Genomic DNA, 144179 nt, shown 5'->3' on the forward strand with positions numbered 1-144179 from the left:
CTGGCTTTGGGTCTTTGGGGAGCATGGCTCAGCCGTTGCCAAATTACTACCCTGTTCAATGAGACCCTTGTTTCAGTCTCATACCCAAGTTTATCGATTGGGACCTCAGTAGAGAAATTCTATGTCTCACTGTATCTTGGAGAGAGAAAAACATAGAGTCAAAGAAACAGGAATTCTTCACCAAAGCTTTGAGTCTGTGTCAATTCTCTACAAGGAATCAAAGCAGGGGTGCTCTGAATTTCAGCTCTAGGATTGCTCGTCTTGCTGCCACCAAAGCCTCCACGGGCTTATTACCATGAATCATGCATCACTGCCCAGACACCAGCATGATGTTAGAACTCTTGGATGTTAATATTATTTCCAGAAACTAAAATATTTCAAACATTAATATTCTGAGTCAGACACCTACCCACAGATCACCCTTACAAAGAGGAAGACCTTTAAAGACCACCAGTGGTCAGTGGGCTGCACATAGACACACTCCCTCCTCTTCCTCCTGACTCTACCTCTTTGGATTTATCTTCTCAAACATGCTGATGTGAACACCTGTCAGTGCTAAAGCCAATTAAAGAAAGAAAAATAAAAGTCAAGCTATTGAGCCAAACTCAGAAACCAACGCACTTCTTATTAACTTAGGGCTGGCTTAAATTTTGACCCATATAGAGTCTGGAAAGAATTCAGGCAACAATTCCTTTACTTTGGTGAGTTCTGTGGTAAAACTCATAGAAGACAGTATTGCCTCTCTGCTTGAAAAGCAGATTGGAGGGTCTGGAAGCAAATAAGACAGGTCTGAAAGATGTAAGTTAGTGTCACCTGCTGTGTACGAGAGCCAGGAAGCCTGAGTGCTGTTCGTTGAGGAACACTAACCTACTCTTGGAAGGAGATGGACAACAGCCCAAAGTCTAGTAGGGAGCAAAGAAGTACATGTGATGAGATGAATGTTGGGCCATTACACATCCCTAGAACGACTTTGAGAAATGGCCCATTTATCTTGCCTGCTGATTACTAAAGTAATTCCTGTTGTCTTTACGATGGAGGGAATTGTTTTTAGAAATGACACCGAGGAAAGGCTGTCTGATAATCTGATTTCCTGGGCTAACGTAGAAAAATAACTTCCTAATTTTTTTCAAGGACTTTGATGCTTTTAGTTGAGATGTTCGAATTTCTCCCTAGCTCAAAAAATGTTAAGTAAAGACCTCCAGGTGGGGATCCTGGAAGCACAAAGTTGATGGACCCATCCCAGTTCCCAAAATGCAATCAAGGAAGAAAGTGGACCTCAGAAGGCTACTCTTAGAATTGTGCGTAAGGCCATGTCGACCTCACCTTATTAGAGGAGTTTATCGTCTGCTGGATAGCCCAGGTTTTCATACCACAACCATACTCTCAACAGGCTCATTGCAGTCATCCAACCCACCTGTGCTTGGAGAATCTTGTAGCAGAGCCTTGGTAATCTTCTAAATACAAGGGGAAAAAATTCCACCCTTCCTTTATTTGGGCATCACAGAGACCAATATAATGAGAGAGTACTAAGAGTTACCTGCTCTATTGTTCTCCACTCAACAACCCATGATAAATAGCTCCCCACTGGGTGATACTGTGGATTAATTGTCCATTCTGATTTCTGGGCAGTAGCAGACACAGCAGGGTATCTGATTTTCATCCCTGGTGATATTATATAAATATTTATCTTTTAAAAATATATTTATTTATTTTTGGTTGCATTGGGTCTTTGCTGCTGCACGCGGGCTTTCTCTAGTTGCGGCGAATGGGGGCTACTCTTTGTTGCGGTGCACGAGCTTCTCATTGCAGTGGCTTCTCTTGTTGCGGAGCATGGGCTCTAGGTGCACCGGCTTCAGTAGTTGTGACTCGCAGGCTCTAGAGCACAGGCTCAGTAGTTGTGGTGCATGGGCTTAGTTGCTCCACGGCATGTGGGATCTTCCCGGACCAGGGATCGAACCCATGTCCCCTGCATTGGCAGGTGGATTATTAACCACTGCACCACCAGGGAAGTCCCATAAATAGTTATCTTGATTTATACATGTTCTCAGTTTTGAAAGATAGTTTGACTGTGTCCCCAAGTCTGGTTGATAATTATTGCCTTAGCCCCGTAAGGACACCATATCTCTGGCTTCCATTATTCATTGTTGAAAAATCAGCTGATGCTTTTTCTTTATAGATGAACTGTCTTTTCTCGCTGACTGCTTTTGATATCTTTGTTGCTAATATTCTGCAGTTGACTGTTATTTAGGTATGTGTGGATTATTTTAATTTTGCTTGACTTATGTCATGCCTCTTGAATCATGGATTTTTGTCTTTCATCAGTTGTGGAAAATTATCAGCCATTTCCCTTGAAATATGGCTTCTCTGTTTTCTCTATTCTGCCTTCTGAGGCTTCCATTAGATGTGTATTTGATCTTGTCATTCTATCCTTTATACCTCTTTTATCGCATATTTTCCATTTTCTTATTTACCTGTGCAACATTCTGGATAATTTCTTAAGATATATCTTCCAATTCATTTATCCTGTCTTCAGCTGTATTATATCCATGGTTCATTCCAGTTCTCTTTCAAATCAGGTTTATTATTCTTAATAGTCTCTTGTTGCTTGCTCGTCATTGTGATTCCATCACTTATTTCTTTAAACATTCCGCATAGAGCTAATCTATATTCTTGTCTGACAATTCCAGTATCTTCAGTCATTGGAGGTCTGAATCTGTGGCCATTTCTTCTGCTGACTCCCATTCATGGTGCCTCCTTGTGTGCTTGGTGATCTTTGACCAAGAGCCTATTGCTTGATCTTACTCTGTAGGGAAGCAGGGCCTAAACTGAGTATACCTTCCTCAGAGCAGATTTGAGTGCATTTCTGCTGGAGGGCTCCTGACCCTGGACCACTTTAGCCCCTTTCAAGGGTCCTAGCTCAACTGGGTAGTCTTAGACTCGATTCCCCACCTCCCTGCTGGTATCCAGACCTTAGTATTCAAATGGACATCCACTCTCAAGATAACCCAAACCTGAGCTCCAACACCAACTCATTTGGGGTGAGCAAAGTAGGAGAATGGTCCTTAGAGACTTTGCAACTGCCAGTAATGATTAGTCAAATCCATTCCACCTGCCTTCACCAATCAAGGTTGTCTTAAGACTAGCATCTCCACCAAGCAGCTCCTAGCCTAAACAATAAGATGTTTGCCTGAGTTATTTTCCAGGAACGTGGACTCAGCTGTGTCTAGTTTAAGCGGAGCTGGTTATAACTAGATAGGACCAGCAACCGTCCAATTGGGCATACATGGATGTCAGTGACCTTTTGACATAGGAGGGCTGAAAACTCTACCCTCAGAACCTGCAGAGGTGTGTAGCTTTATTACACCTGTGCAAAACAACAATTACCAAACCTTTTCCCAATCATCTTTCCCCACACTCCCAGACCACCCTGCTTCTTTGTTATCCCATAAATACCCCAAGCCCATTGCTTTCAGGGAAGTGGTTGTGAGATTTGTTCTCCCATCTTCTCCCTTGGCTGCCTTGTGAATAAACCCTCTCTTTGCTGCAGACCTTAGTGTTTCGGCATTTTGGCTTGCTGTGCGTTGGGCAAAATGAAGCTCGTTTGGTAACAACTTCCTCTATGCCTTACAAGCCCAGCAGTGCATTCTATTCAGGGTCTAGTTGTGTAGCGGCAGAGTCCAAAAGAGCACCTGGGCTGTCAAGCAGCCAGATGTAGAAATCCTCTGGGTTTTTCCCGCTATATCATATTAGTGGAGAAAATGGCAAGGACTGCAAACAGTTTGACATTCTCAGTGTCTAAAAACTACCCAGGTAGGGGCTCCCCTGGTGGCACAGTGGTTGGGAGTCTGCCTGCTAGTGCAGGGGACACGGGTTCGAGCCCTAGTCTGGGAGGATCCCACATGCCGCGGAGCAACTAAGCCCGTGAGCCACAACTGCTGAGCCTTGCGTCTGGAGCCTGTGCTCCGCAACAAGAGAGGCCGCGACAGTGAGAGGCCCATGCACCATGATGAAGAGTGGCCCCCACTTGCCACAACTAGAGAAAGCCCTCGCACAGAAACGAAGACCCAGCACAGCCAAAATAAATTTTAAAAATAATAATAATAATTAAAAAAAAAAAAACTACCCAGGTTTTCCTAAGCAGTGTGAAGGGGACTGGGGAGAAAGGAAGAAAGAAAAACAAAACAAAGAAACAGGCTAAGTCGCCTGCAGTTTTTCTCTTGCCTGTTGGTCTCTGTACTGTGGTTCAGGGCCATCCTGTGAGGCTAATTCTCAGCTTCTCTGGAGTTCCCTGGTGGTTCAGAGGTTAAGCATAGGCACTTTCACTGCGGGGGCCCGGGTTCAATCCCTGGTCGGGGAACTAAGATCCTGCAAGCTGTACGATGTGGCCAAAAATTTTTTTTTAATAAAAAATAATCTTTAGCTTCTCTGCTTTCCAGACACTCATCCAAGAGGAAGGATGGCCAGTACCTTCTCGAAGTTGCTAACTGGCCGCAATGCCTCTCTGTTATTTGCTACCTTGGGCACCAGTGCCCTGACTACTGGGTACCTGCTGAAACGGCAGAATGTGTGTGCTGAGGCCCGGGAACCACACAGGCTATTCCCTCCTAGGTAAGTCCTCCTGGCTTTAAAACGACACCAAAATGCCAGCCAGAAATATGCTTTCCTCTTCTGAAACTGTCGGTAGAGGCCCCTCTTTTTGCCTCTGAGGGTGACTAAATCAAATGGACTCATTAAGCACAGTGACCTGTGGCAAATCCAGGGATGTGTAGTGTCATCATTCCTGCCCAGAGCTTGAGCTCTAGTGGAATAGTAATAACAGTCGGAGCTAACCTTTGTTGAATATGTGTAGGCGTGTTGAGCACTTTACGCGGGGTATTTTATTCCTCTTAGCATCCCTTTGTGATGAAATGGAGGCTTAGGAAAACTAAGTCGTGCCCAAGTTCACGCAGCTGGTGCAGCCAAATGTGAACCCAGGGACCTTGATTCCAGACTCATGCCTCACTCATGCTGTACTGCCTTCTGGAAAACGTGATGCGACAGCACTGATTTTAAGTATCAGCTTCTTTGCTTTTTATTTTATTTGTTTTCCGGCTGCACTGTGCAGCATGTGGGATCCTAGTTCCCTTACCAGGGCTCAAACCCATGTCCCCTGCAGTGGAAACGCAGAGTCTTAACCATTGGACCGCCAGGGAAGTCCCTAAGTATCAGCTTTAAAGGACCTTGCAGAAGGGAAGCAGAGAAGTGGCATGAAGATGGACTGTTTTCTCCACCCTGGGGACCTTGTCATGGCTGAGACGTCCCACACTGGATAGAGCTGGAGTGGATGCTGACTTTAAGGGATTCTGTATAGGCAGCTGTGCCTGAAAGAGACAAGGAAAACCTGAGTTATTTCTCAGAAACATTTACTGGCTTTCATGAGAATTAGGAACTCTGAGGGAATTACTGGCACCTACCATATACCTCAGGAATTCCTTATGTGAGATTACCTGTGTTTGAGCCTGTGGTGGTCTTGAATCCTCTATTCTTCAATCAGTACATATCCCAGGGTAAGGTAGCAACCCCCCATTTGATTTCTTTCTATGCATTATTTCAACAACTATTTACGGAATGCCTGTTTCTATAGGCAGGCACTGTTCTCAACAAAGCAGATAGTCCTAGAGTTTGCATCATAGACAGAGGACAGGTAAATCAATGAATTTCTGTGTAGTTCTACCCACAGGGTTGTTAGCCTCTATCACAGACCTCAGGGACCAAAATGTAGTTGTTGCAATTTACCCAAACTTCTGGGTGTAAAAAAAAAAGTCAACATACGATTTCAATTTCTTTTCTAATCGTTTCACTCTATTTCCTCTTTACGTAAACATAAGCCCCAGTCTGTGGGCTCCTGCTGCCAGCATAATGGACTCCTTAGGCCGGGCCAGGTCCATCCCTCTGGCAGTTCAGGGAACTAGTCTTTAAAATCTGGCTTACTTAAATCATGACCTAGCCAGTTTTCCTCTGCCCACTGGCTGAAGAGAGCCTGGTGGAAGGATGGCTGCCCAGAAACAAAGCTCTTGCATAGGCCCCTTGCCTCAGGGGCTGCTCACTGAATACCCCTCTCCTCCTCATGCAGTGCAGACTACCCTGATCTGCGCAAACACAACAACTGCATGGCCGAGTGCCTCACGCCGGCCATCTACGCCAAGCTCCGCAACAAGGTGACGCCCAATGGCTACACCCTGGACCAGTGTATCCAGACTGGAGTGGATAACCCCGGCCACCCCTTCATAAAGACCGTGGGCATGGTGGCTGGTGACGAGGAGTCCTATGAGGTGAAACTCTTGGCTGCCGGTTCTGTAGTGTGTGTGTGTGTGAGGCGGGCTTTGGGTTCTCTCTGTGGGACCAACTTGCTGTTTTCTCAGGAAGGGCACTCAGGAAGCCAGCTTCAACAGAACAGCTGCAGTGCTCTCTAGAACAGTGAGGTCTACAGCTTCCCAGGGACAGGGTTTCCTTTGCTGCTGCTGTAGTATCCCTCCCCACCGAGGAATGAGTTGCATGACCCAGCTCTCAGAGCTTGTCAAGGGAATGAGTTAGTACAGAAAAAATACAACCTTTTAATGTTTTTATTGTTTGTGTATTCACCGATAAGGCATTAGGAGATGATGTGTTTGTGGCTGAACTTTATTGAGGCTGGAGGATGGTTCCATGTGTGTTTAGTTTGGGAATTACTGATTACACAGCCTCCTGTAGTCTTACTGAGTTCACTGAGCCTCTTGGAGAAATCCCATGATCTCTGCATCCTCATCCTGGGTCAGAAGCACAGGATGGTTTGCTGATCTGGAGCTCAGCCGCCAGAGCAGCTTCTAAATTACAGTAAAAAAAACACCCTCCAGCCCATCTCCCTCAGGTGTGCCCCCTTTGCACCTTCTGTTGCAGGGAGCTGAAGGTGATTCCCTGGGAAGGCAGCCGTCAAGAGGAGGGAGAGGGCCCCCTTGAATAGACTAGGCTAGCAGCTCACTCAGGGACAGCAGTGCCCACCTCTGGGCTCCCAGAGTCCCAGACTAGAGCTGGCTCCCAGGACCCACTCCCCACAGCTCCCAAAGGCGGCACGGTGCTCTGTTTGACTTCTCTGAACCTTATTTTACCTAAAGGATGTTCCTGCAGTTTTTGGTTTTTTAAAAAGTAGATTTCGCTTGAGATAGTTTGTGCTGGGGAAGGTCCTCACAGGGTAACAGGTCCCCCTGCTTTGCCTTAATTGCTGCTGTGCACTTTTCTTTCTATGCAGCTGGTTTTCCACAAATTTATTATATTGCTTAAAGTCTAGAACCCGACCATCCCTTTTGACCACAGAACTGCTTAGCTTTGAGCTGGCAGCTTCTTTTATCCCACAAAAGCAAGAGCTTCTGGAGAAAACCCTCAAATTCTTAAACACAGGATTTTCTTGCTCCATCTGATGGCAGTGAACTTGGCAGAATCGCTAGAGAGGAGGTTACTATGACAGAGTTCTGTAGCCCTGCCCTCTCCCAAGGGGCAAGGTGCCTCAAAGAGGTTTCCTCTGGTATATGCGACCTACTAGTACTACTACTATAATTATTATCATTATTATTAACCATCAATCCGGTCTCACACCTATTTCCTGCATGGTTGCACTGAGAATTTCAGAGAAGGAGGGCATCAGCTTTGGCCCTTAAGATAAATAGGAACAAATGATGAACCAATTCAAGTATTGATAGATGAACCAATTCAAGAGGAAACAGGAGCGTCGTCCCTCCTGCAGGTGTTTGCCGACCTTTTTGACCCTGTCATCAAGCTGAGGCACAATGGCTATGACCCCAGGGTGATGAAGCACCCCACGGATCTGGACGAATCCAAGGTAGGCTCCAGCCACCTCTGTACCTTCCCATGAAGCCAGCACTCCAGAGACCAAGGTGAGGAGAACTGGAGAGAAGGGCCCCTGGGTCAGATGCCCTTGAAAGTTCTGTGATGGCCCTCCCACACCATGCTCCCTAGAGGGCCACTGAGACAGTCAGGAAGGTCCCAAAGTCTGTTTTTCTTACCTCCTACCACCAGCGTAGTGGTGGTCACTGAAGACTTTAGCCTTTCCCAGAACAATTCCTTTTTTCACCCCAAACCTAGCCAGGGTAAAGGACTGCAGACAGCGCTGTGTAAAGTAGCTCCTCCCTTGACTTCCCTCCAAGACCCCTCCCTGCCCCCAGAGTTGCCCGATGTGTCCAGCATGCACACGCGCTCAGTGCCCGGGGGTCCCCTGGTCAGCGGGTTGGAGGCCACTGTGGCCGTGGCGCTGCGGTAACCCCGCACTCTGCTCTGCAGATCACACATGGGCAGTTGGACGAGCGCTACGTGCTGTCATCTCGGGTGCGCACGGGCCGCAGCATCCGCGGGCTGAGCCTGCCGCCCGCCTGCACCCGGGCCGAGCGGAGGGAGGTGGAGAACGTGGCCGTCATGGCCCTGAAGGGCCTCAAGGGGGACCTGGCCGGCCGCTACTACCGGCTGTCCGAGATGACGGAGAAGGACCAGCAGCGGCTCATCGATGTGAGTGACCCCGAACCACGTGGGCTGCCCGGGGCGGGGCTGTGCCGAGAGAGCCCTGACCCGCGCGGGGCGGTCTCCCGCGGAGCTCAGACCCCTGCTCTGGTTGGGAGCTTGCTGGGGCTTCAGGCTGGTCAGTCTAAGGAAGGAAAAGCAGGCCTTAAAAGCTTAGGTCAAAAGTGGAGGAGGTCTATGGATAAAGTCTGCCGAGGAAACAATGGGGTGGTGGGTTGCCATTGCTGTGTGGGAGTGAGTGGAGGATCCCCGGGCTTGTTGATAAATAGGAACAGTTGGGTGTGGAAAATCCTGTCTGTGCCTGGAGGATGGTCTCCATTACCACACTCAAAGTCCAGGAAGCTAGGAGCTTCTGGAAAGGGAATTATCCAGGTGGAAGGCCTGCCCTGACTCACATTGGAGCTGGCCTCTGGGGTTCTTGCTGCCTCCACGGGGTCTCCATGGCTTCCCTCTAACACTAGGGTAGGCAAAACTCAAGTCCCTTCCTTTTTTCCCTGTAACAAAGTTGAAACAGAATGGCATTTTCAAAGGTAACTTTTAACTCCAAGGAAAAGCGGAAGCAAATTTCTGTCATTTCAGAAGATGTGATGCCACAAAATATGCCCCATTTCCAAACCAGGCGGGCAACTGTGTGGTCTAGAGGCCTCAGTCTCCTGGTCCCCTCCTCTTGTTCTGGTACAGAACAAGCCCTCCTCTGCCTCAAGTAGCCACTTCTGGTTGCCAGGTTAAAGGGCATGCTGTTTCCTGGGCAATGATAGTCCATAAGCCTGGCCTGGCTCAGGTCTCCAACCCCTTCCGCTTAGAGATTGTAGATCTTCCTGTGTCCTCTTTTCTGACTTAAGTGTAATATATGGTATCCATAGTCATATTCTTACTGTGTACACACAGTATTTTTTTTTTTTTTTTTTTTTTTTTTTTTTTTTTTTTGCTGTATGCGGGCCTCTCACTGTTGTGGCCTCTCCCGTTGCGGAGCACAGGCTCTGGACGCGCAGGCCCAGCGGCCATGGCTCACGGGCCTAGCCGCTCCGCGGCATGTGGGATCTTCCCAGACCGGGGTACGAACCCGTGTCCCCTGCATCGGCAGGCGGACTCTCAACCATTGCGCCACCAGGGAAGCCCCACACAGTATTTTGATCTGATTTGGGTCTGCACAGTAGCGTATTGTAGCTAGAGGCATACTTGGGAGTCATGCAGGTCTAGGTTTGCATCTAGGCTCTGCCACTTTCTAGCTGTGATAGGTTTCCTCTCTCTCAATCTGTTTCCTTTTCCTACCAAAGAGAATGATGACCTTTACCTCAGAGTGTTGTGAGGATTAAAGGAAATAAAAGTACATAGCATAGAGCCTGGCACATAGTGACCATTAAATGAATGGTGACTTTTTTTATTTACAGATCATTATTTTACATCTCTAATATTTTTTAATGGAAGGAATGATAATAATAAACCAGCAATGCTGGTAACATGGAGAATGCAGCTGTATACAACACTTTTCAGGATAGCACCCCTCAGTCACTGCCCACTCTGCCCTTGCATGGGGTTGGTGCTGGTGGGGTAGACACACTCCATAGTGATTAAGGATCTCCATCTGGGCTAAGCCAGCGGTTTTCAACCTTAGCTGTACACTGGAATCACCTGAAAATAACTGATGTCCAGGTTGCTGCACCCAATAACAAGTCGGAATCTCTGAGAGATGGGAACTGGGCATTAGAATATTTTAAGCTCTCAGTTATTATAGTGGGCAGCCAATGCTGAGAAGCACTGCCTGAGAGACTGCAGCCATTATTAGTGAGCTGAAAGTTGATCACCTGATGTTTGCCATTGTGTCTGATCTCATCAGTTTCTTCTTTTTGCTTTGTCCCTTTGGGCCTGCAGGACCACTTTCTATTTGATAAGCCAGTATCCCCTTTACTAACTTGTGCTGGGATGGCCCGTGACTGGCCAGATGCCAGGGGAATCTGGTATGAACATAGCATTTTCACATTTGCATTGTGTGCAGATGTTCTCCTTCAGATCGCTGCTTGTCCTAACCTGAAGTTGCTGTGACCTGCGCTTGACAGCATGCCCAGCTTGAGCTAAATGGAGAAGATAGAGTACTTAGAAATTGGGGGTGGGTGTCTGTGTGTGTGTGTAATATATAAGTATAATGATGTTTCCAAATGTACGGGAATGTTAGCTGTTTTGCATGAATTGTGCATGAGAAAAAAGACTTTCTTTTTAAGAAAAACTTAGCTTCATATTATTTGACCTCCCGGAGAATCTGTTTCATGACATTAAAACAAAAGAGCAGAAAATGAAAAGTAAATATTGAGGATTTAAGCAAAACTCTACAAGGAAGAGTGGCTATTGAGTGTACACATATTTTGTCTTGGCCAAGAGTCCTCAGGCCACTTTGATTCCTAAACCTTGGTAAGTTATTATGACACTATCCGAAGGAGCCCAGATCAAAGTGTTTGGGAGCAGCTGCTCAGTGGGGGTGGATAGGCGGGATCTATACAGCAAACATATGTGAAATCTTCTGCACCCCAAACAAGTTGAGCTGCAGGTAAAATCTTTTTTTAAGTGCCACAAGATTTTGGTTGAATCTATTAGGAGGCAAAACACTCTTGTTGGCGTCAAAGCCAAATGTTATCATGGCTGAATTATTGTCATCCTAGTCTGAGGAATGAGGGAGATTATGTTCTTGTTGGGTGAAAACATGACATCTTTGAGGGTTGGAGTTGGTCTTACTCTTCATTCTGTCAAGGTAACATTATTTTGCAGTACTTGTTCAGGCACAGTTAAGAGATTAGGACCATCTAAGGAAATGAGGAAGGTGAATGAAGCAATCAAGCTACAGAGGTAATGGGAATTTTCATGTGTTGAAACAAATGTAATTAACACTCAACACAGTATTTCTCTCTTCATTAGGCATAATAATGACAAGACATTTCTCATCTGGATTAATGAGGAAGACCACACCAGGGTAATCTCTATGGAGAAAGGAGGCAATATGAAAAGAGTATTTGAGCGATTCTGTCGTGGACTAAAAGAGGTAAGATGTCATCAGAGAATTCTGAATAGTCACTAAAATAAAATCTCTTTGTTTTTCATTCTTGAAAAAAGATATTATGGTGACTTCCAAGATGGGGCTAATCTTTTCTAGGGATCATGGCACTCTTTTGGGGTGGGACTTCCAGGGCAGTGCTCAAAAAACAGATGACTTTTTTTGTTATTAGCAAGTTCCTATGCTTCCCTTCCCAATGCAGGATGGTTTAGAGAAGTCTGTGGATCATTAGTTATTTTCTGATTTCTTTAACAGAGATCTTGGCTGTTCTAAGCATAGAGACAGTATAGGATGCACCTATGTTCATATGTGACCTGACCACAGCCATACTTGATGAGAATTCCTATTTTCTCCTACTATGCTCATGTGGAAAAGCATAACAACTGACATTTATTGAGTGTTTAGTATGTGCTAGGTACTGTGTTCAGTGCTTTACATGGTTGATCTAATTTAATTGGACCATTTTAATATTGTGATAGAAGAAGTTTAATTTTCTATTAAAGAAGTACTGCAGAATGAAAGAACGAAATTTTGCCATTTGCAGCAACATGGATGGACTTGGAGGGCATTATGCTAAGAGAAATATCTGACAGAGAAAGATAAAAATACTGTATGATCTCACTTATATATGGAATCTAAAAAAATACAACAAACTAGTGAATCAAACAGAAAAGAAGCAGCCTCACAGCTATAGAGAACTAGTGGTTACCACTGGGAAGACGGCAGTGGGGAGGGGCAGTATAGCAGTGGGGGAAAAAGGGTTATTACGAGATTATATGAAATCATGTGAGTGAAACTTTTGAAAATTGTAAAGAACTATAGAATTTAAAGAATCTTTCATTCAATAAAAATAAATTTTTATAAAAACTGCAGATAACTTTGCTTTTTCCTTTCCAAAAAAAGAAGCAGTACTATAAATTGACCTAAGTTTTATTCACGGCAAACATGCAGTACACACATCTTTCCCTGGTGTTTGGGATGTGCTGAGTGAATGGATATCTGAGAACTTCCTCATTTGTTCCCTGTCTTAGGTAGAACGCCTAATCCAAGAACGAGGCTGGGAGTTCATGTGGAACGAGCGCCTGGGATACATTCTGACCTGCCCTTCGAACCTCGGCACAGGATTACGGGCTGGTGTCCACGTTAGGATCCCAAAGCTCAGCAAGGTAATGTCATGCAGCCAGTGGCGCTGTTGGGTTCCACCAGGATCAGCTCACCTGGGACTGCTTTGTGGAGGGAAAAACGTCACAGCCCAATTCCTTAACCCTTAGTTTCTGCACTAATGAAAGAAAATGACGAGAAAACATTGTTTGTCTCAAAAACGCTTGTATCCGTAGGATAAGAGTTTTAACGGGCTGTAAAAAAGGGCAGTGGCTTCAAGAACAAGAACTTTATTCTTTTTTTTTAAGATTTTTTTTTATGTGGACCATTTTTAAAGGCTTTATTGAAATTGTTACAATATTGCTTCTGTTTTATGTTTTTTGGGTTTTGGGCCCCGAGGCATGTGGGATCCTAGCTCTCTGACCAGGGATCAAACCCATACCCCCTGCGTTGGAAGGCAAAGTCTTAACCACTGGACCACCAGGGAAGTCCCAAGAACAAGAACTTTAAATTCTCCTTCATATAACAAGTCGGGATAGTTAGGCCGGCTGCTCCACTCTGCTCTCTCTCTCCCAATACAGAGGTTCTCAGACTCGGGCCTGCAGCAAAATCACCTGGAGGCTTGTGACAACACCTGCAGCACTTGCATTTCTCACAGATTTCCCGGTGATGCTGATGCTGCCGGTCAGGGAACTGCACTTGGAGGGTCACTGCCTTAGAGCGTTGTCCCCTTAGCGTGGTCACAGTCAGGCCTCACGCTCTAGCCTGTGGAAAGGCGAGAGAGCACGTGGGAGTGTCCGTGTAAAGATTTAAGATCTAGGCCTGGCAGTGGCACCCTTCACTTCTGCTTGTTCCATTAGCAAGAACCTAGCCAGTGGTTACTTCCTCAGCTCTCCTGTGGAAGAAAGGAAAAAGGATTCTGGTGGGCAACTAAGAGTTCTGCCACAGCACACCAAGTGAATCAAATACTTTAAAACAATTTTAGAAAATGTGCTTTTGGCCAAAAAAAAGGATGGTAATATTTCTTATTCAAAATTCCAATGCTAAGAAAATTATTTTTTTTAATTTTTATCGGAGTGTAGTTGCTTTACAATAAGAAAATTATTTGCTATGATTTAATGTCATGATTTTAATTATAGCAGTAACAAGTGTTATATAGATGAATAATAAACTCACCAAAGCTGGCACCCAGATGCCAATATAGCAGTATAGAAGTTAATGACAGCTCTGCTACCTTCTACCTGTGTGTCCTTTTAGGCAAGTTAATTCCTCTGAGCCTTATTTTTCTCATCTGTGAAATGGGAGTAAAAGCAATACCTTCTTCATGGGATTGTTGTAAGTTCCAGCACAGGGCCCTGGTACATAGTAAATATATGCTTAATAAATATTAACTGTTATTACTTCTCATTATGTGTCTTTTCTAAGTGTGCCAAGAATGACAAATCAAGTTTGATTCTTAGGACACTAAGTATTATCCTTTGTCCCAGGATCCGCGATTTTCTAAGATCCTGGAGAACCTGAGACTCCAGAAGCGTGGCACAGGTGGTGTGGACACGGAAGCAGTGGCGGATGTGTATGACATTTCCAACATAGATCGAATTGGCCGATCAGAGGTAACATCTCTCTAACTTTCCGAACGTGAACTACCAAAATCAGCCTGGAGGAAAAGAAGCAAACTCAACAGCTTTTCCTTATTCACAAAATTCGAGAACTCCTCTTTGCCCATTGAGTCCTGATCATGTTAGCATTTCATTCTGTAGTACTTGTCCTCCACGCATAAAGGTAAGCAGGATGTAAGCTGAGGATGTATAAGCAAGTGAAGGAATTCACAGTGGGACGGTTGTCACCTGCCTGCCCCCAGAGCTGTCCCAGCAATCCTGAGCAGCGGGAGTTCTGTTATGCTAAAGGACAACAGTCTTTCATCACTGAGTCAGAGAACACTGTGCTCTCTCTGAGGGGGATGAAATAGTGGATTTTCTCTTGATTCCGAATTTCCTTTGGTGAAGGTCACATACTATCATCTTCACGTTGACGTTTTTAGACACTTGATAGTTTGTAAAATTTTATGTTTAGGGCTAAAGATGGCAAATAAGGTATGCATGAGGTATGTGTGAGATTGTGCTCATCAAATAATCCTTAGGATTCTGTGAATACACAGGATAAATGGGATTCATAAACTATAGGTAGACCTGGAGTGATGCATGAGAAAAAGCACAAAGAGCGCGTTTAATGAACATGGAAGCAGAATCCTCAGCAAATCCTGACCTCATTAAGTCATCCCAGCTTATCTGGATGTGGTCCCATTGAACGTATTGTGCCCATCATTAATTTAAAAGCCGCTTATAAAACTCTTAATAACTCAGTGGCTGGTTATTAAATCTGTGGATTATTGGTGCTCGTTCTTCTTCCCTGCCATCTTTTGCATATTTCATTGCCAGTTGGTACTCCTACCAGTAAACTAAGGAAAGGAAAGAAGAAAACACTCAAAACAATTAAATCAGCTTGAGTGCTCCCAGCGCTGGTAAAGTATTGATACTTGAGGAAGAAGCAGATATAAATACTACACCTTCTGAAATTTGCTGAATATGGTGTAGTGAATAAAGAAAATCTGGGTCCTAGCCCTGTCAGCTTCTAATATTAACTAGATTTTTAATACTGGAAAGCAAAGTACTCATCGTTTTTAGAAAACTGTAAGTCAATAAGTGATCATCTATAGGAGCTAGAAAAATTCCCAAAAGTGTTAAAAAAAAAAAAAATAAAACCACTTGTTCAACCTAACAGCCCTGAGATAACCATTGTGAACATTATTCTAAATTGCCTTCCATTCTTACAATTATTCAAAAAATGTTTTTTACAGAATTTAGTATTACAACATATTTGATATAACACAGCTTTTCCCAGTATATTATAACATGAGCATTTTCCTATAATTTTATAATTCTTCAAAGAATATAAAATTCTTATTTTATAAATAAGATATATATAAATATTTTATAAATAAAATATAAATATTTAAATAAAAGAAATATAAATATTTTATAAATAAAATTCTTATAAAAGAATTTTTATAATTCTTCAAAACATATTGTTTAATGACAGCATAGTAAAGGTGGTCCATTATCTACTTAATATCTCCCTGATTATTTGAGATTTTGTTTGACTATCTCTGTACATAACTGTATGACCATCTCTATACATAACTCTAATCACAACTCTGATTAGTTAGTTAGGATATATTTCTAGGAAAGGGATTCCTGGGTTAAGGATGAGGGTCCCTTACTTATGACCAAGTTTCCTACCAGAAGATTTATACCAAGAGAGTTCCACAGGCAGTGAATGAGAGACCCATCACCACACCCTCATCAACACTGAGATAGGTCAGTTGGCTAAGTAGAAAATCAGTGTTTCTTTTATTAGTAATGACTAGCTTTCTGGCCCAACCCTTTCATAGGACTTCAGTTTCCTTATGCATGAAAGTAAGTGGGGAGTGTACTAGACTCTGTCATGCCTAAAGTATGTTCAGCTGTAACACTTAACCACCTCTTCCATTATTGCCGTGCATTCTTGAGTTTTATCATGTATTTTAGTGCTGTCTAGAATTAACTAGTAATTCCTTTTTGTCTTAGTTTGGGTCCCTTTAGGAGCAGTGCAAATAATTTATTTGGGAGATGATTCCCAGGGAAAAATTCATAGGTAGATGTCCTCTAGTTTAAGAAAAACCAATATTTGTAAACAAAAGTTCTAACATATATTTTTTTAAAGCAGGAATTTTAAAAAGTATATCTTAGTATAATTCACAGTTTCCTTTAAGTAGCACACTTGCCTGGTACAATACAAGCATTATTTAATTGCCAAACATTTGGGTTTAAACAATTTTCAGAAAGCCGTTCATTGTGTAAATGATAATATCTGAACTATAGCATGTTTAGTACTCAGGTAGCTTAGTGGAAGGTCAGAATTCAGATCCGGGTCAGAGAACATCACAAGGGTGTCACTGTGTAGTTTTACTTTAAGACAAACTGTTATAACAGAGATTGATGGGGGAAGAAGTGCCTGAGATGCAAACTAATGGTTTTCATATTTTTAAAAAGTCCTTACACACAAAGCAGTAACTCCATCTTAACTGCAGAAAGATTGAGAGAAACCCTGTAACATCTCCGCTCCCCGTCCCTGGTGATAAACATCAGACACCTCTCCTCCCATAAAACGTTAGGAAAATAAAGAGAAGAAATTGTTACAGTCCATGTAACAGGGCAAGTTTTCATTTGTCCCAGTATTGTTCCTACGGATCAAAGCCTTGCATGTGTCTTCTATGCAAATTAATCTTTCATCTTTTTCACTGTCAAAGGTTGAGCTTGTTCAGATAGTCATCGATGGAGTCAATTACCTGGTGGATTGTGAAAAGAAGTTGGAGAAAGGCCAAGATATTAAGGTGCCACCTCCTCTACCTCAGTTTACCAAGAAGTGAACTTTCCCTTCCCTAATTTATGAATAATCTGTCTGCTGGTATGACAGACATAAAGAAATTTCTACTCTGAGAGTTTTTGTAGACTTGGAAAAATGTAAAACTGTAGGTCCTGTCTATCTTTACAATAAAACTCTCCTTAATATCTTCAGTTTGTTTCTCTGTTTTTTTTTTTTTAATGCTACTGAGATGGGCAAACACATCCAATTACAAGTAGTAGGAAGTAAAAATATTTTAGGACAACGATAAAACTAATATTTGTAAGGCGACTTTCACACAAATGTAGAAACCCTCCAACTATCTAGATGCTACTATAGTCAACCCTTCAACCAATCCCTACAGACACCATTGGAAAAGAGGAACTAATATAATCAATTTTCTGGCAAGTAGAGCAAGAGAAGATTCATTTCTCTTGAAAGTGTGGAAATAAAGACTATGCAAATGAGGACAAACAGAGACTATAGCAGAGGCTATTTAGGGCTTGCTATAGCAAGGGAATCAGCCACCAACACCTACTTGAATCTGGCAGAAACTCAAAGGCAGGCACAGGAAAGCTTTCTGGTGAAAAAATGGGTATGCTCGGGTGTGATCTGAGCCGGGTGGTAGGCATGGGGAAATTGGAGGCAGACTAACTAGAAGCGGGGTATCCTGGGTAAGTGGTTTGGGAAGCATATTTGGCTTTCTCTGGCTGGTCCTGAACTGGAAGCAGGGGCAAAAATGAGGGGAACTGGGCGTCCCTGACCAATGCCCAATCTCTGGGCTGATTGCTTCAGAGACTGTGGTTTGGCTTCTTGAACTGGTTGCTGCAGAGGTTGTGGGTCAGAGTTCTGTTGTCATGTATGGTCTGGCCATTGTGTATTTGTACATTCAGTCTCTCAAAAGCAATCCAAAGTGTGATGTCTCAAACACTGAAAATGTATTTAGTATAATTTGAAAGCCAAATTCGTCCCTCAGCACACAGATAGTTATCTCTCGAAACTTGTTATCCTCTTCCATCCATCCTGTGTTGTCTGTAACCTGAAGGGGCATATGACAGACGAGGTGGCTGCAGCTAATTCTGTAACTCTAAAAGTGTTCCACATAACAAGAAAGATACTGTTATCTAGAATAATAGGAGTGAGATCAAGTTCTGCATTTTGTGAGTAAATGAGTACTGTAGATGCTACTGTGAAAATACATCACAGCTATAATACAAGCAATTGTCTTCCCTCCTACTATATTGAGAAAAATAAAGTATAAAAAGAATACACTTGTGCTGGTGCTAATAGGCACCATACTAACTTTTGAGTGACAAATTAATGTCTTTGAATTATAGAAGAGGAAGCCACACCCAATATAATTCAGGACATTGTGCTAAACACCCTGAATGGGATGGGGTGGAGGGCCATTCTACCAACTAATGCCTGTAAACAAAAGAGGGAACAGAACCTCGAGCAGTGACTGGCATTCTGGGGACGAGGGATGGAGGGTTGAGAGGACTGGCATCATGGCCAAGCATGTTGACTCTACAGCCATACTGCTTGAGTACACGTCCCAGCTCTCCCACTATATGACGTTAAGTGATGGACTTAGTCTCTAAGTTCCTGAAGTTCCTTTGTATAAAATGAGAACAATGATAATGCCTCTCTCATAGGGTTGTTTGGAGGATAAAATTAATATTTGTAAAGTTCACTTAGAAGTGCTCAACACATTTTAAGTACTATGTAAGGGTTTGCATGTTAAATAATAAAAAATGAATCACTATTATAATATGATAATAATCTGTCTTTGACTATCCCTTAAACCCATCCTTTAGGGCAGGGGTCCCTAACCCCCAGGCCATGGACTGGTGTCAGTCTGTAAAAGGCCACTGGTATCGGACTGATACCGGTCCGTGGCCTGTCAGGGACTGGGCCACACAGCAGGAGGTGAGTGGCAGGTGAGCCAGCGAAGCTTCATCTGTATCTACAGCCACTTCCCATCACTCTCATCACCGCCTGAGCTCCGCCTCGTGTCAGATCAGCAGTGGCATGAACCCTACTCTGAACTGTGCATGCGAGGGATCTAGGTTGTGCACTCCTTATGAGAATCTAATGCCTGATGATCTGAGGTGAAGCTGAGGTAGTGATGCTAGTGCTGGGGAGCGGCTGCAAATACAGATTATCATTAGCAGAGAGGTTTGACTGCACAGAGACCATGATCAATTGCTTGCAGACTCATATCAAAACCCTATCAGTGAGTGGCAAGTGACAATGAAGGTGCGTCTGGTGGCAGGCTTTATAGTGGCAAGTGAGTTGCTGTACTTCAATTGTACACAGCTGCATCTGGTGGTAGGCTTTAAGTCAGAATCTGACACTTATTTTTGTCCGCATGTGGCCCACCCGTTATTTTATTTACCACTTCCGTCCACGCCTCTTTCCCGCACTGCACACTTGTCTCAGTCGCAGTTTTGGTAAGCCCGCAAGCTAACCCTAGCCAAATTGAGTAAAAACCAAACGTTGCTGGAGAGCTTCTTTGAAAAGGGGGAAAGACCCAATGATGAGACAGCAGAAGACTCTAAGACTGCCAGCAAAAAGAAAGCTGCATTTAAAAGAAGATACCAAGAGTCCTACTTAAATTATGGTTTCATTGCAACAGGTGATTCACTTTCTCCAAGCCCGCTCTGTATAATATGTGGCGACTGGCTATCCAACAAAGCTGTAAAACCTTCAAAACTGCTTCGCCACATGGAGACCAAGCACCCTGCCTTAAAGGACAAGGCTTTGGACTTTTTCAAAAGAAAAAAACGTGAACACGAAGAACAGAAGCAATTATCGAAGGCCCACTTCATCAAATGTGTCTGCACTGAAAGCATCATTCTTAGTGGTTAGCATTGCTAAGGCTAAGAAGCCCTTTACTATTGGTGACGAGTTGATCCTGCCTGCTGCTGAGGACATCTGTCTTGAACTTTTAGGAGAGGCTGCATGCAGTTCAAAAGGTGGCATGTGTTCCTCTTTCGGCTAGCACCACAACTAGATGAGTTGATGAAATAGCAGAGGACATTGAGGCACAATTGTCAGAGAGGATTAATGAGTCACCGTGGTATGCAATCCAGGTCAACGAGTCTACCAATGTTGACAACAAGGCAACAGTGCTTGTTTCTGTGCAATATATTTTTCAGGAGGATGTGCATGAGGATATGTTATGTGCACTTTTGTTGCCAACCAACACCACAACTGCAGAACTATTGAAGTCTTTGAATGAGTACACATCAGGAAAACTGACTTGGTCATTTTGTGTTGGTATATGCATGGACGGAGCAGCTGCCATGACTGGACGGCTTTCTTATTTCACTACTTGGGTCAAAGAGGTCGCTTCTGAATGTGAGTCTATGCACTGTGTCATCCCTAGAGAAATGCCGGCTAGCCAAAAAATGTCACCTGAACTTAACAACGTTTGTAGGATGTGTTTAAAATTATCAACCACGTTAAAGTACATGCCCTTAACTCACATCTGTTCATGCTGCTCTGTGAGGAGATGGATGCAGAGCACACGTCTTCTCTTATACACAGAAGTGAGATAGCTTTCTAAAGGTAGATCACTAGCCAGAGTTTTTGAGTTATGAGAGCCACTCCAGAGATTACTTTTAGAAGAACAGTCACCACTGGCAGCACATTTCGGTGACACAGAATGGGTCACAAAACTTGCTTATTTGTGTGACACATTCAACCTGCTCAATAAACTCAATCTGTCAGTTCAGGGGAGAAAGACAACTGTGTTCAAGTCGGTAGATAAAGTGGCTGCATTCAAAGCCAAACTGGAATTATGGGAGCGACAAGTGAACATTAGGATTTTTGACATGTTTCAAACAGAGATTTTGAAAGGGACTGAGCGAGGGCCTTCCTTCTCCCAGATGGTGCATGATCACTTATCTCAGCTTTCAAAAGAGATTGAGCATTGCTTCCCAACCACAAAAGACCCCAGAACTGGGAAGGAATGGATCTGAGACGCATTTGTGAATAAGCCAGGTGAATTGACTTTGTCGGAGCTAGAAGAGGATCAACTGCTTGAGATCACAAGTGACGGGGGCCTTAAAAGTATGCTTGAGACAATGTCAAATCTCCATACATTCTGGATTAAAGTCAAGGAGGAATATCCTGAGATTGCCACAAAGGCACTGAAAAGCCTGCTTCCATTTCCAACATCCAATCTTTGTGAAGCAGGGTTTTCTGCAGTGACAGCGACCAAAATGAGATCACGGAGGAGACTGGACATAAGCAACACACTTCGGGTCACTGTCTCCCATCACCCCCAGACGGGACCATGTAGTTGCAGGAAAACAAGCTCAGGGCTCCCACTGATTCTGCATTATGGTGAGTTGTATAATTATTTCATTATATATTACAGTGTAATAATAATAGAAATAAAGTGCACAATAAATGTAATGCACTTGAATCATCCCGAAACCATTCCCCTCCCTCCCCAGTCTGTGGAAAAATTGTCTTCCACGAAACTGGTCCCTGGTGCCAAAAAGGTTGGGGACCACTGCTTTATTTTATCACCTGGAATGTACTCATGTGTGACTTTACTCTTTCAGAGCAAGATATTCATAACTAAATGCAGTCATTTAAACAAAGTCTGCAATGGATTCCTAAATACTCAGTCTGGCACCTCAGGTTTTGTTAAAACCTTCCATATTCATCAAATATCCTTCCCTGACAGCTCTTCAATTTTCAGAGCATGGACTAGCACTTAAATTGGATACAAGAATATTCTTTCTCCTCAAACATTGCCGGGTATTTGAATGATGTGATCCTCTTTGCAGAAGTTGTGATTTCTTTTGTTACAGGAAACAAGCACATGGGCGATGTTACAGTGAAAATAAGAGATCTTTTATGTAACAAATGGGTCAATTGAAAGAGATAAAAAGACTTAAATATTAGTTAAATTCTAATTGAATGCCGTATCTTTCAGCCAAAGTAGTCACAGCATGCAAAGAGTTCCTGTTTACTAAGGTCTCGTTCAATCAATATTCATTGAGCAATGATGTGAACAAAGCATGGTTTTGTGTCACAAGACTTAAAATTTGCAATATTCCTTGTGTCTGGGGCAGAATGCAGCTAGATTAGGCTTTGATGGCTAGGAAACCATTCTGGCTATCTTCCTTGGGTCTTTCTCTTTGACTTCTGTGCTGCCACAGTATGTCTGCTTATGTGGAAATGGCTATGCCCACTTTCTGGAGAGTTTTTATTATAAATGGGTGTTGAATTTTGTCAAAAGCTTTTGCTGCATTTACTGAGATGATCATATGGTTTATATTCCTTAATTTGTTAATGTGGTGTGTCACAGTGATTGATTTGTGTATATTGAAGAATCCTTGCATCCCTGGGATAAATCCCACTTGGTCATGGTGTTTGATCCTTTTAATGTGTTGTTGGATTCTGTTTGCTAGTATTTTTTTTGAGGATTTTTGCGTCTATATTCACCCGTGATATTGGTCTGTAATTTTCTTTTTTTGTAGTATCTTTGTCTGGTTTTGGTATCAGGGTGATGGTGGCCTCATAGAAAGAGTGTGGGAGTGTTCCTTCCTCTGCAATTTTTTGGAAGAGTTTGAGAAGGATGGGTGTTAGCTCTTCTCTAAATGTTTGATAAAATTCACCTGTGAAGCCATCTGGTCCTGCGCTCTTGTTTGTTGGAAGATTTTAAATCACAGTTTCAATTTCATTAGTTGTGATTGGTCTGTTCATATTTTCTATTTCTTCCTGGTTCAGTCTTGGAAGGTTATACCTTTCTAAGAATTTGTCCATTTCTTCCAGGTTGTCCATTTTATTGGCATAGAGTTGCTGGTAGTAGTCTCTTAGGATGCTTTGTATTTCTGCGGTGTCTGTTGTAACTTCCCCTTTTGCATTTCTAATTTTATTGATTTGAGTCTTCTTCCTCTTTTTCTTGATGAGTCTGGCTAGTGATGTATCAAATTTGTTTATCTTGTCAAAGAACCACCTTTTAGTTTTATTGATCTTTGCTATTGTTTTCTTTGTTTCTATTTCATTTATTTCTGCTCTGATCTTTATGATTTCTTTCCTTGTACTAACTTTGGGTTTTGTTTGTTCTTCTTTCTCTAGTTCCTTTAGGTGTAAGGTTAGATTGTTTATTGGAGATTTTTCTTGTTTCTTTAGGTAGGCTTGTATAGCTATAGACTTCCCTCTTAGAACTGCCTTTGCTGCATCCCATAGGTTTTGGATCGTTATGTTTTCACTGTCATTTGTCTCTAGGTATCTTTTGATTTCCTCTTTGATTTCTTCAGTGATCTCTTGGTTATTTAGTAACGTATTGTTTAGCCTCCATGTGTTTGTGTTTTTAGGTTTTTTTCCCTGTAATTGATTTCTAACCTCATAGCGTTGTGGTCAGAAAAGATGCTTGATATGATTTCAATTTTCTTAAATTTACTGAGGCTTGATTTGTGATCCAAGATGTGATCGATCCTGGAGAATCTTCCGTGTGCACTTGAGAAGAAAGTGTAATCTGCTATTTTTGGATGGAATGTCCTATAAATATCAATTAAATCAATCTGGTCTATTGTGTCATTTAAAACTTGTGTTTCCTTATTAATTTTCTGTCTGGATGCTCTGTCCATTGGTGTAAGTGAGGTGTTAAAGTCCCCCACTATTACTGTGTTACTGTTGATTTCCTCTTTTATAGCTGTTAGTAGTTGCCTTATGTATCGAGGTGCTCCTATGTTGGGTGCATATATAGTTATAATTGTTATATCTTCTTCTTGGATTGATCCCTTGATCACTGTGTAGTGTCCTTCCTTGTCTCTTGTAACATTCTTTATTTTAAAGTCTATTTTATCTGATATGAGTATTGCTACTCCAGCTTTCTTTTGATTTCCATTTGCATGGAATATCTTTTTCCATCCCCTCACTTTCAGTCTGTATGTGTCCCTAGGTCTGAAGTGGCTCTCTTGTAGACAGCATATAGATGGGTCTTGTTTTTGTATCCATTCAGTGAGCCTGTGTCTTTTGGTTGGAGCATTTAGTCCATTCAAATTGAAGGTAATTATCGATATGTATGTTCCTATTACCATTTTCTTAATTGTTATGGGTTCGTTTTTTTAGGTCCTTTTCTTCTCTTGTGTTTCCCACTTAGAGAAGTTCCTTTAACATTTGTTGTGAAGCTGGTTTGGTGGTGCTGAATTCTCTTAGCTTTTGCTTGTCTGTAAAGCTTTTGATTTCTCCGTCGAATCTGAATGAGCTCCTTGCCAGGTAGAGTAATCTTGGTTGTAGGTTCTTCCGTTTCATCACTTTAAATATATCGTGCCACTCCCTTCTGGCTTGTAGTGTTTCTGCTGAGAAATCAGTGTTAACCTTATGGGAGTTCCTTCTATGTTATTTGTCTTTTCCCTTGCTGCTTTCAGTAATTTTTCTTTGTCTTTAATTTTTGTCAATTTGATTACTATGTGTCTTGGCGTGTTTCTCCATGGGTTCATGCTTCCTGGGCTCTCTGCACTTCCTGGACTTGGGTGGCTATTTCCTTTCCCATGTTATGGAAGTTTTCGACTGTAATCTCTTCAAATATTTTCTCGGGTCCTTTCTCTCTGTCTTCTCCTTCTGGGACCTCTATAATGCGAATGTTGGTGCATTTAATGTTTTCTCAGAGGTCTCTTAGGCTGTCTTCATTTCTTTTCATTCTTTTTTCTTTATTCTGTTCTGTGGCAGTGAATTCCACCATTCTGTCTTCCAGGTCACTTATCCGTTCTTCTGCCTCAGTTATTCTGCTATTGATTCCTTCTAGTATATTTTTCACTTCAGTTATTGTATTGTTCATCTCTGTTTGTTTGTTTTTAAATTCTTCTAGGTGTTTGTTCTTTAATTCTTCTAGGTCTTTGTTAAACATTTCTTGCATCTTCTTGATCTTTGCCTCCATTCTTTTTCCAAGGTCCTGGATCATCTCTACTATCATTATTCTGAATTCTTTTTCTGGAAGGTTGCCTATCTCCACTTCATTTAGTTGCTTTCTGGGGTTTTATCTTGTTCCTTCATCTGGTACATAGCCCTCTGCCTTTTCATTTTGTCTATCTTTCTGTGAGTGTGGTTTTTGTTCCACAGGCTGCAGGATTGTAGTTCTTGCTTCTGCTGTCTGCCCTCTGGTGCATGAGGCCATCTAAGAGGCTTGTGCAGGTTTCCTGATGGGAGGTTCTGGTGGTGGGTAGAGCTGACTGTTTCTCTGGTGGGCAGAGCTCAGTAAAACTTTAATCCACTTGACTGCTGATGGGTGGGGCTGGGTTCCCTTCCTGTTGGTTGTTTGGCCTGAGGCAACCGAACACTGGAGCCTACCTGGGCTTATTGGTGGGGCTAATGGCAGACTCTGGGAGGGCTCACACCAAGGAGTACTTCCCAGAACTTCTGCTGCCAGTGTCCTTGTTCCCACGGTGAGCCTCAGCCACCCCCCACTCTGCAGGAGACCCTCCAACACTAGCAGGTAGGTCTGGTTCAGTCTCTCCTGGGGTCACTGCTCCTTCCCCTGGGTCCCCGTGCGCACACTACTTTGTGTGTGCCCTCCAAGAGTGGAGTCCCTGTTTCCTCCAGTCCTGTCAAAGTCCTGCAATCAAATCCTACTAACCTTCAAAGTCTGATTCTCTAGGAATTCCTCCTCCCATTGCTGGACCCCCAGGTTGGGAAACCTGATGTGGGGCTCAGAACCTTTACTCCAGTGAGTGGACTTCTGTGGTATAAATGTTCTCCAGTCTGTGAGTCACCCACCCAGCTGTCATGGGCTTTGATTTTATTGTGATTGCGTCCCTCCTACTGTCTCATTGTGGCTTCTCCTTTGTCTTTGGATATGTGGTATCTTTTTGGTGAGTTCCAGTGTCTTCCTGTCGATGGTTGTTCAGCAGTTAATTGTGATTCCCCTGCTTTTGCAAGAGGGAGTGAGCACACATCCTTCTACTCCGCCATCTTGAACCAATCTCTATCAGCAATTCTTTTACAAGTGCCCTGATTTGGATCAAGAAATTGTTTTGAGGTCAAAAGATCTACCTTAAGTTCAAGCTCAGCCACTAACCAGGTGTATAACCAAGGGCAAATGATTTAACTTAATAGAGTCTTCGTTTCATTTGTAAAATGGAGATAATTTGCCTTACAAAGTTTTTATGATGATTAAATAATATAAGGCAGTGACTTGCATTTTTTTCTTTCACTGTAACCTCTGGGAATAAATATATTTTACATTAGAATCTGGTACCCACATATATGAGTAAGCAAGTGAGTATGTATGTGTATGTATGTAAAACCCAAATAAAAGTTTCAGGTAATAATAGTTACTTGTACTATGTGAGATGCACTTGATGCTTTTCTATTCTATATTAACTTATTCTATTTCAGTTAAAAAAAAATTCTGATTGTGATCCTCTAAACTGATGTCACATTTATGGGATGAAATTCACATTTTCAAAGACACAGACCTAGTTACCTGACTCAATAAACATTAAATTCTCTCCTTCCCCCCCACCCCACGCCTTCTTTCAGTTCTAAATATTTTGTTCCACTACCTTCTGATTTCCATGGTATTTGGTGATTACCCTTTTCACAATGATGAATCTTCACCTGCTGGTCCCCAGACATAAGAAGTCTTTTATTGCTTTTTGAATGTCAAAAATATTTCATAACAACTTTTAAAAATTTGACATTTAATCATGCCTAATTTTTTTAATGTGAAAGGATACACAGTTGCTATTAATTTTAGTGGAGAAAAACTTTGGTACAAAGTATGCAATATCTACTGTATTTAATCCAATAATCAAGGTAGAAATGAAATAATCACCATCTCTCTACATTAAAAATATTCATTCTTTTTATCATCTGTGTAGGGAACTATACAAGGCTTTAGAATTTTATTGGGGAATAAAACATATCTGAGGGAGCCTCAAAACCCTCAAAAATGAAAAAAAGTAAATTTGCCATCTGACAACTAGAAAAATTTGCACATAATGGAGATTAGCCACCTGGAACACTAAATCAAAGAACTGCCTGGGATCTAAGACTAAACCAAAGAACTGCAAGACTGGAATCAGATGATTCAGAAAAGGAAGCCAAATTAACTACATTTTACCCTTTCTGCAAAAAGCCTATGTGAAGAGAAGGCAAATGGTTATCATGGAACTTAGAAAAGGGGGATGAAGAGACCACATTTAGTGAAAGTGCCTTTAGCATCATTGGAGAAAGCCCCACTCGGGTGCTACTAATGTCCAAATCCTCTTCAGTTAGTTCCTATGGTGGGGATGGGGTTAGATTGTTTGATCTTCTTGCTTTGGGTCTATATATTCAGAGAGTCACTTATGCTAGTACCGCGAAAATACTTGTACTAGAGGTCAAGGATTAGAGGTGCCCCGTAATTAATTGTGTTTTCAATCTGTAAGCTAAACCTGTATTTGACAATGAGTAAATCTAGTTTGAGAGATGTAATTATGGAATTCTAAGAGGATTTAAGAAGAGGTTTTTCTAAAAAATTAGTTTTATGAAACAGTTACAGTGGAAATGCAAAACTGATATTCATTTACTTTCTAACATATACATGAGACTCCCTACTTTTCAAAAATGCATTTGTCTCATATCTATATTCAGTCTGAAGATCTGAGGAAGAAATGTCATATTTTGGCATCTCCACAAAATCTTTTTTCTGTTTGCACAGAACTCGGTTGTTAGTATAAAAGCAGCTCTGAAAATAGAAATCTCTTTAAAATAATGTAGGTAAGGTCAAAAGGGAAGATGCTGGGCTCCTGGAATGTAAAAGCTGTGCTGTTGAAGACATGGGCAAACAGGCATAGAGTAGATGTAAATAAAGACATAATTTGTGATCACTCTGCAAACATGGCCTGAATTACTTGGAACTCATCAGTACTGATGAGGCACTAACTGCATTCAGGTGCACTTCAATCAGAACTAGATTACACCATTAAAATTAATGAAGCACTAGAAGACTTTAATGAGTAAAAGAGGGTTGGTTTTAAAGTCTTTTATGCATTTTGTTCACATGACAACAATTTGGTTCACAGTGCAATCACAGCTCTCTCTGGTAGACAGGTAAAAAATTTTGGTTATTAAAGGTTTTAAGTAACACATTATGTTCAACATACTCCCTGGCACATCTCTTCAACATTCATTTAAATGGCCTATAGGTTTAGCTTAATTAAAACAGAAGCTGAGTTATCTGTCTTTTGCTGTCCTGTTTTTTTTTCTTAAATAGAAACTAAATAATTGTTCTCTCTCAGATTCCAAATTTTCTCATTATATTGCTGAGATGTCAATTTTCCCTCTTTTAAGCTGCTAGCACTTTTATAAGCCAATGCGGCCCCTGCTATTTTTATCTTTTCTAGGAATGTATATATGTGTGTGTATGTGTGTGTGTGTGTGTATATATATATATATATATATGATGCTTGGCGAGGGAATCTGTGCAGTCAAGCATATATCTTGGTAAAAGATTAATGATAGTCACAAAGAACAGGTATCTCAAGTTAATGATTTCAGAGTTTCTCTATGTATGGGAAGATGCAAGAATCTGGGTTCATTAAAATTCTTCCTGAGATATACATCTAACTATGTATGGGGCCTGCTTGTCCAAAGCACAGAGCATACTATTATGGTCTTAATTTCCTCTCAGAGTGCAGTGTCAGTCAGTGACTGCCGCAGGTTACGACTTCATCCTTGCAGAATTGGGTGGTGAATAAAAACGCTCTTTGTTTATTCTGGTAATTAAAAGGCAGACATAAGGCAGATTAATAGGAAAAAAATCAAATGTATTACATATGCATGGGAAAATCCTCATAAATATGAAGAATTCCAAAGATGGCAAGATGAGGTATACCTGTTATTCTGGACTAAAGAGAAGTAGGTAAGGGTCTAGGACTTCAAAGGGAAGTAAGGTAATTCACAGGACGGTAAAAAAGAGTTAACGTTTGGTAAACAAATATTTGCTGGGCCATCCAAAGGCAATGGGGCACAGAGACGACTTTGATCAAATGGACCTTGCTAGGTTTCTTCCTGTCTAACACTTTTAGTTCATATTTAAAATAGTTGTTATTTATGGTGATAACTCCTTCCTGGGACAAGCTTCCTATATTAAATTCTTTTAGGCAGTATGGGGGATGTTCAAACGGTCTTCTCGAGTATTCTGGGGCTTGCTTGTTTTCAGCTGAAAATAATCAGCATGCCAGAGTGGCACATCTTGGAGCAACCTGCCCTGAGCCCCATCACTGTACATTCGGATCAGTTCTTGAAAGAAATCCCTCTGTTTGGTTTGCTGTCCTGCTCCAGGACATGGTTTAGATATCTAAAGCAACATACACCCAATATAGGCAATTTCTATTTGAAAACTTGCTGGTGATTTCCATATTGCGCTGCCTTGGACATACCCGGGCACACCTCCATATTTGCTTTCCTTCATTTACTCCTTGGGGGTATTATTGGCTTACTTTCCTGAATCCTCCACTAGATTACAGATTCTTCTGGGGGTATGGATGGTGCCCAGTTCATCTTCATAGAGCTCACCATCATATACTCACACCTTCCACAATAAATGCAATATGACTGTACATTTTACTGGTCCATAAACGTTTCTTAAAATAGTTGTGGGACCTCTTTTCCCATGATCATTTATTTGCTATGCCATAATTTTTGGAGGGCTAACTTTTTCCTACTATGTGGTATTCTTAAATTAATTATTATTATTTTTTTACCCAGAGACTTATAGGTAGATTACTTATAGTAGTCACTAAATCTGTACTAAATATTTTGGCCATCTGGTTGTGTTCACTTTGGTCTTTTATAAAGTATTACCTTAAATTCGTGCATATATGTGTGTGTGTGATCGCGCCCTATTTACATGAAGCATTTCAGCTTATTGAAGTGGATGGTTAGATTTTTTCTTTTTTATTGACTCCTCCCCATAACCTCCCAAATCCCTCTTTCCAGTTGTCTGCAACACATTCTATTGTGAGGTTTTCCAAAAATCTCCCAGGAAGAATGACTTTATCTGTAATCTGTACTGCCAGTGTAGTTCCTTCACTTACCACCTTACTAGTGGTTTAGGAGTCTGCATGTCTTACCCTCACAGGCTGTTGGCTGCGTAAAGGCAAGGACTGTCATTTTTATATATTATATCTAGTGTTTAACAAGGTATTGGCAAACAGTAGATATAAAAAAATGCTTTTTCCTCACCTACCTCATTTTATAGAATTCCATTTGTAACTACAGACCTCTCACTTTTCCCTTGGAAGGGACAATCTAAGGCCCATATCAGGTAGCATTTCCTCAGGCCTAAGGAGGAGGGGAGAAGTACTCACTTCAGAGAAGAGAGCTTGCAAATCTTACCACTTACTTGTAATTTAGGTTTAAGTATTCATTTGAAGCACTTGACACTCTAACCACTAAAATGCTTGATTAGGAACTCAAACTTGAGAGACACACCAGAAGAGGGTGAGATGAGAGTCAGAAGACCACATCATTTTTGTGATTAATGTTTCCAGTGCTACTCTTTCTCATGTTTAAGCAAAGAATATGAAAAAGATTCAAGCGGAAGAACACAAACTTCATATTATTTCTATTCCTTAGCCCTTAGCAACCTCAAGCAACTTCCACTAACAGGTTTCTCCTGTTAGGCACTTCAGATCTTGCTTGTAACTTTATTATTGAGAAAACCAACAATCAAATGAAAAACTAAAAATATAAGGCCATCTCTGTGTGCATATCAGGTAATAAAATTCTGTGTCCTATGGCAATCACTTCTCTGACCTGTAAAACAAGATTTTTAAAAGTATGTATTTCTACGAATCTATATGTAATTGGAAATTCTCATGTGCTGTCTCAAAATATCCATGGATTAAAAAAGCTCTTTAATAATGATTTTAAAGGTAATTTATGCTCATTAAGGAACATTTGTAAAAATAATATTTAAAGAAGAAAAAAGGAACTCATAATTCTATTACCCATTGGTGTTATTCTAAGGGCCCTAAAGCAGATTAAAAAAAAATCACTGACAGATTTTTAATAAAGAAGCTGTTAGAATGTCACTGGTCTGGATCTCATTTTTATTTCCAACAGTAGAATCACTAATTCTTTTTCTCTCCTGTGCTATTTTTCTGTATATTTAATGAAGTTCAGCAAGTGCCCAGAGGGTCCTGAGCACTGCATAAAGTACATTTTTCTACATACAACCCTCTTATGTATAGGTCTTCATTGCTTAAGCTCTAAAGGATAAAATACAAACACTTTGATTTGGCATTTTTAAAAAACCCTTTAATTTAGTAAAATCTGGTGCCAGCCCACCTTTTTTAGATGCACTAACCCTTCATTCCAAATTACTCTACAGCTAAATAGGTGTTCGAAGCTGCTCGTGCTATGTGACTCAACTTGAGGGCTGGCTCATCCGGGGTGGGTCTTGGGCACTCCCAGCCCTACAGCACCTACTGGTGACTATAGCCAGGCTGACAAGCGCTTCTTACTCTGAGAGAATCCAGGCAAGAATGAGGATTTAAAATTCTCATGGTAGTGGTTCCAATTCCAGGTAAGATGGAATGAGCACACCTCCACCCTGTCTCCCAGTGAGTCCAGCTATAAAAGATAATGCATACATCAGCTATTTGAGCACTCTGAAAACTAGTAGCAGGTAAATTAGGGAAGATCAGAATTCAAAGTACCACTGAATCAGTGCTAAATTTACATTCTGGATTTTATCCTGGACATTATGGATGTTATTTTATATATACTCTGAGTTCTGTTTTATTCCTTAGGGAAAAAATTTTTAAGCAGGCAATTAACTTGTGTAGGCTTGGGTTAAAGGTTTGCCTCACTTTTTGTCAGTGGAAATTCAAATCTCAGTTTATTCTTTTAGCCTCCAAGTTTGTCTTGTGCATGTGGGTTCAGGGACCACCTTGAGATTTGTGAGGGATACATACACATACATCTACATCTACATCTACATCTTCATATACATATATATTCGAATACAAAGAGGGCTTCGTGTGGCCCTCTTCCTTCCAGGATCTTCTCCCCTCACTCTCCAGGGATGGCTGTTGCCTGCTTCTTCCCCTGGTTCCTCCAACCAGAAAGTTGATGGTGGGGTTTCCATTGCAGTTTTAGCTGTTCATGTACTTTGTGACTGTGGCCCACTCTCATGGCAAAGACACAAACACACAAACGAACACACAATCATGTGCCAATTGCTTCTTCATATTTTGACTCCCCTCCACAAATGTCTGCTTTTACTTACTCTTCAGAATCCTCAGGTAATTGTTTTTTATATTTTATCCAGAATATATAGTCATCAGGATAAGAGATGGTTTGTAGAAAGCTTATATCATTATAACAAACTACTTTTGTTTGAAACATTAAAATGTATTACCTCTGCAAAAAAAATTAATATGATTTGAAACAACTGTCAGCTTCTTAAACTGGGCAGTGTTTACATAAACATGTGCTTTATGATTACTTCATATGTCATATACTTTTCTGTATGCATCATACACTTCACAATTTTCTAAAAATGAGGTACTTCAGCCCTTCATAACCAGAACTTCAGTTCCTCACTTAACATTTATCCTGTGGATCATATTGTTTTGAAAATAACACATTTACAGTATTTTAATGATATCTGAATGAAAAAATTTAATAAAAAGATAGTCCATTGAACTGTAAAAGTGAATACATTCTAAAAATAAATAAATAAAGTCTCATATGGGCAAGGCTAACTGAGTAAGTCTATTTTAAAGTGGGTTCAAGCTGGCAAAGAATCCCCTATAGTATTTCAACATAGTGGAGCTCACACCTTTGGACTGAGCTTATGGTTCAAATTCTGACTCTGCCTCTTACTAAATGTGTGACCTTGGATAAGTTACTTTAGCTCTCTGAGCTTGTTTCTTCATTGTAAAGTGGAGAAAATAATAGTTTCTACCTCTCAGGATACTGGGTGGATTAATGAGTTAATGAATGGAAAGCATTAAGCACAGAGTCCTAGGTACCTATAAAACGTTCAGTGGAAGTTAGCTATAATTAGTACTAATACTTTCTTCTGAATCCCAAAGAATTTCTATGGCTGATTTGCTCAATTTCTAATTTTTATTTGATGCATTTCCACAAAAGCAAATTGAGATCATGTTCCTTCACTTCCAGGAATATACAACCTTCTACAGATTAAAATTCAGCACAATACTAAAGACGAGTTTTAGTTGAATGCACCCTCTAGTGGCATACATTATGTGCAAGAACCTGGCATCTACCAAAGAAAACCTCTTTATGAAATGTCAGGTTTTAGGTTGGCACTTAGAGCCTGAAGCCAGCTGGTTAAGAACATGATGGTATGAGTGGCACTCTCACATCTTTTAGGAAGCTCCCTCTCTTCCAGAGCTGGAGGATTTTTAAAAAAAAATCTTTTAAAACATTCCCCACCATAAGACCTAGGATATTTGTGATATTTACCATACCAAATTCCAATATTCCTATAGCATTGACTTTAATCTTTCCTCTTAAAATAGAGTCATTTTCTAGCTTACTTTAACAAGCATTGCAAAATACTTATTCTTCATTTAGCTAACAAACCATACTGAGCATCAACTATGCACCAGGCAATGGGGATATAACAAACAACTTATTACACAATTCATTATGCAATTACGAATTTGAAAAGCGCCATAAAGAAGTATAGAGTGCCATGACTGTATACTAGGGATTGATCTAGTTTGGGGAGGGGGCTTTGGAAGGCTTACTTGAGGATAAAACGTTAAAAACCTTGAAGGGTGAGTAGAAATTAATTGGAAGAAGAGAAGGAGGAGTGCCATACAAAGAGAAGAGCATATATAAGGGCTTGGAGATAGCAAGATGCATGTGGCATTTGACAAACTGAGGAGACTCCTATGCCTGGAGCTCAAAGAAGAGGCGGAACTTGTGTAGCGTGAGGCTAGAGAAATAGGCAGGGACTTATCTTGTTAATGAGTTTGAACTTCATCCTAAGAACAATGGGAAACTATGGAAGGGTTTAAAGCAGGGAGCAACAATCTGATTTACATTTCAAAAGTTTGCTTCGCTAAGGCACGGAAAATGGATTTGAGGGAGTGCAACAAGAACGGATGCCTAGATCAGCTGCCAGTAATCCAGGCGAGACATGATGAAAGCTGGAACAAGGGAGGTAGCAGTAGCGATAAAGTGGACAGATATTTAAGAGGTAAAAGGGATCGAGCATGATGATGGGGATGGGAGCAGTTGTCCTGGTAACTGAGTGGATTGTCAATTTTTCCACCAAGCACAAATGCTGGTGGTAGCCGGGTTTTTTTTGTTGGGGGGCGCGGGGGGAGGGGTGGCTAGTTGAGATATAGAGTTGCTCAGGAGACTACAATTTCTCTCTTAAAGGAGAACGTCTTTGGCTCCACAGGGTGGTATTTCAATTGAACGCTGAACTAGCATTGGGCAGGACTATGGGGCACCGCCCTTCACCTAGTAGGGCCCCAAATGTCCTTTTTTACACTTCTATCACAGTGATCCATTCCCACTGCGCTAATAGTTTTACTTTACTTCGGATAGAAAAACGTAACTCCCTCCCGCCGCCAATCTCAAGAAATATTTGCTTTATCTTTCGAAGTCCAGTACAAAGATCATTTCTCAGGGAAGTCTTTCGGGCCTTTCCCACCCCACGGATCCTTCCATCCATCTCGCCCACTATGCTGTGCGTTCCATACAGCACAGATTGCGCACTCTCAACTTCGCGTCTCCGGGATCCAGAGCGGGCCCTTCAAACACTGCGAGCTTCACATTTTCTAATTAGCCACATTTACTGGCGCTGAGAGACAGCATAGCGCCTGACAGCAGCACCTCTGCGTGTGAACCAATTGCCCCCCGGAAGTGACGCGCTGTCAGGGATGACGTGCTTCCGCTCCCGACTGTCGCGCCGCCGCAGCGTGACGGGTTTCTCTGGCCTGCCAACTCTGCTGCTCTGGAGGATTCGTGCGTGGTAAGAAGCTGCGCGTGGGGGAGTAAGGTCGTGGGACCCCCCCCCTCTTTCGTTCCCTGGGACGCGGCGGGAGGGCGGAGGGAGTGGCAGCTAGGTCCTCGAGGGCCCCCAGCGCCAGGTGGGGCTGAAGCACCGGACTCCGCGGCGGGACCAGGCCGCCGGTGACGGGACCCGCCTCAGCTGTAGGAGGTTGGCCGCTTGGCCGGCGCGGGCCAGCCCCACTGGGACCCGTCGGGTCGAATGGATCCGGCCGACCGGGTACTCAGAGCTTCCCCTGTTCCATGTACTCAGGGGAAGGATAACCTTTCTCCTTTTGAACAGCTCCAGTCCCCACTGTGACAGTCACAGGATCTGCAGCGACGAGTGCGCGCGCGTGGTGTAAAGTGGCGTGCACAGCACCACACCTGTTTATTGGCTCCGCCCCGCAGCTTGTGCTGAAGGGATGTAGTGGCAGGAACTGAGGTTTTCCGCACGGGATGCTGCCCTAAAAGAGGGGCGTCTTAATAACTGAAAATTATTTGAAACAGCTGGGCTGGAAGTAGCTTACGCTCTGATTAATAAAAGGAAGACTCGGTATTATCACGTGACTGCAAACACATGTTTTGCTTATCAGTCTGACGGAAAGAGTTGTCATGACAGACTTCAGGTCAAAGGACAGGAGTTGTGTATACTTACTAATTTGCTGTGCAAATTATTTGCGATGAAATGGCAGACTAAGCAAGAAGATTGGAAGAAAGTAGACCTGGGACTTAGAGATAGGAAAATAAACCGCTAAGAAAACTGCAGAATTTGGGAAAAGTAACTTCATTTACTATTACTATGTGATTTAATTTTGGAAATAATTTGGTTTCTTAATGAATTGTTTTCCAGTTTGAAGCAAGTATTTATATCCTTGTGTTTTTTGTTGTTGCTGTTTGTTTTCTTACTGGTGTGGTAGCAAGGGCTAGATTTACATTACAGGCATATCTCTGCAGCATGTTATAGAATTAAATATACAGATATATAAATTAAGTTAAAAAGTGTTTTAATAATTAAAACTGTAACATATGGGTACAGGTTATATAGTGATATAGCATGTATCTTTTTTTTTCATTTTTTAATTTGAGATGGTGACTAACTGGCCATGCTTGTCTTAAAGACGGATAAACATCTGATGAAGCCATGACCAGGTGGGCACGAGTTACTACCACACAGAACAAAAGACCCTTCCCTGCAACATCATGGGAGGACATGAAGAAGGGGTCCTTTGAGGGAAAAAGCCAAAACCTACCAAAGAGTAAACAACTTGAAGCCGATAGTCTGTCCCTTAAAAATCATGCACCCCAAGCAAAACACAAAAAGAATAAAAAGAAAAAGGAGTATTTAAATGAAGATGTGAATGGATTCATGGAATATCTAAGGCAAAACTCACAGATGGTTCGCAATGGGGAGATGATAGCAGCAGACAGTCAGGAAGTCAGGGAAGAAATTGCAGTTGCTTTAAAGAAAGATAGTCGCCGGGAAGGAAGACGATTAAAAAGACAAGCAGCAAAGAAAAATGCAATGGTAAGATTATCACTTCTACTAAAATGTTACTTTGTATGGCTAGAAACTATTATTCATACACTCAGATATGTATTTTAGCAGAGTCTGATTGTGGTTATGTACTAGACTTATATGGCATCTTTTTGAGGGCTAGTAATGACACTAGGACTTTTTTTGAACACCTTCTCTATGCTAGACACTTGATGTACTGATTAATTATCACAACATACAAAGATGGTGGCATTATTTCCATGTTTTGGGTAGAAAACACTGGTGTGCAGCTAGGTTAAGTATCTTGCTGAAAGCCACTTAGCAAGTAGCAGAGGAGAAATTCAAACCCAGGAAAAGGTGTTAATATTTGATTACTTAGAATCATGGTTGGCACTTTATAAGTATATGCGTTATTAAATAAATGTGAACCTAAATGAGCTGCTAACTCTATGTAGTTCAACCAAAAGAAAAAAAGAAGATATTTAAACCCAGAGTCTGACTTTAAGACCTATGTTCTCACCCCTTCCAGTAGCCCTTTTTCAAACAGCCATTTTTAAAAAAGATCAAAATAAGGGGGAAGGTTAAGTACAACAGGTTAGATATGTGTGGTTCCCATTAGTTGGAAAGGATGTCTCCTTTTATCTTTATCCATGAAAAACTGATTGCACAGGAAGGAGATCTAATAAGAATCATACTGGTTAGTAACAGAGCAGAGTAATAGCAGAGTTAAAACTCCTTGAGACTCTCCCTAGTCATTGCTCCCCTTCCCCATGTTACACTGAGAGGAGTGCTGGGGGCTACAGGTTTATTTCCGTGGTGCCAAGACCTAGATTTTAAACTGTGTCAGACACAGGAAATGAAATACTTGGTATAATTCTTTCCCTTCTCTAGCAAAGGATTCTTCTAGCAGGATACTACATAAGAATCAGGATTTGTTGCTATTTTACAGTTTTATTTTTTATCAGAATTACTACTTGTAGAGCACTGTTTGCACCAGTGTAGATTTGAAATGTTACAGCCTCCATAAATGTGGCTTCTGACTATTTGCAGGATTAGTTTTATGCAGTGTCATATTTAAAGATTCTTTTGTGGAGATAATACTGATAAAATGTTCCTTATGGATAAATTGGGATAGAAAAGATAATCATTTCTATTTGGATCAAGAGAGTTTTGTTTAAATTATACAATTTTTAAATATTTTAAAGTCAAGTTAATTTAATGTAAGGATAGTGTAAAGATAATTTCATTGACATAGGCGGTGTGGTGAATTGCATACTTTTTGAAAAAGTTTAGTATTGTGACCTTTTAAGAGAAGTTTTATGTTTTTAATTAAGGGGAAGGACATTGTTTTTCCAAAAAAAAAAAAAAGGAATTCTTTATATTAAAGCGTGTGCTTTTAAATAGTATATGGCTTGTTGAGACCCTTCAACTAATTTTCTTGTTTTTCTTTTTAATACCTCAGACTAAGCAGACTAAGCATCAGTTCTGTTGTTAATAAGTTGACATCTAGAAATTTACCAGTCCGCTCTCCACAATCCCATCTACATTAAATTTAAGGATCATTCAAAAAGTTTGTATTCGGTGAAGATTAGGTTTTACAGATAAAACCCCAGTCAGTAAGCTGTCAGGTTACTAGAGACAACTTTGACTTCACCAAGAATACAAGGCTTCTTATGTTGGTGATCCAGTTTTGGGTAGTAACTTTTCCTGCAGTTGTAGAATAAATGAATTCTCTTTGTTTGCACTAGCTCATTTTAAATGTAAAAGTTAATAAAGACTAAAGGGACTCATTCTTTTCCAGTATGTTATTAAACAGGAAAAAAAGAAAGTGAGGGCACAGTTGCAAAATATTATTTTGCCTACTGAATTTGCTTTTTAAAAACCTTGTGCTTATTTCGAAAAAAAATTAAATGATGAAATATTTGTTATCCAAAAAATGTACCTTTTTCCAGTTTAAATAAAATACTTTAGCTCTCTACCATCTTTGATTATGACTGATATTCTCATTCATTGCAGCGAAAAATATCCTGCAAATTGCTAGGTAGTGTGTAAAGAAACCAAACCATTGTTCAATGTTAGGCTGGAGCCAAATAATTCATCTTAGAATTATACCTTGAAAATGTGCATATATTCTAAAATGAAACATCTATCTATTTATGAATACTAAGGAATATGTATGAAAGATATAAAAATTTAAGTATACATTTTGGTATGAAATATATCTTATGATTCAAATCATAATTTCAATGGAATCACTTGACCCAAATTCATTCAATTATGTGAACTTTAAAAGTGAAAGTATTAATTTTGAGTGATAATTTCTATGGTCATTGTCCATCTCCTCCAGAAAACTCGGTGTTTCTAGGTACAGACAGCCACATTAATGAAATGAATAGTCCATATTTGCTTAATTCATTTAAGCAATTACCTCCTACAAAGACATTTATAACTTGTGTCTGAGACTGAGAGATTGATGGATTGAGGGTTTTCAAAAGCACTGAAACTCTCTGATGGAAATGACATTTCTTATGGTTTAGGAATATGTGAAACACTTTTTTCTACAGATAAAATACTGAGATTTCAAAAAAAGAACTAGATAACTTTAAAATGAGGAATGTTTTAAAGACATTTTTGATGACTAGAATTAATAAAGCCAGTGTAGTGTTGCAGTGTGGAAACTCACATTTTTGTTTTCCTAGGTATGTTTCCATTGTAGAAAACCTGGCCATGGGATTGCAGATTGCCCAGCTGCCCTTGAGAATCAAGAAATGGGCACTGGAATATGTTACCGGTGTGGATCCACAGAGCATGAAATAACCAAGTGCAAGGCTAAAGTAGACCCAGCTTTTGGTATTAATGTATCTTTTTTTCTATCAATTTTTTATTTGGTTAATGGGGAAAGTGGCCAGTAAGTAACCAACTTGTTTTTTTCATTGTTGACAGGGTTTGTTATGAGTGTGTCACTTAATATTTTGAAATCAAATGAGATTAAACTTTAAATCATGTAAAAACAAATATGTTTTTTAAACACTCTGAGAATACAGTGTTTTAAAATAATATGAATTACATGATGTGTGTGTGTGTGTGTGTGTGTGTATATATATATATATATATATATATATATAAAACTAACTTAACAGGAACTGTTGATTATTACAGGTGAATTTCCTTTTGCAAAATGTTTTGTTTGTGGGGAAATGGGACATCTGTCCAGATCTTGTCCTGATAATCCCAAAGGACTCTATGCTGATGGTGAGTACTTTTATGTCGAAAATGGTGAGTCATCATGCAGTTGTGATTTAGTTTATACTTAAACTTACTCAAGAATTTATTTAAAAACTAAATTTATTTAGTTTTTAAATAAATTCTTGAGTAAGTAGCAAAATCTTGAGAATTTCATTATCTTTATCAAGCACTATTCTATGTACTAGACTTTTTGTGTAATGTAACTTGGTATTATTTTTAATACATCAAATCAGAAAAAACTGACATGTATATTTCAAAATATCTGTGCTTGCTTCAGCATCACTTGTGAGAGTATAAGTATCTACTTTTAAACATAACAGAAGCAAAGGGATAATTTCTCAAACTAGGAGAAGATTTAAAAAATAGTGTTGTGAATTTAATCTCAGTCAAGCATACCATTTTGGGTAGAAGGGTTGGTACACACTATACATATTTGTAGTAACTTTTGTTTTTGAATGTTTTCCTTAGTTAGTTGTCTGGCATGGGAATCAAGTAACTTTCTTAACTTTAGCTCAACTAATGGCTTAAGGTGCCCGCAGTAAAGTCTGTGATGTTTAAAGCTTTAAGGAGGAGGTTGTCATCTGTTAATGTGAGTCATTTGTTAATGTGATGCTGGTACCATCAGATTCTAGAAACCTTGTGTTGTGACTGGGTCCCCTTGCAGAAGTCCAGTGAAAAAGCATAGCTTTGGAGTTAGACCAGTTATAGCCTCAGCACTACCACTCACTAACTGTGGGACTTTGGCCAAGTTAACTTCTCTCTTCTCAGTTTCCTTACCTGTAAAATGGAGATGAGAAAATTGTATTTCATTGATTCTAAAATGCACATTTTGTTCACATTTTAGTATCTCTGAACTCATTGTATCTTACTATTGGGGCGTGTCACATAATTGGAAGGGTTTTTTTCCAGAGAGCAATGTAAAATAATGATACATCTTATAATCAGTGGTATCTTAGATTTGATGAATTATGGTATTTTACCTTGAAGAGTTATGAGGATTAAAATATATTATTCAAGTGCCTCTTCTATTTCACTATGGCATCTACAATAGTAAAGAGTCCTGGACCTGGAAGATGCTCAAAAGTGCCTTTCAGTTTTGAACTTAAGAAACAGGTCATATAATATGACTAGTGAGCAAAGATGCCTTTGTATGGTCAACCAAAATGACTAGATATAAAAAAGTGCAGCAAGGGGAGTAGGTCACATAGAAGTGAGAACTCATCCTATTAGGATCATTTTTCTGAGTGAGTCACTTAACATTATGAGCATGATCGTGATAATGCTTGACCGTTAAGCAATAGTGTTCGACCATTCAGTGAAGACTCATTTTAGAAACCAAATGTGTTGTAATTCACAGTCCTGGAATGTTGCTTAAAGAAGGGCAATAGGGATTTTTACTCGAGTTGGGATGCCTGGCAGATAGAAGGTACTGAAACAAAAGTTAATTTCATTCCTTTTGTAATTGCTCACCCCCATCTGACCTGTACAGCAGAGCAGTGGTTCCTAACCCTTTGGGGACCTCATAGCACCTCATGGTTAAACATTCTGATCATTAAAGAATCTGATTAAAAACTGTGGGCATTCTCCTCAAAAAATGCATCTGCCCACAGATTTTTCAGAGTTCACAAACCCTTCCCTTTCTAACCGTGGTTAAGATCCAGGCTTCTGTGCAGTGGCTCTTGGACACTCCAGAGGACACGTACCTTCCGTCATATCTCACTTCTTTTTCCCACATATGCCCTGAAGGCCAGGGGCAAGAAGTGGTGGGTAGGTACAGTTTAGTGCTCTTTGAAGTCAAGAGGAATGGAGAATGGACTTAATAGGAGTAAGTTCCTGGCTCCAGCTACCTTTGCAACTAACAAGGTTGTGAGGACCAAATAAGATATGGAAGTGCTTTGAGACCTTAAAAGCCCTATGTAAGTATTAGAGGTTTTCAATTACTCTGTTCTTTTTATAGGTGGTTGCTGCAGACTTTGTGGCTCTGTGGAACATCTTAAGAAAGATTGCCCCAAAAGTCAGAATTCAGGTGAGATCTCTGGCCCTCCATTTAGAAGGGGTAAGATTAGTATTCCTCTGTGTTTTTGCTGGATTTTGTTATTAATAACTTGTTGATATACAACTGATTTTAAGGCTGCCTGGTTTCCTACTGCAGTAATGACTTCATCATTTTTTTATCAGCAGTACTAACTGAGCATCAGCTGCTGTTTCAGGTGGGAAAAAAAATGACCAGTAAGCCCCAGAGGACCCTGATTTTATAAAGCATCTTATTCATAAATATTTTTATTTGCTAACCCATGTATTTAATAATAGAGCCAATTCTGTCACTTGAAGAAAAGTATGAGAAAAGTATTTCTCACTAAGAGAAAATAAGAAATTTGAGAATAACTTACAGTATTCTTATGATTGAGTATCCTCATGTATGCTGTGAAACCAAAAGGATTCAGTTAGTTGCAAAAACTGCCGAAAATATTAAAATTGTGTTCTCTACACAGCATCTGGCCAGTTATATTTTCTTCCCAGTGAAATACTACCCTCGGTCATCGAAAACTTCATAAATGTTCACCAAACCTAAGGCAGATTTTTTTGGGATGTGGAGACCATTATTACATTAGTTTACCTAGCTTAAAATGATGATAATCCTGAGTGAAAGAAAGCAAGACAGTAGGATAGCCCACTAGTGCTTCTTGGGGAAAAAGCACATTTCTATTTATATCATATAGTCATAGTACCACACAAATAAGTCTGCCCATTCTTACTTCCTACCCCTAGCATTTGAATCTGAAAACCAAGAGTTCTTGTTTACAGTCTTGTCTAGAAGAAGATAGTCTTTACTACACTGTAGGCAGTGAGGTTGAAATGATGAAGTGGAATTTGAATTCTCCCTCCTGGGAGGATTGCCTCTTCCCAAATGACAAGACTGACAAGCAGATGTTGTATAATTTCACAGGTGGAATCTTGTTCATTTGAAACTGATGCTTCATAAGTCTTGCTGTTTACAGACTCTTGGAATTCATTGACTCTATAATGATGAACTCTGGAAAAGAATGAAAGAGCTTTCTCATCAATTTGTGCATTGCAAAGCAGTTGCTGCATTTCCCTAATTGGGATGAGAAATTGCCTGTGGTACTCTGAAATCAAGGGTTATAATCAATTACAGAATTGCTCACTTTCCTTTAGTGATGGAGTCTTCTCTCTTTGTGATTATTCATGTCAAAACTAGTTCCTTTGCTAAACCAATACCAGTCTAGGTGATGTATTTGATGACTGTTTCTCTTACATTCTGACTTTTCTGTGTCTTTACAGATCGAATGGTCACGGTTGGTCGCTGGGCAAAGGGAATGAGTGCGGACTATGAAGACATTTTGGATGTGCCTAAACCACAGAAACCCAAAACAAAGATACCTAAAGTTGTTAATTTTTGATTAGTGTTATCGTTTGTTAGCACCTCATTGTTAAACATTCTGAACTGGGCCTACTTCGTAAGTTGGAGCTGGACTCTCCCTTGGAGTCCTGTATTGTAGATATCAGTATGATCTAGGAGTGGTCAAACCAGTTCCTGAGTTCTGTCCATCAGGGAGCACTACTACAGTTGTTTGGAGAAAATCACTGAAAAAAAGTATAATACGTTCAAAATGGATTTTCTAAAAGAATATATTTTTAACCAACAGAACTTAGGTGTAACTAAGTGGTTATATACCTGATTGTAACAATCATCTTTTTCTAAAAACAAAATTATGCATTAATATGAACTATCCCTAAACATGGGGTACCTGCTTTGCATTTGGAAATGAATTTTTGTTATATTGTTTTCTTGGCTCAAAGCATCAATATATTGTTATATTAGAAATTAATTTATAATTGCCACAAAATCTGTATTTTAAAAATATTTAATAAAAACTCACTTGCTATTTACTTATTTTTCTGAATACCTAATTTTGGATTGAATGAGCCATTGTCCATTAATGTCCATGTAACAATCCCTTTGGAAACACAGTCTTTATGAATCCTAGATGAGCTTAATTTTTATTAATTTTTGTTTTAGTTTTGACATAAAGAACAAATTAATGAGGTTAAAATAGAAGAGTATCTCAACTTAACAGCAGCTCTTTCTTTGCCCCTGATTTTCAAGAGAAATTCTAGCCAAAATTCAGTTTGTGCTATTTAACCAGAATGATGATGGCACATAACAGATTGTCTGTCAAACTTAATAGCATTTTGTTCACATGTTTTAGTTGAGTCAGGATGAGATGCAAGCATCATCATCATCAAAACAGAGTTAGAACAGTAATCAGAGACCCATTAGCTTCTTTGTTTGATTTGATGAATACATGCATACTTAATACATATATTTCACAAGGCTTAAGCCTCCCATTGTACTGTATAATGGAATGACTGTTGGATTGTGTGTTTCATTTGGAATTTTACCTGATTGGATACATTTGTAATGAAAGGAAACAGCTGTGATTAGTTACTGATGTTTCAAAAGCAAAATATTTACCAAATAAGAAAAGGAACACTTTTCTGTTTTAATGTCTGTACCTCTGAACATTTCTAATCTTAATAGGAGCTGTTCTTTTTTTTTTTTTCAGTGACAGGAAAACATGAACAGACTATGGCTCAGCATCCCAGAACTTAAGGAGATGAGTGCCATTTAAAAGGAATGGTACAAGTCATGCAGCTGGAAAAGGACAGCAGTGCTGCCCTGGTCATTTAGTCTGAACACACCCAGATTTATTTCACCTGTCCTATCAGGAGCAAAAGTCTCTGGAAAGTCAAAAACCTGTCAGCTGCAAGTTAAGTCTAATGTTTTTTATGTAGTCTTCAATGCAGGGATGTCCATTTTGTCTTCTTTGGGGTTACTTTGTTTACATTTTAATGGTCTATAAAGTAGACAGTGAAATCATTGGAAATAAATTGCAGGTGCTGAATGTAACATTGGAAAACTATGTGGACACTTTGTTAAAGAAACTCACCAGAGACAGAAATTCTGACATCCTGAGAGATTGTGTATTGCTTGATGTTGGTTATTTTCTTAACTAAGAATGCCAAAAGAAGAAGGCACACATTTACTTTATTCATTATATATTTTCCAAGGACCTGCTGTGTTCCTGGTACTCTTTCAGGCACTTGAGATTGTGGCAGTGAATAAGACAAACAAGGCCACATGCATTCTGCTGGGGCTGAAGAATGGAGAGGAGACTTAGGAACAAAAAATACATATCAGAAATATCAGTAAAAATAATATCAGAGAGGGATATTTTATTATTTTATAAATATTTTGTTGAATCCCCTAAGACTTAGTGGTTAGCACTCTTTTCTTTCTCTAGTCCTTTGGAAATGTCATCTCTCTTTACAAGCTTATCTTTCACTTTTCCGTGGCTGACTCCTAAATCTCCATCTTGCCCTAAAATCCCTGGTTTCGGTTCTGTCTTCTCGCCTGCCTGCTGGACATTCTTAACACCTCAAACTCATAACAGCTTTAAATCTCATCACTTCCCCTGAGGGAAAAAATGGGCTAATTCCCTTTGTCTCCATTTTATTCAGTACAATTATATTCCAAGCCTGTAGACTCGCATCTCAAGTTACGCTTTTCTTGACATTCTCCCCACCACATCCCAGAGTCAACCCTCTCTTACTTCATTCAGGCGTCTGCTTATAATCTGCCTAATAGAGAGTCTTTTATGACCAACCTTATAGGAAATAGCTTTTTCCTCATCCCAATAACTTTTCATTCTCTTGCTGTCTAAATTTTCTCCATAATTTATGTCCCTACATAACACTATTTGTCCCCTCTCCACCGGATTATAGGTTACATGAGGGCAGGAATTTTGTCTTATTATCCTCAGAAGTGCTTGGTGCATACAGAGCATTCACACTGTTGAATGAATGAGTGAATTAAATGAATATGTGATAGAATTAACACACAGATGATACAGGAGGCTGGGTAGCTACTTCAGATTGGATAATCAGGGGAAGCCCTCTGAGAGGAAGACTTTTAAGCTGAAATCTGGATGACAAGAAGAAATCTGTTGTGAAGATAATGAGGAAGAGCGTTTAGGGAGAGAAAATAGTCAAAGCCATGAGCTTGCCATATTTGAGGGGCAGAAAGAAGATGTGATCTTTTTGACTGGCTTCCTTCACTTAGCATGTTTTCAAGGTTCATTTGTAATGTTACATTGTATAGTACACAGGGAGGTATTAGGGAGAAAGCCTTGGATATCTTGATGTGAGGTAATAAGTAAATGCAATGATACTGAGGAAGGAGCCTGCCTGGTATAGTTGGAAAACAGCAAAGAGGCGAATATGGTTGGAAAAGAGAGGGATAAACTAGTAGAAGATCAGAGAGTTAACAGGGGTCCTATCTTACAGCCTCTACCAGTTTCTGCCACATAAAAACCACAAACTCTCAGAAGCATACATGAATAAGCGGTTATTTAGCTCATGCCTATGAGTCAGATCTAGACTGGGCTTATCTGGACAGCTCTGCTCATCTCACTTGGGCTTGCTCACATCCATAAGAAGTTTGGTTTGGGGTCAGCTGATCTAAGCTAGACTCAGATGAAGAAGCTCTGGGGCCAGCAGGCTAGCCCTGACATGTTTTTCTCAGGACAATGGCAGAGATGTAAGAGGGCAGGTCCACTTGCAAAACCATTTTCAAGCCTTTGGTTGCATCATGTCTGTTGATGAGTCACACAATCGAGCTCAGAGATAAGAGGTAGAACAGCGTGCTCCATTCGTGGAGGTGGGGATGGTGGTGAGGGAGTGAATACTTCTGAAAAATAATCCAACGTACCACAACATACCCCAGACCATTGTAAAGCTTTGACTTTCACTCTGTGATATGCAAAATTTTTCACATGTTTGGGGAGAAATGTGACATGATCTGATTGCCGAGTTGAGAGCAGAGTGAAGGGAGGAGTAAGGATAAAAGCAGGTTATAATTCAGGTGAGAGAAGATGGTGTGAATGAGGGTTGTTGTGGTGGAGTTGTTAGAAGGGGTCAGGTTCTGATTATGTTGATATCTTTAACATAGAGCTAATAAGATTTCCTGAAGGAAGGAGAATTTATGGAGGGAAAGGTGGCAGAATTAAGAGATCTATTTTGGAAATGTGGACTTTGAGATGACGATTATCTTAGTGGAAATGTCAGATAAGTAGTTAGATATACAAGTGTGGAGTTCAGGAGAGTTTAGGGCTTGAGACACAGATTTGGGAGTTATTGGCAAGTAGATGTCTTTTAAAACCCAGAGGCTGGGTGGACTCACTGAGGAATGGAGATAGAGGAGAAGAGGCCAAGAACAGAGCCCTGGGTAGTCTAATATTTAGAGGTCTGGTGGAGGAGGAAGAACTTCAAGAGGATTTAAAAGTGTGACTGGTCACACAGGAGGAAATCCAAGAGTGTGACATCACGGAAGCCAAGCGGAGACAATGCTGCAAAAAGAAGGAACTAGTCAACTTTGTTAATGCTGCTCAGAGGCTAAATAAGCTAAGAACAGGTCCATTAGTGTGGCAATGAGAGGTCTTTGTAGAGTAACGGAGAAGTACAGTTCGGTAAATGAAATAAGGATATGAAGACCACATTTATAGATAATTGGAGTAGAGATGGTGGCCTTTAGGAAACTGCATCAGGTGAAGTGTTGTTTTGCTTTGTTTTGATTTATTTTAAGATAAGAGATAATAGTGGCTATGAAAATAATCCAGGAAAGACTCCTGAAATAGAGAAAAAAAGAGAATTGGAGGAGGGAAGCCTCGGAGAAGGTTAGAGAAATGGTTCTTTGCTAGGGTAGAGATGTTTAATTCATTGTGTTAGGAGGGATGACAAAGATGTGGAATGTACATAGATGGGGAGATGAGACAACTTCTGCCTAATGGTTTATATTTTCCTCGAAGTATTTTCTAAATTTCATTAACTGAGAAAGGGTAAGAGACATGAGAAACTTGAAGGAAGAGAAGGCAGTGTGAAATAGCAAACATATAGGAAATGTAGTAGTATTATCAGAGCCCTTTTGAAATCTGTGGTCATAAATTTCAGGTGAGACCCATCCACAATTTTCAGATGCTTAGTGCAGGGGTGAGGTATTACAAATACTTTAACCACAGTTTTGAGTTTGCCAGACAAGTAGAATGAAAGGAAAAGGTACAGGTGTTTTCCAGGGTGTGATATTAATGATAGACCATGGAATCTAAGCCAGATGAAGAAAGAAGGGAGGACATGGAGAGGGATAATGAGCTATGGAAATGATCGAAATATTAATTTTGAATCTATTTTCAAATGTCCCTAAAAATGTCACAAAATGAGGAAGGGAAAGATGGCATCAGATGTGTAATTTTTATATGGTACTTTATACCTTCAAGTACACTGAGAAAGACATTTTATAATATTTCTTTGACTTTTGAATCTGGAGGTGGGTTACTATCAAGAACTGTGAAGGGTCTGAGGTTCTTAATACACTAGTCTGTTACTGTTTCATGGATGTCGACAAGGCATGAGAATCCTGGTTCAGAGACAAAAGATAGTATTCATGGCACAGCAAACACCGTGAGTATCAACTTATTTCTGTTGCTTCCCTTTTTCCCTTAGTCCCCACAGGGTGACATGATGGGCCCAGATGGATGCTATAGACATAGCCGGTTTGTGTCACAGCTGAGGAACAAGTTGCAAACGCTGTAGCACAGAGCAAACAAGCCAGCCTTCCCGCGCCCCAGAGAGTGAGCCATTACACTGAAGTCAAGCTGTGGTCACCTTGACCTACTTAATTGCCTATGGGACTAGCATTTGCCTGTGGATAAATAAATCTTGCAGTTTGGCACACTCAGCAATAATATGCAGGACCCCTCTGGGCCCATGGTGAACTGTCTGTCCCAGTAGTTACACTACCTTCAAATGGGTAAAATGAGTCATGAACAAGGTTCATAGTTTACATTTCAATAATGTATTCTAAACATAAAACTTTCCTTAACATACACATTTTCAACATATATTTTCAAAACTACTCCTATATATATACCAATAAAAATTTCCAAGGTTGTCTCTGAAATGTGCAATAAGAAATATGAACAAAACCATGTGATGGTATATATAAAAATACTCTGGATTTCTCTAGGTTTAATTAAAATTGTTCATTATTTCCTAGAGGTGTTAGACCATAACGGTAAACTATATTCTAAACTGTATAGATCAATTTTTACATTTTTTTCCTCTAGAATTCTTTAAAAATATGATAGAAAAACTGAATATAAATCAGAAACTCAGTTGCATTAAAACCAGGAAGAATTAATAGGGAAGAACGTCCTTTCTTAATCAAAAAGCTTTCAGTCCTGTTAGACGCACTTGAAAACCCTTACTATCAAGAAAGGTATGAAATCTTTAGTGTTCCTGGAGGATATTTTGACACTCCAAAGGAGAAAATAAGCATGACTACATTTTTATGTTCCCTCTGTCCTTAGTCTCCAGCGGCTTGAGGGTGAGTGCTGATGAACGAGCTTTGCTGCTCATCCTTGGTTCAGGCATGTTTGCTTAAAGTCAGGGCACCAAAGAAATCCAGAAAAGGCTGTCGTTAATTCATCTGTCTTTAATTACCTCTCTATTCCAGCCTCTCCAGCGTCTGCTTTTCCTGGAATGTGCCAGAAACACATTCCCATCTCAAAGGCTGTGCCTGGGCTAGTTCTTCTGCAGGAAACATGCTATCTCCAGAGATCCTCATGGTTCAGTCCCTCTCTGCCTTCAGGTTTTCACTGAAATATCCCTCAATGGGGCCTACTCTGACCACCCTATCCGCCAGGCCATCAATAACCAAAAGCCCGAATCCTGGATGTATATATTGTTACATTCGTTATATAGAATATTTACTATCTTTCAGTGTGAACTCCCCCCGACACCTTCTTGTTGGACAAAAGTCATGTTTCATGGCCAGAAAAATGTTATTAAATTTTATGTCTTTAACTTGCAGTTCCCTTAAGGAGTAGATGTGAAGCTTCACACTTCTGACCCCTGGTCCACATGCTTGCAATTCCCAGGCATGAGGGCAACTCCTGGAACTCCTCACAAGGCCCCTCCAGCCCTGGCCCAGCTGGAGTGTGGGCGGCCGAGGTAAGGAGTGGGGGTTGGGGCGTCCTGCAAAGTCAGCGGGGCTGAGGGACCCCGGTCTCTGCACTGAGCCATAGCACTGGCCTCCCAGCCCTGGGGAGGGGGGCCCAGAAGCAGCAGAAGCATTTTCTTGCTGCTTCTGGCAAGTGGCCACCCTATTTAAAATATGAACAACTACCTCCAACACCTCCCCAGCACTCACATCCTTTACCCTGCTTTATTTTTCCATTTAACACTTATCTCCTAAATATTCTATTTATTTATCAATATTTTATTATGATGTTATCAGTATGCTTCTGTTCCTTGCTGAACCCACAGTGCCTAAAAGTGTCTAACACAAAGTAGGTTCTTAATAAATATTTATTGAATGAGTGAAAGAACAATCAAATACATTTCCATTAAAAAAGGAAATGTAGGGCTTCCTTGGTGGCGCAGTGGTTAAGAATCCGCCTGCCAATGCAGGGGACACGGGTTCGATCCCTGGTCCGGGAAGATGCCACATGCTGTGGAACAACAGAGTCGTGCACCACAACTACTGAGCCTGCGCTCTAGAGCCCACAAGCCACAACCACTGAAGCCCCTGCACCTAGAGCCCGTGCTCCACAACAAGAGAAGCCACTGCAATGAGAAGCCTGCGCACCACAACGAAGAGTAGCCCCTGCTGTCCGCAACTAGAGAAAAGCCCGCATGCAGCAACGAAGACCCAACACAGCCCAAAATAAATAAATAAAATAAATAAATTTATAAAAAAAGAAAAAAAAAAGGAAATGTAAACCTAAGGGCTGTTGTTGAATTTTGCAATAGGAATGCCCTAGTCAGTTGTGTCATGGTTTGAGGCACAGATTTTAAACTTTTTGAGGTGCCCTATGTAGAGCCTGAATGCATTGCTATCTTTTCCAGTGTCATGCCCTTTTAAAGTCTCTTTAGTCCAGCAGTCTGAAAGTGAGGACTTCAAATTAGGCCATGATGACCACGTGACTGATAATATTGAAGTGGGGCTAGTGTGGCTGATGTTCAAATTTTATTTAAGTTTGATTAATGTAAATGGTCACATGTGGCTAGTGCCTACCATATTGGACAGTGCTTGACTATGCCTGTGTTACAAGTTAGAGTGGGCAACATCTTTATGTCTAAAAGTGATGCAGCCAAAGTTTCTCTATTCCTTCAACCTCACAATGTTTCTGTTACTGTTCAGGAGAAAGATTCAAAAAAAATAAATAAATTCAGAGGTGTAGGAGAGGCAGCAGTTAGAAGTGTTTCAATTGTAGGAGAGGGCTGAAATTTTAGCATACAAAACTCTAGTGTACTGTAATCCTCTTTATTGCTCCTTTTTTTCACCTTTTTAAAATCTAAAAATATTCTCAAAAATCTTTCTACTTTCGTAATGTAGTGTATAAGCATGTTTTAATCGACATATCCATTCTTCTTATTGTATATAAATGTTAATTCATAAAATTGGGACACAGTCCAAAGTTCATATAAATAACCTGCTGGCACAGATTAATAAAAATAATTACAACCAAATTTGGACAGAAGTAAAGATTTGACAAACTAAAGCAGGATGTAACTAATCTCTTAAGTGCTTTAAACTCTTAACGGAGAAGTCCTTTAACTTTTAGAAGTTGTCCTGTAGAGGAGGCTAACTTGACGTATGCTGGTTTGTCTTATGAGTTAAGACAAATCACAGACAGAGTAAAATAATAAATGTTAAAGCCTAGGGGGACTTCCTTGGTGGTGCCGTGGTTAAGAATCCGCCTGCCAATGCAGGGGACACGGGTTTGATCCCTGGTCCGGGAATATCCCACGTGCCGCGGAGCAACTAAGCCCATGCACCACAACTACTGAGCCCACGTACAACTACTGAAGCCCACGCACCCTGGATCCCATGCTCCACAACAAGAGAAGCCACCACGGTGAGATACCTGTGTACCGCAATGAAGAGTAGCGCCTGCTCGCCGCAACTAGAGAAATCCCATGCACAGCAACAAAGACCCAACACAGACAAAAATAAAATAAATTTTTTTAAAAAGTCTAGGGAATAAAGTTCTAATGTAATGATTATTAAAGTAGAGCTCAGTTAATGCTTTCTCTACAATATCACATTTTGCAGGTACTTTGTGAGTGTAGATAGAGCAATAGATACTAAATTGGTCAGCTAACTTGATATATGTTAAATGACACTAGGAAAGTAGTTCCTATTACTAAAATTGATTGGATTCCATTATGTTTTAATGTCTTCCTAATTTAAAGCTCTAAAACATAATACATCTTGTCAGATGCTCTTGACATACAGATACCTGCTGTACATGGAACAACCCCATACTATTAATCAACTAGCCAACTTATCATTTCTGATTTTATAAAATTTTGTAAACTTTCAAACAGAACATGTAGCCTAAAAACGTTTTGATTATTTTAACCTAACTTCCACCATTTTACAGAACACACAATATTGCATGTGGGAATTTTCCATTGCCTGTGCCCCTGGAAGGGAGCAAAGCCACGGGTGATCTAAAACAGAGTTTTAAAGCTCTTTTAATGTTAACCCAAATCACTGGTATTGGACTTGGGATGCATTTTGTTTTTTAACCTCTTCATAACTGCATTTTGCTTAGACTGATATTAAATTATTTGTGGCCCAGAAGCTTGTCAAGTGTCAGAGCTAAGGGTGCTTGAAATTGAAAGTGGAAAATAAAATGACAGATAATTTAAAGTTTATCATTTAAAATATGCTTATCAACCCATCATCAGTAGTGTTCTCTATGAATTGTATACAGGAGGCTGCTGTCTCTTCAATGGATTTTGACCAGCCACCAAGATTTCCAGCAAAGTAAGGAAGGATGCTAGCAGAAATCTGGTTAAAGTAAGATACCTGTTTCAAAAAACAAAGCAAAACAAAACAATATTTTAATTTCTTACTGACTTGGGGCTTTTTCAAGCAGGGATCTCAATCTTGTTGGTGTAGGGGAGGCTATGACCCTAATCTTTTGGGAATGGATCTGAAAGGATGACCTTAGGATTCCCTGGTGGGTGTGGGTGGACACATTGCAGAATTAGAGTTAATTAGTAAATCCAGGTAAAAGGTTCCTCTGTATCTGTAGGAACAAATTAATCTGCAGATGTTTCATCAAACTTACGGTACATGAACTGCTGTCAATAGCACGGATGAGAAATCCAGCACTTATGATTTCACTTCTGCTGTACTGTGGAGAAGGTGGGACTGATGGCAGAATAACTGACCTCACTGCCACCGTGTAAGTGTGACTGAAAGATAAAAGGACATTTTCAAAGTTCTTGAGAGAAACAAAGAATAGTTGTTAGAAAATAAAATTCCTACAGTTAATGCAACTTGTTTATATAGTAGAAGTAAAACTATAGACACCCAGATCTTTTAGATGAGTGGTATACATAGGAAAACATTCTCTATGGATACATTCAAGTATAGCAAATAATAATAAGGGCCATAGGTGTTTTCTGCCTAAGAATTACATATACTTTGTATAACTCCGCAAAGTTGCAGTCAACCTCCAAACTGTTTTTTTTTTTTTTTTTGGTGCCCTAATGGGTTGTAATTTCAGTCTCTTCTTTTTTTAATGAAAAATAATACCATTGTTTTAAAGAACCTTCAAACAATAGAGAACCCTATACATTAGAAAATAGAAGTCATCCTTCAGTCCACCATAAGCACAATACATGCTTATCCTAGAGATGACCACGTTATATTGTGATCCTCCAGATCTTTTTATAAATATATAACATTTATGTAAGCAAATGGACGTATGTAGATTTTTACATAAATATAATCATTTTACAAATATTGGTCTATAATTTGATTTTTCACCTAATGGTAAAACTTTGGAGGTGTTTCTGTATCAATGCCTCTGTGACTACTTCATCCTTTTTAATGCTGGTATAGTGCTCTGTAGTGTGGCTCTACCATAATTAATAAGATGGAGCTTCAGTCTATTTCTAATATCTTTTGCCATAGTAAATGATACTACACTGAACATCCATGTGCATTAATCCCACACGAGAGGGATTATTTCTATAGGCCAGCTTTGACATCAGAAATAATGCTGGCTAGTTCCAGGGGTAGACCATAACTGCCCTGGCAGCTTCCACTTCTTGTCCCTTTGAACACCTGCTCTTGGGCCCCGACCCTTCCCCTTAGAACCTAGACACTATTCTCTGAGAAGCCCAATGCCCATGGAGAAGCCATGAACAGACACTCTAATTGACAGCCAGCCATTTTGGGTGTCTAGCACAGTTGAGTCTTTGTAAATTCTGAACCAAAACCAATTCCTGGTATTTTATTTGGCTTTCACTGCATTTTTACAATAACGGAATATTTTGAAGATTTGCTAAATATCCGTTTTACATCTGCATAGAGCAAAAGGAAAGGGAACTGCTTTACGAGTCTCACAGATGCTTTGCACATGGCTGGCACTTAATAGATAATTGTTTCTTTCTGGTTCTTTGTTTTTTAATGATAACTAAAGCCTCATCTAGAAAAAATTCACATGAACATCATTCAAGACCAGAAATGCTTATTCCATTGACTTCCTTGTTTTCATATCAACTTTTTCTTTCTACTCTATATTATGAGACATTGCTATAACACTTGAATTACATATACTCACCCATCTTTGAGAGGCCTTCTTCGTGAAACAAGTACTACCAAGTCTTTGGGTTTGTCATCATTCACCACAGGACAAGTGATATAATATATCTGATCATCTTCACTTACCCAGTCTATGACTTCACAGGACCTATGTAAATAGAACAGTGACAGAAAGTCTGCATTTTACTACCTGGTAGAATAAGGCATTCGTTTTGTTTGTTTGCGTAACTTCATTATTGGTGTCCATATTCACCCTTCTGCTCACATAACCATCCCCCCAAAGCCAGCATCATTTCTTAAAGTCTGTTTTTAGAGTTGTTTGGCCAGAAGGAATAATTCTGCATGTGATGAAAAGAATGCTGGCCATCTGACTCTAAGGTCACTGCCCTCAACACTGAAGAGAAAGGCACTTTTCTTTTTTCCACAAAATTATTTTTCTCTAGGATCAAGTAATAATATTTTGAAGACTAGTGAATTATATAGACAATCCAACGACTCTGAGGTAAAGGAATATGGTATATTGGGAAAGAGAACTAAGCTTGGAATCAAGCAACTTGCCTTTGAGTCTCAAATTGCTTAGTAGCTATGTTATGTTAGGCAAGTCACTTTTTTTTCATCTATAAAATGTAGATAATAGTACCTATGGGGTTATTGTGAGGATCAAGTGAAAACACCTGGCACAGTACCTGAATCATGATAGATGCACCAAAATAGTAAGTGGAATTAGAATTCATTCATTGAAGTTCAGTTAGGCTAGAATGTCAGGTGATATAGAAAATAATGGGAGATACATTTGAAAAAAGCAGCAAGTTTAGGCATTATTCTTGCTAAAATCTTTGTACTTATAGAGTTATCTACAAAGATCTACGCAAGAAAATCGTCAAGTGTTTCCTCTTCTCTCCGAATGTTTATTATTGTAACATTAACCAGGATGTATCATTCTGGCCTCTATGCAAATGTAACACATGAGCCCAGAGATGTTTCACTTTAATGGTGTTAAATTGTCTATTACATGCTGTTAATCACAGTGAGATTTGGACATTTAAAAGATGAAACTCTACTTCATCCAAATTAGGAAGTAAATGGTAATGCTGAATATAATAGGTATAATCTTACTAATCCTTTCCTTCAAGCAAGGTGTCCATGAGGCCTGAGCCCTGCAGCCCAGGAGCTTGGACTCCTTGAAGAAGGGGGTGTTACCCTGACAGTGCCGTTGACAAGATGCCCAGCTCTGCATTCCAGGAAAGGAGGGAGAGTGGAGAAGATTGGATTAGGGATGTGGGAGACAACGAGTAACAGAAGAGATGTAGGCTGACAGGAGTGGGCCCTGATCAGACATGGAGAGCAGGAAGGAGTGTACTCATGGAGCTGCTTCTCCCAGCTTCTCACCAGGGAGTGCTGCTTCACAGAAAAAGAGGGGACTATCAAATAAAGATCAAGAGTGGGAAGTTGGAGGGACTATTTGATAATCACTTCCTCAAGAGCAATGAGACTGTGTATTAAAGTACAAGAGTGTAGAATTCAGAGCCTGACAGACCTGGGTTCCAATTCAGGTTCCATTGCTTTACTGCCTGTGTAATGTTGGCAAGTCTTGGGATCTCTCTCTTGTTAAATAAGAATAATATCAACTTTGAAGAGTTATTGATAGGAGTACAATAGATGTGGGTAAAGCATGTCAACTCAATATAGATGAAAAATAGATGATTGTAATAATTTTTGTGTCTCTCAGTAGCACCTGATGCAGTTTTCCATGCAGAGCAAACTTTAGCAAATACTGTTTAATAAAACAATAGGTCATACATTGGGCAATGGAGATACACTGCAATGTAGAGGTTATCTTTTACATGATGTCAGGGTTGAATAAGAAAATATTTAAAATTTATTCTTACATGTAATGGGGGTCCCACAAAGGTCGCTTGGTAAAGTCAGACAAGAGATGATAAGCCAAGTGTGCTGGTCTTTCCACATGCTTTTCAACACAAACAGATAAAATATTGTGCTCTTCCAGAGTATATATTTTTATCTAAAAGAAAATAACAAGAAAAAAATTACAAAGAAAATTAGGTGTTTTTACATTAAAACCACAGCATATGTACGTAGTCATAGGCGGATTGCACTAGCTAAGGCATCTTGGCACCTGGGTAATAATGAAGCCAAATGATGGCAAGTTCACTTTAAATACTTGGATGTCTAGAGCTCAGACCAGGATGCTATGCCCCTGTGTCATCTAAATAATATGTGACTTGAGGGTGGTTTATTATTGTGCAATAGTTTTTCTCATGAAAAATTAAGAACATAAGCCTTTCTTTCTTTATCCCTTTGTGGTATTTCCCTGCCTCTATCCAGGAACAGCAGAAATTATAACCAGACTGCTGGGCAAGTCAGTGCTTCATGTCCCCCTAAGACCTTGGAGCCAAGGCTGCAGCCTAACGTACTTTCTCAGGATGTCAGGCATGCCTTCACGTGGGCTGAGGGAGCCCAGGGAGTAAGTCAACACCTCTAGAGCCAACTCAGCCTCTCAACAGGGCCGCTGAAGCGTTTCTTCAGCACAAAGAATTCTTTCATTTGTGAATCACAAGAGCTCATCTTTCAAGGCGGCCAATTCCTGGGTTTCTAGTGCCTATTATTCCTTAGATAAGAGGAGGCTTGTCGTGGGGATCCATTTGATGTATACTTAAACATTCATGTATCCCTTGTTACTCTGAACTTTCCTTCTACTCTGCTTTGGCCAGTAATCAGAGATACATGTTCAGCTAAGAGCATATTTCTATCCTGCCCATTTTCTCCATCTCTTTCAGGGTGCTTTGAAGACAGTGTTGAAATTTGCCATCTTATAATCATTCCCATGGCAACAAGCTGTGAGAAGACAAACAAACATAGGGTTAAGACTTCACTGCAGGAATCAAGCAGATGGAAAAATCAGGCTGTGAGGGAGAAAACCTTTATTTAAACATAAATATCTTTAGGAAGAGAATGAAGAAATGAGAAACTGACTAAAAGCAGCTTAGAAAGGTGAGAAGTGACTATTTGCTTATGCTTTTACCTCTCTAATTGACCTCAGTGCGAAGCCTGTCTTTAAATTGAGCCTGCAAAGGAGGACATGATGTAGGCTGTGGGCACTTATCAAAGAGAAAGAAAACCATGAATGCAGCTGTAGTTGGTGGCTGAGACTCACCCCAGCATAGACATGCCTACCTTTGCCCCCATACAGCAGAAGTCAAAGCAGGTTCATTGGTGTAAATCCAGAGGGAGGTCACCTTATCAAAGCCTGGTGTCCATGTGGCTCTTAGCCAGCCTGTTGGGGCTCTGCAGTCTCAGAGGAGGCAAGGGCAGGGGGCCAGAGTGAATCCCATCACCTCAGTCAGATTCTGGCCATGGGGCAACCATGGTTAACCTTGGTGGAACCAGGGTGGAGTAGGATGTAACACTGGACTGAGCATTTTTTAAAGGTTGAATTGTGTGTCCCCCGCCCCTCAATTCATATATTAAAAGTCCTAACCCCAGTAGCTCAGAATGTGACCTTATTTGGAAATAGGGTCATTGCAGGTGTAATAAGTTAAGATGAGGTTATACTGCAGTAGAATGGGCCCCTGACCCAATATGACTGGTGTCCTTATAAAAAGGGGCAATGTGGACACATAAACATACATGCACACACACTGGGAGAATCCCATATGAAGGTGAAGGCAGAGGTCAGGTGGTGCATCTACAATCCAAGGAATGCCAAAGATTGCCAGCAAAGCACCGGAAGTTAGGGGAAAGACCTGGAATAGATTCTCGCTCACTCCCTCAGAAGGAACCAACACTGCCAAGACCTTGATCTCAGACTTCCAGCTTCCAAAACTGCAAGGCACCCAGTTTGTGGAACTCTTAGGGCAGCCCTAGGAAACTATCACAGCACTTTTCCAGGTTGCAAATACATGCTGCTGCTTCCTATCCTGGAACCAAAACAAACTTCACGCTAAGTAGCCATCATTAAATTCTGCCCTTATAAAACTCACTTGACTTATCCAGTGCCAAGTGCAGTATTGGATGAGTGGATGATATTTTGATCCTTTCCCCAAAGTTAAAAGTAGCAGACAATCAGAGTTAATGACATTGATGCAGACACAGCAGACAAGGAAAGGCAGCGGTTGTTGTTGGTTCTCTTTAAACTGTACTATTTTAGGAAAGCCAACTTTGGCTTAGTGTAAAAATTCTCCAAGACCAACTCTCCAAGAAAACGAGTTCCCTTTCATGCTTGGAAGAAGACAGGTTAAATTCCATTTATTATCTCAAATGTTTTATCATTTGGTGCCTGGAGAATTTTAGTCACGAAATGAAGCTTATAGTAGGCCCAAAATCTGCTGGAGCTTGTTAACATTTTACTAATGATATATTTTTTCATTCTAATAAGATTCTGTTTAATGGGTTTGGATCTTATATAAATAGCACAAGAGGAAATAACTCAAAGTTTTAGAATTTTATACTATCTGTTGACAAATATGTTATTGATACTATATTGTGGAAAGGAGGACAAAACTCGTTTTTACAGAGTCATGGGGACAGGGGTAGAATCCTTGGAGGTAGGTTACCCCCTGGGCTAAGGGGAGGAGACATGATCAGGTGGAGCTCTGGGACCAGCCCCAGCTTCAATGAGAATAGCTCTTCTTTGGTCTGTTTCCTGTGGGTTTTGTCCTGTGTGAAGGTTTTCACATGATCCTTGCCATTCTGGCTTCCAGTACACTCTCAGCTACTCCCTAAATAAAAAGCTACTCCTGTCAGGTCAATCTCTTACCCATGCCAATTCCAGCCAGGAAGGTTTGGCTCAAAGCTACTCACTGCCTAGAAAGCACCCTTTACCCCTCCAGCAGTTTACCCTTACACTATCTTCAAGGAGGAAAGAATCAACTCCTCTCCAAAGTTGTCTCTAAACAACTGTCTTCCCTGACTTTGAATTGCTAAGAGCTGACCTTTGCGGTTTAAATACTACAATGTCTCACTTGTTTATAAACTACCTTAAAATTATCCTTCAGCTATGATGTGTATATATGTGATGCTTTCAAGATAGACTATAAGCTCCTTTAAGATGGGTGTTCATCTTTTGCTCCTTGTATTACTGGTATTATTAATTCCAACACTATACATTGAAAATGAAATATGGGTTAAAATAGTAAGTACTGCCCAATTTCGTTACAAATACTAGAAATTTTAGAATTTTGCCATCTATCAAAATTTATATCAAAATGAGTATAGATTTTTATAACCCAAAATAAGTATAATTCTTAACAGGCTGTTTTGTTGTAAGAATTTATTCAGCTAAAAGGTGACAGAAAAAAATGTGAGCTGTATTTTTAAATTAAAAGCATATAATGGTGAAGGTGGTTAAAAAAACCACATAAAAGCTTTAAAAAGTGGGAGAGAAAAGGGGGATAACTCAGAAAGAAAAAATTAGATTTTTATTATAAATACAATCTAAAAAAAAAGGAGGGCTTCAAATTCAACAGAGATAACATAAGAATGTTTAATTATACAGTGTTCTCTAATAAGTATCTGTACAAAACTTAAGAATTAATTATTGATGGCTCTCCTTAGACACTAGCAAATATACGTTTATTTGTTTAGATTGGTTTCTGGCACAAAACTCTTTAAGAATTGAAATTTTAATGACTTCACTAAATATGTTCTCGTCCTTCATTCCAGACATGAGTTTGTCCTTTGCTATGCTGCTCATGAATGCTCGGATGCCAGCAATGATGCAAGAAACAGATTTCATATTAGTAAAAGAAAACAGTCTTGAAGCAGCTTTTATGAGGGTTAAAGAGAAGCAAGTAACTTAGTTATGTTAAACCTGTATTTCTGCATCACTGAACCAAACACACAGATGGAAACCTAACTGGATCCAAAGAAGGTAAGGAAGACCCTGAAAGGATTCAGAATTGAGCACCAAGACATAATAAAAGCAAACAACCAAAGCCAAAACATGCAGAGGAGGTCAAAGTCAGAGCTGAAAACAATAAATGAAGTAACTGAATTTGCTTTGATTTCAGGGTAAGTGACCATATAACTTATTATCCAAAGTGGAACACTTAGGCACTGTTAATAATTATGAGGGGAAAACCAGGACTGTCCCAGGAAAACCAGAACATATGGTAATCATATTTTAGAGGCTACTGTTTCATTGATGATGAAAAACAGTACACACTGAAATGTGAGCATAGACAAAATGTCAGCATTATTGAGCATCTCCTGAATGCCAGGCAGTGCTGTGTTCTGGGACTATAGTCATGAACAAAATGGTCCTTAAAGAGCTTCTAATCTGTTTAGTGTGGACATCAGCCTCAAAGGCTCTCCTGATATACCTTTGAAATTAGATAAAATTAAAATCCAAATGATATACATTAATTTAAATTTGATGACATGCAAAACATTGTAAAAGGTGCTGAGAAGAAAGATGTCAAGACAAGCCTTCTTTCTTAAGATGTTTATAATCTAGGGAAAAAGACCATATGTAAAAAGTTAAATTACTATGAAAGACAAATACTAACTCAACATAGCTGTGGGAGAAATGTCATGAGATAATGCATAATTAATTGACAAGTTAATCATAAAGAAGTAATTGTTAAAGGAATTCCTAGAGGGATAAGTTCTTTCAGTCAGGAGTGATTGGCTTTATGGAAAAGCATTTGTCCTGGGTCATGAAGACCAGGTAGGACTGGGGTAGATAGGAGAAGGAGAGAGAGGTGGAACATGAGAACTAAGCTCAGAGGTAGGAATGTGTAGGGCGATTTGAAGGACCCTAGATCAGCCAGTGTGGAGGAGTAGAGACAGGGCTGGAAAGATACTTGACTCTTAAAAAAATTTCCCTCAAAGATTTTTTTACCTTTTAAAAAATTGAAATACAGTTTATTTACAATATTATATTAGTTTCAGGTGTATAACATAGTGATTTAATATTTTTATAGCTTATACTCCTATATATATGAATATATATGTGACTATATATGAATCTATATAGATGTACATATCTATATTTATACATTAGATATATACCCAGTAGTAGAATTGCTGGATCATATGGTTGTTCTATTTTTAGTTTTTTGGGGTACCTCCATACTGTTTTCCAAGTGGCTGTACTAGTCTACATTCCCACAAACAGTGTACTAGGGTTCCCTTTTCTCCACTTCTTCACCAATATTTGTTATTTGTGGTCTTTTTGTTGATAGCCATTCTGACAGGTATAAGGTGATACCTCATTGTGGTTTTAATTTGTATTTCTCTGATGATTAGGACTGTTGAGCATCTTTTCTTGTGCCTGTTAGCCATCTGTATGTCTTTGGAAAAATATCTATTCAGGTCTTCTGCCCATTTTTTAATCAGATTGTTTATTTTTTTTGATATTGAGTTGTATGAGCTGTTTATATGTATGAGCTGTTTATATGTATGAGTTGTATGAGCTGTTTATATGGCCCCTTATTGGTCATGTCATTTGCAAATATTTTCTTCCATTCAGCAGGTGTTGATGGTTTCCCTTGCCGCGCAAAAGCTTTTAGCTTCAAAGCTAAATGCTCTGGGGGCTTTTCCTCCCGATGCCAGACCCCCAGACTGGGGAGCCTGACATGGGGCTCAGAACTCTCACTCCTGTGGCAGAACCTCTGTGATATAATTATTTTCCAGTTTGTGGGTCGCCTACCTGGTGAGCATGGAATTTGATTGTATTGCAAATGCACCCCTACTACCGTCTCATTGTGGCTACTTTGTCTTTGGATGTAGAATATCTTTTTTGGTAAGTTCCAGTCTTTTTTGTCGATGGTTGTCGATGGTTGTTCAAAAGCCGCCAGGCTTTTGTTGATGGTTGTTATTTTGGTGTTTTCATGAGAGGAGGTGAGCTCAAGTCCTTCTACTTCACTATCTTGTCTTCCTCCCCTTTATCGTTATATAATGCCCTTCTTTGTCTTTTGTTATAGACTTTGTTTTAAAGTCTATTTTGTCTAATATGATTATTGCTACCCCTGCCTTCTTGTTGTTTCTGTTTGTATAAAATCTTTTTCCATTCCCTCATTTTTGGTCTGTGTGTGTGTTTAGCTCTGAAGTCAGTCTCTTGTAGGCAGCATATAGAAGGGTCTTGTTTTTTATCCAGTCAACCACCCTCTGTCTTTTGATTGGAGCATTTAGCCCATTGACGTTTAAAGTAATTATTGATATTATTGCCATCTTATTACTTGTTTTCCAGTTTTTTTGGTAGTTCTTCTTGTTTATTTCTTTTTGTTTGTTTGTTTCTGCCCTTGTGGTTTGATTATTTTCTTTAGTAGTGTGCTTGAGTTCCTTTCTTTTTGTTTTTTTGCATCTATATAAGTTTCTGATTTGGGGTTACCATGGTGTTCATATATGTTGTCATGTAACTATATGCTTGTTTCAAACTGACAGTCCTTTAAGTTCAAACATTCTAAAAGGTCTACATTTTTTTCTCTCCTCCCTCACAGTTTATGATTTTGATGTTTATCCCTTAACTGTTTATTGTAGTTATATTTTATTTTATTTATAGTTTTTGTCTTTTAATATTTATACTAACTTATTTAAATGGTTGATCCACAGCCTTTACTAGTGGGGTTTTTCCTTTCCTATGACTTCTTACTTCTTGTTGTAGCCTTTTCTTTTCCACTTAGGGAAGACTTTAACATTTATTTTAGGGTTGGTTTAGTACTGATGAACTCCTTTATTTTTTGCTTGTCTGAGAAGTTCTTTATCATTCCTTCAACTCTAGATGATAATCTTGCTGGGTAGAGTATCCTAGGTTGTAGGTTTTTCCCTTTCAGCACTTTAAATATATTATGCCACTCCCTTCTTTCTTGTAAAGTTTCTGCAGAAAAATCAGCTGATAGCCTATTGGGGACTGGGTGTCTTGTCCTTGTATGTGTCTCTGTTTTTTCTCTTGCTGGCTTTAGAATTCTCTCTTTTTCTTTAACTTTTGCCATTTTAATTATGGTATGTCTTGATGTGGGTCTCTCTGTGCTTCCTGTACTTGAATATCTGTTTCCTCTTTCAGGTTCAGGAAGTTTTCAATCATAACTTTTCCAAATACATTTTTGACCACTTTCTCTCTTCTCCTTCTGGGACCCCTATAATATGAATGTTAGTATGCTTGATGTTGTCCCAGAGGTCCCTTAAACAAACTAGTTTTATTTTTTTTAATTTATTTTTCTTTTTGCTGTTCTGATTGGGTGATTTCCATTATTCTATCTTCCATGTTACTTATGTGTTCTTTATTACCTAGTCTTCTTTTAAATCCTTCTAGTGTGTTTTTCATTTCCATTATTGTATTTTTCAGCTCTGACTGGTTCTTTTTTTTTTTAATTGGAGTATAGTTGATTAACAATGTTGTGTTAGTTTCAGGTATACAGTAAAGTGATTCAGTTATATATATACATATGTCCATTCCTTTTCAGATTCTTTTCCCATATAGGTTATTTCAGAATACTGAGTAGAGTTCCGTGTGCTATACAGTAGGTCCTTGTTGATTATCTCTTTTATATATAGTAGTATGTATATGTTAATTCCTGACTCCTAATTTATCCCTGACTTGTTCTTTTTTTTAATATTTTCTAGTGCCTTGTTAAAATTCTCACTGTGTTCATCTATTCTTTTCCCTAGTTCAGTTAGTATTTCTTATTACTAATGCTTTGAGCTCTTTATCTGGTAAATTATTTATCTCTGTTTCATTAGTTGTTTTATCAGGGTTTTTTGTTCTTTCATTTAAAACAAATTCCTCTGTTTTCTCATTTTGCTTAACTTTCTCTGTCTCTATGAAATTAGGTGAAACAGCTACTTATCCTGGTCTTGAAGGGTATCCTTGTGTGGGAATGTCCATATGCCATCCATATCTGCCCTGTGGCTTTGGTGGGAGAGCTGGATCTGACGTGAGCATGAGTCACATCTTCCCCCAGGGTGTGCTGGCAGCTATCACCTTGGTGGGAGCGGGGGGCTGGATATGGAGGGGCTAAAGCCAGAGCTAGCTGTGAGCTAGGGCTTCTCCTATGCTTAGCGGCCATTACTGCCCTACTAGGGGCAGTGAGGGGGTCCCAATGTGCTGGCACAGAAGCCCTGAGGGTTGGGTCCAAGCTAGTTCTGTTCCATCTAAGTGTGCGCTCTCCCCTATTCCAGCAGCGGCACCATCACCACAGAGGGGAGAAGTGCTGGAGCAAGAAGGCCCAGAGTGGGTATCCGGTGTAGGCTGGGGTATGTGCTAGGCAGTCTTGGCACACCAGTCAGAGCTCCAGACTGCTTGTGATCCACCACCTTCACGAGCACCAGTAATGGCCACCCTTGCCCTGTTCAGATGCAGTGCCTGGTCTGAGCTGGCTCCATTTCCGCCAGCTGTGCAACCTCCTCAGTAGTGGCAACCTTCACCCTAGTGGGGAGCTGCAGTGGAGCTAGAGGGGCTGGAGTGGATGCTTGGCATGGGCCAGGGTGTACACTAGGGTGGTTGCAGGAAACCAGCCAGAGCCCTGGGAAGTTTCAATCTGCTTCTTTTGCCTGGTTCCCAGGAGTAAGGAAGCATGGGTATGCTCTTTAAGAGCAGAGTCTAGGTTTCTTATAGCCCTCCTGTTAGTCCCACTGGTTTTTAAACAAGCTAAGGGGACTCCTTCTCCCGGTATCAGACCCCAGGGCTGAGGTGTCCTCTTCTAGGGCTGCAGGTCCTGACCTGATTGCTTCTCTTCCCCTCCTACCTGACTCCGTGTGGATCTTTCTCTACAGACTTGTTTGTTGTATAAGAGTCTTTCTGCCACTCTCCAGTTCGTTTTCAGTGTGAATTGCTCCACATGTAGATGTATTTTTGATGTGTTCGTAGTGGGAGGTGAGCTCAGTGTCCTTGTACTCTGCCATCTTGATCTCCATTTTTTCCTTCTTAAAAGTAGCAGAACAACCACTACCATGACAACTTTCATTTGTGATGGGCAGTGGGTTGTGTGTATACCTGGATGCCTCCTACCTTTTCCACAGCACTGGTAACCTCCCAACCACTTTTGGCCGCCAGGCTTTTGAGAGCCTCCACATTGCCATTACTCAAGGATACCTAAAACACAAATATTTGAAATGCTGTGAGTTCAGTGCAGATATGTGATCAAATATTTTCTGCTTAGAAAGTGGGCACTGTTAGAGCCAAAGTGATGATGTTGAGGTTAGAACTAAGTTATAGGAACATAATTTCTGTCTCAAACTCTTAATGCCGAATTCAAACAGGTAATGTGAGTCATATATGCTTAGCAGATTAGTATCATTTTAATTAGCATCCTAAGCAAAGACAAGAACACCCTTCAGTATGACTTGTAATCAACGGGTAATAAGTAAACTTGGATTTCCCTTTACATTTTATGGTCAAAAACATTAAAATGACTAATACTGCTCTATTGTGTTATAAAAATGCAAGCCAGTGGGCATGTCATTCAACACAAGCTATGATGAAACACCAGATCTCAATGTCCTATGTTGCTTGAATGCATTTGATGGCAGAGCATCCAGAGTCTGTATTCAGGAACTATACATATAATTCAAACAAGGCGGTGAAGCAGCTGGCTGATAACTAGTTACTGATAGCTTGGTTTTGTTTCATTTTGAGATGACTGGTTGCTATAATTCACCTTTTCATCTAACCTGTGTAGGCACAACATGAGTCAGTTAAATGAGGGGATTTCCATTTTTGTAATGAAGTGATTTTACATGAAGAGCTTCAGATCATAAAACTGTCACCTGGTTGCCAGTATCCCAGTGTATGCAAAGTGGAACCTCTCCTTTGTGGGAAATAATGTATTTTCTGGAAAAAAATTAAAATATTAAATAACAGTTTTCTTCCCTGTATTTAGCACACAGCAATAACTATGACAGTTTCTTGAACTGAAATCAGCAGTTTTAAAAAGCTGCCTTTACTGGTGGAACAATCAGAAAGAACAATTTCCATCACAGTAGTCTCCACAGTCAGAAAGCATCAGACCTTCTCTTTTTACGTTATGTGGGAATAGAGACACAGAGAGGGCTCTTTGCTATGTAATTAGTCAGATGAGAGAAGATTCCATAAAATCCTTACACCTAAGTCCCTTACCTGCCTAGGCGAATTCTCTTGCGTGCAAGAGCTCCACGATACCGTCTAAAATCATCCTTAAATAAAAAACAAAGTAAAATCAATAAATTTCTAATATTTTAGTGCTACAATCCTTAAGTTTCTCTCTCCTAAGTCAGTTGAGAAGGCTAATTGGGACAAGGGGTCTCTACGTGAACTATCTTCAGGTCAGAGTTGGCAGTAAGGCAGCTTATTCTGAAAGGCTTAATTCCGATGAGTGTAGAGCAGCATAGAGAACTGGGTGTAAGGTGGGAGAAGAGAGTCAGAAATGAGACACGGAAGACGATATGCTTCCAACAGCAGCATGTGGCTGAGTAGATGTGAAGTCTTCAGGGACTTCATCATTTAAAGAAATGACTAGAGTGATTTGGAAAAAGAAGAAAAAGACCATTTTACTTTGTGATGCAGAAAAGAAAGAAAACCAAAGGGGAATAGACATGGAGGTTGTTGCCAGTTCAGGGAAAGATTCTGTGTGGAGCTCTGTACCCACAGCTTCCCCAGAATAAGTGGTCTGATTACTGAACCACACATGCTAATAACTGACCTTTGACATCGGTTTGATTCTGGGGAATGTGATCAGTTCTTCCTTATCATCGACAGCATTATAAATGAGAAACGCACTGTTGATATGACGGCCCTGGCCCCCAGACCACTCCTGGCAGTCAAAGGCCTCCACACGCACTCCCACTTCGACACTGCAGACGGGCGACAAGGGCAGTGGGCAGAGAACCTGAGCATGCCAGGCCTACTCTGCCCACTGCCCTACCACCTCCTCCAGGGAAGGAAGAGAATGAGGACCCTGGGTTGTTTCATTGTCATCTGCTAATCTATGCAACTGTTAACATCCATTTCATCAGGTCGATTGATCTGATGTACAAGCTCCTGGGAGCATTTCTGCTTTACTTTCCCCCTTTCAAGTGGTGAAAAGGCCATTGGAACTTTATATACCTTCATGAACGTACTTTGGTAATGGGGGAGGGGTGGTTAAATTGTGCCAAAGTCAAGTTTTCTCTCCTAAAAACAATAGTCCTATAATTTAAAAGCATCGAACACTGAAACTGGATAGGAAACACAGATGTTCTTTTTTACATTTAAAAAGAAAAAAATACTAAATTAAATCTTTTCTTTGTGTATCAAGAATAATAAAAATAACTGGGAAGTGGTTTGGACTTCATGGTGATAAATGATGGGTCCATTATGAAGTGGTTGACCACACAGTCACTGGGACTCTTTTGAGATGAAAGGAAGAATGAATAATTATGATAGGTGCAAAAACCAAGACCATCCTAGATCAAGTAGGACATACAGTCCCACTTATTATGAGACAAAAACCAACTTATCCTAACAGTGTAAGGAGGCCTGAAGTGGAACAGAGAGTTAAAATGTGTGTCTGTGGATTTTGAAGATTAAGTGAAGTTTAAAAAAAATTAGAAGGAACTTGATTTTTTTAAAATAGTCACTATACTTACCTCCAGATTGAAATAAAACAAAAAATATTGCTTATGTGCAAGTTTGAATTCATTTATAGCAGCCTAAGAGCACCAGACGTGCTTTACCAGGTCTGAAATGTATTGTTGACAATGGCATTGAAGACAAGACGATCTCCAACTGTAGATGGTCCCCGGAACTTAAACATGTCCACGGACTTCAGAAGGGGATGCGCTCGACACAGGCGGCTGATGAAACGAAGGGAAGGAGAGAGAGAAGAAAGTGATCATTCTCCAAAATATTTTCAGGAACTGTTGCTTTGCTTAATGGATGCAATAGGCCAGTGTTCAGGGTGCTTTCTAAATGAATATCTCTTTTAGCTCAAGAGGGAAATGAATAACTGGATTGTGTGTGTTGAGAGTGGTCCTGTACATTACCTGCAAATATTTTAGGAAATGCCACACGTCCCCAGGCCGTGGGGTCTTTACCAAGATGCTGGTGCTCCTGCTCTTGTGGTGACAGTCCTGCTCTTGTTTTGTGCCCTATGGAAGTATCTCCAAAAAACAAACCGCTGTCGTTTGTTCTAATTTGAGGGATTTTTTTCCCTCCTGACAGCTCATGACTACAATCACAGAAAGCTGTGATTCCCAGGTTGGAGTGGGGCACAGTGAAGAGAACTGTCAGCTGGTGCCATTCACATGCATTCCTTGGCTTCACTGTTACTTGAGTTCACCCGCATGTCAAAGACTAATTTTTTTCCCCTAAAGAAAAATTACCTGGATTGCTGCACAAAGCCTGAAAGGCTACAAAGAATACATTTTACAATTTTTGTGGTGTGCGGAGTTTTGAAAATCTATAAAGAAAATTTAATCTCAGAAAGTTACTTCCATAATTTTCTACATTTTAGATTCCCACTGTAGTCTTCCAATTACTCTAAAGAATTGTGCCAACAATAAGTGAACAGACTCTGCCATAGTTAATTATATTGTAAGCCTTTACAGTAGAACAGGTTCAAATGCTTTATTGTCATTAAGAGTGACAATGTCATTTTAAAAACAAACTCTTATATTTGTGCACAATTTATAGGAAGGATAACCACAGGTTTCTAATTATAGTCGTAACTGTAGACATATTACTAATAAAATTCCTTTAATTTGGGGGAAATAAAACCTTAACAATTTTCAGTGGTTACAAAAATTGTCGGAAGGGCAGATCCTGTTCAAATCCATTTTCAGAGAACACAGTGTTCTTTAAAGCTGCTCAATTACCTACATGGCTTCATTAAGAATAAAGGAACCCTTTTTGAAACTGAGGAGCATTTAAAAGTACTTTTCTAAGTTCTTTCCTCTTTCTCATCTTATTTTTCAGTTAATCCTTTGGCCATGGTGATTCTAACCAGCACCTTCAGAGATCAGACCTAATTGTAAACCGCCTTTATAAAAGTTTGTATCTTGACCGTTTTTAAGTGTAAAGGCTATCTTCTGTTTCTATCCTGCATCTACTTTGTCATAAGTAATGTGACAAGGAGTTGCAGTGTCATAAGATCAACAGTCATAATTCAGCATCAAGTATAAGAACTGTCATTTCATTTTTATTTTTGAACCAAGAATTTAAACATTCACCTTCAAAAAAGGACAGAATAATTCTAAGGTAAACAGGAAAATGACTTATCATTTTCTCATTTTGATAAAAGGCAACATTGTTCTCTACTTGTTTCCTTGACTGCCCAATAGCTGAACCTCAGACCCTTCTATCCTCTCCCCACTGGTCTCAAGATCACAAGCCAAAGGTCCAAACCAAGAACCTTGCAGAAATAGTAGCCACTGTCTCCATCCAAGCCATGATCTGGCCACCAAATGTATTTCCATGATGGTTTGCATGGGGTGGGAGGACAAGTTCAATGCTCTGCACAGAGGTGCCCCTCGTGGAAACGGTTCCTTCTTCTTCATCACAAGTGGGATCTGAAAGGTGGATGTGAACAAAGATGGTGGAGTTAAATGCAGAACCTGAGGCTACAGCCTTTCCTTCAACTCATGGGATTTTTTAGAAAAAATAAATTATTACCAAAGACTTAAAACTCCTGAAGAAATGAATAGGCTTTATTTACAGTGAATTGGATAAGACCACAGATCAGAAAGGGCATTTTAGAGATTGTATTCCAACCTGTTTTACAAGTCAACCAGAATTTTTTTTTTTTGCGCTACGCAGGCCTCTCACTGTTGTGGCCTCTCCCGTTGCGGAGCACAGGCTCCAGACGCGCAGGCTCAGAGGCCATGGCTCACGGGCCCAGCCGCTCCGCGGCATGTGGGATCTTCCCGGACTGGGGCACGAACCCGTGTCCCCTGCATCGGCAGGCGGACTCTCAACCACTGCACCACCAGGGAAGCCCTCAACCAGAATTTTGATTAAAAGAATGTTTAAGTTTAAGTTTGAGTTGCTTCAGGTGGAAGAGGGGCAGATCAGAGCAGGTCAGGGCAGAAAGAAATTTGGGGATTGATGGATATATTATTATCTTGATTGTGGTGATGGTTTCATGGGGATATACATGTCTCAAGACCTATCAAGTTGTACACTTTAAGTATGGGTCATTTATGGTATGTCAATAAAGTTATTAAAAAGAAAGGGATTTGAGCTTTAAAGGGCCACAGACACTGAAAATCTGGAATAGTTTGCTGTATGATAAACTTCAGAATGGGAATATGGCCTCCCGTAGTTCCTGTTTTGCAAGGAATGCAGTCACAAACAGAAAAGACACAATACATTGTACTTCTTAGTGTCATTCTGCTTCTTTTGAATCATATCTGCTTCATTTACTGACAAATTGGTTTTGACTCTCAACAATGGAGAAATCATTTACTTTGGCGGCAAAGCAGTAAAATGTATTCAGTTATATTGCCTGTATCATCAAGGGAATTACCAGCTAGGCTTATATCTCACGTACTATTGTTGAGGAGGTGGGAGAAAGAATTACAGAGTAGGGCACCATCCTGGTTGTACCATCAGAGGCACAGCTGAGCTTTCAGTGTGAGAGCACAGACATGCCCGGCTGTTGTTGGTAACTGGGAATGGAGCCTTTCTTATCACAGTCACATATAAGTGAGCAGAGAAGAGTGGTTACAGAGATTTAACTCCATTTCCTGATCTAATTATTATATTTTTCATTAATTGATGGTATTTTTCTTTTATGTTTTTTCCCCTTCATTCCACTGATCATGTCAGTCCCCTGCTTAAAAACATGCAGTGACTTCCCCTTGGCCTATTAGAAGAACCTAAATCATTCCTATGGCCCCAAGCCCGCCCTTTCCTGTCTGGCCTATGACTACCTCTCCAGCCCCAGCTAGTCTGATTTGCTCCTAGCACCCCTTCCCCTCTCAAGCTCTCTCTCCCTTTGTTCCAACCACAATAGCCCTTTTTCAGTTCCTGTAACTAAATGTTGCCCTCAACATCAGGGCATTTGTACATGGTGCTCCCTCTGTCACCGGCAGTTCCACTGGCCACCCACACTTTCTTCCACTTACCTCCTATTCTCTCTTGGCCCATCTCAGTCACTACTTCCTCAGGAAAGCCTTCTCTGACCACAGCAGCCCCACTATTATGAGCTCCCACTTGTACCTTTCTTTCACGGTTATAATTTTATGTTTATTTGTGTGATCTTTGATTATCTGACCCCCTATATCCTAAGCTCCTTTGGGAAAGGACTGATTTTTAAAAATTCTAATAAAATTCCAGAATGTGGGTGCTCAGTCAATATTTATTGAATGAATAAATGGATGAATAAACTTAACTTTGCTGATTTATTCCACGTTCACAGTCCTTACCAACAACAGAATATTTTTAGGTAACAAAATGATTGTACTGATTTATACTTCTGTCTGTTGTTTATTACAGTTCCTACTGCTCCCCATTTTCACTTAAATAGTATTGTGGACTTCTCAATTTTTCCAATTTCATGGGTGTGAAATAGTGTCTCATGGAGGTTATAATTTGCATTCCCCTGATAAATAATGAGGTCCAACATCTTTTCATATGTATATGAAACTTTCATGTTACCCTTTAATGAAATGTCAATGTTGTTTGCTTCAAATGTTACTTCTCCCCCTTTCTTTTTCTCCTCTCTTCCTGGAACTTAGATTAGATGCTTGTTAGACTTCTTACTCCATTCTCTATATCTCCTAATCTCTCTTATATATTTCCCATTTCTTTGTCTATCCATCTGCATTCTAGGTAACTTTTTCAGATTTACTTTTCCAGTTTACTGTCTTAGATGCTGTTTAATTCATCCATTGAGTTTTTTTTTTAAATTTTTATTTATTTTTTTTGTTTGCATTGGGTCTTCATTGCTGCACGCGGGCTTTCTCTAGTTGTGGCGAGCCGGGGCTACTCTTCGTTGTGGTGCACGGGCTTCTCATTGTGGTGGCTTCTCTTGTTGGGGAACATGGGCTCTAAGCACGCGGGCTTCAGTAGTTGTGGCGTATGGACTCAGTAGTTGTGGCTCACAGGCTCTAGAACGCAGGCTCAGTAGTTGTGGCACACAGGCTTAGTTGCTCCATGGCATGTAGGAACTTCCCAGACCAGAGATCAAGCCCGTGTCCCCTGCACTGGCAGGCAGATTCTTAAGCACTGCACCACCAGGGAAGTCCCATTCACTGAGTTTCAAATTTTAATTATTATATAGTCTTTTTATAGAAATTCCTTTTGCTTCTTTGTCAAGTAGTCTAGGTCATTTTCTTGTTCCTATATAATACTTTTGATACTCTTTTCTTAAAATATATTAATGTTCTTACTGCACATTCTTTATATGGTAAATTCATTATCTGTAGTCTTTGTGGACCTCATTCTATGATCTGGTGCTTTTTTGGATTTAGGTGACTTATTTTTGTCTTTTATGATTTTTGACTAGGAGCTCACATTCCTTGGATCTTTATCTGTGACAGTTCTTAAGGGCTGGGCTTAAAGTCATTTCTTCACAGAGGATTTGTATTTGTGGCTGCAGATCACCCGTGGGTACATAGCACAGTACCACTTCACACTAAGTATCACTTGGTCTGTTTTGGGCCAAACAAATTATGTGAATTCTGACACCAAATCTGCTTGAGAATGTAATTGTGATTGAATCCTCAAAGAGAAACAGTTTTTTTCCATTCCACCTAGGGCTAAGTGGAAAGCGTCCCTACCAGAGCTCTCTGAGGGGTGGGATTTTTCCAGTTGACCCACTGAGGGTATCATTTTTGGGGTGTTGCAGCTCCAGGTATGGTTCCTTGATCCAACCTTCCACCTGGCTGTGTCTCCTGAGCCCTGGCAGGCCCATTAAAACACAGCTCTAGGTCTGGCACATACAGGTTCCTCCTGAGTAAATGCCAACTCTTGTATCTTCTTACACTGCTGAATTTGTGTTTCTAATCATTTGTGGACTTCAAGGCTTTCTCTTATTTTTTTGCCTGCTGAGATGTGTTTGCAAAGATGTTTGTAAATATTTCATCCAGAAATTTTAGTTTTTTTCAGACTCCAAATCCACCATAGTGCTGTAATCAGAATTGGATTGTTTCCTAAAGTGATCCTTAAAAAGCATATGAAGTCTTAAATCCCTTCCAACTTCTTTTTTAAGTACTGATTTTGTTAGATAATTTTCTATAAACATACAAAACCAGTATTGATTGAGATTTTTTAAGGTTAATTTCTCTTACTCAAATGGTACTTTTTTGTTTCAAAATAAATTAATATAAATTATCTGTAAACTATATTGTTAAATGAAAAAAAGAAAGGTGCATACTTGTTTGAGTATTGTGTTACCAGGATAAAATAAAAAATTGAGAGGACCTTATACTGTGAGAGACATTGTAAAGACTCAAATATAAGGCAACTCCTTTTCTGAGGGATAATTAAAGAAAAAGCTACTTGATTCCTATGAAGACATACATGGCCTACACTAGGACACATAGAGGAGATAACTAGGGCAGGTCATATGTGTATAAGCATCAGCTATGACATCTATGCAGAAATATATTGAGTATAGGGGACCCTGGTGCAGAAGTATGCCTATTTGAGGTAATTGCCAATCAATGGGGAAATAGGGCTCTTCCAGGTTTAGAGATCAGTCTAGGCTCACAGCTCTGGCTGTGTACCCATGTTAAGTACAATAAACAAATGTCACCCTTTCTACAGGCTTCCAAATAGGGGCATACTCATCTGGAGGTCAATTTCAATTCTTGTACTTTGGATGTTCATTAAGTATTGTGTCATTCTGCTTGGACAATTTTACATTTATCCCGCATTTTCTGGTCAGGAACTCTGACCTGAATTGAGGTTATTCTAGCTCTGGTTTTCTTTCTCATTACTGGAAAGGATCAATAAACCGCAGAATACACATTCTTCTCAAGTGCACATGGAACATTCTCCAGGATAGATCACATGCTAGGCCACAGTCATATAATTAAAGTTCCTGTAAGTAGATTTACTGACCATCAAACTTGCCACTTTCCTTCATCAAGTTTTTAAAAGTATCTTCATGTTGTAATCGAACTTTCCTTCTCTCAGAAGCCAGATTATGTTCCACATGATCTTGTTCAGTTAGAAGTGTGACTGGTTTTAAATGAATCTAGAGAAAGAAAAACAGTTATCTTTCATTGCCCTGTTAAACTATAAAAGCACATCATGAATTTTGCAAAAACAAATGATATGCTACATTGTTTTCTAACTCAAAGTAAATAGAACATTTATGGGTGTTTATATATGCATTTTATTTTGACTTAATTTTTTTCTTAAAATATTTTTAAACTAAAAAAATCAACATAGACTTAATTATTTGTTCATATAATATGTGCCTTAATAAGTTTTCCAAATATTAATTTTCCCTGATTTAAAAAATTTTCAACAGAACTACAAAATTAAAAATTCTTCAGATTAATGAGTGAGGGGAGGGACTTTGACTCCACTAAATTCTTATCAAGAAATGCTTTCTACCTTTTGCAAAATTAATCTATCAAAGGGAGAGAATAAAGGTGTTCTAGAAAAAGCTATCATGTACCAAGAGATATTCCCAATTTGGAAATTTCAACACATGGTGAAAACATTGTCTAATAAGCAAACTGAAAAAATCAATAAGTCAGAATAAAACTCTAACTGACCTCCAGAAACCTGGAAATGTGATGCAACAGAATGAAATAGAAACAAAGAAAACAGTAGCAAAGATCAATAAAACTAAAAGCTGGTTCTTTGACAAGATAAACAAAATTGATAAACCTTTACCCAGACTCATCAAGAAAAAGAGGGAGAGGACTCAAATCAATAAAATGAGAAATGAAAAAGGAGAAGTTACAACAGACACCGCAGAAATACAAAGCATCCTAAGAGACTACTACAAGCAACTCTATGCCAATGAAATGGACAACCTGGAAGAAATGGACAAATTCTTATAAAGGTATAACCTTCCAAGACTGAACCAGGAAGAAATAGAAAATATGAACAGACTGATCACAAGTAGTGAAATTGAAACTGTGATTAAAAATCTTCCAACAAACAAAAGTCCAGGACCAGATGGCTTCACAGGTGAATTCTATCAAACATTTAGAGAAGAGCTAACACCCATCCTTCTCAAACTCTTCCAAAAAATTGCAGAGGAAGGAACACTCCCACACTCTTTCTATGAGGCCACCATCACCCTGATACCAAAACAAGACAAAGATACTACAAAAAAAAAAAAATTACAGACCAATATCACTGATGAATATAGATGCAGAAATCCGCAACAAAATGCTAGGAAACAGAATCCAACAACACATTAAACAGATCATACACAATGATTAAGTGGGGTTTATCCTAGGAATGTAAGGATTCTCCAATATACACAAACCATTCAATGTGATACACCATATTAACAAATTGAAGGATAAAAACCATATGATAATCTCAATAGATGCAGCAAAAGCTTTTGACAAAATTCAACACCCATTTTATTATAAAAACTCTCCACAAAGTGGGCATAGAGGGAACCTACCTCAACATAATAAAGCCCATATATGACAAATCCACAGCAAACATCACTTTCAATGGTGAAAAACTGAAAGCATTTCATCTAAGACCAGGAACAATACAAGTATGTACACTCTCACCACTATTATTCAACATAGTTTTGGAAGTCCTAGCCACGGCAGTCAGAGAGGAAAAACAGGAAAGGAATACAAATTGGAAAAGAAGAAGTAAAACTGTTACTGTTTGCAGATCACATGATACTATACATAGATGATCCTAAAGATGACACCAGAAAGCAACTAGAGCTAATCAATGAATTTGGTAAAGTTTCAGGATACAAAATTAACGCACAGAAATCTCTTGCATTCCTATACACTAACAATGAAAGTTCAGAAAGAGAAATTAAGGAAACAATCCTATTCACCATTGCAACAAAAAGAATAAAATACTTAGGAATAAACCTACCTAAGGAGGTAAAAGACCTGTATGCAGAAAACTAGAAGACACTGATGAAAGAAATCAAAGATTTCACAGACAGATGGAGAGATATACCATGTTCTTGGATTGGAAGAATCAATATTGTGAAAATGACTATATTACCCAAAGCAATCCAGAGATTCAATGCAATCCATATCAAATTACCAATGGCATTTTTTTACAGACCTAGAACAAAAAATCTTAAAATTTCTATGGAGACACAAAAGATCCTGAATAGCCAAAGCAATCTTGAGGGAAAAACACAGAGCTGGATGAATCAGACTCCCTGACTTCAGACTATACTACAAAGCTACAGTAATCAAGACAATATGGTACTGGCACAAAAACAGAAATACAGTTCAATGGAACAGGATAGAAATCCCAGAGATAAACCCATGCACCTGTTGTCAACTAATCTATGACAAAGGCAGCAAGTATATACAGTGGAGAAAAAACAGTCTCTTCAATAAGTGGTGATTGGAAAACTGAACAGCTGCATGTAAAACAATGAAATTAGAACACTCCCTAACACCATACACAAAAATAAACTCAAAATGGATTAAAGACCTAAATGTAAGACCAGACACTATAAAATTCTTAGAGGAAAACATAGGAAGAACACTCTTTGCCACAAATCACAGCAACATCTTTTTTGACTCACCTCCTAGAGTAATGGAAATAAAAACAAAAATAAACAAATGGGACCTAATGAAACTTAAACACTTTTGCACAGCAAAGGAAACTACAAACAAGACAAAAAGACAACACTCAGAATGGGAGAAAATATTTGCAAACGTATCAACAGACGAAGGATAAATCTCCAAAATATATAAATAACTCATGCAGCTCAATATTAAAAAAACAAACAGCCCAGTCCCAAAGTGGGCAGAACACCTAAATAGACTTTTCTCCAAAGAAGACATACAGATGGCCAGGAAGCACATGTAAAGCTGCTCAACATTACTAATTCTTAGAGGAATTGCAAATCAAAACTACAATGAGGTATCACCTCACACAAGTTAGAATGGGCATCATCAGAAAATCTACAAACAACAAATACTGGAGAGGGCATGGAGGAAAGGGAACCCTCTTGCACTGTTGGTGGGAATGTAAACTGATACAGCCACTATGGAGAACAGTATGGAGCTTAAAAAACTAAAAATAGAATTACCATATGACCCAGCAATCCCACTACTGGGCATATACTCAGAGAAAACCATAATTCAAAAAGACACATGCACCTCAATGTTCATTACAGCACTATTTACAATAGCCAGGTCATGGAAGCAACCTAAATGCCCATCAACAGACGAATGGATAAAGAAGATATGGTACATATATACAATGGAATATTATTCAGCCATAAAAAGGAATGAAATTGGGTCATTTGTAGAGACATGGATGGACCTAGAGACTGTCATATGGAGTGAAGTAAGTCAGAATGAGAAAAACAAATATCGTATATTAACGCATATATGTGGAATCAAGAAAAATTGTACAGACGAAACGGTTTGCAAGGCAGAAATAGAGACACAGATGTAGAGAACAAACTTATGGACACCAACGGGGGAAAGAGTGGGTGGGGGGGGTGGCAGTGGGATGAATTGGGAGATTGGGATTGACATATATACACTAATAATGTATAAAGTAGACAACTAATAAGAACTTGCTGTATAAACTAACTAACTAACTAAAATGTTAAAAAAATAATGCTTAGACTAAATGCAGATCCTCCCCTAGGCACTCTGACCCTAAAAAGAAAAGCCAAGAAATTATGAGTAAGTCCGCAGCAGACAAGGGACATGCTGCTCTGGGCCAAAGCAAGGCAAGCCCACTGGGCACCCACATGAGGCCAACATATTTCTTTTAAGGGTGTTTTTACCCTATATATGCCCTGCAGCTTATGTTTAAACTTCAATAACTCAGCAACTTTGACATTATTCCTTTAGGTATGAAAAAGTGATTGGACCGTAAGACACAACTGCTAGCTAAAATGCACTTGCTTTAAAAAAATATTTTAACTCAATTTTGAGTTACATAACCACAAAAGAAAAGAACTAAGCCAGCAAGCAATATTGTGGGGAGACAGACATGACCTTCAGATCATTTAAAACACGTGTTTTTCTCTTTCACGAACTGGCTACATCTCTCATTTTCTCTAAGGCAGTTAATACTATGATATTACCACATAAATATTGGTGAAAATTACGATAAGTATTGGTGAGTAACAAATCTTGGGAAAGTATATCTCATGGTAAAAAGAAATGTCCCTTATTCCATAATAATTCTGATGCTTATACTTCTGTTGATATGTCCCTGAATTACATGCTAGATACTCTTCACAAAGAAATTTACCTTTTCTTTTCCAACTGGTTTGGCTACAAACGTAGAGAAAGCCACACTAACAAGTTTCTCAATGCCAGTGAACATGTCCTGTACTGTGACCTTGATGCTGATCTAAAAAGGAAAGAAAAATAAATTCAAAACTTTTCAACCATCTAGACAACAGATGAGACTGCAGCATTCAAAATTCATTTATGCACTTCACCATTGTTTTGTTTTTTGAATAAAACCAGCATTTCAATTTACTTTTAACCAATACTGTCCTCTCAATGATTTTCTATAAAATTGGAAAAAATTTTCTTTCTGTTTATAGAAAAATATATATTTACCATGGAAAATTTGGTAAGTATAAAAATAGATAAATGATAAAGATGGAATCTGACAATCGAGAGTAAATATTATCAGTAATTCCATCACTCAGATTAATAGTTGCTAACCTTTATATAAAATTTCTTCCAGTTTTATATATATACATATGTATGAAATGTATCTATATATAGTTGTGTCTGTGTGTGTGTATACACACACACACAAAAGATTATCATACTGTATTTACAATTTTATATTATAATGAAATTTTTTAGCATTTATGTGATAAGCATTTTCTAATCCCACTATTACTAAATGTGCTTTTGAAAACAAGATATTAATGAATTCCTTATAGCCCATCAGAGAGATGCACCATAACTTTTTTTTTAATCTTTAGTCTGAGTTTTATAACCAAGATGACATGGACAGAATGTTATTTGCAGTCATGTTATTTGCAGCTTTGTTTTCTCTTTCAGGAGTTTTATTTTTCAGGAATAGCAAGAAAGTAGTTGAGACATTTTATGGTGACACCACAGTGGACTGGATTTCCCCATGTGAAGAACTCTGAAGCTCTGGTCCTCATGATCACACACTGCAGAAGTGTAGGTAAACTCGGGAACATAGCCCAGAGAAATAATACTACCTTCTTGAAATAGTGGGCAACCTCGGGCATCTTAGTTCAGCACTGTGTTATCAATGATAATATCTATTTCTACATCTTCGCCAAGTACATCACGCACAAAAATAATCATCAATCGGTGATTCACTTAACTTATGAAACCAAATTAGTATTTGCATGGTAAACATAAGTTAACTAAATGGTGATTAACCAAATTTAAACCGTCCATTTCCAACCCCCAACAACTCTCAACCCCACATAGCTTTCTACTTTCAGAAAAATAGGCAAATGAAAAATAGAACAGACAACTAATAGTAAAAACAAAGCAACAATTCTGGAGAGTTAAAACAAGTTCCAAACATTGTCTTCTATTAGAACAGTTAATTTAGTTATGTACGATGGCCAAATATCTCGAAAACATATGCCAGGGAGAATTTCACTTTGTGTCATTACAGAGTGGGTCAGATTGGAATTACATCCTATGAAAACAACTGGAAAATTGGACCAAGTATAGGAAGTAACTATTTTCACACATAGGACAACAGACAACACAGACCTGTGATCTCCAAGGAAAGGGAGGTAAATGAAGGGAGCACTTGCATTTCCTGGGTTCTCAGCCTGCACATAATTCCCAGACTATGACCAAGGAGGGGAAATGGAAACTTGCTGAATTGAAGAACCAGAAATCAAGGAGATCAAGGCAGCTGAGATTATCCCAGAAAGGAGGGAGCTGCAAAAGGAAAGAATTCCAGGTATGTGCATATTGTTCCTGTTGAGTGTTTGGGTTGATACCAGTCTGAGCATGTGTAGGGTGAAATCCGACAAAGCCAGAAAAGAACAGCTTCTGAGGAAGAAACAGTTATTGTAAGGTAAACAGTTCCAAGAGCTCATACAGCGCTAGGAATCTGGTGTTCCCTCCAGCCAGACCTCAGTGAATACACAACACATTCATAGAGGCCATAGAAGACCACAACTTAGTAGAGGAACTAAATTAGCCCTAGATGGGGCTAGCATTTATTTTTCTTAAGATAAGAAATCTGTGCTTTCAAACTCACCGGGTTCTTTTCGTAGCTTTTAGTCAAACTTCCTCTGGAAATTCTAGCTGCTATCAGGGAATAGGAAGAAAGGAGAAAAGCAAGGGAACTTTCATCTGTGTATGGGCTGAATATAAAGGAGAGTGCTGTCTCTCAGGGGAAAGGCTAGACCCAGAGGCTACTGTGAGGCAAAGCTCAAGAGCCCCATAGCTGAGAAATCAGGATCCAGAAGCACCATCATAAACTGTCTCTGACAGAGCTCATTTTATCCACGTTTTTATTACCTTTCTGATTTCTTCAAGTTTTTTTCTATTCTGTTTATAGACATACTGGGAGAAAGTGACTAAATCAGGGTAAAGCCATCACCATAGCTGTGGTTATTGCCAAAATAGTTCTTCTATGGGTTGATTTGTGTCCCTCACCAAATCTGGTACCTCAGAATGTGACCTTACTTGAAAATAGGGTGTAATTAGTTGAGATGAGATCCCTCTAGAGTAGGATGGACCCCTAATCCAATAATGACTGATGTCCTTATAAAAAGGGAAAATTTGGGGGTGGTGCCTTCAAGATGGCAGAGGAGTAAGACATGGAGATCACCTTCCTCCCCACAAATACATCAAAATTACATCTACATGTGGAACAACTCCTAAAGAACACCTACTGAATGCTGGCAGAAGACCTCAGACTTCCCAAAAGGCAAGAAACTCCTCAGGTACCTGCGAAGGGCAAAAGAAAAAAGGAAAAACAGACAAAAGAATAGGGACGTGACCTGCACTTTGTGGAGGGAGCTGTAGGAGGAAAAATTTCCACACACTAGGAAGCCCCTTCACGGGCAGGGACGGGGGGGGGGGGAAGCTTTGGAGCCACGGAGGAGAGCTCAGCAACAGGGGTGCAGAGCGCAAAGCGGAGAGATTCCCACACAGAGGATCGGTGCCGACCAGCACTCACCAGGCCAAAAGACTCGTCTGCTCACCCGCCGGGGCAGGCGGGGGCTGGGAGCTGAGGGTGGGCTTTGGAGGTCACATCCGAGGGAGAGGACTGGGGTTGGCTGCATGAACACAGCCTGGATGGGGGCTAGTGCGCCACAGCGAGCTGGAGGGAGTCCAAGAAAAAGTCTGGACCTGCCTAAAAGGTAAGAGACCATTGTTTAGGGGTGTGTGAGGAGAGGGAATTCAGAGCACCGCCTAAATGAGCTCCAGAGTTGGGCGTGAGCCGTGGCTATCACCGCAGGCACCAGGGATGGGCATGAAATGCTAAGGCTGCTGCTGCAGCCACCTAAGAGCCTGTGTGCAAGCACAGGTCACTATCCATACCTCCCCTGCCTTTACAGACAAGCAAAAGCTAAGAGAATACAGCACCACCAAACCTGCTCTACAAAAAATGCTAAAGGAACTTCTCTAGGCAGGAAACACAAGAGAAAGAAAAGACTTACAATAACAAACCCAAAACAATTAAGAAAATGGTAATAGGAACATACGTATCAATAATTACCTCAAATGTAAATGGATTAAATGCTCCAACCAAAAGACATAGACTGGTTGAATGGATACAAAAACAAGACCTGAAAGAACAAGAAATGTCTATTTAGGTCTTCTGCCCATTCTTGGATTGGGTTGTTTTTTTTGATATTGAGCTGCTTGTATATTTTGGAGATTAATCCTTTCTCAGTTCCTTCATTTGCAAATATTTTCTCCCATTCTGTGGGTTGTCTTTTCATCTTGTTTATGGTTTCCGTTGCTGTGCAAAAGCTTTTAAGTTTCATTAGGTCCCATTTGTTTATTGTTTTTATTTCCATTTCTCTAGGAGGTGGGTCAAAAGATCTTGCTGTGATTTATGTCATGTAGTATTCTGCCTATGTTTTCCTCTAAGAATTTTATAGTGTCTGGTCTTACATACAGGTCTCTAATCCATTTTGAGTTTATTTTTGTGTATGGTGTTAGGAAGTGTTCTAATTTCATTCTTTTACATGTAGCTGTCCAGTTCTCCCACCACCACTTATTGAAGAGGCTGTCTTTTCTCCATTGTATATTCTTGCCTCCTTTATCAAAGATAAGGTGACCATATGTGCATGGGTTTATCTCTGGGCTTTTTATCCTGTTCCATTGATCTATATTTCTGTTTTTGTGCCAGTACCATACTGTCTTGATTACTGTAGCTTTGTAGTATACAATGGAGTCAGGGAGCCTGATTCCTCCAGCTCCATTTTTTTTTCTCAAGATTGCTTTGGCTATTTGGGGTCTTTTGTGTTTCCATACAAATTGTGAAATTTTTTGTTCTAGTTCTGTGAAAAATGCCATTGGTAGTTTGATAGGGATTGCATTGAATCTGTAGATTGCTTTGGGTAGTACATTTTCACAATGTTGATTCTTCCAATCCAAGAACATGGTATATCTCTCCATCTGTTTGTATCACCTTTAATTTCTTTCATCAGTGTCTTATAGTTTTCTGCATACAGGTCTTTTGTCTCCCTAGGTAGGTTTATTCCTAGGTATTTTATTCTTTTTGTTGCAATGGTAAATGGGAGTGTTTCCTTAATTTCTCTTTCAGATTTTTCATCATTAGTGTATAGCAATGCAAGAGATTTCTGTGCATTGATTTTGTATCCTGCAACTTTACCAAATTCATTGATTAGCTCTAGTAGTTTTCTGGTAGCATCTTTAGGATTCTCTATGTATAGTATCATTCCATCTGCAAACAGTGACAGTTTTACTTCTTCTTTTCCAATTTGTATTCCTTTTATTTCTTTTTCTTCTCTGATTGCTGTGGCTAAAACTTCCAAAACTATGTTGAATAATAGTGGTGAGAGTGGGCAACCTTGCCTTGTTCATGATCTTAGTGGAAATGGTTTCAGTTTTTCACCATTGACAATGATGTTGGCTGTGGGTTTGTCATATATGGCCTTTATTATGTTGAAGTAAGTTCCCTCTATGTATACTTTCTTGAGGGTTTTTATCATAAATCGGTGTTGAATATTGTTGAAAGCTTTTTCTGCATCTATTGAGATGATCATATGGTTTTTATCCTTCAATTTGTTAATATGGTTTATCACATTGATTGATTTGCATATATTGAAGAATCCTTGCATTCCTGGAATACATCCCACTTGATCATGGTGTGTGATCCTTTTAATGTGATGTTGGATTCTGTTTGCTAGTATTTTGTTGAGGATTTTTGCATCTATGTTCATTAGTGACATTGGCCTGTAGTTTTCTTTCTTTGTGACATCTTCATCTGGTTTTGGTATCAGGGTGATGGTGGCCTCGTAGAATGAGTTGGGGAGTGTTCCTCCCTTTGCTATATTTTGGAAGAGTTTGAGAAGGATAGGTATTAGCTCTTCTCTAAATGTTTGACAGAATTCACCTGCGAAGCCATCTGGTCCTGGACTTTTGTTTGTTGGAAGATTTTTAATCACAGTCTCAATTTCCGTTCTTGTGATTGGCCTGTTTGTATTTTCTATTTCTTCCTGGTTCAGTTTCAGGAGGTTGTGCATTTCTAAGAATTTGCCCATGTCTTCCAGGTTGTCCATTTTATTGGCATATAGTTGCTTGTAGTAATCTCTCATGATCCTTTGTATTTCTGCAGTGTCAGTTGTTACTTCTCCTTTTTCATTTTTATTCTACTGATTTCAGTCTGCTCCCTTTTTTTCTTGATGAGTTTGGCTAATGGTTTATCAATTTTGTTTATCTTCTCAAAGAAACCTCTTTTAGTTTTATTGATCTTTGCCTATCATTTCCTTCATTTCTTTCTCATTTATTTCTGATCTGATCTTTATGATTTCTTTCCTTCTGCTAACTTTGGGTTTTTTTGTTCTTCTTTCTCTAATTGCTCTGGGTATAAAGTTAGGTTGTTTATTTGAGATGTTTCTTGTTTCTTGAGGTAGGATTGTATTGCTATAAACTTCTCTCTTAGAACTGCTTTTGCTACATCCCATAGGTTTTGGGTTGTTGTGTTTTCATTGTCATTTGCTCCTAGGTATTTTTTGATTTCCTCTTTGATTTCTTCAGTGATCTCTTATTTAGTAGCGTATTGTTTAGCCTCCATGTGTTTGTATTTTTTACAGATTTTTTCCTGTAATTGATATCTAGTCTCATAGCGTTGTGATCAGAAAAGTTACTTGATACAATTTCAATTTTCTTAAATTTACCAAGGCTTGACTAGTGACCCAAGATATGGTCTATCCTGGAGAATGTTCCAAGAGCACTTGAGAAGAAAGTATAATCTGATGTTTTTGGATGGAATGTCCTATAAATATCAATTAAGTCCATCTTGTTTAATGTATCATTTAAAGCCTGTGTTTATTTATTTTCATTTTGGATGATCTGTTCATTGGTGAAAGTGGGGTGTTAAAATCCCTTACTATTATTGTGTTACTGTTGATTTCCCCTTTTATGGCTGTTAGCATTTGCCTTATATATTGATGTGCTCCTTTTTTGGGTGCATTAATATTTACAATTGTTATATCTTCTTCTTGGATTGATCTCTTGATCATTATGTAGTGTCCTTCTTTGTCTCTTGTAATAGTCTTTATTTTAAAGTCTATTTTTTCTGATATGAGAATTGCTACTCCAGCTCTCTTTTGATTTCCATTTGAGTAGAATATCTTTTTCCATCCCCTCACTTTCAGTCTGTATGTGTCCCTAGATCTGAGGTGGGTCTCTTATAGACAGCATATGCAGCTCAATATCAAAAAAGCAACCCAATCCAAGAATGGGCAGAAGACCTAAATAGACATTTCTCCAAAGAATATATACAGATTGCCAACAAACACATAAAAGGATGCTCAGCATCACTAATCATTAGAGAAATGCAAATGAAAACTATAATGAGTTATCACCTCACACCTGTCAGAATGGCCATCATCAAAAAATCTACAAACAATAAATGCTGGAGAGGGTGTGGAGAAAAGGGAACCCTCTTGCACTGTTGGTAGGAATGTATGTTGCTACAGCTACGATGGAGAACAGTATGGAGGGTCCTTAAAAAACTGCAAATAGAACTACCATATGACCCAGCAATCCCAATACTGGGCATATACCCTGAGAAAACCATAATTCAAAAAGAGTCATGTACCAGAATGTTCTTTGCAGCTCTATTTCCAATAGCCAGGATATGGAAGCAACCTAAGTGTCCACTGAAAGATGAACAGATAAAGAAGATGTGGTACATATATATAATGGAATATTAGCCATAAAAAGAAATGAAATTGAGTTATTTGTAGTGAGGTGGATGGACCTTAGAGACTGTCATACAGAGTGAAGTACATCAGAAAGAGAAAAACAAATACTGTATGCTAACACATATATATGGAATCTAAAAAAAAAATATTGGGTCTGAAGAACCTAGGGGCAGGACAGGAATAAAGACGCAGACATAGAGAATGGACTTGAGCACCCGAGGAGGGGGTAGGGTAAGCTGGGACGCAGTGAGAGAGTGACATCGACATATATACACTACTAAAAGTAAAACAGATAGCTAGTGGGAAGTAACCACATAGCACAGGGAGATCAGCTCAGTGCTTTGTGTCCACCTAGAGGGATGGGATAGGGATGGTGGGAGGGAGATGCAAAAGGGAGGACATATGGGGATGTATATATATATGTATAGCTGATAGACTTTGTTATAAAGCATAAACACACCATAGTAAAGCAATTATACTCCAATAAAGATGTTAAAAAAATTTTTTAATAAAAAGGGAAAATTTGGACACATAAACACACACACACGGGGAGAACACCATGTGCAGATGAAGGCTGAGATTGGGGTGAAGCAAACCACTGGCAAACCACCAGAGGTTAGGAGGGAGGATGGGGGCAGATTCTCTCCCATAGGCCTTGGAAGGAACCAACCCTACTGACACCTTGATTTAGGACTGCTAGCCTCCAGAACAGTGAGACAATAAATTTCTGTTGTTTAAGGCACCTAATCTGTGAAATTTTGTCATAGAATCCCAGGAAACAAATGTAAGTCCCTACATGTCTTTTGTGCCCAGAGATCAAAGGGACTGCTACTGAGCAAACTACAAGTTGCAACATGGGATCCATGAACTCCTTTCCTGCTATTTTAACCTGGATAGAGACTTCAAAATCTCCCAAGAATTTTGTATTCATAGCTATAATAAAGAAAAGAAAACCAGGTAGGTGAAGAAGAAAAATCTAAGCTTCCCTTCTTGCTCCAATTACTCTGCCTTTCAAAAACTAGTTAATCGTGGGGCTAGTTTTCATTATAGGTGAGGAGATAGAGAACAAGTAGAATTAGAATAGTAATAGAGTCAGAATAATTAAGAAATAAAACCTATACCTGGCAAAGAACCAAGGGAGTGCCCTCCCTTGTATGTTTACTTTGTGTATATCCTTTTATGTAAAAATAGTTCATTGCATCACATTTAATTTTAGTAGCAGGGAAACACAGGCTTATTATTTACCTGTGAGCCTGACTACAGATTCAAGGGCCTTCTGAAATTGAGAATCACATGAACGCCAAGTTATTCCAGGCCTCCTCCTCTCTCCTCTGTAAACAATGAAGAAATGAGCACCAACAGGCAGAAGGAAGAAAAGGGAGCCTCTTACCTCCATGCTTGTGCTGAACGCTCTAGTAACTTTCGCTTTGATGGTTATAACTTGTCCAACTCTAGATAAAAAAAAAAAAACAGTAATTCTAGCACATCTCATTTCAGACTTGGAGATTCACTTAAATGTGTGTGCCATAGAACAGTTCCACCTTATGCTGATAATGTTCATGCATGAGAAACTCAATAACATAACGAGACAGCACTAAAAATAGATACTGATTATTGTAAGCCACACAAGAGTTAGCTGACTACCTCTTTTTAACAGAAAACGGCCTTTGCAAAGATGGTGTGCAAAATGATTTCCAAATCTACAACAGATACTTGACTGTACCACAGCTGTTTGGTTAAGAGAAAACGAACACACATGCAAACCTATACAATTGATATTTTTAAATGTTGGTTAACAAATAAATGGTAAACATACAAGCAAGCAAACAAACTGAATACCTTCACTCGGTTTACAGGAGCCCTCAATGTTGCCAGATGATCCATTCACTCCACATTATTACTGGGACTCTGGTTATGTAACCCTAGTTGTTTCAAAGCTTTTGTGTTCTGGCCCTTCAGTCACCTAAGGGTCTACCCAATATAAGCCTCCTCAGTTTTTCTCCCTGACTTCAAAGTTGAACTACATTCTCACTATTCTTCTCAATCTTCTGTTTCAGGGGAAGAAAAATAGATCTCTTCCAGACCTCTTTCTTTACCCGTGCCCTTGATCCCATCCTACTCTTACCTTTCCTCCTGCACCATGGCCTGGCTTAGGCAGCTCTTTCCTCTTTTGTACCCTCAATCTCTGCCCCTTCCTTGACTCCTTATCAGTCTGTGAAAATGTTCAAGGCTTTTCCTTGCTAAAAATCTTTCTCTCAAGTTTATTCTATCACAACATTTTTTTCTCTTCTCCTCTATATTTCTCCATATTCAAACTTCCTAAAATAATCTTTTTCTTTTTCCAGCTCATACATTTAACAAATGTTTACTGAGTTACAACTAGTCCTGGCACGAAACTAAGACCTCAGGATACAGTGATTAACAAGATAAGGTTGATGACATCAAGGAGACCAGTCTTCACTTGGGACATCAGGATGCAGACAGATGAAGTGCAACGCTATGAAATTTTTCAAAAGGAAGAAAGAATCAAGTATTGCAAAAACACCCAGAAGTGACTAATGTGAAAAGTCAGGGAAGGAGCCATAGAAGAGGTAACATCTGAGATGGGTCTTAAAAGATTAGGATTTTGTCAGGTTCAGAAGTTTGGGGGTTTCATTTCTCATTCACTTCTCAGCCACTCAAATCTAGCTGTTGCTTCCACATCTTACTCCTGATATCTCCGAAGTCACTTCCTAACAGCTAAATCCAAGGTCTTCTCTCATTTAACAGCATCAATCAACCTCTTTCTTCAGGAAACCTTCTCTTCCCTTGGCTTCCAAAATACTGTTCTCTCTTCATTCTCAGTTTTCTTCACTGATTTCCCTTTCTTAATCCATTCCTTAATGGTAGCCATCCACCAAATTTACGTTCTTTGTTTTTTCTCATTTCGGCCTCTTCCTGAAGACCTTGTTCTCTTCCACAATCCTATCATCTTTATAGAGATGATTCTCAAATCTAAATCTTTAGCCCGAACCTCATTCTTGAAACACAGAGCCGTATTTTCAAACTTCTCTCAGCAGATTCAGCTAATGGTTATGGAGGCCCTACTAGGCTGAGTGATAGCTGCTTACACACACATTACCTAATTTAACTTAATCCCCACACTTAGCACATGCAAACCCAAACCAATTTTCTCTTTTCCTTAAACTTGTTCCTCCTAGATTTCCTAACTCTGTTTGGTAAAGTTTCTAGCAGAGATTTACAGTGATAACACGAGGCAGAGAGTCCCTCTTCAAAGCTACTGTAGTACTTTGTACTCATATACTACCAAAATCTTCCACCTCTGCCTGTCAGACTCTGAGGAGGGGAAGCATCTTGCCACTTTTTTTTTGGCCACACCATGTGGCATGTGGAACTTTCCTGACCAGGGCTCAAACCTGCTCCCCCTGCAGTGGAAGCGCTGAGTCTTAACCACTGGACCACCAGGGAAGTCCACCTTGCCACGTTTTTGTCTCTTTTGTGAACTCTGCCCTTCCTTTAAAAGCAGGAGACATTCTGCTTTTCATTCTGCTAAAATCCCAAGTAAAATCAATTTCATAGCATGGCATTCAAGGTCTTCTGTTACCCAGACCCACAGTGCTGCTGGGGCATCATCTCTGCACGCCAGGCTTTTCCTAAACACCCCCCACTTCTTCCCACCTCAATGCTTAGGCTCTTACATGTATGTACCTCATCTTGTGAAGTCCTTTTCCTATTCACCAGTGAAAATCTATACCTCATTCAAGGCCCACATTAAATACTACCTCCATCATGAAACTCTCATTGGTTCTCCAGTCAAAATGTACCTTTTATCTACCCCACAGAATTTATATCTCACCCTAGGCATGCATCCTATCATATTTTCTATTCTGATGACTATGTATTTGTCTGACTTTCTTACCAGACTGAGTGACTGCCACACTTCAGTATTGTGTCATAAACATTCACATATTCTATTGAACCTAGAGCAGTACTTTTGGTATATTCAATATATATTGTGAATTGAAAAAATATCTAATATGGGACTTCCCTGATGGCACAGTGGTTAAGACTCTGTGCTCCCAATGCAGGGGGCCCGGGTTCGATCTCTGGTCTGGAAACTAGATCCCACGTGCATGCTGCAACCAAGAGTTTGCGTGCCACAACTAAGGAGCCCGCCTGCCGCAACTAAGACCTGATGCAACCAAATAAATAAATATTTTTAAAAAATCAATATAGTAAAAAAAAATAATATGGGCTTTTAAACAAATTGTATGGCTTTCTATATGTAGCTTTTAATTTTCTTTTTTTAATGGTGCAGGTCCCATATATTTTAGTGGCCACAAATCCCTTCTGATAACACAAACACAAAATGGTGCAAATGGCAAACCACACTTTAATGATGAGGTTACTAGTTAAGTCTAAGTTACAGAATTTAGGATTGGAAAGTACATAATAGATGTTTTATTGCAATATACTGTTGGCATTCCTAAATTTAATAATGGTGCTTTAATCTATTCCCAAATAAGTTTGGATTTTCAGTAATCTGTAATTGTGTTGAGATACAAACACATGTCAACTTTTTCTACTTCAGGAAAAATCACATAGCTAGTATCTGTGGTTAGTCAATAGACCCAATAGACCTTTATCTATATCTACAAGTCTCTAGAATGTCAAGGGCTCTTTCACTGACACTGCAGCTGCCTATGAGAACAAGCATTATGAGATGTTCAATAAAGGTTGCTGATCACAAAGATAGAAGAAGTGGGTTGGAGAAAGCACTGGATAGAGCATAAGAAGATCCAGGCTCTAAGTGTCCTCTGTCCTTTGGCTGGCTCTGGGCCTTAGGCTTCAGTTTCTTATCAGTACAAAGAGATGATTGGGTTGAGTTCTAAAGGTCTTTCCATATCTATGATTCTAATGCCTACCAAAAATTTCTTTTGGGTTAGCTTTGGAGATATAACTTCTTTATGCATGTCGTTTTATTTAACTTAATTTTGTTTGTATATAAATGAATAAGTGCCAAATAGATAAATGTAAGCTGGAGGTTGTAGAGATGAAGTGGGCATCTCACTGGACAGACTACTTAGGGTTTTGAAAACAGGTGGCAGCTACCCTGTGGTCCTTGAGAACCATCCCAGACTAGAAACAGATGATCTTCTCTCTTCCTTTTTCTAAACATAACATAAGAAAAAGGAAGAGAGAAGATCATCTGTTTCTAGTCTGGGATGGTTCTTTTAGGATCAAGATATTCAGAAAGAAAAAAAAGAGATACATAAAATCAGATAAATTAAGTAAAACCATATAACCCTAGTTTATTACAGTTATTAACGTAACCTCTTTAAAAAAATAATTCCTAATTCTGTCCACCAAAAAGGCATAGAAATAATGACCAACCCTGCATCAGTGAGCATGTTAAACAGGTATACAATGAGCAGATACAAAATGTGGTAAACGCTATAGGACAAATGACCAGGTTTCTTTAAAAAACAAATTGCAAGAGAAAAGAAGAAAGGGAAATTTTTATGTTAAAGGTCATATCAGCCATATTGGATCCTGATTCAATCCATAGACCAATTGTTTAAATTAAAAAAAATTTTTTTTGAGACCATTGGGAATGATAGTTTTTCTTAATGGTATTGCAGTTACGTTATTATGTTTTCTAAAAGAGCCCTGATCTCTTAGAAATATATACTGAAATATTCAGAGATGATGTCTGGGATTTGCTTCAAAATAATCCAGGTATGTGGGGGAGTATGGAAGGGTATTGATAAAACAACAGCATTTATGAGTTGATTATTGTTGTAGTTAGGTGTTGGGTCCTTGGGGATACATGGTAGTATTCTCTCTACTTTTGTATATGGTTGAAAGATTTGTGTATCTTGAAATTTTCTACAATAAGAGATGGTAAAACATATACACACTCCTACACATAAAATGTTTTTCATAATTTAACACCTCTACTCAGATGAATTAATGTTTACCCAACAACCTAATGATGAAATTCACCATCATAGAGATACTTATTATCATTAATAGTAAAGGAAGGAGCCATTCAGAACCAGCTTTTAGAAATCCTGCAGTGCCTTATACCAGAATGCATTTAATGCTGAGAGCTATTTCTCAACAAAATCAGGGCTGTAAATTTACACTTAATAGTATTTACTAAAAGTAGGTCCTGAAATTATTATTATGTTTTACTGATTTACATTGGTTCAAATGTTACTTATTAACAAATCGGATCCCTGACTCCAAATGAGTACGCTTAGGTGCCACAAATACATGTTGTAAATGAACCAATAAACCCAGGAGAAAGGTGTGATAAAGCAATGCCACTTACCTAGCTGTCTCCTCAAATTGTATGTCATCCACTGAGGCTGTAACACAGGAAACCCCAGCATGTTTTTCAGCTTCAAAAAATAGGTTAAAAATGGGCTGCATTAATAGTTATTTTAAAATATTTCAGCATGCAGGAAAAGGAATAAAACAAGTGGATTTATTCTAGTAACTCATCCTCTTATGCAGTATAGGACCACGGTGCCCACACTTCTGGATGAACTGGATTGATAACAGTTCTTTTGCTCAATAAGTTATTTTTCTACTGCATGGAAATTACTGTACTTTCTCCGAAGTTTTAACTTATACTGTCTTTGATTTGAAATTCAGCACCAATACCCAGCATATCTAGCTATTCAGATAGTAACTTTAGTAAGTTGGTGTCAAATTTAAATATTTTGTCAGGTACTACCCTTCTTTCGTTTAAAAAAACAATGCATCAAAGCTATATCTATTATCCCACGTAACCAGTAGCTGAATATATTTAAACCACTTAACCAGTGCAAGCACTGAACAGTGTGGAAGACCTTAAGTTCATACCCCAAATCAGAGAAAAACTTGTCTGGGCATCAGAGAAATAGAGATGGGCACATAGTAAGTATTTAATCAATATTTATTATTTATTACTACCAAATTCATATGAAATTCACTATGCATTAATTATGTTGGAGGAGAAAAGCATTGAGTAGGGTGAGAGAGATTAGGGAAGCACTCCAGTTATTTCCATGTTCCCTGCCTGCATTTATGTATTTATTTATAATATTTATTTATTTGTTTATTTATTTATTTATTTTTGGCTGTGTTGTGTCTTCGTTGCTGCCCTTGGGCTTTCTCTAGTTGCAGCAAGCGGGGGCTACTCTTCGTTGCGGTGCACGGGCTTCTCATTGTGGTGGCTTCTCTTGTTGAAGAGCACAGGCTCTAGGTGCATGGGCTTCAGTAGTAGTGGCACATGGGCTCAGTAGTTGTGGCTTGCAGGCTCTAGAGCGCAGGCTCAGTAGTTGTGGTGCATGTGCTTAGTTGCTCTGCGGCATGTGGGATCTTCCTGGACCAGGGCTTGAACCCGTGTTCCCTGCATTGGCAAGCGGATTCTTAACCACTGCGCCACCAGGGAAGTCCCTCTGTCTGCAGTTAATTTGTTGAGATTTTTTTTTTTTGATTGTTGGTTTTACTTTATGTAAAAGAATCCGAATTTTCCCTCTTTGGTAAAAATCTTGACATGTGGTTTTTCCAGAATTTCATTTTGAGGAACAGTCAGTTAAAACCCAAACAGACTGCATTAGCTTTTTAAAGACATTTTAACTCCATTTTAATTTTGGAGACTTCACTCCTGCTGTCATATTATGAAAAAGAGACAGTGAATTATATTGAATTTGCATTCTTTGTGTGTAGTGGATTACTTTAATTGCAATATATATTGATAGTCCCAGGTAAAGTGATATGAGAAAATACTCCAGAGAGCAAGTATTTAAAACATTCCTCCCTATGATCTAATTCTGTAGAAAACTGGACATTCTGGTTTTACTAGTTGGAAATAACTATTCTTCCAAATATGCAGATAACATAAACTGAGTTACCAGAAAACTAACCATAGCAGAACTCTGTGTGTGAGTGATGGAGCGGGGGAAATGGGTTTCCCAGTTCTAAAGTTCAATTAGAGGAAGGAAACATAAAAGTATTAGACTCTAGAAAGTTGGGTTCAATTTAATTCAGTATATCAAACATTTGTTAAATTCCCATTGATTTCCAGACACTGAGCTGTTATCAGTCCTATCTTTTAATGAGTCTACTCAGTGACAGAGATCTAGCCATAGTCAATAAAGTGTTGACTAAAGGGTATGTAATAGACATTCATTCTGGTCACCTGACATGAGGGTATGATATGTTGAGTTTATTAAACTATTCTTGTAGGTAAAGTGTTACCATGTACACCAACATGAGTTACCAAATTTTGAATGATTTAAATGATAACTAAAGTGCAAAAACAAATAAAAGACTAAATTTTTATTGTATATATTGGGTGTCTTCTATGTATATATAGCACAAAGAAACATAATCATAATAATTATGATTTATTATTGGCCTGGCACTGAGCTAAGTATGCATATCAATTACATGAGGTTGATACTGTTATTCTGTTTTACAAAAGAGGCAATTTTGGCTTATAAAAATCAAATACATTGTTCTAAATAGTTATTTTTACTACAGAAGCAACAGGAACTCTGAGAAAAGAAAAGACCAACCAAGGAATGCTCCCTAGAGAAGTACTTGGCTGAATATGGGATTCAGGAGCTCAACTGCCATGTTTTACATTATAGACTTTCAAGGGCCATTAAATTAAAAATGAAAAATTAAAATATGGGGAACCAACACAGGCCACAATTTTTACATGTGTTTATTTTCTTTTCACAAGTGTGACGGATATGAATTCAACAGGACCAGTCTGTTCTGGTTCTTGGTTTTGATTGCCCTTCATGCAGTATGCCAGTAAAAGTGGAGAAACCCTAAAGCTATTTCTGATTTCCTGGGGAAACTGAGAGAAGCTGAGGAACAGCTAAGTGGATATAGTCCAGGTATGATGACTGATAAAAACGACGGTGGCTTCATTCATTCTTTCTTTTAACTAATATTGATTGAACACTTGAGCTATGCCAGCCTCTCTGTAAGGTGCTGGAAATATAAAACAGCTACTATCCCTATTCTCATGGAATCTAGTGAGGAGCCAGACATTAATTAAATGAATACATAATAACAAAATGAGTTAGGTGATCTGAAGGAAACATGGATTTTGTGAGGGTCTGTAAACTGAGGAACCACACCTAGGTGGCATGTCAGGGAAGGTTTCCCTGTGGAGAGGATGCTTGAAGTGAGATCCGAAAGATGAGAAGGAGTAAAACAGATGTGTGTTGTGGAGGAGAGCAGGGAAGGGCTTGCTGGGCAGAAGGAACAGTGACTACAAAGGTCCTGAGATTTTTGTGGCAAAAATGCAAAAAGCAAGAAGGAGAGTAGGTAAGATAAGGCTGAGGGGAAGGCTGAGGATAAACCATGCACAGGGCCTTGAAGCTCTTGGTTGACAATTTTTATAATATTTAGTATTAAAGATATTGTTTCAGTATCTTCTGGTCTCCAGATGAGGCCGGTGGCTAATTCTAACAAGGTCAGTGGCTAATTCTAATCATTGTTTTCCTACAAGGATTAACATTAACCGTGTTTCCAAACCAACTTTATCATAAAGGTTTCTTCAATATTGTATTATTAGTAATATAACTATTAAGGTCCACAGTAATTGGTTATCAATTGACTCCTGCTGTGATCCGAGTTTCCAAAGGTGTAAAACCATAGAAATCTTAATGAAAATTGCAGGAGGGCAATTGTTTCTCCATTATAGGACAGAAGCACTAAGTGAGGTAACTTTAAAAGTCACATCAATATTCACATAATGAATTCAGTTGCCATGGCAATAGGCATGGCAACTGAATAATTTCTATACTTGTTTCTCATACATGTGAATTACTTTTATATTCATGTCTCCATTATTGTTATTATAACAGACCTCAAATCCTGATAAAAACTGTTAAGACAGAAACCAAACAGACCTATCAACAAACAGAAAATAAACAGATTGGCATCAGATATATGACTGAATTTTGCGGGTGGTTAACACACAGGGGATTAGAAACTCTGTGCACACTCATTGAAGAAAACAGGAATTTGTAATCAGCTGAGCTTTACTTTTGTCCTGTATAAAATAAGAGTCCTGGGATACACGATCTTAAGCTCCTTCCAGCTCTAATATTTTATCCTAACGTATTTTACTTAAAATGTACATTTGCTGAGTCTATTAAGTGCCTTACGCAAAGCCTGGCTTCCTTTTAGAAATGAGATTCCAAGTTCTGGACCCATCCATCCAATTACCCATCCATATAATCAGGAAGTTTTTATTTAGTGCTTACTTATTAAGTGCTTACTAAGCTTCAGTTTACATGCTAATTGGCCAGGCAGGAAATAAAAGGTGAACATATATGTACACAGAGTAATTACGGATTGTGCTAAGTGGTGTGGAGGAATTTGGAAAGGGTGTTGTGATGAAAGGGTGCAAATGTAAAGCAGGTAGTTAGGAAAGACTGCTCTGCATAAATGATATTTAGTGGAGATAGAATGCATGGAAAGGGCCAAGAGAAGAGTGTAAAGGCAAAAATAACAGTAGGTGCAAAGGTCCTTCGCAGAGACTACATGACGGTGTGGAAGGCAACAAACTGAATTCAGAAGCAGATATAAGAGGTGAGTGATGTATTAAACTAGACATTAAAGAGATTTGCAGAAATGTAAACCAGTACTCTAAGTACATTTTTGTTCTTGCTGAAAATATAGTTATTTTACAATAAAAATATGTAATGGGTTTTTGTTCTTTTCAAATGAATTATTTTTTAAAATTTCGCATATGGTAAATATGGATAAAAGAACAAACACGAAAGCTCTCTGGGGGTCCTCGTTTATTTTATGGGGTAAAGGAGTCCTAAGACTAAAAGGTTTGAGAACCACTGGTCTAGGTCATTCCCAGTGTTGGATGAACAATCTCAATCATTACTTCCCAGCTGCACGGGGTTTAAAGCTCTGTCAATACCCTCCTCTCCTTCCTTCTCCCTCCTCACCGATCAGGGGTCCTGGTGTGACAGCATCCCGACCTCTGCCGTCCGGACCCCCGCCACCCCGCATCCCCACATCCCAGCCCGCTTCCCAGTTCCCAGACACGCCCCTCCGCTACACACACTGGGCCCCGCCCCCACTCAGGGCTCCTCCACTCCAGACCCCCGGCACCCTGGGTCTCCCCCATCCTACCCTCCCCTTCCAGCACCCCTACCCGCCAGGCAGGCGGCAGCGTCGATCCACTTGAGCAGCTGAGCGGCGCTCAGCTCTCCGCGGAGGTTGGCGTGCGCGGGCTGGATGGCCTGGCTCACGTGCACCTCGCCGGGCGCCGGCCGCTCCAGCTCCATGGCCGGTCAAGAGTGCGAAGCAACCGGGCCTGGACGCCGCCCGGCCACCAACTGGGCCCGCCCCCGCTCCAAAGGGCACCGAGCCGCTGCCACCCCGGCCCCGCACCCCGCGCCCTGCTGGCCACTGGGCCACCTGGTGCACCGGGAGGTGAGATTTAAGGGGCCAGGAATACCGCGAGGAGGGCGAAAGGGAACTCTCTTCTGTCTCAGAAGACACTGACTCGGGCGGCTGAGGTTGGCAAAGCTGGAACTAGACCGGGTTTCTCACCTATAAAGGGGGGATAGCAGTACTTATCTCAAGAGGACTGTGCAGAGAATTAAATGAGATAAAGTACAAAAGTCATAGCGTGTGCCCGGCTAAGGTGACATAGGTGTTTGCCAAGTAAAGAGTGAGGTTATTATCAGTCTGAAGAACTTGACAGGTGATGGGGAGTTAATAATTAATTAGTTAAATGCTGTCCAGAGAAATGTAGACCTTTTGCTTTAGAAGTTGATTTTAAAGTATTTGACTTCTTATTTTCTTTTTTTTCTGGCTGTAGACTGCCAGGTAGGGTGGGCACTCACTCTTCCCATCCCTAGTTCAAAATACACCTTCTGAGTCTTAGGATAATATAATGGCTCCAAAACCCCCTGTTATTCATCTTTTTGTTATGAAATTACCTCCACTGCCAAACAAACGGAGAAAAATTTTAAAAGGGCTGATCTTTGCTGGCACATCAGAAGTCACCCAATAAGGGAAGTCAACCTTTTGGTTTTAATATAGAGAATTTGCAGTTAAAAGCTGCCAACTTGGACTTCCCTGGTGGCGCAGTGGTTAAGAATCCACCTGCCAATGCAAGGGACGCGGGTTCGAGCCCTGGTCTGGGAAGATTCCACATGCCACAGAGCAACTAAGCCCATGAGCCACAACTACCGAGCCCATGTGCTGCAACTACTGAAGCCCACGTGCCTAGAGCCCATGCTCTGCAACAAGAGAAGCCACTGCAATGAGAAGCCTGTGCACCTCAACGAAGAGTAGCCCCCGCTCGGCGCAACTAGAGAAAAGCCCGTGCGCAGCAACGAAGACCCAACACAGCCATAAATTAATTAATTAATTAATTAATTAATTAAACAAAACAAAGAACCTGTCAACTCATTACAAATGAGCCCAACAAATCCCAAGAGAATTTCTTCTTTATGAGAGACAGAATCTAGAACATTAGAGTTTTCATTGTCAAACTTTAGCACATATAAGCTGTTACACTTTCTAGAGCTGAAATCAGTGACTCTACAAAGCAGTTTCCATTATGGAAACAGTGACACCAGAAAACCTCCAGCATGTTATAGAGCCATAGATGTCATATTGTGAGGGCTGGCTGCATCTGGGATGGGTGAGGGAATGGACACCTGGAGAGAAAACCATGTGTCAGACAGGCAGCTGATGTAAAAGGAGCAGTTAAGATAGTAGAGCACCTGACTTGAACTCAGGACTCCTGACTTACCACAAAGTCTAACTGACTCCAACAAATCAGTGCTGCTTTTTTATCCTTGTGCAGATGGCCTGCCAAGCCCCAGCCTGGAGCATCAGAATGGAGATTCTGGTAATTTTGCTTCTCCTTTTAAAGATTTTTTTTTTTAATGTAAGAGAGGAATGAAGGAAACATGGACTTGATAACTTTTCAGGATCCTCTGTGAGTAGGTTTCTGTCCTATATAAGCATAAATAAGAATTAGATGCATTCAGTTAGGGAAGTATGAAGTTTGACTTTTATAAAAAGCATGAAAATGACTTTTTTAAACAAACAAATTAAAATGTGTGCTTCCAGGATGGTCCCCTCATGTGCTTATGCTGATTTCAATGACAGTGTTATTACTCATATCACTTTTGGCATTCCTCATTGGAAAGTGCCTCTAGAGTTCTTAATAGCATCTTGGCAGATTAGATCATTGTTCAGCAAATATTCACTGAGTCTACTAATAACCCCATGCGAGGCACTTATTGGTGTTGGGCCTGGCCACATGACTTGCTTTGGAACGGAATGTGAGGAGGTAACAGTGTACCAATTTGGACCTAGCCCTTGGAGGTACCACATGCTCCTGTTCTCAGGAACATCTGACCTCTGCAGTGAGAAGATGCTAGCCTGAGCTGCTGCCCCATCGGCATCTGGGTGCCGGGCTGAATTCACATATTGCAGAGCCATTCCAGCCAACCTGCAGACTTGCAGCCTGAAGCTGAGCCACACAACAGACATGCAGACTCCTGAATGAGACATAACTATTTATTGTTGCATGTCACTGTGATTGGGGGATTGTTACACAGCAATAAATAACGGTTACATGCATGAATTTCATTTATTAGTATTTTAGAAATTTTATTAAGTTATTGGAAATAAAGTGTGTGTTTAGGTTGGGTTGTATTGTTTTGGGTAAAAAAGGTGACTGAAATGATAATAATATGTAAGTACTTGTGTACTTGCTTTATACGTATACTTGGTGGCTTTCTGAAGTGATTATCTGGAAAGGGATAGCATGTGTCTGTATATGTATGTCTAGGAACGTTTGATCAAAGAAGCAGACACAGTACACAAAGTCACTATTGTTTTCTTATATATATTATCTCCTAATTAGATGTCTTGATTATGGTTTCATAGCTTTTGTTGGTTTTGCACTGATTTTCATTTTCATAGCCTCTGCCTGAAACTACTGTTCTTATGTTTTTCTCAATAACATCTGCATGTGTGAACATTTGCTATATCCTTTATCTGTCAAGGATTTTTGCTATTATGTTTGAAAAAAAAGGCTTCCATTTTCCATTTCTGTTTAGAGACATCTTTTGGAGATGAGCAGGCTGTGAAGCCAGCTTGATTTTTAGAAGGTCATGCACAAGAGCAGGAAAGCTGATCAGGAAGAGTATGGAAAGTATGATAATCACTAGAATAATAAGAACATCTTTAGAATGTTGGTGTAGGAGGGAAACTAGACAGTTGAACCCCGTCATTCTGGAGATGAGGGAATGAGGTGTTGGCCCTGGCTCACATTGCAAAGATAATGGTCAGGCTTTGAGAAAACTGAGAGCAAGGACCATGACATATAAGAAAAGAGACAGAAAAAAGTGCTTCCCCCAGAAGCGGACCCTCCAACAGGAATTTGAGAGCAAGCAGTTTATTTGGGAGAAAACTGCAGAAAGCACCTGTAGGAGAGTCAAAAGTGCGGTCCTGGGCTTCCCTGGTGGCGCAGTGGTTGAGAGTCCACCTGCCGAGGCAGGGGACGCGGGTTCGTGCCCCGGTCCGGGAAGATCCCACGTGCCGCGGAGCGGCTGGGTCCGTGAGCCATGGCTGCTGAGCCTGCGCGTCCGGAGCCTGTGCTCCGCAACGGGAGAGGCCACAACAGTGCGAGGCAAAAAAAAGTGTGGTCCTCAGACCAGCATCAGCACCACCTGGGAGCTTGTTAGAAATGCAGAATCTCAGGCCCCACCCCAGACTTGCTAAATCAGAATCTGCATTTTATTAAGATTCCCAGGGGAGTCATAAGCACATCCAAGTTTGTGAAGAACAGCCTGAGTTATTCCTGCCGGAGACATGGAGGAGATTGGAGGTTTCTACCCTCCAGTCTCCACCTTTCATTGGCTGAGAGCTGCTTCCCAGCATAAATTCCTCAGCACTTACACTGACTGCAGGGCAAGAGCGGGCTCTCAGGCAGAGCTTTGCCTCCTTAGGAAGGGAGGATGCTGTCAGCTTGTACTGGAAGCTGGAATGGCGAGTGCTGAGGGGATGGTGGCAAGGCCCCAAAAGCCATGATACTTACTGTTCTGAACACCACGGGCAGCTGGGAGCCTTTTCTTTTTATGAGATGAATCCCAGGCAGAGGGTTTGGTCATTTAAAGTGTTTCACACAGAGATGAAGTTTATTAGCTAGCAGTCTCTATCTCCACCTTTGGTAGAGGTTATGAAAGGCGCCAGGTCAGTGTTTTCAAATTCAGATTTATACGGATATGGTTCAAAGTTTAAATACAGAGTTCCTAAACAAAAAATTCAGAGTGTGTTTCCATGTATTTCGGGTGCCAAGTTCTTGCCTGGAGGGTCTTTTTTGCTCCTGGGCCCTATTCTTGGCCCACGCTGACTTTGGGAAATTGAACTGTCGCATTTAGCGCCTGGAGCCTCAAGCAAAACTTTCTCCTGTTTGTTCCTGTGCCTTCCGTGGCCCCAGCTCTCAGACAAGCACTAGATGCACAAGCCAGGTGTTACCTAATGCATGTGGAGTGCAGCACTTTATTTTTTTGAACAAAAGCCATGTGTATAGAGTCCAATATTTTCTCTTCCCAGGGTTTGCTTGGCCCTACCTTCATTCCAGGAACAGCTCAGTGGAACCCCCTGGCTGCCACCGCCATTGCTTGACAGTAGGCTGGACTCCAGGGATTGCTTTCAAATATGGAGCCAGCCTTGCATCTCTGGAATAACCCCACTTGGTCATGGGGTATAATTCATTTTACATGTTGCTGAAGTCTCTTCGCTGATATTCCGTTAAGGATTTTTACATCTACATTTTTGAGACATATTGGTCTCTCCTCTTTTTCTTTTTTTTCTTTACTGTCTTTGGTTTTGGTGTCAGGTTCATAAAATGAATTGGGAAGTGTTCCCTCCATATTCTAGAAGAAATTGTTCTTTAAACATTTGTTAGAATTCTCCAGTGAAACCATCTGAGCTACTCATAACATGCTACACAGCCCTATGAAGTGTGGGTATTATTATAATTCCCATTTTATAGATGAGGAAACTGAAGCAACTTGCCCAAGACCACACAACTAGGAAATAGTAAAGACAGGATTCAAACTCAGTAATCTGGCTGGAGTCTCAGCTAGGCTGAGAAGGTGACCAGTGGGGTCAGGACCACACAATTAGGAAATGAGAGAGATGGGAGTTTACCCAGATCTAACTTCAAAGGCCATGCCTCTCTTAGTCCAGCTACCTTCACTCATTCATTCATTCATTCAATCAGTGCATATTTATTGAGTGCCTCCTGTGTCCCAGAGACTGTTCAAGGCACTGGATAAATGAAATGATGAGTGAAATAGATTTAGTCCCTGACTTTACAGAGTTCGTGGTTTAATAAAATGTGCTACAAAAATGTAAATCATTCTAATAAGGATGAAGCAGTGATAAACATGTATGGAAACTAGCTGATGGCTCTGGGCAGCTCCTCAAATTATATCCGGCAGTTGACCATTTACTAGACTGAAGATCACTCCTGATTTGTGTGTGTGTTTTTAGACAGTCACAAACTTGCAGAAAAGTGGAAGTACCATACAAAGATGTGCTTGTTGCTGTTGGAGTGTCACTGCTCCCAGGCCCTCACTGTGGACACAGCTACAAAGTGTAAGTGTGTGTGTATATCGGTCTATAGTGGATTGAATGATGGTCCTCCCCAAAGATATGTCCATGTCCTACTCACCAGAACATATGAATATTAGCTTATGTGGCAAACAAAAAAAAATGTGATTAACAATCAGAGAGGAGAAGCTTATCGTGGATAATCTAGATGGGCCCTAAATGCAATCACATGTATCCTTATAAGATATACACCCAGAGGACAAGTCACACAGAGGAGAGGAGGAGACAGAGGGTGGTGTGATGTGGTCACGAGCTAAGGAACACACAGCCACCAGAAGCTGGAAGAGGTGGGTACAGATGGAGTGTATCTGTGCCTTCACCTTGACTTCTGACTTCCGGCCTCCAGAACCTTGAGAGGAGCAACGTCTGCTGTTTTAAACCACCCAGTTTGTGGTAACTCGTTGTCCTGGGAAACTAATACACTACCTATAAAACCCCAAATTCAGAATTTTTTTTTTTTGGCCACTCTGCATGCAGGACCTTGTTTCCCTGACCAGGGATCGAACCTGTGCCCCCTGCATTGGAAGCACGGACTGGACTGCCAGGGAAGTGCCCCCAAATTCAGATGGATACATCAGTTCCCATCCACCAATGCAGGGTTCATTTTATTTCTCCTTCCGCATATCTCTAACTCCATTTTCTGACAATGAGAAGCCTGGCTTACATCCCACTTGGCAGATTGCCTTATTTGGTCAGTCCCCCCGTGTGTATCCAATCTACCACCTCCAGGTCATTATTGCCCTTGAGGGGCACCCTCCTCATCTGCTCAGGCTCCAACGCCCAGCCGGGCCCTGTCCTGGGGCCACCTCCCCACTAGGCAGGCACAGCCTCCCGCTCAGGCAACCTGCGCATACACACACCTGCTCGCCTCACATGATGGCTTTAGGCTGAGGAAGAGGTGGGCCCTCACTAGGTGTGCCGGTGCCGCCCCTGCTTGCTGAACGCCCTGCAGCCCAGCGCAAGCCCCGCTCCCCCTGGGATCCGCGTGAGCCCACCCCAGCGGGGCTAGATGTGGTTGTGACCCCGCAGCGGGTGGGAGGGGCCAGGGGCCGGCGCCCACTGAGACGCCCTCACCCTACAGGACCAAGTACATCTTTTCCCACAGGGAGTCATCAGCCAGGACTTGGTGACTGGAGTGATGCTGGAAGGCTAAAACCAACTGGAGGTTTCGATACTTTATTTCATTTAGGAGGAGGCCTGTACCTAAACATCAGAGGCATTTCTTGGTGGCAAATTGGATATTTCTCCCCTATTATATAGGCATCAATCTGCTGTGAAGAAGCCTTCAGATTAAATTTCAATGATGAACAAGATTAGTCCTGGCAGGTATATAGATCCTCAAAGAATGTGCAATAACTCCTCATAAAACAGCCTAAAAATATTCTTTCTGTCAGTTCCACACTTTGTAAAGAGGCTTTATGATTTGTGCTTGATAATATACTGCTTAAATTTTAAAATTGTTTAATACCAGCATGACTTTTCTCTCTAAAGAGATTCATTCACCAACTACTTCATTGAACACGTTATCTTAAATATGTAATATTGACCAGACACTGGGCTAAGCATAGGTAAAGCCCTCGTTCTCAGAGCTCAGGGAGCTCTCAGTCTGTTATTTGCATCAGTAGTGGGCATATCATAAGATACTGTACACAGTGCCATGGGGACACGGAGAGGGGAGGCTCTCCTATGCATGGTCATCCCCAGAAACTGTTCATCACTTTGTCAGTCAAGCAGCAGGACCTAAGCATCCTAAGCAAAGGGGAATGCTTTGGAGGCTCCCAGAACTGACTAGATTTGGAGAACCAGTCTTGACAGTGGGCAGGTGCAAACGCTGTGCTACAGGGCTGAGAAGTGCAGCAAATGTTTGTTAAGAAGATTCTGGACCTTCCCTGGTGGCACAGTGGTTAAGAATCAGCCTGCCAATGCAGGAGATATGGATTCGAGCCCTGGTCTGGGAAGATCCCACATGCCGTGGAGCAACTAAGCCCGTGCACTACAACTACTGAGCCCGCGTGCCTAGAGCCCATGCTCCGCAACAAGAGAAGCCACCATAATGAGAAGCCCGTGCACCGCAATGAAGTGTAGCCCCCACTCGTGGCAACTGGAGAAAGCCTGCATGTAGCAATGAACACCCAACACAGCCAAAAATAAATAAATTAATTTAAAAAAAGAGAGACCCTATTAAAAAAAAAAAAAAGAAGAAGATTCTGGTATGGCCTTGCCTCTGCTCCTTCCTTCCTTGTGGACCTTGGTTAAGATCTAAAGTCCCAGGAGAGAGCATCTATCTGCTCAAGCTTAACTCATATGTCTTCTCATGGTCCTAGGACTGGGGAAGGGAAGGGTACAGGAAGGGCAAAACCTGTTTCTCTTGGTTTCAGTAGAGATGAGACAGGTGCCTGGAATTACTTTCTCACTAAGATTAAACCCACTGTGGGAGAAGTCATTCTCCCAAAGGAAATTGGATTAGGAATGGAGAAGGGAAGCTAGACAATTTTTTAAAAATTAGCAGTGACTTGTACAAAGGCATTCAGGCATGGGGAAGACAATGGGGAAAGGCAAGTCCTTGATAATGTTCTTCAGCTGCTGGATCAAGCCTCACCTGAAACCAACATACTTTGGAACTTTCCAATTACATGAACAGATAAGTTTTTTCTATGGCCCTTCCTCCCCCCACTTTTTTTTGCTTGTTTGTTTAAGCCCGTTTGAGTCTGGTTATCTGTCATGTGTAACCAAAAGATTTCTAACTGATACACCCGCACAATGGTCTTACACAATTTCTGGCAGTTCTTTACTTTTCTTTTATTTGCTATGAAAATATTCATTATTTTTCCAGTCTCTGAGTGACATCAGTGCTTCTCATTTTTAGCTCATATCAGGTAAGTGATCCAGCTCCATAATATAACATTTTTATTTTTTTCAAATAGGTGGTATACTTTTATAATGATGTTTGATTACACACTTTGCAGCATCCTAATAAAACAAAGGCAACACACATTGGAAATCATTTTTTCTTACAGAAATTTTGAAATCAGTTTTTCAGCCATGCAGCTGACTGGGCTAGAGATGCGAAACCTCCACAGTCATCAGTGTGTCTTTAAATCAGGCAACCGCTCGGTCCCCACAAGGTCTCACCGGCATGAGCCCTGCCTGGGTGCTGTGGGGCACGCAAAGCAGCATCAAAGAGATCCAGGTCAGTTCCTGTCCCTATGGGAGACTAGAAAAGTAACCCAACTTTATATAATGCTGCATTATCCTGAGGGGCTTTAGAACCATTAATTAATTCACAAGACACTCTGCATGGGAGCAGCCACTATAATTACTCCAATTTTTCAATGAGAAAACTAAGGTCCAGATATTTACCCTGCACTGTCCACCTAATCAGTAATCAAATCTGAATTCCTAAGTAACTCTGCTTCTTTGGCTTGTTGCCATTTGCAATGTTATTTAGCTAAAATAATATGAATGTTTTAAACAATATCCTAATAATCATTCATCGTATAGCATTTGAAAAGAAAAAAATGTTCTATAATGTAGGTATTGACGTCTTGGATTTTTCATTAAGGATTTTTTTTTCTCTTAATTTTATCACATGAGAGAAAATCAAAGAGGAGAAAATTGAAATTAACTTTACATTACAGGACAGTAATTCATAGGTCAAAAAAATGTTGGTTTACAGATTAGAACTAATAAAGACAATTGGAGCTAATAAAGATTTTAATAAATCTTAGAAAAAATATATTTCCTACCTGTTGGAATTACGACTGTCTTGCACATTCTCTCCTCGATAGAATCACACGTGAAGCCTGGGATATCAAAGGAACATAAACATTTCCTTACTATTTTGCTCTTATTCTTGTCAGAATTTGGTCAGAAGAAGTTTGGAGGCAAATGACGACAATAATTAATATTTCAAAATCCTAATACAAATGGGAGTAGGAAGCCAAGAGGGTCCCGAATATTCCCTCAGCAAATGTTGAGAGCTTACCCTGGTCTCATGGAGCTTACATTCTGCTGAGGGGAGACAGAAGCTGAACAAAATAAACGTGTGTGTGTGTGTGTGAGAGAGAGATGCTTGGAGAAAAAATGAAGCTGAAGAGGGATGGAGGGAGGTAGGCATGGCTGCAATTTTACACAGGATAGTCAGGAAAGCTTCCCTGAGACCCGATATTTGAGCAAAGGTCAGAAGGAAGTGACAGAGGAGCCATGAGGCCTCTCTAGGGGAGAAGGTTGTCTTTAGGACTGTTCGCTAATGTTCCTGTCCTTCTTCTTCTGGCCACATGGTAGGACTATCCCGTATCTCCCCGAGTATGAATTGATTTGACAAATGAGACGTAAGCAGCGGTGGGTAAAGGACTTTAAGGGTCAGGGCATGATTTGTCGTGTTCCCTTCTCTTCAGCCAGTGGGGTCCGCATAGAAGAGGTCCCCTCAGGAGGCATCTCGGGCACAACAGCATGGGCCAGGGCCTGCAGCTAACCCAGAGACTCTGTTGCTGTAACCCTGAGATTTGGGGGTGGTGTGTTATTGCAACATTGCCTAGGTTATTCCGACTAATGTAGCAGTGTTCTGGATAAGGGAGCAGCAGTGCAAAGGCCCTCAGCTGGGGGTGTACCTGGCATGTTGGAGGAACAGAGCAGAGGCTGGGTGGAGCAGATGGGGCCGAAGTGTCCTGAGATGATACCAGAAAGGTAATGAAGGGAGAGAAGTTGTGCAGGTCCTTCAAAGTTACTGTAAATATTTTGGCTTTTAGTCTGAATGAAATGGGGAATTAGGGAGCTTTGAGTAGAGGAAAGATAAGATTTGCATTACATTTCAAAAGGATAAGTCCAGCTGCTCTGTTGAGAATAGATTGCTGGGGGCAAAGGTGCAAGAAGGGGAATTAGGAGACCATTGCAGGTCATTGTATGTATATGTAATAGAACCCAAGGATCTGGGACGCAGGGGATGGAAGTAGGGATGAACCCAATCACTGTCGTTTATGCTGCTTGGAAAATGTGTGATTCCAGTCCTTGCAACTCCCAACTCAGGGCTTTGTGGGTGTAGATCTCCTGATTCCCAAAGGGGGACACTTCTGCTGGGGGTCCAGCAAGAGTCCCGGTCACTCCAGGCTCCTTGTGCCAAGAGACCAGCAGGGAGGAAAGGTGTCACCATTCCTGCGAGGGCCACTGACCTAAAACTCCAGGAGTAGGTTAGATTTTTGAGGAAGGCAAAAATACATTCGGCATGCAGTAATTTTCAGAGCATCTCTTGGTTCTCACTTGCCCAATTTTGGTGATTAATAGACCTGTGCAGCAGCCATGTCCTGTGAAGGACATGATGACAAGGATAAACAAGATCCCTCAGGGATGAGGATGTAATTAACTCACCTGGTAAACTGCCTCAGCCAGTAGAGGTGTAGCCAAGGGGAATCTAGAATGGGCAATTGAGGAGGGTGATTATTAGCATCGTCACATTTCTGAAACCAGCTGCAGCGTGGGGGATACAGCTTGTCCCACTAAGTTTCCTCTTGTAAGTTTTCTCCAGGAAAAGAGATCAGTTAGAATTTTGGAGTGGCTGGTTCCAAAGTTGTCTGACTTACTGTACAAAGCAAGTGGATCTGAGCAGGCAAGGGGTGGACTTCAGTGGATTTTGTGGTGCACTGCACACAATACCCGCTTCAGGACCCAAGCTTTCATTCTCCCAGTTACCAAGAGTGTCCCTATTCTTGGATGACACCTGGGCACCTCCCCAGGATTTGCCCTTAGTGGAAGGAAACTACTGGGTTTTTATTCATGTTCCCTTCCCATAGGGAAGTTGTATTCAGTGACTGGCTAATTTGGGGAGTATAAGGGCCTGGCCTCTTGCTTCACTCTGGGACATCTCTGAAGAACATGCCTGGTTTAGAATCTCTGTGGGATTGCCTGAGGTCTCTGATGTACCTATATCATAGTTCAACTTCTCCCTCTGCCCTGTCTGTTCCCTTCCCTTCTGGGGTAGACAGAATAATGAATGGCTTCCCAGAGATGTCTACATCCTTCTCCCCAGAACTCATGAATGTGTTGCCTTACACAGCAAAAGGAAATTTGCAGACATGATTAAGTTAACGATCTGGAGATGGAGATATTATCCTTGGTGGACCAAATGTCATCACAAGCGTCCTTCTAAGAGAGAATCAGGAGGTCAGAGAAGAGAGAAGATGCTTCGCTGCTGGTTTTGAAGTTGGAAGAAGGGGCCACAACCCAAAGAATGTAGGTGGCTTCCAGAAGAGGAGAAAAGTCAGGAAAGCAGATTCTCCTCAAGAGCTCCAGAAGAACGGTGGCCGTGATGACTGATTTTGGACTTTGATCTCTAGAACTATTAAAGGATAAATTGTGCTGTGTTAAGCTACTGTTTGTGTTCTTTTTTTTTTTTTTTTTTTTTTTTTTTTTTTTACAGGAGCAATAGGAAACAAATACACGTTCCCTTACAGGTAATTTACACCATTAGAGTTTTGTTCCTTTTTGCAGAGGAACTGGGGATATTTGGATGTATTGAACATGTTCATGCCACACTGAAAAAACTTACTATGAGGATGAATTAAAAGGTAGAAGGACAAATGGTTGTCCACTACTCTGCTAGCTTGGGGAAGACAAGATGGAAAAACAGGATAATAAGTTAGAGACCTTAGCCTCACATTTTGCAAAGCTAGGAGGACACTAGATGCCACAGATTAAGATTCAGGTGATGACAAAACCTGATTAAGCTAAGAGGTAGAATGTGTGGGAAAGTAATGAGAATAAAAGGGAGTAAAAGAAGCTTTTAAAAATACAGACTTCTGTAGCCAAAAATCGATTTGTACAAAACTACTAGGAATAATAAGAATGAAAGAAAATGACTATATATGAAAAGTAGCATGTATGTTTTTGGTAAAAGAAGGTAAGAGGAGTGGAGGAATTATTCTAAGAGAAAAATCCAGAGTCAAGGTGTATATTTTCCTGCTGTATTGTGTTTCTGTTTCCTATGCTAGTGTGATCAATCATCAGAGAAACTGTTTGGGTTAGAAAACTTTGATTAAAATATTTGACTCTCGGACTTCCCTGGTGGCGCAGTGGTTGAGAGACGGCCTGCCGATGCAGGGGACACGGGTTCGTGCCCCGGTCCCGGAGGATCCCACATGCCGTGGAACGGCTGGGCCCGTGAGCCATGGCCGCTGAGCCTGCGCGTCCGGAGCCTGTGCTCCGCAACGGGAGAGGCCACAACAGTGAGAGGCCCGCGTACCGGAAAAAAAAAAAAAAAAAAATTGACTCTCTTTATAATGTAGTACAGAATTCTCTATTGGCTCACATGAGTATTCAGATTGTTGGTCTCTTCTTGATGAGAAATTGTAAGCAGGGGATTTTATTTGCCTTTTCAGTGATCTGCCTAGAAAACAAAGATTTTGTGTGGTGTCATTTTTTTTTCTCTCATGTCAGGTCTTTGATTATCTAAGAGGGCTGCATCTTACAACTATATATATATATATGTTAAATTACGTGGGAAGCATTGTCAAATAAGTATTATTTTGTGTCTAGAAATGACGTAAAATTCCTGGAACTCTGATATGTCCAAATAGAATAACTTTGACAAGTAAGAGTTTTCTGATAACTTTAAGATCATAAAACTGAACTGGGTAGGAATTTCCAGAACTAGATTCAAGCAGAGCAAGAATTAATATGGGGCTGAATTAATTGATGAGGGTGATTATAATTTCTTCCAGATATAAGGAAACCTTTCCTTTTAGACTAACTATGACTTACAGCACAGATAGGGAGAAAATGATTGTTTCGTATCGCTTCATTGCAAGCCTGTTCCTAAAAATTGTACATTTTAGAACAAGAGTCCAAATGGAGGCCCACACTCCATATGTCTAAATATTTAAAAATTATAAATCAAGTGAGCAAATTGTTAAAATATGTTCTATCCTCCCATCTTAAAATATACATTTATGATGACAAAATAGAAAGTTGGCAAAATACAAAACACAAATGAATTTATTATTACACATATCTTTGGGCTGATGATGTTTGGATGAGTAACTGTTTCATATTGTAGCAAGTTACACAGCCACTACGTACTACTGTTGCACATACTTCCCTAATTCCCAGGTATCTCCCCAGTCAGGAACTGGAAAATGAAGGAAAGAAAAAAGACAGAACTCCCAGGAAATACCTTGATGTGCAATAGAATCTATCGTATACATAACCATCTCACAGTAAAGTTGTCAGGTGAATTAGTTTCTCTTTTCACCTACTGAAATTTTTCACTGAACTTCTCCCAATGAAATCCTCCCACATTCTAAAGCAGTGTTTATCTCTGACTGAAAAATCACAAACCTTTATTAAATTCAGATACCTTTTGAGGGTGTAGGGCAAGCAGGGTGGAGAGGCATTTCCCTGAGACCTGGACAGTGTTACTCATTAGAATGGATATTTAGGGTTAAGGATGGTGCCACGTCAGTGAGTGCCAGACCCCAAGAGTATCGCATGTATAGTTTAATAAAAATTTGGGTGGGCGTGCCTGTGTTACATGGAGCCCTTTAAAGTGCAGGACCAGGGCAGGGGGCCCCTTTTAATGTAAGGGCATTGTCACCTCATTGTTCCGTGACATAGGGACAGAAGTCTAGGAAACAATGACAGGACTCTATGTGGGGTTTAATCCACTTTTAACCCCCCCACCACACACCCTCAACAACAGAACAATGATGAGGCTGCAAACCTACTGTTTAGTGATCATGTTCATTGTTTCCATTCATTCATGTATCAGATGCTGTTCTAGGCATAACAGTGAGCAAAGCAGTCAGAGTTCCTGCTCTCATAGAACTCACATGTTAGTGGGAGAAGACCAAAGATAAACACAAACTATAAGATAATTTATCACCAACGATAAACACATAAACTATAAGTAAGATAATTTATCATAGAAATAAGTGCTATGAAGAAAATAAAGCATGAAATGGGGCAGGGGCAGGGGTGGACAACTTTAGCTACAGGGGTCAGGGAAGAGCTCTCTGGGGAGGTGACTTTTTGGCCAAGACCCACAATAAGAGTAGGAGGCAGTAATGCAAACATTGAACACATTAGCTAACTGGATTTCCTGATATTAGAGGGTTAAGAAGAACCGCTTTTTAAACTTCAGCACTTGATGAACATCTTAAGTACTTAGGCCCACTATCTTGCTATCATCTGTAGTGCAACAAATATAAAATTTTTCATAATTCTGGATTTTCTACCACACCTTGATAATGCACAGAATATAAATGTAAAATTGTGATCAGACCAAATCTGACCTGAATTCAGAATATACCCTATAAAACACATCACTCAATAGAATTTTTATATCAGCTACCTTGCTGTTCTTTCTCAAATAGCAAAATAATAACAATTGTCTTTGTGATTTCTAATGTTTTTCTAGAACTGATCTTAATATGAAAGACTTGATTTCACTAGGTAAGTTTTTAAAAAGCTAAATCTATATAGAATAAAAATTTAGTCCTATACATGAGATTTTTGATTAAAGAATACTCAAAGTTCTAAGTTCTTAGTCAACCAATGCACCTCATAGACTGAAATGGAGCAAAACCTTAATATTTTTTAATTTGAAAAAAGGAAATTTACCAGCTGGTTTTAAAAGAAATATGCATGTATAATTTGGGATTTTTTTTTAATATAAATTTATTTATTTATTTATTTATTGGCTGCGTTGGGTCTTTGTTGCTGTGCGCGGGCTTTCTCTAGTAGCGGCGAGCGGGGGCTACTTTCGTTGCGGCGTGTGGGCTTCTCATTGCAGTAGCTTCTCTTTGTTGCAGAGCACAGGCTCTAGGCACATGGGCTGCAGTAGTTGTGGCACGCTGCCTCAGTAGTTGTGGCTCGCGGGCTTAGCTGCTCCACGGTATGTGGGATCTTCCCAGACCAGGGCTTGAACCCGTGTCCCCTGCATTGGCAGGTGGATTCTTAACCACTGCACCACCAGGGAAGTCCCTGGGATTTTTTTGTAAATGCTAAATATTTTTTTCACATAATAGAATCAACCTAAAATAATTTTCATTCAATAATTTCTAATTATAAAAGAGAATCATTAGACTTATTTAGTACTCTATTTATTTTTAGTACTTTATTGTTGCTTGTGCCAGACAGCATACGAAGTGATTTACATGCATCATTTCATGTAATTGTCACAAAACCTTGCATGGATTAGTATAAGGTAATACTAAGAATTCCTATTTTATATTTGAGAAAATAAGCACAAGTTAGGCACCTTGTCCAAAGTCACACACAGTGGGAAATTGTGGAGCCAGAAATGGAACCTGAGCAGCCTGACTTCAGAGTCAACTTAATGCTTGAGATTATGACAAGCTTCTAGATATTTTATACTGTTTTATTCTTTATAATATTGGCATGATTACATTCTTACATAATCTGAAATTTGCTTAATTCTTAGGAGTTTCTCCAGAAATTCATTATATTGAATTTTTAAAATATAATTATAACTGTATAATTTTTAATATACTTATATAATTATTTTATATAATATTATATACTTTTTTATAATATGAAACTTTATTCTAAAACATATCCCAAACTGCAAGACACAAGTACCATTGAAACAGGTAAATGTATACGTACGGAGAACGGTGAAACAGAATTTTCGCCTTTAAGAAGTCTTTATTGGGCTTCCGGTAAGATGGCGGAAGAGTAAGACGCGGAGATCACCTTCCTCCCCACGGATACACCAGAAATACATCTACACGTGGAACAACTCCTACAGAACACCTACTGAACGCTGGCAGAAGACCTCAGACCTCCCAAAAGGTAAGAAACCCCCCATGTACCTGGGTAGGGCAAAAGAAAAAAGAATAAACAGAGACAAAAGGGTAGGGACGGGACTTGCACCAGTGGGAGGGAGCTGTGAAGGAGGAAAGGTTTCCATACACTAGGAAGCCCCTTCGCGGGCGGAGACTGCGGGTGGCGGAGCGGGAAAGCTTCGGAGCCGCGGAGGAGAGCACAGTCACAGGGGTGCGGGGGGCAAAGCGGGGAGATTCCCGCACAGAGGATCGGTGCCGACCGGCGCTCACCAGCCCGAGAGGCTTGTATGTTCACCCGCCGGGGCGGGCGGGGCTGGGAGCTGAGGCTCGGGTTTCGGGCGGAGGCAGGGAGAGGACTGGGGTTGGCGACGTGAACACAGCCTGCAGGGGGTTAGTGCACCATGGCTAGCCGGGAGGGAGTCCGGGGAAAAGTCTGGACCTGCCGAAGAGGCAAGAGACTTTTTCTTCCCTCTTTGTTTCCTGGTGCGCGAGGAGAGGGGATTAAGAGGGCTGCTTAAAGGAGCTCCAGAGACGGGCGCGAGCCGCGGCTAAAAGCGCAGACCGCAGAGACGGGCATGAGACGCTAAGGCTGCTGTTGCCGCCACCAAGAAGCCTGTGTGCGAGCACAGGTCACTATCCACACCCCCCTTCTGAAGAGCCTGTGCAGCCCGCCACTGCCAGGGTCCCGGGAACCAGGGACAACTCCCCCGGGAGAACGCACGGCGCGCCTCAGGCTGGTGCAACGTCACGCCGGCCTCTGCCGCCGCAGGCTCGCCCCGCACTCCGTGCACCTCCCTCCCCCTGGCCTGAGTGAGCCACAGCCGCCGAATCAGCTGCTCCTTTAACCCCATCCTGTCTGAGCAAAGAACAGACGCCCTACGGTGACCTACACGCAGAGGCGGGGCCAAATCCAAAGCTGAACCCCAGGAGCTGTGAGAACAAAGAAGAGAAAGGGAAATCTCTCCCAGCAGCCTCAGAAGCAGCGGATTAAAGCTCCACAATCAATTTGATGTACCCTGCATCTGTGGAATACATGAATAGACAACGAATCATCCCAAATTAAGGAGGTGGACTTTTTTCAGTTAAGGAGAGCAGGATTTATGATTTTTTCCCCTTTTCCTTTTTTTGTGAGTGTGTATGTGTATGCTTCTGTGTGAGATTTTGTCTGCATAGCTTTGCTTCCATCATTTGTCCGAGGGTTATATCCATCCGTTTTTTTAAAATTTTTTTTCTTAATAATTACTGTTTATTTTAATTATTTTATTTTACTTTATCTTCATTCTTTCTTTCCTTCCTTCCCTCCTTTAGACAACGAATCATCACAAATTGAGGAGGTGGACTTTGAGAGCAAGATTTATGATTTTTTCGCCTTTTCTTCTTTTTGTGAGTGTGTATGTGTATGCTTCTATGTGAGATTTGTCTGTATAGCTTTGCTTCCACCATTTGTCCTAGGGCTCTATCCGTCCTTTTTTTTTTTCTCTTAATTATTTTTTTATTTAAAAAACTTTATTATATTTTATCTTACTTTATTTTATTTTACTTTATCTTCTTTCTTTTTTTCCTTCCTTCCCTCCTTCCTTCCTTCCTCCCTCCCTCCCTCCTTCCCTCCCTCCTTTCTTTCTTTCTACTTCTACTAATTCTTTCTTTCTACTTTTTCTCCCTTTTATTCTGAGCGGTGCGGATGAAAGGCTCTTGGTGCTGCAGCTAGGAGTCAGTGCTGTGCCTCTGAGGTGGGAGAGCCAAATTCAAGACACTGGTCCACAAAAGACCTCCCAGCTCTGCATAATATCAAACGGTGAAAATTTCCCAGAGATCTCCATCTCAACACCAGCACCCAGCTTCACTCAACGACCAGCAAGCTACAGTGCTGAACATCCTATGCCAAACAACTAGAAAGACAGGAACACAACCCCACCTATTAGCAGAGAGACTGCCTAAAATCATAATAAGTTCACAGACACCCCAAAACACACCACCAGACGTGGACCTGCCCACCAGAAAGACAAGATCCAGCCTCATCCACCAGAACACAGGCACTAGTCCCCTCCACCAGGAAGCCTACACAACCCACTGAACCAACCTTAGCCACTGGGGACAGACACGAAAAACAACGGGAACTATGAACCTGCAGCCTGCAAAAAGGAGACCCCAAACACAGTAGGATAAGCAAAATGAGAAGACAGAAAAACACAGAGCAGATAAAGGAGCAAGATAAAAACCCACCAGACCTAACAAATGGAGAGGAAATAGGCAGTCTACCTGAAAAAGAATTCAGAATAATGATAGTAAAGATGATCCAAAATCTTGGAAATAGCATAGACAAAATGCAAGAAACATTTAACAAGGACCTAGAAGAACTAAAGATGAAACAAACAATGATGAACAACACAATAAATGAAATGAAAAATACTCTAGATGGGATCAATAGCAGAATAACTGAGGCAGAAGAATGGATAAGTGACCTGGAAGATAAAATAGTAGAAATAATTACTGCAGAGCAGAATAAAGAAAAAAGAATGAAAAGAACTGAGGACAGTCTCAGAGACCTCTGGGACAACATTAAACGCACCAACATTCGAATTATAGGGGTTCCAGAAGAAGAAGAGAAAAAGAAAGGGACTGAGAAAATATTTGAAGAGATTATAGTTGAAAACTTCCCTAATATGGGAAAGGAAATAGTTAATCAAGTCCAGGAAGCACAGAGAGTCCCATACAGGATAAATCCAAGAGAAATATGCCAAGACACATATTAATCAAACTGTCAAAAATTAAATACAAAGAAAACGTATTAAAAGCAGCACGGGAAAAACAACAAATAACACACAAGGGAATCCCCATAAGGTTAACAGCTGATCTTTCAGCAGAAACTCTGCAAGACAGAAGGGACTGGCAGGACATATTTAAAGTGATGAAGGAGAAAAACCTGCAACCAAGATTACTCTACCCAGCAAGGATCTCATTCAGATTTGATGGAGAACTTAAAACCGTTACAGACAAGCAAAAGCTGAGAGAGTTCAGCACCACCAAACCAGCTCTACAACAACTGCTAAAGGGACTTCTCTAGGCAAGAAACACAAGAGAAGAAAAAGACCTACAATAAGGAACCAAAAACAATTAAGAAAATGGGATTAGGAACATACATATTGATAATTACCTTAAATGTAAATGGACTAAATGCTCCCACCAAAAGACACAGATTGGCTGAATGGATACAAAAACAAGACCCATATATTTGCTGTCTACAAGAGACCCACTTCAGACCTAGAGACACATACAGACTGAAAGTAAGGGGATAGAAAAAGATATTTCATGCAAATGGAAACCAAAAAAAAGCTGGAGTAGCAATTCTCATATCAGACAAAATAGACTTTAAAATAAAGACTATTAGAAGAGACAAAGAAGGACACTACATAATGATCAAGGCATTGATCCAAGAAGAAGATATAACAATTGTAAATATTTATGCACCCAACATAGGAGCACCTCAATACATAAGGCAAATACTAACAGCCATAAAAGGGGAAATCGACAGTAACACATTCATAGTAGGGGACTTTAACACCCCACTTTCACCAATGGACAGATCATCCAAAATGAAAATAAATAAGGAAACACAAGCTTTAAATGATACATTAAACAAGATGGGCTTAATTGATATTTATAGGACATTCCATCCAAAAACAACAGAATACACATTTTTCTCAAGTGCTCATGGAACATTCTCCAGGATAGATCATATCTTGGGTCACAAATCAAGCCTTGGTAAATTTAAGAATATCGAGATTGTATCAAGTATCTTCTCTGACCACAACACTATGAGACTAGATATCAATTACAGGAAAAGATCTGTAAAAAATACAGACACATGGAGGCTAAACAATACACTACTTAATAACGAAGTGATCACTGAAGAAATCAAAGAGGAAATTAAAAAATACCTAGAAACAAATGACAATGGAGACATGACGACGCAAAATCTATGGGATGCAGCAAAAGCAGTTCTAAGAGGGAAGTTTATAGCAATACAATCTTACCTTAAGAAATGGGAAACATTTCGAATAAACAACCTAACCTTGCACCTAAAGCAATTAGAGAAAGAAGAACAACCCCCCCCCAAAGTTAGCAGAAGGAAAGATATCATAAAAATCAGATCAGAAATAAATGAAAAAGAAATGAAGGAAACGATAGCAAAGATCAATAAAACTAAAAGCTGGTTCTTTGAGAAGATAAACAAAATTGATAAACCATTAGCCAGACTCATCAAGAAAAAAAGGGAGAAGACTCAAATCAATAGAATTAGAAATGAAAAAAGAGAAGTAACAACTGACACTGCAGAAATACAAAAGATCTTCAGAGATTACTACAAGCAACTCTATGCCAATAAAATGGACAACCTGGAAGAAATGGACAAATTCTTAGAATTGCACAACCTGCCAAGACTGAATTAGGAAGAAATAGAAAATATGAACAGATCAATCACAATCACTGAAATTGAAACTGTGATTAACAATCTTCCAACAAACAAAAGCCCAGGACAAGATGGCTTCACAGGCGAATTCTATCAAACATTTAGAGAAGAGCTAACACCTATCATTCTCAAACTCTTCTAAATTATAGCAGAGGGAGGAACACTCCCAAACTCATTCTACGAGGCCACCATCACCCTGATACCAAAACCAGACAAGGATATCACAAAAAAGAAAACTACAGGCCAATATCACTGATGAACATAGATGCAAAAATCCTCAACAAAATACTAGCAAACAGAATCCAACAGCACATTAAACGGATCATACGCCATGATCAAGTGGGGTTTATTCCAGGAATGCAAGGATTCTTCAATATACGCAAATCAATCAATGTGATACACCATATTAACAAACTGAAGGAGAAAAACCATATGATCATCTCAATAGATGCAGAGAAAGCTTTAGACAAAATTCAACACCCATTTATGATAAAAACCCTGCAGAAAGTAGGCATAGAGAGAACTTTCCTCAACATAATAAAGGCCATATATGACAAACCCACAGCCAACATCGTCCTCAATGGTGAAAAACTGAAAGCATTTCCACTAAGATCATGAACAAGACAAGGTTGCCTACTCTCACCACTCTTATTCAACCTAGTTTTGGAAGTTTTAGCCACAGCAATCAGAGAAGAAAAAGAAATAAAAGGAATCCAAATCAGAAAAGAAGAAGAAAAGCTGTGACTGTTGGCAGGTGACATGATACTATACATAGAGAATCCTAAAGATGCTACCAGAAAACTGCCAGAGCTAATCAATGAATTTGGTAAAGTAGCAGGATTCAAAATTAATGCACAGAAATCTCTGGCATTCCTATACATTAATGATGAAAAATCTGAAAGTGAAATCAAGAAAACACTCCCACTTACCACTGCAACAAAAAGAATAAAATATCTAGGAATAAACCTACCTAAGGAGACAAAAGACCTGTATGCAGAAAATTATAAGACACTGATGAAAGAAATTAGAGATGATACCAATAGATGGAGAGATATACCATGTTCTTGGATTGGAAGAATCAACATTGTGAAAATGGCTCTACTACCCAAAGTAATCTACAGATTTAATGCAATCCCTATCAAACTACCACTGGCATTTTTCACAGAACTAGAACAAAAAATTTCACAATTTGTATGGAAACACAAAAGACCCCGAATAGCCAAAGCAATCTTGAGAACGAAAAACGGAGCTGGAGGAATCAGGCTCCCTGACTTCAGACTATACTACAAAGCTACAGTAATCAAGCCAGTATGGTACTGGCACAAGAACAGAAAGATAGATCAATGGAACAGGATAGAAAGCCCAGAGATAAACCCATGCACATATGGTCACCTTATCTTTGATAAAGGAGGCAGGAATGTACAGTGGAGAAAGGACAGCCTCTTCAATAAGTGGTGCTGGGAAAACTGGACTGGTACATGTAAAAGTATGAAATTAGATCACTCCCTAACACCATACACAAAAATAAGCTCAAAATGGATTAAAGACCTAAATGTAAGGCCAGAAACTATCAAACTCTTAGAGGAAAACATAGGCAGGACACTCTATGACATAAATCACAGCAAAATCCTTTTTGACCCACCTCCTAGAGAAATGGAAATAAAAACAAAAATAAACAAATGGAACCTAATGAAACTTCAAAGCTTTTGCACAGCAAAGGAAACCATAAACAAGACCAAAAGACAGCCCTCCGAATGGGAGAAAATATTTGCAAATGAAGCAACTGACAAAGGATTAATCTCCAACATTTATAAGCAGCTCATGCAGCTTAATAACAAAAAAACAAACAACCCAATCCAAAAATGGGCAGAAGACCTAAATAGACATTTCTCCAAAGAAGATATACAGACTGCCAACAAACACATGAAAGAATGCTCAACATCACTAATCATTAGAGAAATGCAAATCAAAACTACAATGAGATATCATCTCACACCAGTCAGAATGGCCACCATCAAAAAATCTACAAACAATAAATGCTGGAGAGGGTGTGGAGAAAAGGGAACACTCTTGCACTGTTGGTGGGAATGTTAGTTGATAGAGCCACTGTGGAGAACAGTGTGGAGGTTCCTTAAAAAACTGCAAATAGAACTACCATATGACCCAGCAATCCCAATACTGGGCATATACCCTGAGAAAACCATAATTCAAAAAGAGTCATGTACCAGAATGTTCTTTGCAGCTCTATTTACAATATCCCGGAGATGGAAACAACCTAAGTGTCCATCATTGGATGAATGGATAAAGAAGACGTGGCACATATATACAATGGAATATTACTCAGCCATAAAAGGAACGAAATTGAGCTATTTGTAATGAGGTGAATAGACCTAGAGTCTGTCATACAGAGTGAAGTAAGTCAGAAAGAGAGAGACAAATACTGTATGCTAACACATATATATGGAATTTAAGAAAAAAATGTCATGAAGAACCTAGGGGTAAGACAGGAATAAAGACACAGACCTACTAGAGAATGGACTTGAGGCTATGGGGAGGGGGAAGGGTAAGCTGTGACAAAGTGAGAGAGAGGCATGGTCATATATACACTACCAAACGTAAGGTAGATAGCTAGTGGGAAGCAGCCGCATAGCACAGGGAGATCAGCTTGGTGCTTTGTGATCGCCTGGAGGGGTGGGATAGGGAGGGTGGGAGGGAGGGAGACGCAAGAGGGAAGAGATATGGGAACATATGTATATGTATAACTGATTCATTTTGTTGTAAAGCAGAAACTAACACACCATTGTAAACCAATTATACTCCAATAAAGATGTTAAAAAAAAAGAAATCTTTATCAATTAAGACCCAATATAAAGATTTGTTTCAAAACAAATTACATATATTAACTCTAGCATAATTCTAAAAAATAGTCAAAGTAAAACACAAAACTATGTAAACTGTGAATTCAAGTACAAAAACAAGATATATGTACATTTGAATCTGTGCAGAGTGCTTCAAATTAATTGTAGTCTAATTCCAAACAGATTGCGTAAAAAGTCCACAACAAGTCATAGACTAATGAACAACGATTTCATAAAATGACTAAATGATTTATCTCCAAAATCTCCTGTATGATCTGGCAACTGCCACCTCTACCTCTTTCCTTACCTCTAAAATAAATCAGGTTCTGTCACATCTGATGTTAACCACTGCATGGCTTATTAGATTTTGGGCATTTTGATTGAAACTTTTTCATTAAATTTGCTTTCCTGTGACATCTTTCTTCATCAGTATGTCTTCTAAATTCTAAATATTTCAGGTACCAAAATCTCATTACTGCATGGTATAATTACGGTAGCTTCCTTCGTTCAAGTGGACATTTAGAGTTCTATTCAAATGAATGAAAAAGAAGAGCAGACAACTCCACATGAACAAGGTAACTTCATAAATATACTTCTTTATTCTTTAATACTCTTGAAATATTATTAGTAAGTAACTCCCCAGGTCAGAGTTTTAGAGCTTAGATATAGTAAAATCTCAGAATGTAGTCAAGGGAACAAAAGTTAGTCCTATAGAAATGTGGGTACATTTTAAAATTTTGTTAAATATGTGAAAGGGCTAATGCATTGGGCAGGGGACGCATTTAATCATGTCACTTCTGACTCTCATCACTTCTTAGCTGCTTCTTTCTTTAGGAACCTAAAGTCTGAAAAGATCGATATTATTAGACAATTTCTCTGGCATTTTCAATAACAACATAGGAAAATTGGTTGTTAACATAGGAAAGTGAACTCAAAAATGTTGGTAAACTTCCAGAAAAATCAGGCCTCCAAATCTGCTTTTATTATCAGACTGTTTCTCTACCTCAATAAAATTTTCTAGCTATTTATAAGATCTTATCTTGACATTAACAGTGTTAGATATAGTATTATTATTAGTATTATCAAAATGCAATAGCTTTAAGAAGAGGTATTTTATCATTGTTACTTTCTTGAAGTTTATGATGCTTAGAGATTTTTCAAATCCATGATCTTGTTTTAGAGCTGAACAAACTGAGACTCAGAGAAAAACATAACCTGTCCAGTCACGTCATGACAGCAAGGTTATAACGCCCACTTCTTTCTGTCTGCTAATACTATGGTCACTGTGACACTATACTGCTTCTAATCAGAGGTCTTTAATTTCTTAATTTTAAAAATAACCAAAATATTTTAATAGGCAAAAGTAACAAAACTTTGGAAGTTAATATCTGAAGTTTTTCGTTTTTTTTTTTTTTTTGGCCATAGTTTACACATATTCCTTATTAGGAATATGTCTCCATCTTCTTGTTTGGGGTGAGTCAAATTTTTATGTTTTGTTTCACTTAAACATAAAACCTGAAACTGTTAACACTCTTAGAAAACATAGAGGAGTTCCTAGACATTGATTTTTGGCAATGACTTTCTGGATATGACAGCAAAAGCAAAATAAATAAATGAGATTATATCAAACTAAAAAGCTTCTGCACAGCAAAGGAAATATTCAGCAGAATGAAAAAGCAACCTATGGAATGGAGAAATTATTTTCAAACCATATGTCTATTCAGGGCTTAACATGCAAAATATAAGAAACTCGTATTACTCAATATCAAAAAATGGGCAAAGGACCGAATAAACATGTTTCCAAAGAATACTTAGAAATGGCCAACAGGATCTGAAAAGGTGTTCAACATCACTAATTATTAGGGAAATGCAAATAAAAATTACAATGAAATATTATACCTGTTAGGATATTGCTTATTAAAAAAATGTGTTGAGAAGTGTAGAGAAAAGGGAACACTTGTACACTGTTGGTGGCAATGTAAAGTGGTGCAGCCACCGTGGAAAAGAGTATTTAGGTTCCTCAAAAACTTAAAAATAGAACACCATATAGTCCAGCTATCCACTTATGGGTATTGATCCAAAGGATGGATGGACCTGGAGGACATTATGCTAAGTGAAAAAAGCCAGACACAAAGATGAATGTTGTATGTGGAATCTAAAAATCATCAAACCCATAGAAACAGTAGAATGGTGTTTTCCAGGAGTTGGGGGAAGTAGGAAATGGAAAGATAATGTTCAAAGGGTAGAAAGTTTGAATTATGTAAGATAATTTCTGGAGACCTGTTATTCAGCATAGTGCCAACAGCTAACAGTACTGTACTCTTAACACACACACACACGTACGTGACAAATTGGGTGAGAGGAAACTTTGGGAGGTGATGGATATGTCTGTGTTTCTGATGGTTTCATGGGTGTATACTTATCCTCAAACTTAGCAATATGTATATATAAAATATGTACAGCTCTTTACATGTCAATCATACCTCAATAAAATGATTTAAAACAAACAAAACATGTAGACTTTAAAGATTAAGAATTTTGCTGCTCTTTGATGCTATTTGCCCACTGGGAACATACTGGCGCTGTGATTTCTGGAGACCGTTAGGCTTTCATGTACCATTCAGACTCAGGGAGAGGGAGCTTACCTCGGAGAGGGGCATGTACTCATTCAGCTACACAGCAGCCGTGTCTGCCAGGCTGGCCAGAGGAGCTGCTTGTACTTCTCCATCCCACCTACACGCCCCACTTTAATCTTAGCCTTTGAGTAGACATGTGAGTCACTTGGGACACAGAGTGAAATCACAGCATTTAATCAGCATACTCACTTGTTAATTTTACTTGTTTCCTATGAGGGAGGAAGTCTCATCTCAGGGGAGTAACCAGTTAATTATTGTAAGCAATCATCAAATACTCAGGTTTTAGAAGTATGCTGGGCTATGATTTAATTATTTTCCTTAAGAAATGCTTCCTATTTTAATTTTTCAAAGCCATATAACTAATGTGTTTTTGCTGGATATGACTGCCTTACCACCAAGAGTCTCCCCTTTCCCTCACATCAGATATTGAGATAATTGAATGTGTTTAGATGAAAAAATACTGCATTAGCATGTTTTAATGAATTAGGTTCACAGAAGAAATTCATAGATGTAATGAGCATGCATCTAAAATATTTAAATTACTTATTTATAGGTTTTTAGAAGTCTTAGAAGCCTAGGTATGTTTACTATAAACCACATTGAGGAACTGTTGATGGAAGAGGTGGAGGCGGCTTGTTATAAAACAATCAGCTCACACTTCATCCATGTAAAGGATCAACAATGAAAGAGGAAGGGGCATGCTCTCGCCCTCCCCTCCTCTCCCCCATTGCTTCAAAACATTGGCAAGAAAAGTACACATTTATAATATTCCATCAAAGCTAATTTGTAAGATATTAGTAGATGTTTGTCTCAGTGTTACAATATGTGGAGCCAAAAAACCAGAGTGAACTCAGAGTCTTCAAGAATCATACGCCTACCTAATAGGACATGCTTAACAGTTATCAGTAGAAACCAGTAATCATGTTTAACAAAAAGATAATCAGTTCGTTGTTGAGCTATCATGTTCTGTCAGTCACTGAACACTTTCTTTCCTTAACAACTGCTAACACCCAGATAGACAAGTAAAAGGAAAAAAACAAAAACAAAAAACCTTGAAAAACAAAACCCAAACTGACACAATGCAAACTATAGAAGTTGGAGGTAAAACATAGAATAGCTAAAAGTTTTGTGGGTCTCCATGGGGACTGACAGAGACTGGGGGACGGGTACAAGGGAGGGAAGCAGTGAGGCTTCATTCTGAGTAGCTGCTAATGCATGCTGTAAACCACCTGCTGCAGATTCAAACAGGACTCCAGGGACCAATGGGGAGGGGTACAAGTAGGGACAGATTGAGAAAGGTTACCTTTAACTGGCTTGAACGTAAATAATGGGTCTTGTGATAGAGGTGAAGAGTGTAGTTAGCCCCAAAGCAAAACATCTTGAAAGATTGCTTAATGGAGAAATGGAATTCTTTTATCAAATTGTAATCTTTCATTACAGGAAAGATTATAGTAACTGTGAGATGCCATTACCACTTGCCACAGTAGTTTTAAGATTTGTATCAACTTGGCTTTATTTACCTGGGTTTTCCTGGAGTTATTTATTTATTTATTTTTGCCTTAATAAGCTTCCAAAAACGATTGGACACTGTTCTTACCAGTGTCAAAGTTACTCCTTGAGGAATAAGGTAGTTGTTTCAAGAGCCACATTAATCCTTTTAAAGTAATATCTATTTATGAAGGTGCATTAACTTTTCAATAATTCTACATGGTACCTTAACTACAAGGACTAATTGTAGGTACTAGAGATAACAGGACTCCCGAATGAGAGAGAAAGATATATAGAGAGGATTTAATGTAATTCTACTTACAAAAATTATATGAATTTCTTATTAGACAAGTTTGATTTCACTTGATGAAGATAATGCATGATTGGGTAACTAATTTTTTCATTGACCTGTAAGAGTTTTTTCTATGTACTCTTCTATTGTGAAAGGAAAATAGTTTTTTTTTTTTCTAAAGCTGAAAATAGGGTTTGTTTATTTTAAAGCCGCCTTCTTGAAGTTTCCATTCTCATCCCTCCATCTTAACTCACCCTCTTTGTTTTAAATGTGGCTTGAGAAATAAGGTTTTGTGATGCAGGCAGAAGCTGTCGAACTAACTGCAGGAAAAGGAGTGTTGTGCTCAAGTTGGATATATGATTGGAATTATTTCAAAGGAAGACAGAGGAACCAACCCTGCACATAAATTTCTTGGTTCTTTGCAGCAAGACTCCTCTGGTCTCATCTCTTCTAGAATGTAAAGGTCAAAGTAAACTTCACACAGCTAGCTTCTTATCTCCGTATACTGGCTAAATGTCTTAGGAGGACAAAGTTTACCTAATGGGAAAGTAATCTTATAATTCTGTTTGCATTCCAGAAATGTTCAGATTATGTTTTCCAGTTGAAACAGTTCTATATACAAACATCTTCAAAAACCAGTTCTTTAAGATGTCTGATTTATTTTTTCTTGTTACTGAAATATACTTGATTTACAATATTAGTTTCAGAAGTACTGCATAGTGATTCAGTATTTTTACAGATTATACTCCATTAAAAGTTATTATAGGATAATGGCTATAATTCCCTGGGCTGTACAATATACCCTTGTTGCTTATCTATTTTATACATACTAGTTTGTATCTGTTAATCATATACCCCTAACATGCTCCTTTCCCCTTCCCCCGCGCCACTGGTAACCAGTAGTTTATTTTGTATATCTGTGAGACTGTTTCTGTTTTGCTATATATATTTATCAGTATTATTTTTTAGATTCCACATATAAGTGATATCATATAATATTTGTCTTTCTCTGACTTATTTCACTAAGCATAATATTTTCTAGGTCCATCTATGTTGCTACAAATAGCAGAATTTCATTTTTATGTCTAAGTAATATAATATTGTATATATGTATATATATATTCTACATCTTTATTATCCATTTGTCTCTTCATGGGCACTTGGGTTGCTTCCATATCATGGCTATTGGAAGTAGTGCTGCTATGAACACTGGGGTGCATGTATCTTTTCAAATTAGTGTTTTCATCTTTTTCTGGATATGTACCCAGGAGTAGAACTGTTAGATCATATGGCAGTTCTATTATATATTTAGTTTTTTGAGAAACCTCCATACAGTTTCCCATAGTGACTGCACTATCTACATTCCCACCAACAATGTATGAGAGTTTCCTTTTCTCCACATCCTCAACAACATTTGTTATTTGTAGATTTTTTGAAGGTAAGTATTCTGACAGGTGTGAGGTGATATCTCATGGTGCTTTTGATTTGTTTACACTCCTCTGATTAGCGACGTTGAGCATCTTTTCATGTGCCTGTTGGCTATCTCTATGTCTTCTTTGGAAAAATGTCTGTTCAGTTCTTCTGCCCATTTTTTAAGTTGGGTTGTTTGTTTTGATGTTGAGTTGTATGAGCCGTTCATGTATTTTGGATATTTACCCCTTGTCAGTCACATCATTTGTAAATAATTTCTCCCAATCAGTATGTTGACTTTTAGTTTTGTTGATGGTTTCCTTTGCTGTGTGTAAGTTTTTAAGTTTAATTAGGTCCCATTTGTTTCTTTTTGCTTTTGTTTCCTTTACCTTAGGAGACAGATTGAAAAAAATATTGCTACAATTTATGTCAAAGTGTTCTGCCAATGTTTTCTACTAGTAGGTTTATGGTTTCAGGTCTCAAATTTAGGTCTTTAATCCATTTTGAGTTTATTTGTGAGAAAACGTTCTACTTTCATTCTTTCACATATAGCTGTCCAGTTTTCCCAGCACCATTTATTGAAGAGATGGTCTTTTCTCCATTGTATATCCTTACCTCCTTCGTAGGTTAACTGACCATAAGTGTGTGGGTTTATTCTGGACTTTCCATTTTGTTCTATTGATCTATTTATCTGTTTTTGTGCCAGTGCTGTTTTGATTACTGTAGCTTTGTAGTATAGTCTAGAGTCAGTGTGATTCCTCTAGCTCTGTTCTTTCTCAAGAACATTTGGACTATTTGGGGTCTTCCATACAAATCTTATTTGTTCTATTTCTGTGAAAAAATGCCATTGGTATTTTGATAGGGATTGCACTGAATCTGTAGATGGCCTTGGGTAGTATGGTTATTTTAACAATATTACTTCTTCTAATCCATGAACAGGTTATATCTTTCCATCTGTTTGTTTTTTGTCTTCAGTTACTTTCATCAGTGTCATAGATTTCTGAGTACAGGTCTTTTACCTCCTTAGGTAGGTTTATTCCTGGGTATTTTATTCTTTCGGATGGGATTGTAAATGGGGTTGTGTTCTTAATTTCTCTTTCTGACATTTCACTGTCAGTGTATAGAAATGCAACAGATTTCTGTATATTAAATTTGTATTCTGCATGTTAACCAAATTCGTTGAGCTCTGTTTAATGGTGGTGTCTTTAGGATTTTGTATGTGTAGTATCATGTCATCTGCAAACAATGACAGTTTTATTTCTTCCTTTCCAATTTATTGGATTCCTTTTGTTTCTTTTTCTCCTGACTGCTGTGGCTTCGACTTCCAAAACTGCATTGAATAAAAGTGGCGAGAGTGGACATCCTTGTCTTGTTCTTGATCTCTGAAGAAATGCTTTAAGCTTTTCACCATTGAGTATGATGTTAGCTGTGGGTTTGTTATATATGGCCTTTATTATATTGAGGTATGTTCCCTCTATGCCCTCTTTCTGGAGAGTTTTTATCATAAGGGATGTTGAATTTTGTCAAAAGCTTTTTCTGCACCTATTGAGATGATCATATGGTTTTTATTCAATTTGTTAATGTGGTGTATCACTTTGATTGATTTTATGGATGTTGAAAAATCCTTGCATCCCTGGGATAAATCCCACTTGATCATAGTGTATGATTCTTTTGAGGTAGTGTGGGATTTGTGTTTGCTAATATTTTATGGAAGATTTTTAAATCTATGTTTATCAGTGATATTGGCCTGTAATTTTCTTTTTTGTGTGATATCTTTGTTTGGTTTTGGTATCAGGGTAATGTTGGCCTCATGGAATGAGTTTGGAAGCATTCCTTCCTCTGCAATTTTTTGGAATAGTTTGAGAAGGATAGGTGTTAACTCTTCTGTAAATGTTTGTAGAATTTGCCTGTGAAGCCATCTGGTCCTGGACTTGGTTTGTTGGTAGTTTTTTTTTAATTACTATTTTTGTTTTCACTACTAGTGACTGGTCTGTTCAAGTTGTCTGTTTCTTCTTGATTCAGTCTTGGCAAGTGCATGTTGTTAGAAACTTGTCCATTTCTTCTAGGTTGTCCAATTTATTGGCATATAACTGTTCACAGTATTATGATTTTTTTATATCTGAATGGTATCTGTTGTTATCTGTTCTCTTTCAGTTTTCATTTTGTTTTAATTGGGTCCTCTTTCTTCTCTTCTTGGTGAGCCTGGCTAAAGTTTTATCTTTTTTTATTTTTGAGGTATGCGAGCCTCTCACTGTTGTGGCCTCTCCCGTTGCGGAGCACAGGCTCCGGACACTCAGGCCCAGCGGCCATGGCTCACGGGCCCAGCCGCTCCGCGGCATGTGGGATCTTCCTGGACTGGGGCACGAACCTCAGTCCCCTGCATCGGCAGGCCGTCTCTCAACCACTGCGCCACCAGGGAAGCCCTATCATTTTTTTAATCTTTTCAAAAACAAAAAAACCCCAACTGTTCTTGCTTTCATTGATCTTTTCTATCTTTTAAATCTCTATTTTAATTATTTCCTCTCTGACATTTATTATTCCCTTCCTTCTGCAGACTTTGGGCTGTGTTTGTTCTTTTTTAAATTCCTATAGGTGGTAGTTTAGGTTGTCTATTTGAGATCCTTACTGTTTCTTGAGGAAGGTTGGTATCACTGTAAAGTTCCCTCAGAACTGCTTTTGCTGCATCCTGTAGATTTTGGAGTATTGTGTTTCCATTTTCATTTATCTTGAGGTATTTTCTGATTTCCTGTTTGATTTCTTCACTGACCTATTTGATTTTTAGTAGCATGTTGTTTAGTCTCCAAGTGCTTGTTCTTTTCCCATTTTTCTTTCTGTACTTCTAGTTTCATGCTGTGTGGTTGGAAAAATGCTTGAAATAACTTCTATCCTCTTAAATTTGTTAAGACTATTTTGTGGGCTAGCATGTGACCTATTGTGGAGAACATTCCATGTCCTTGAAAAGAATGTGTATTCTTCTGTTTTGGGATGGAATATCCTGTAGATATTAAATCCAACTTCTCTAAGGTGTCATTTAAAACCACTGTTTCCTTTTTGATTTTCTATCTGGTTGATCTGTCCACTGATGTAAATGGGCTGTTAAAGTCTCCTACTATTATGGTGTTATTGTCAATTTCTCCCTTTATGTCTGTTAATATTTGCTTTCTGTATTTAGGTGCTCCAGTATTGGGTGCATATAGGTTGATGAGTGTACTATCCTCTTTTTGTATTGATCCCTTTATCATTATATAATGTCCCTCTTTGTCTTTTGTTATAGCCTTTGTTTTAAAGTCTAATTTGTCTGGTATGAGTATTGTTACCCCTGCTTTCTTGTTTCTGTTTGTATAAAATCTTTTCCCATCCTCTCACTTTGTCTGTGTGTGTCTTTAGCTCTGAAGTGAGTCTCTTGTAGGCAGCATATAGAAGGGTCATTTTTTTTAATCCAGTCAGCCATCCTGTGTCTTTTGTTTGGAGCATTTATGTACTTACTGCCATTTTATTACTTGTTTTCCATTTTTCTTTCTTTTCTCTTTTTTAGTTCCACTCTGTTCATTTCTTCTTTTTGCTTTTTCATTTCTTCTTTTTGCTTTTTCCCTTGTGGTTTGATTTTCTTCAGTAGTATGCTTGTGTTCCTTTCTTTTTAGTTTTTATGAATCTGTGTAGGTTTTTGATTTGTGGTTACTATGGAGTTCACATATGTTGTCCTATAGGTATATCTACTTGTTTCAAACTTGTAGTCATTTAAGTTCAAACACATTCTAAAATATCTAAATTTTTATTCCCCTACCCCACTTTTTGCATTTTTTATGTCGTATTTTATATCCTCATGTTTATCTCTTAACTGTTTATTATAGTTGTAGTTGATTTTATAGTTTTTGTCTTTTAATCTTCAGACTGGCTTAAGTGGTTGATCCTCAGTCTTTACAATATATTTGCCTGTCCTAGTGGGATTTTCCTTTTGCCATAGATACTTACCTGTTTTCCACTTAGAGAAGCCCCTTTTAACATTTCTTTAGGGTAGGTTTAGTATTGATGAACTCTTTTAGTCTTTGCTTATCTGAGAAGTTCTTCATCTCTCATTCTATTGTAAATGATAATCTTGCTGGGTATAGTATCCTAGGCTGCATATTTTTCCTTTTCAGAGCTTTGAATTTATCGTGCCACTCCCTTCTGGCCTGCAGAGTTTCTGCAGAGAAATCATAAGGCTGATTGATAGCCTTATGGGGATTCCCTTGTATATGACTCTTTGTTTTTCTCTTGCTGCCTTTAGAATTCTCTATCTTTTTGTCATTTTGATTCTGATATGTCTTGATGTGGGTCTGTTTGGGTTCATCTTTTTTGGGACCCTGTGTGATTCCTGTACATGGATATCTATTTCCTTCTTGATGTTTGGGAAGTTTTTAGTCGTAATTTCCTCAAATACATTTTTGATCCCCTTTTCACTCTCTTCTCCTCTGGGATCCTTATAATGTGAATGTTGGTATACTTAATGTTATACCAGACATCTCTTACATTGTTTTCATTTAAGACTTTTTGTTTTTCTTTAGATACTCTAATAATTGGGTGATATCCGTTATTCTATTTTCCAGATCACTTATGCATTCTTCTGTGTCAGTCTGCTATTCATTCCTTCTGTGTGTTTTTGATTTCAGCTATTGAATTCTTCATTTATGATCAGGTGTTTATTTTCTAGTCCCTTGTTAAAATGTTCACTGTGTACATCAATTCTTTTCCCTAATTCAGTTAATATTTTTATTACTAATGTTTTGTGTTCTTTATCTGGTAAATGGTTTATTTCTATTTCATTATTTTTTCAGGGGGTTTCTCTTGCTCTTTTTCAATGGAGAGTAGTTCCTCTGCCTTTTTGCTTAACTTTCTCTGCCTCTATGAGTTTATGTGAAACAGTTACCTGTTGTGGTCTTGAAGGGGTGTTCTTATGTGGGAGCATCCCTATGCAGACTGAGCGTGCCCAGTGCCTTTGGTGGGTGAGCTGGATTTGACATGGATGTAAGTCACATCTTTCTTCAGGGTGTGCTGGCAGCTATCACCTTGGTAGGTGGTGGGGCTGGAGATGGAGTCGCTAGAGCTGGTTCTGGGTGTGGGACTTCCCCTTTGCTCAGTGGCTGTCACTACCCTGAGGCCCTGAGGGCTGTCAGAAGCCTGAGAGCTGGGTCTGAGCTGGGTCTGTTCCCTTTAAGTGTATGTTTTTTCCCTTTCCCCTCATTGCGACCCTTGCCCCAGAGTGGGGGCGTGCTGAAGCAAGCGGGGCCTGTGCAGGCTCTCAGAACATGTCCTCTGCTGACAGAGATCTAAGCTGTGTCCGATGTGCTGCCTTTGCAGGCACCCACAATTGTTTCCTTTGCTCTGTTTAGACACAGCCTCAGGTGTAAGTCCCCTTTGTCCCTCACAGCCAATCACTGCCCCCAGCCTCTGCTGCCCCTGCCCTGTGTAGAATTGCTCCACAGGGCAGGCAGGCCCCATGCAGACTCTTGGTGTGTATTGGAGGGTGAAATGTGGTGGAGTGGCTACTGTCAGAGATGCGGCAGCTTCTGATGCGCTGCGTGTGTAATCACTAACAGTGGGCGCTGCCATCCAACCCAGGCTCCACCCCAGGACCGGGCTGCCTCTGTGTCCCACGGTCACGTCTTTCCCCTGGTCATGGCTGCTGCAGATCCTGTGCTGCACTGTGGTGTGACGTGAGTGGGGCCAGAGTGTTGGCTTGGCTAGGCTGGAATGTGTGGCAAAGTGACTGCAGGAAACCCGGCAGCCATTAGAGCAGACCTCTCTCTGTCCTGCTTAGGGACAAGGCAGTGAACGTGTGCTCCTTACAAGGATATCCAGGCTCCCCCAGCCCTTCCATTACTCCTAGCAGTCCTCTAACCAGCCAAGGGGCCTTTTCTCCTCCAAGTAGGACCCCAGGGCTGGGGTGCCCAATCTGTGGTTCCAACCATTCACTCCCCAGGGTGGGTGTCCCCCCGTGTGTTCTCCTTTTCCTCTGAGTCCCCTCCCAGTGGCACAGGTTCCAATCCTATTGCTTTTCTTCCCTTCCCACCTGATTACCTGTGTATCTTTCTTAGAGCCTTGGTTGTACAGGAGTCCTTCTGCCAGTTTCCAGTTTTCAGTGACAGTTGTTCCACATGTAGATGTATTTTTGATGTGTTCATCAGGCGAGGTGAGCTTCATATCCTCCTACTCCACCATCTTGATCTCAAACTCTTAGATCTCTGATTTCTTACAATTAAGTCATATTTTTCAATATATTCTTTTAACATAATCACTGAAAATAAAAATTCATAGCCAAGTAACCAAGAAATGTCTTGAACTCTAAGCACATTCTGAATATTTATGTTGATTTTCAACTTTTAATCAAATGGTAAAATATAAATTCAATTTGTGAAATAAGCATTTATTCTAAAGAGTTTGAAAGTTGAAATGTTAATAAATCACTGTTAGCACATATATACTCTCTCTCTCCAAGTCCCAAATTACCTATTTTTCACAATTCTTTTGTTTGAATCCATCTTTTGTGTATAAGTTTTTATGTCAAAAATAGATTTGAAGTGTTTCAATTGCTGGCATTTATATCTGAAAACAGTTGGAATGATGTAGCTTATTTTTGGCAAGCAGAATCAAGATCCACCACAAAGCGATCCATAATATAGAGCCTATAGCATAAATTTTTGTCTGTAGTGGGAATAAATCCACAATAGGTTAGGGACTAACTGTACACATTTACTTCTGAAGTTTATGTGGCAGTTTAGTGGTTAATCACTAACCTTGGTAAATGCCAATTTCCTACTTACTAGGAGTAAGAACATCTATTTGTGCAACTCAAATGGAAAAGATATGTGATTTAATTATTTGTCTGCTCCAAAACTCCTCTTCAGCTGGATAAGCTTTTACATTTCCAGTGCCTTTTTTAAAAAAATTTATTTATTTGTTTTTATTTTTGGCTGTGTTGGGTCTTTGTTGTGGTGTGTGGGCTTCTCATTGTTGTGGCTTCTCTTGTTGTGGAGCATGGGCTCTATTGCATGGGCTTCAGTAGTTGTAGCACACAGGCTCAGCCGTTGTGGCTCGCAGGCTCTAGAGCGCAGGCTCAGTAGTTGTGGCGCACGGGCTTAGCTGCTCCGCAGCATGTGGGATCTTCCTGGACCAGGGCTCAAACCCGTGTCCCCTGCATTGGCAGGCGGATTCTTAACCACTGTGCCACCAGGGAAGCCCCTCAGTGCCTCTTTAATGCACAAGTGTGGACCTCAATTTTTGAGGCCCAATGCAAGAGCTCGTGTCATGGCAAACTTGATGAGAAATAATACTGCCAAGTGAACCAGAAAGATATTTTATTTAACAGATTTCAAATGAAGATCAAAGTTATCTGGAACAGATACTTTTCCAATCTACATTTCGTGTTTCCTGAAGTGCTGCCTGCCAGAGCAAAACAACATAATATTTCTGGTTGCTTGAAGGAAAGGATGTTGATATTGCTTACTTATTTTTGCAGATACACAGTTCAGTAACTCTCTTACACAGAAACACTATACAAAAGCTTTCTATAACTTAAATACAGTAGTAAATACCTTATTAAACAAGGTTTTGAGTCATCTGGGAAGTGAAGTAACCAGAGAGAGCTTTCCAGACTTCTACTCACCCCAGACCACCTCCCCTTGGAGATGACTTAAAAGGCTCATCTTAGAGATACTCGCAGCATATATGTTCTACTGAGATTTGGACCTTGAATGCTTTACATTCTAAACTGAGCTTCACTGGACCATGTAGTTTTACAACCAGAAATCTTTCAGCAAGATTACTATTTTTTGAGAAGGGCCTGAGAGGATTGTGTTGCCTATTTCAAAAGGAATTTTTGCTAAATGGATTGAATTTTAAACTCTGTCTCAATATTGAGAATTTGGTTATGTTCTGATTTTTGTGGAGATAATTATCTTAGAAATACTGGTAGTGGTCTTACTAATGCACTTTTGGTACAAATTAGATATGGCTCCTATGTTGGTTTTGATTTGGTTATTGGATTCAGTAAATTTCTTATTAGTAACTCTTATACTGAGCATTTCAATTTTGAATTGTGTATTAGTTTGAGAACTTTTATGGTGAGATGATCTCTTGCAATTGCTAGTGATCTATTTTCATAAAACACTTTCATATATTGCTTATATGTTTGAAAGTGTTCATTGTATTCTCTTTTTCTCTGGGTATAAGTTCAGCTCTCTGGAGCTTTTTCAATCGAATTAAAAATTGTGCCTAGGTAAGTACTTCTCAAAGATGAAGTAAATATATGAAATTTGGCTAGTAACCGCTTGTTGTAATAGCATGCTGAGTTCTCAAAATTAAAATTAATTACTACTTTCAATTATTTATACATGTGTTCTGTTAAAACAATTTTGAGACCATTAAATATGTGTACTATCCCTTCAGTCATAAGCGAATAATGATTAACTTCATGACAAGACAGTGAGCACCATTAAGACTGTCAAGAGAATACTTTTGACTTTTCAACTCTTAAACTATTTCTTTCTCTGAAACAATATTTACAAAAATAATAAACACTGAATTCTTTTATACAATGTATTCTAATTTTATGTTTTATATTATATGTGATAACGGAGATTATATTGTGAGCACATTTAAAAGCAAAGTTTTTCATGTGACCTGAGTAGATATCAGGAGTTTCCTATTATCGTCAAGAATTACGTGCTATAAGATGCAAAGATACAGTCACGTGAGGAAAATTTGATATCATTGTACACTGAGAAATGCACCTGTAGCCAAGCAGGGCCCTTCAGACTTCAAGGGAAACTTTGCAAACTAAGACAGATAAACATTTATATGTATAATGTCTATTGGCTCTAGAGCTTTCTAAACGGCAATACCATGTTCGTCATCAGACAATTTTGTAGGGAATAAAACTTCTGGAATTTCTTTTATTTAATTTTTATGCCTCTCTAGATATAAAGGGTTTGTTTTACCTTTAGAGATACACTGAGCTATGGGAACAAACACTTGGTGAGTCTCACTGTGTGGGCCTGGGTGTGCAGTCTCCAGCCCCTTACCCTTCATTTTGTACTTTTACTGTTATCTCACTTACCAAAAGGAGGCGAGGAGGCATTAAACTAATTCTACTGACTTTTTTTTTAATGTATGTTACTCTTGTCCTGAATCTACAGGATGTTACTACCACTAATAGCCACTTTTGCACCATTAAAAACAGCTTAAGTAACAACTTCCAGAGAAGTTCTTAGTTATAGGACTCTACCTGTTTCAATTCAGGGACTCTCCAGTTGCCTTGCTACCTACTTTCCATCTCCCAGAAATCCAGACACCTTGCTAAAACTGCCTCATAAGTTACTTGAGGTAACCTTCAGCTCAATAAGGTGTCTGCCCAGTGGGATTTACAGCATTACCCTTTCTAAAGACTGTACAAATATGTGGCAGCAGTGAGCTAGTAGACACCATGTGGGTCAAAACCATAATGCTAAAAATAAAACACTTAAATTCTCTTGAATACTACAGAAACAGCATTTAAGAATTTATTGAAAAAATAATTTATATGCTTCCATTTTATCTAGGATGAATTCTTTTTTTTTTTTTTTTTTTTTTTTTTGCGGTATGCGGGCCTCTCACTGTTGTGGCCTCTCCCGTTGCGGGGCACAGGTTCCGGACGCGCAGGCTCAGCGGCCATGGCTCACGTGTCCAGCCGCTCTGTGGCATGTGGGATCTTCCCGGACCGGGGCATGAACCCGTGTCCCCTGCATCGGCAGGCGGACTCTCAACCACTGTGCCACCAGAGAAGCCCTAGGATGAATTCTTAATCTCAGTTATAGACCTCCCTCTTCCTATATTCTTAAATATATATGCAGTAGTGTGCAGAACCTACTTCAGAATTTGTATTTGGGCAAATGCTCATGGTGAGCTGAGGCGACCATCTGTATAATTCATCAGAAAGATGAATGTACTTGAGGAGAAGCATAGTTTTACACGAATCACCTGTATAACTGCCTCAGATTTCCACATTATGTGCAATCCTACTTGGAATAAAATACTGAACTTTTTACCCATTAACAGATTTGCTAATAATATTAGTTATATTTTTGGTATTCAGAGTTTAGTTATCTGACCGCAGAGAGCTAGCCACTCATCATAACCTATTTAAATGCATATAAAGAAATTCTTTGATATTAGAGACACCTGGTTTTTACATAAAGCATAATGCCTAATTCAATTGTAGACACAGATGTCCACATTAATTACAATTTTATCATTCAGACAGCATTTATGCTAGCTTCATATGAACAATTTACTTTACTTTTTCAATAAGTAATAAAGCTAGAGGCTAGAAATGGTAGAAACTGTAGATGAAAATCTGTATTTTTAGAATTAAATGTGAAAATGTGCGAAATTAAGGGATATTTACGTACATCTTTATGGCAACCTTTTACACTGCGTGACTAGCTCAAATATCTGTACAAAAATGGGGAGTGATAAATCCAATTGAAAATGTAATAATGCACGTATGTGCATGCATGTGTGCATACACACACACACAGGCAGACGCTGAATTTACAAAATGTATTGGGTAGCTGGTGGCCATAGTAGAATGAAGGACAGGAGGTTATGAAGAGGCATCCCAGACTCCAATTACAGTTATACATTAATTGTGCATTCATAAAAGCCTGACAAATAATTGTTTTTCCAGGAAGATATTATAAGTAACATTTTAACACATGTAGGAAGAAAACATCTTAAATTCTTAAAATCACAATTAGATAAATTAAACAGTACAATAAGCTGATGGCTATAAAGAACCCTCGTTATAAAGACTTGTCCATTCATGTTTGAAACAACACCATGTCCTTTATTCATTCTAACATATAGTTTCTGTTAAGTTTTTAACTGTTGTAATGCATGGAAAGTAAATATTTTGAAATATAATCTAATAGAAAGCCACATACACAGTTTAATCTGTTTATATTAAAAACATTTCTAAGGTGTGGCTAAAATTAGGTTTATTTTCAAATTACGTAAACTGGAAAGGTTATTTGAGTTGTTGTTTTCTAATAAGCAGATGATTAATTGCGTTTTCCTGAGCAATTCTGTCAGGACACGATGGTAATTTAGCTAATAACATGTTGTCTTGTGTTCTGAGAACACTGAAGAATCCAAATTTCATTTTCTGGGCAATGTACTGAGGTCATTTGGTACAAAAGAGAAAAGTGGGATAAAGTTTTAATGTTAACTGGGAAAAAATTCTGGGAATAAATACTTTTTTAATAGGAATATTAACACTTGCCTTTGTCACGTTAATTGCACATCTCACTTAAAAAATGGAAATGCTAAATATTTCTAGGGACATATCATTACATTTCAATAACTGGGATAATCAAAGTGAGTCCAATTTATCCTGAGGACAGTAAATCCGCAAAGGGGGAAAAGACAAACTATACATGAAAACACTTAGTCCCACTTTAAATTTTACAGTATCTATATATTTGTCTACGTATTTAAGGATGTAGTCAGCAAAAATATTCACATTAAACTATCAATACTTACAGAAATTATTTTTCTTCTACTCAGGAAGACCATTTGTACTAAGTTAACATGAGAAACTTAGAGGAAATCCTCCTTAGGAGACCTACTCAACTGATCATTTCTCTTTAGAATATAGTTCAGGAAAGTAATTAAAGAGGTCTCAGGTGTTTTCATCTGTAGGTCACTCCTTTCAATGCGAATTACAGTTCATGGGTAAAGTTGACATTTTTGGTGAAATAACATCAACTCAGTTTCTTCTAAACAAATGTCTACATCAAAAGACTGTAATTATTGCACAATTCGTGGCAGTGAAGTGACCAAGGATTAGATGGTCATTTATGCTCTTACCTTTAGGTGCAGTGCCTTCTCAAGAAAGCCTAATGTGGACAAGCTAGCAGAGGATGTGAAAGCAGGTGAGTCCATCTGCTTATGTTTTGTATTACTCTTTCCATCCGAAATCACCTTAATCAGCTATTTTACCATTGAAATAACATACAAAGGAAGGAATTAATAGTTACCAGTTGTGCAATAATATAAGTCATAATGGAAGTGTTTTGTGAGCAAACTTCACACTGCCACCCCCAACACACACACACACACACACACACGCAAGTTTAATATGCCAAATGGAAGTGTATTAATAGTGGTTCACTTTTCCAGTATTTCTCAAGGTATGGTTCACTGACCCAATTAACAGTGGCAGTCAGAAAGTGGAAATTGTGATTACGTCCCCTAGGAAAACTATATACTATATGAAGAAGAAAACTGTAAGGGCTAAGAAAGTAAAAATGTTCAGTTTGTATCTTATTTCTACTGGAGGGTGCAGGGATTGGGAAGGAGACGTGGAGAAAAAGACCAATCAAGACTTCATGGGATTAAGGACTGTGGAAAACTCTTTGCCAAGCGCACAGTTCTAAATGCTTGGCTGCACATTCTCAGGATGAAATGATAGAGAAAAGGTATGGACAGACGTAGGGCTTCCTCATGTCCAAACTGAACTCATATATTTTCATTTGCTCTTTTAAACTACAAGAAGAGTGTTAACTGAATGATCCTATGAAATGCAACAGAGTTCAGATAGCTTAGAGAATCATAAATATAGAAATGGCACTTTATTTTATTCCTGGAGGGAAAGGGTTGTTTTGGGCACTTTCCATGGCTCAGGGAGCAGATTTGTTAATTTCCTGGCAATAGAGAAATCTTAACCTCAGATTCTTAGCCATGTAATTCCTGTTCATCAGCAACTGAGTCCAAACTGGAACACTGGGAAAGGAGAACGAACATTCACCCATCAAATGTGTGGGTTGTTACCAGATCAGTGGCACCTCACAGCCTCTGTTCCTGTGTGCAGCTTTGCTATAAGAAAGGTAGCTAGTTAAGGACATATGTACCTTAGAAAGACTCTGACATATATTTTCAACTGTAGTGAGTTAGGCAGAACGCAAAGCAGAGTAATAAGAGTTAATGTTTTCACCTATTTATTTTTATATTTCACATGTATATTTTATATGTTCAATGTAGGCAAGAATTGCTAATGTTACTGTGAGGTGAAATGTTAAAAGTAACTCAGGAACAGGTAGTATATATAAAGACCAACACAAATGCATGGAAAACATGGGTGAAAAGAGAAAAGGATAAGGTTTAAATGATTCAAAACCTAAACAAAATTAATATATAGATATACTATCCTCCATTCGGTGCATGAGAAAATTATTTGATATTGGAATTAAATATCTTTATTTTCTGGTTTTCTTGAATACAACTTCTTCAAATTTTCAATGATTTCAGGAATTTAAAAAACTAGCTATTTTTAATCTGGGTTCCAAGAGAAAGAGAAATACGCTGAATTGATTGCTATACCTTGGAAAACGTCAATTTTACTATTTTGACCAAATAGGCTAGAAATAATGGGACCCTATTGCCTTCATATTCCAATATTACTTCCAAAATAAGAGCAAGTAAAATCATGCTCAGGATTCTTTGACTATAAGAAACAATACCTTCTTAGAAGGCAAATGAAAGAAATTCAAGATCAGTAACAATAGAGAAAAGAGTCAACAAAAGGTTTCAAAATTCTAGCATTATAAAATTAAGCTTAATAATCACAAGACTCTCAGTGTTCACACAGCTGTCATAAAAAGTGAAAGTTAAAATTATTCTTGGTAAATTCATGTGTCTGTACAAGGTGTCATCTTCAGGTTACCTTGGCTTGAGTTAAAGACCTTGTCGTTTGAATTTTTCATGAAAGCCTCTCTGTGGCTTGAAAGCTTGAAGTTGTTCTCCAGTGTGCAGTCCTAGCCTCTGGCACACTGTGTGATTAATGGCAACTAGTTTGATTAGTTTAAATCTGGAACATAAATTTTAATTCAGCTTCCTTTTCCCCTCTTAACAGTTCTGCCTGACATCCCTGTCATGCACAGGCAAAAATCTTTATTTTCAGAAGGAATAAATCCTTATGGATTTGAGAGAAATAAGTCATCTGGGATGAGGAACTAGTAAATATATTGCCAAATTTTCACTTTAGATACCATACGCCTAAAGAAATATGGATGCCCCTTACCTGAGATTAAACAATGCTTTTCAAAGTCTCTGGAGTCTGGATATATAGTTGCTGATCAATGGTTATTTTTATCACAATTTTCAAAGAAAGGATCACCAACTTAGCTTTAGAATGTAAAATCAGTCTTCAGACTTTGCTATTATGACTTTGATGTTTGTATGCCTGACTCAACACAGAAAACCCAAAAGATCTGGAAAGGGCCATAGAGCAATGTGCTTTCATAAGGGAAGTGTTTTGTTTAAATTTTTCTAATGTTTTATGAACAGTTATATGAAGCAGATGTAGCCTACTGAAGTCAATGGCTAGATGAAATATAGTTATATCAATAATTTCGCTCTACTATAAGTCCTATATCCTGGGAACAGAGCAGGTGCTCTGCTGGCCGCAAGAAGGGACAGTCAGTTTTGCTGCTACTAAGATACCTGGGTAGAGAAGCAGCACTCCAGAGCCCCTGGTGTGTGATTAAAAACTCCCTCCCCCTTGTGCTGAAAGTCTCAATCATTTGAATCTATCTCCTTTGCAGTGTCTATGTGGAGATATTCACAAGTCTGAATAAAAATGAGGTACATTTCACGTTAGTATGTTATTAAAAATTTAGCTCTAGCATTCCTGGTGACAAGTGACATATTCAAGCAAATAGCTGTGTTACCACTTCTGGGCTTTATCATATTAAAGAGGAAATATGTTGCTAAAAATATGATGACCCCTGTCACTTTATTGCTATGGTCTAAGCAATCATGGCTAATTAATGATTTTCTGTATCATCTAAGACAAATCAAGAATTCCATCTAGAGCAGTTATTGCAGAAATATACTGTGTTAGGCCCCAGTTAAGCTTTTGTTGATTTGAAGTAACACTTTTCCTACATAAAAAGTACAAAAATACTCACTGAAGGTTACTGAGAAGTTGTTTGATTTGACATAAAGATGAAGACACACTTCTTTTCTGAGACAGTATACTTTGTGATTCACAGGATAACTTGCATCACACGCAATTTAATGAAAGCTCTCAAATAAGCGATTTTATTCCTATCCATGATTGCAGACATTTACAAAACCATAACATCTGAGTTCACCTTAAAAAATAACTTATATAAAGCAGTGATATACACAGCACAAAATAGATCAGGGAGGGGCAGGAGCAACTTTTAATAATTAAAATGTAAACGTGAAAAAAAGGATGGAATAAAAGTCCCTACTTATTTCTACTTAAGATGTCATGTGATAGTATTTTACAATGTCCTGTGGGTCAATGTATGTATGTGCATGTGTCCATATAACATACACACATACAATACATTCTCTTTCCCACACATATACATACACAGATAATCATTTGCAGTTCCGTTGAGGGCAATTCTAATATGCCGCTCTGTACAGTTGTTCGAATCACGTTTGGACCCGCTTTCTTCACAAAATAGGGGAGAGAGCAGGAAATAAAAAGGTTGGTTTGGTGTGACTGAGATTCCTTTGTTTAACTGTACACTGTGATGAATAATTTTCTTCCGTAGTAGTTCTGTGAAGGGCTGACTCACTGTGGTTTCCATGAGGAGACTTGGTAATGGATCACACACTCATTGTCATGCTAGGGGAGTACTAGAAGGAGAGAAGAATCCATATTTTAACAACAATTCTTCTACAGGCCACTAACATTTTCCTTGGTAAACAATAGTAACTGTGAATTTTAATGTCTTTTATGCACAAGCTTTAAATACAGCATAAAAATAAGAAAGCCTAAAAAGAGTAAAATTATATAGAATTGACTGTCCTGAACTGTTAAATATTTCCTCTGGAAAGCAAGCAGTCTCATCCTCTCTCTGAGCTTAGGGGTTTGATAAGTATCTAGTCCCTCAGCTTTCTCCTAGCCAGATTCATGTTTCATAGGCCCTTGGAACAATTTGGGTAAATCTAGTCCAAGGTTGATTCATAATAATCAAATACGTGTGAGGGATAGGATAGTCTTTGTTAGCTGTGTAAACTTGGGAGGTTACTAACCTCTCTGTGCTTGTTTCCTCATCTGTAAAATCAGCTTAATGATAGTATCGATCTTAAACGGGTTTTGGGAGGACTGACTATAAAACCCTTAAAACTATGTATTTATTGAATACACGGAAAGTGCTCAGTAAATGTTGGAGTAATAGTATAACTCCCAGCTGGCCATAAGAAATCCTTATTAAAGCATTTAGAAAATACTTAAGAGTCTGATTTATACTTTAGCATATAAACTTCTTCCTTGAAGCTGTGACTCCTAGCTCAATCCACAAGCATTTCTGGGTGGGAGTAGGGGCATTCTTGTTACATGTTACTTGTCAGTTTGAGGCTGACCATTGGTAAAAGGCGAGACTTTCAGAAATTTGGAAAAGTGGTCTTAACAAATGACAAACAGCAATTATTTTGATAATGATGCCAATCTACCCTCATATGCTTGAGGAATATACTGTGACAGAAAAGTTCTAGAGCAGCTCTGCCCAACAGATGGGCAAAATTCAACGATGGACATGTTCCACAACCTGTGGTGTCCAGTATGAAAGCCACTAGCCACATGTGGCAACTTGAGCCCACGAAGTGTGGCCAGTGCCACTGAGGAACTAAAATTTTTTTTTTTTTTGGTACGCTGGCCTCTCACTGTTGTGGCCTCTCCCGTTGCGGAGCACAGGCTCCAGATGCGCAGGCTCAGCGGCTGTGGCTCACGGGCCCAGCCGCTCCACGGCATGTGGGATCTTCCTGGACCGGGGCACGAACCCGTGTCCCCTGCATCGGCAGGCGGACTCTCAACTACTGTGCCACCAGGGAAGCCCAGGAACTAAAATTTTAATGTTATTTAACTTTAACTTATTTAAATATCTCCACGTAGCTGGTGGCCACCATCTTGGACAGCACATTATAGATCCCCTGTGATGGGAAGGAGGAGCGTCTATTTCCAAGTGGTAACGGTTTCCATATTTAATATGACCTCTTGAATATTTTAAATGCTTTATGAGAACCTGTGAGGACCAGGGCAAAAGGGAATTCCTTTTAATGCGCTAATAATGATTGCACCTCATGGAAAGAGGCAGATAAAGTGAGAGGGTTTGGTCCCAGGCTGCAGGGGCTTAACCAGGAACAGTGATGGTCCTGGGAAGGGGAGCATGAACCTTCTAAAAAAGGAACAGACAGAACAGAAAGAAGTGAATTCCAAATGAGCGGAGGTCGTGCAGGAACCAGAAACGAAGTATAAGGTGTGTACTAGATAGGGATGGATTTGTTAATATGGTGAAAGCAGGATTTCCCAGGGAAGAGCGCAGGGTGACAGTGGCTCAGCTGGCAGAAGTCTGGACTGGAGGTCATTAGAGTTTGATCTAGTGCTCAAACCAAAAAGCCCACATTGATCCTGAGTAAAAGCAGATGACTAAGCCTGAAAATGGGTCACTGGACCTTAGGGGGA

The 144179-nt window shown here is 39.5% G+C and overlaps 4 protein-coding genes across 11 annotated transcripts in view; 2 read left to right on the forward strand and 2 right to left on the reverse strand.

The window, feature by feature from the left end:
- CKMT2 (creatine kinase, mitochondrial 2) overlaps positions 1-17304 on the forward strand; it is a 28199-nt gene extending 10895 nt beyond the window's left edge. Inside the window, exons 2-10 of the mRNA XM_082650753.1 lie at positions 4437-4608; positions 6113-6311; positions 7757-7852; positions 8311-8532; positions 10417-10502; positions 11452-11575; positions 12619-12753; positions 14176-14301; positions 17037-17304. Of these exons, the coding sequence (XP_082506879.1) occupies positions 4457-4608; positions 6113-6311; positions 7757-7852; positions 8311-8532; positions 10417-10502; positions 11452-11575; positions 12619-12753; positions 14176-14301; positions 17037-17156 (1260 nt within the window). The 5' untranslated portion in view covers positions 4437-4456 and the 3' untranslated portion in view covers positions 17157-17304. The remainder of the gene's footprint in view (positions 1-4436; positions 4609-6112; positions 6312-7756; positions 7853-8310; positions 8533-10416; positions 10503-11451; positions 11576-12618; positions 12754-14175; positions 14302-17036) is intronic.
- Positions 17305-35003: 17699 nt separating this feature from the next.
- On the forward strand, positions 35004-43780 carry ZCCHC9 (zinc finger CCHC-type containing 9). Of its 4 annotated transcripts, none has more exons than XM_082651955.1 (6): positions 35004-35108; positions 36247-36653; positions 39323-39473; positions 39783-39875; positions 41827-41895; positions 43173-43780. In XM_082651955.1, exons 2-6 carry the CDS (start codon positions 36270-36272, stop codon positions 43289-43291), a joined length of 816 nt encoding a protein of 271 aa, XP_082508081.1. In that variant the 5' UTR covers positions 35004-35108; positions 36247-36269; the 3' UTR covers positions 43292-43780. The 4 variants fall into 4 exon arrangements, with proteins under 4 accessions (XP_082508081.1, XP_082508080.1, XP_082508083.1 ...); XM_082651954.1 differs by having other exon boundaries at positions 35014-35108; positions 36215-36653; XM_082651957.1 differs by lacking the exon at positions 35004-35108 and adding an exon at positions 35121-35391.
- ACOT12 (acyl-CoA thioesterase 12) lies at positions 40315-97425 on the reverse strand. 4 transcript variants are annotated; one of them, XR_014296555.1, is made up of 17 exons: positions 97216-97425; positions 92362-92431; positions 87415-87475; positions 78899-79000; positions 74558-74693; positions 69903-70059; positions 68227-68346; positions 67215-67365; positions 66653-66708; positions 66304-66367; positions 65546-65629; positions 56466-56599; positions 54596-54724; positions 53093-53219; positions 44843-45049; positions 42260-42903; positions 40315-40646 (listed from the first exon to the last, which is right to left on the reverse strand). XR_014296555.1 is itself a non-coding variant. In XM_082651953.1 (15 exons), exons 1-15 carry the CDS (start codon positions 97346-97348, stop codon positions 42889-42891), a joined length of 1539 nt encoding a protein of 512 aa, XP_082508079.1. In that variant the 5' UTR covers positions 97349-97425; the 3' UTR covers positions 42010-42888. The 4 variants fall into 4 exon arrangements, 2 of the variants coding, with proteins under 2 accessions (XP_082508079.1, XP_082508078.1); XR_014296556.1 differs by lacking the exon at positions 40315-40646 and having other exon boundaries at positions 42008-42903; XM_082651953.1 differs by lacking the exons at positions 40315-40646; positions 44843-45049 and having other exon boundaries at positions 42010-42903.
- Positions 97426-141786: 44361 nt separating this feature from the next.
- The window catches only part of SSBP2 (single stranded DNA binding protein 2), a gene marked incomplete at its 3' end in the record, with an annotated part of 297670 nt that continues 295277 nt past the window's right edge, over positions 141787-144179 (reverse strand). For both annotated transcript variants that reach the window (XM_082651181.1, XM_082651180.1), the window contains one exon: positions 141787-142351. In XM_082651181.1, coding sequence (XP_082507307.1) covers positions 142322-142351 — 30 coding nt within the window. The remainder of the gene's footprint in view (positions 142352-144179) is intronic.

Source organism: Grampus griseus, assembly GCF_964374135.1.
Source record: "Grampus griseus genome assembly, chromosome: 3".
NCBI lineage: Eukaryota > Metazoa > Chordata > Mammalia > Artiodactyla > Delphinidae > Grampus > Grampus griseus.

Excerpts from the sequence above, each read along its gene's own strand:
- ACOT12 (XM_082651952.1), bottom strand. The coding sequence starts at position 97,348 with ATGGAGCTGGAGCGGCCGGCGCCCGGCGAGGTGCACGTGAGCCAGGCC. Across the intron at positions 74,694-78,898 it reads AACCAGTTGGAAAAGAAAAG|ATTCATTTAAAACCAGTCAC; the intron begins GTAAATTTCTTT and ends TTCTTTCTCTAG. Across the intron at positions 52,828-53,092 it reads TTGACAGCAGTTCATGTACC|GTATCTTACTTTAACCAGAT; the intron begins GTAAGTTTGATG and ends TTTTTGAAACAG.
- ZCCHC9 (XM_082651955.1), top strand. The coding sequence starts at position 36,270 with ATGACCAGGTGGGCACGAGTTACTACCACACAGAACAAAAGACCCTTC. Across the intron at positions 39,474-39,782 it reads TAAAGTAGACCCAGCTTTTG|GTGAATTTCCTTTTGCAAAA; the intron begins GTATTAATGTAT and ends TGATTATTACAG. Across the intron at positions 41,896-43,172 it reads CCCCAAAAGTCAGAATTCAG|ATCGAATGGTCACGGTTGGT; the intron begins GTGAGATCTCTG and ends GTGTCTTTACAG.